Source organism: Syzygium oleosum, unplaced genomic scaffold (assembly GCF_021117445.2).
Source record: "Syzygium oleosum isolate NSW1041296 unplaced genomic scaffold, Sole_v2.1 Sole_v2.01, whole genome shotgun sequence".
Taxonomy (NCBI): domain Eukaryota; kingdom Viridiplantae; phylum Streptophyta; class Magnoliopsida; order Myrtales; family Myrtaceae; genus Syzygium; species Syzygium oleosum.
In genome coordinates, this window is record NW_026607485.1 from 13,935,751 (window position 1) to 14,079,929 (window position 144,179).

Genomic DNA, 144,179 nt, shown 5'->3' on the forward strand with positions numbered 1-144,179 from the left:
ATCCAGACTAAGATTAAGGCTTTACAATCGACGAACCCGGAGATTCAGAAAATTTTAAAAATGGATGTCACAAAAAGGAAATCGGACTTTCAGGTATTCGAGGATGGGATTCTGAAGTTCCGTGGACGGTTGTGTGTGCCCGGTGATGCAGAACTTAAGGAGGAGATTTTGTCAGAAGCTCACCGTAGCAATTACAGTATTCACCCAGGTAGTACGAAGATGTATCAGAACTTGCGACAGCATTATTGGTGGAACGACGTGAAAATAGACGCAACATTGTCAACATTGTCAACATCGTTCCATAGCCAAGCATATGGCTAAGTGTTTAACATGTCAACAAGTGAAGGCGCAACATTGCAAGCCAGGTGGAATGTTGCAGCCATTAGAAATCCCTGAGTGGAAGTGGGAACACGTCACGATAGACTTTGTAATGGAATTACCAAGGAGTTAGAGGGGTCATAATTTAATTTGGGTGATAGTCGACCGATTGACAAAGTCAGCACATTTTCTGCCGATACGAAAGGGCTTCTCCTTGGAAAGGTATGCCGAGATATATGTGCGACAAATAGTCCGTCTTCACGGAGTACCAGTGACGATCACTTCAGACCGTGATCCTAAGTTTACTATCGCTTTTTTGGAAAAGTTTTCATACGGTATTAGGAACGAAGTTACAGTTTCGCACGGCCTATCACACCCAAACGGATGGCCAGTCTGAAAGGACGATTCAGACTTTGGAAGATATGCTGCGGGCATGTGTATTGGATTTTAAAGGTAGTTCGGAGGAACAATTGCATTTGGTTGAATTTGCCTATAATAATAGCTACCAGCAGAGTATCAAAATGGCACCGTTTGAAGCGCTATATGGCAGAGCTTGCAGAACACCGATATGTTGGGATAAAGTTGGTGAGAGGAGCATCACGGGTCCAGAATTAGTTCAGCAGTCAGTGGAGATAGTCAAGGTGAATCGGGACAGGCTTAAGACTGCTCAGAGCCGCCAAAAGAATTATACAGACCGGAGACGTATGCCTTTGAAATTTCAAGTGGGGGACCACATTTTCCTCAAAGTATCATCGATGAGAGGATTATCACGGTTTTGTAAGAAAGGAAAGTTGAGCCCGAGGTACGTAGGTCCATTCGAGGTCTTACAGAGAGTTGGCACCTTGGCCTATAATCTCGCACTATCGCCGAATTTGTCCCAAGTTCAGAATGTGTTCCATGTGTCTATGTTAAGGAAATACGAACCGGATCCGACCCACGCGTTGAATTATGAAGATATAGACGTGGACGACAGAGTGTCGTATGTGGAAAGGCTAGTAAGGATTGAGGATAGAATGGAACAAGTGTTGCGGAACAAGACAATTCCGATGGTCAAAGTAATTTGGGAGCATCATGGAATCGCAGGTGCGACATGGGAAAGCGAAGAGTTGATGCAACGCCAATACCCCCATTTGTTCGAATAATTGGGTTGGATTGTAAATTTCGAGGACGAAATTTTTGTAAGGGGGAAGAGTTGTGACATTCCGAATTTCGACCCATTTTTGGGATTTATAAAACGTGTATTTCACCAGTGCGCTTATAGTTAAATCTCGCCTGGAACTGATCACTCTTGGGTTATTTTTTTTTAATTAGAGATTCCGCTAGAATCGCACTCGATCTAATTTGGTCGTTATTTAGAGCCCGAATTTTGGTATCGAATTTCTCGGAGTTTCGTGACGAATTTAATTGGACGGTGTCGATATTATTGTGGCCAGCATCGATATTGCCCGGGATTAGTGAAAAGTGAAATTTGGACCGGGTGCGGATTTAAACTAGTAGACCTCCCTCGTAGTGTGTTATATTTAGTGTCCTGTGGCCAAATCCTAATTTGAATTTGGGATTTTTGTGGCCGTTGGATCGAGTTCGCGAGATCATTTAACGACCGTTGGATCGCACTCGAGTGCGTTGACTCTGTCTCTCTCTCTGTGTCTCTCTCTCTCTCCCCTTTCTCCCTCTACTGCGCCCACACTACGTGCACATCCACTCCCCCTCTTCCCCATGCAAACTCTTCTCTCTCTCTTCCTTTTCTTGTTTTTCTTCTTCTTCTTCTTTTCCTCCCCCGCCGCTGCTCCTGCTCGACCTCTGCTCGTCCCCAACCCAGCCGCTCGTTGCGTTCGACTGTCGCCGGCCATCCGCCTGGCACCGCCATCCCGCCAGCCGCTGCGCCGTCCGTCCAGCAGGCTCCCCCGACCCGACTGCCTTTCTCCTCCCTCCCTCCTTCCCCTTCGCGTGTGAGCAATAGCTCACCGCCGCGTCCGTCGCGGCCCTGCTCCGCCGAGCCGCCAGCCAGCTCGACCTTGCCTCGCCCAGCTGCCTGCGACGCCCCCGTGCCACCCCCGATCGCCACTCCTGTCCCGGCCGCTCGCCAACTCACCTAGTAGCTCGTCACCGCGAGTCTCACCAGCAGCAGCTTGTCTCGCTGCCGTCGCCTGCGAGTCTCACCGCCCAGCTCGCTATCGCCTGCTTGTCCATTGCCGCCGCAGTCACTATCGTCACCGCCGCCGCCGTCGCTGCTGTCCAGGCCGTGGCCAGCTTGCGTAGCCACTGCCCCGGGCCTTGGCTGGAACGTCCCAGTCGCTTGCCCGCTCGCTCGTTCGTTCACCCGCCGCCTGCCCTTGTTGTGGCCGAGTCGCCTAGCTCGCTTGGCCGTCGCCAGCCACCTGTCCAGTCGTGGCTGAGCGCCCTGACCGTGGCTGAGCCCATTGCCCGCACACCCAGCCGCTGCCCCAGGTTGTACCAGTCGTTGCCCAGCCGCTCGCCGAGTAGCCCAGCCGCTCGCCCGGCTGTGGCCGAGAGTCTCGGGCATGGCCGAGGGCTGTACTGAGCCATGGCCGGCCACTGTGCCCGCTGTACCCATACCGCGCTGAGCCGCCACTATTACCCCTGGCCATTTTGGGCCCTTGCCGATTTTTCCTGGGCCAAACTTAGGTAAGTGGCTCCTTAAACCCTACTTAGTATAATGGGTATTTTTAGACTTGTTTAGGGGTTAACTAGTATCGGTTTTGTGGCTAAGCTTGGAATAGGATTGATATGTGAATGTGGCTAGTTGGTGGATTAAATTGTGGTGATTGTGTGGCTTAATTAGTGGCTGAATTATGGTGGGTTCAATGGCTAGTTTGTCATGGCAATTGCGGGTGATATTGACGTTTGAATGTGGCCGACTTGAATGTCGGATTGGTGGGCTAGTGTGGTGAGTTCGTGATTTGAATTTGAATTGTACGACGTGTTAGAATGGCGAATTGTGTTGTGGTACATGTGCCTGAGGAATGTCCTGAGGCGTGATTACGCGAGACTGAGCCTGAATTGATCGGAGGGCTGCCAACCTGAGGAGTGGTTACGCGGGTGTGGCTAGAAAGGCAAGAAATGGCCTGAGGCATGGTTACGCGGGTCGAGGAAAGTGTCCTGAGGCGTGGTTAGGCGGGACTGAGCCCGGATTGATAGGAGGGCTGGACTTGAGGCGTGTTGGTGCGGGTCGTGGAAAGTGGCTAGACACGCATGCGAAATGTGCTTGGTTGAATTGGGTGAATGTGCGTGGTTATGTTGCTTGAGTGTTTATGTTATGTTCTTGAGTTATTATTGCATTATGGTGATTTAACTATTATGCAAAGTTGGCACTTAGTTCGAGGCGAGGTAAGTATGTTTGTGTGGATTCGATTGTGTTGGCTGTTAGACTTGTCTGGGTGCGCATTGGCCTAGGTGGGGTATAGGTTGTCTGCTTATTGAGATTTATTCTCATTGCTGTAATGCAAACCATTTCAGATCCCCGCCCTTGAGTATGCCGCCAGCTAGGCGCTTTGGGGTCCCCATGCATACGGTGCATAAGGAGAGCGAGTACCCGATAGGTCCCAACCAGACTTACATTAGGCACTTTAAAACAATCTGGGTAGATGTAGGCTTAGAGGATTTACAGCGCCACACCTACTTGGCCTGGTTTCATTGTATCGGGTTGGAGACTACTGGGCCAATCCGTGGTTTTGAGGGGCTACAACATGCTAGCGAGGATGCGGTGAATTGGGAGCCCTGGGACAAGTATGCTTCCGATGGCGAGGTGACGGACCCCGACGATCCACTGGAGAACCCTAGCCCTGAACAGGTACCAGGGCCCGTAGTGCCTGCAGAGCCCGAGCTCGAGGAGAAATTTGAAAAACCAGAGCCTGAGCCCGAGCTCGAGGAAGAGCCTATGGAGTCTGAGCACGAGGATGAGCCGATCGAGATCGACTCGGACACGGAGTCGGAGTCTTCAAGGTCCGATTCAGATTGGGCACCGTAGGAGCGTTTGGGTGCCGGGTATAGAAGCTTTTGGTAGAGCCCTTTTTGTGTAGCTAGCTAGCTTACCCTACTACCTGTCCCTTTTTGATGATGAAGGTGGATGCTAACCCGAGGAGCCTATTGTATGAATTTGTGGTCTCAAGCTAATGTTATGCCTTTATTGAATTGCGTAAGTGCTATCCCTTTGTCATTATTTATTGTCTGGATTGTTTGGTTTCCGCTTCCACTTGCATTTGTCATCGCGTGTTTCGTTTGGGTCGGCGACGCGTCCTGGGACATCGCGTTCAATACAACCTTCGAGGGATGTCGCGAGCCCGTTGGGGTTCGGGGCGTGACAACTACATTGCTGCCCTTATGAATGGATTGGTTGGGTTGAGTTGTTGATTTGGAATTGAGCATGTTTGTGTGTGATTAGGGCATGTGGATGTTGTGTGAAGCAATGAGATATGTATCGCGTATGATCGGTAGGCCTTGAGGCGTGTTGAAGCGGGGAAAGGCATGAAATTGAATGAGGATGTACGTTTGATCCTATAATCCTTAAGGCGTGTTTACGTGAGGAATTGGATTTGTCTTGAGGCGTGTTACGCGAGACAATGCCCGGATAAACCGGAGGACCGTCGACTTGATGCGTCTTTACGCAAGTCGTGCCGTAGACTTGATGCGTGTTACGCGGGTCGGTATTAATCGAGGTGGACACATGTGTGTGTCGGAAGTTGAAAGGTGTAAGTATGTGTAGAGATTGAGATTGGAATATGTTGGAATGTTATTATGGATGCATGTGTAGGAAATTGGCTATATCTTGAAGTGTATGTGCATTGAGAAGTTGGTTATGTTATTGCGATCCAACCAACGTGCAGGGTTATGTATATGCATCAAGGTAAGGCTAGAGAATGCCTTTAAATGTTATTGCATGTTGATTGAATGTGTTGGGTGTTATTCTATTTGTCTGGAGGTACGTGTTAGCCTAGGTAGGGTTTAGGGTGCTTGCTTATTGAGACTCGTTCTCATTGTTATTATATAACCATTTCAGACCCCCGACCCCGATTATGAATGGTTCGTCACAGAGTTTTGGGAACCCGAGGAAGAGCCGATGGAGTAAGACCACGAACAGGAGCCCATGGAGTTGGTAGACCCTTTTTGTATAGCTAGGCTATCCTACCCTACTACTTGTCCATTTTTTATGATGGTGGTTTTAACCCTAGTGGCATTTTGTATATAAGGTTGGCTTTTGTAAGTACGTGCCGTTGTATGAAGTATGTGGTTGATTTGTTCAAGTGTTCTCCTACTACCCTTTATCTTAATCTTGTCTGGGTGTTATAATTGTTTCCGCATGCGTTCTATGCTTGAAGTTTCATTTGGGTCGGCCACTAGTCCTGGGACGTCGCATTCGAAATATGACCACGGAGGGATGTCGCGGGCTCGGTGGGGTTCGGGGCGTGACATAGTAGAACTCATGTCAAGGCTGTGGAGAAGCCCTTGCCTGATCATGGGACACAGTTTAGTAGGATGTATATATGCTTTGATACATATAGAACTAGATTCTTAGCTGGTTGTAGAAAAGTGATAGGTTAGATGGGTGTTTTATGAAAGGATTATGCAAAGTAGAGTTATTGGCTGCGGTTGGGAGAGATGGAAACAACCAAATATTTCCAATTGCTTGGGTTGTGGTGAAGGTTGAGAATAAGGACAATTGGTCCTAGTTTCTGAAAAATTTAATGGCTAATCTTGGGATAACTGATGGAAGAGGTCGGGCATTCATGAGCGGCCAACAAAAGGTAATGTCGTTGAATTATTATCTTTCTAATATCATTCATATAGCTTACAAATGTTTATTGGTTTTGCAGGGACTTGTTCTAGCGATAGCTGAGTTGATGCAATTCATTGAGCATAGAATGTGTGCTCGCCACATATATGCCAATTGGGCAAAGAAGTATAGAGGTGATAAATTGCAGAGGTAGTTTGGCTGATCGCAAAGAGTATAAATATAGCAGATTTTAGAATTCACAATGAAGCTCTAAATGCCTTGTCAACTAAAGCTTGGGACACATTGTTCCAAACTAAAGCAAAGCTTTGGTGTAGAGACTTCTTTAGTGAAGAATTCAAGTGCGATACTATTGACAATAATCATTGTGAGGCTTTCAACGGTAGGATTATAAGAGCCGGGTGCAAATCAATTATCAGCATGCTTGAAGATATCAGAGTTATGGTTATGATAAGGGTGCAAAGACAGAGAGATGAATGTTCAAAGTGGCCTTGACAATGTGGGCCTAGGATTATAAAAAAATTGGATGACTACATTGTTGCTAGTGGGTTCTATCATCCAATTTTGAATGGGGACGATGGATACGAGATCATGAATAACGGTGACAAGTATGTTGTCCATTTAGAGAGAAAAAAGTGTTCCTGTCGAGCATGGCAATTAGTTAGAATACCTTGTTCACATGCCATTTGCGCAATCCAGTTGAAGCAACTCAATCCAGAGGATTATGTAGAGGACTATTACAAGAAAAACAAGTATCTTGCTGCATACCAATTCATGATGCAGGCTCCGAGAAGTTGCAAGTTTTGGGACAAAACAAACCATCAACCCCTAGAACCTCTACCATTAAAGAAGCAAGTTGGCAGGCTTAAAAAGAAAAGGAGAATGCAGGAAATTGAGACTACTAGTAACAAAACGAGAAAGGCTGGTGGAACAATTTGATACTCAACTGTAATAAGGAAAGGCACAACAAGACTGGTTGTCCAACTAAGAAGCAGCAACAACAGCAGCATGAGACAACATAGGCCAATGATGCAGGGGCATGTCAGGGCAACTTAGAAAGCAATGATGTAGGACCAACTACAAGGCCAACTCAGTCTAATAGTGTATAACAGAGGAGTAAATCTCAAGAAAGCTGTTTGTTATGGTCATTGCCATTGTATGTACTTATTGGTGCATTAACTTCATTCTCTTATGTCATTTTGTAGGTTAGAAAAAGAGCAATTGAAGAGGTTTCTAAAAGTTTTGCACCATAGCATATACATGGTGCAATTGGGAAAAGACTAAGGGAATATGGCTATGGGTTGTTTACGGACATGAATACCGGCATGATGGTTTTGAATGTTAGTTTTTTAGGCATTATGCATGTAATGTATGTCATTTGATTGATATGGTAACTAATCACGTTTCTATGTTGTAGCCTGGGAGAAGTTCTGAAGTGTTGATATCTCAAGGAGGACCAAGTCAAGAATTGGCTATATTTACAAGAAGAAGCCAAGGGCAAGCACTGATAAACTAATCAATGGTAACTCGAGCACAATCGAAGAAGTAGAAACCAATGGCAGCTCCAAAATAGAGGGTAAAGAGGGCAGCTCGAAAATAGGCACCTAAAAAGACCAAACATTAGCTCCATCTCAATCGAATGATCTTGAAAATGTCACTATACATCGATCTCAACCTATTGCCATAGTGCCAAGATCAATCACTGAAAGTTCAATAGGAGGCAACACCAAAACACATGAAGCTCCAAAGAAAAGAATGGATCCTCTAAAAAAATAAGACAATGGGAAAAAGAACACGAGTGAAGGATGTGCCTAGAGTTCCAGTTTGGAAGAGTGCAAGAATCATGAAATATATCAAGAGTCCATCAAAAAAAAAAGGAAGTGACTAGGTTGTTGAGCTTGACTGATGGGAGGAGGTCGTCTGTTTATGTTTGTTGTTAGGTGTCAATGTCTGTAGGATTTTGTTATTAGGAGTTTGAGATTATTGCTGCATTTTGGCTAGTAATGTGTTTAGCAGCAATGTTGTTAGGTGTTTGATTATCTATTATTGCATTTTGGTTGGAGATGTGCTTGGCAGCAATGTTGTTATTTCGGTATTGAATGTAAGAACATCGATATTGATGTAAAAGAACATGATTTTCTTGGTGCAATGATTACGTTTTTGTGTTTGGTGTAAATGCAATGCTATTTGATGTTAACCCATGCCAAGGCTAATGGCATCTGTGGATTAATACTTCTTTTGTATGCTACTACATGATGGCAATAATGAGATAAGCTATATAGGATGTGTTTAAGAAAAGTGAAACTGATAGCTTACTTATTAACAAAAATTGAGGAACCTAAGTGATCACTTTTAAAAAGTTAAGGAACCTAAGTTGTAATTTTTAAAAAGCTAATGAACCAAAGTGTTCACTTAAAAAAATTTGTGGCACTCAAACAATCATTCATAAAGTTATTTGGAACTTCTACTGTCCTTTAATACCATATGCAGAAAAGCCAAAACTGACTACAGAATGTAGAACCATCTCTGCTCTTGCTGCAAATTCTACAGCTTGCAAACCATCTATCCTTTATATAAACCAACAATAATGCACCATATAACACCTTCCACCAAAATCAATCAGGCCATTCAACCTGTAAGTAAACACAAACCTGGCCATTCATCATTCAACCCACGTACACAAATTTACCAAAAGTAACAACATTCCAGTATCAAAACATTTCCATAACTAAAATTCATTGCACTAAATACAACAACACATTTCATTGTTCTTCTACTATGATAGACTCAGTAGCTTCTTCTCATTATTGAGGTTACATATGACCACAAATCAGACCAAACCCGACAACAATAAGACAAATAACACTCGATAAATTTTTTTTTGAATTTTTATCCTTGAAACTTCCTTCTTCAAATGATTCACTAAAGTTTCCAGACCCTTGATTTCTGCTTGCATTGAGTTTGCATCGTCCAACTCATCTTTCACTACAGGCGGAGGTTCATGTCGTCCTTGAAGTAGCTCCAAGATCACCTCCATTGCTCGATTCGAAAATTTTGTGTCAACCCACCTGAAATATCCACAATTGAAGTCTTCTCTATACTTGGCGCATCCATTGAACCTTCTCCCAGGATTGTTTCTCATCCAAGCTGTTCTTGTTAGACTTCGCAGCCCGCAATAGCAGAAATATTGACTTCCATCTTCGCTTTGTTCATAAACTCGTGAGCTGTTTCTCCTGCTTCTGCTTCGCATTGTGAATTTGATGAAATGATTTGCCCCAATTTGAAGAGAGTTTGCGAGTTCATGGTTAGGGTTACGGTTCCTCAAGATGAAGATTGGATTTTGCCCCAATTTGTTGAAGTAAGGCAAGGGTTCTTATAATTGGATGGGTGAATGACGTCGTTTGGCATGCAATTGCTGACTAGATGGGTGAACGACGTGATTTAGCATGTCAAATGTTGACTTCAACTTGCCGGTGAGACACGTCGACTGTTTTAATGTTATTTTAATGCCACGTCGGATTTTTCGACAAGCCAAATCGCCGATGGCACTCAAGTGATCACTTTTTCAAATTTTTGGCACTCAAGTGAGCGAAAAAAAGTTATGTCACTCAAGTGAGCGCCGTACGAAGGTTATAGCACTCCTAGTGTTCTTATCCCCTTATGTTGAGATTTTACAAGTGGTGTGGATTTTTGCTAGTAGATTTTGAATGATTAGATATTTTACTAGTAGTCCTTTGTTAGCGATCGTAACTTATGAACGAAATAACTATTTTGCCACTATAAATCCCTAGTACATTTTGAACATAAGTTTCGGTTATACATTAGCAACTTTGTTAATCCCGTCAATTGTTAATAAATTATCAATAACATAATGATTTTACCATCTCATTGCTAGAATTTAGCTTTGAGTAGTAAATATAAAATAAGTTATTACTTCATTGATGGTCGTAAATCTTAACATTGTTGGTAAATTACAGCAATATATTTGACCAGCAGTGTAGCGTAGCAGGTTAAATGATCTATCCGCCATTATACAGAAAGTGCGAATAGTGTCACAAGTTTACTATGTCCAGAATATTGCTTTTTTGGTAAGGATATCCAGAATATTGTTTCATTTGCAAAAATAGAATCTTAGACACGTCCCGTCAATTTAATTCACGATTCAAGATTTCCTAAATCTTTGCTTCATGTCATTTTAATTGAGTCTTTGCTGATCTAGGATAGTTTACAGAGTTTCCATGAGGACATCTATGAGAGCAGTTGTTTGAATTTATAGGGTCTTATACACCATTTGGAACACTATGGAAACCTCTTGCTTCGAAATTTTTTTGTCAGTGATGGGATGACAGACTTCTCGAGTATATTAGTTGTTTAGATTAAAAGCTTTAAACCATAGGCCAGATAGATTGCCACATCATCTTTGAAAGATTCGTGGGTTGTTACAAACCATGTCACCAGGAAAATAACTACCGTATTGCCACAGTTAATATTTGACATTCAACTTAAGTTTGCAGATACTTTTTGACAAAGGAAAAAACAAAAGAACGGACATATTTTTTGTCACATCCATGAATATTCTGTCTTGTAATACGAGAAACAACCCAAATATTTTTTATGTCAGGATCGAAGCACCAAAAGTTGGCTAGCCATTGTAGGTCTAAATCACGAAATCACAGTGTTGTATTTACGGGGATGATATATTCAACCTCGTGCTATTTACATTCTAGTGAATTTCAGCGGAGCTCCTATGCATCTGATGATGGACATGAACAACAGATCGATGGAATGCATTTTGTGAACAAACTTCATCACAGAGCTCCCTGATGATCTTCGAGAAATCAGGTGCTGACCCCGAAGCATCTTATATTAAGTTGCTCTCGGCATCGGAGTCTGAAGGCAGCCTCAATGCAGAAGCAGAACGATTCCTGGAAAGCATAAGATTTCCTTTGACATCTTTGCTTCCATATTCCTTCAATTGTGCGTCCATGATGATTTTGCATTAGCCATTAATCCACACACTAAATGGTCCGCAATGCTGTTACCAGTTACTGATCTGTAGAACCACACTATCCTCAGTTATCCACAAATATTCCTGGCATGACTTATTGCACCTAGTATGATAAATCCACAAAATAATTGCTTGAATAAGTAGCTAGGACTGAAACTACCTCCTTATCTGCTGCATGATGGATCTTCTCCTGAGCTATTACAAACTATCTTAACCTGATAAACTAGACTACCAAATCCTATATTATACAGCCATACCTACGATAAAAGGAAGATTCCAATTACATCCGAGCACTGACATTAGAAAGAGCACGATTAGTCACTAGAGAAGCAGGTGGAATCAAAACATTTTTACATTATCTCACATCAATATGCTCATCCGTCGTTGTCTTTGACCTAGTTGCCAATAATTGTAAGCATTAGCAGAATACAAAAGTCAAATGTGTAATACCTTAATAATTGCACAGAGCTTAAGGCTAGGTCATCTCACATGAGAGAGAGAGAGAGTAAATAGCAAACATTATCACGCATCTTAAATTTTACAATCGTTATGAAAACTCGTGATGGCTTTATAGGAATGAGAGTTACATATTTTTTAAAAGGTTATGAGTACTACGAACTACCTTGCTTCGTTAAAAAGAAAACAAACAAGACAATTATTTATATGCCGAAAAAAATGAATAGTACATTCGTAGATTGAATAAATGAGACTTCACCAGTTAGATAGGTTGAAAGAAATGCAAAGCAAACATTAATTTCAGTCAGCGACAATTCCCCATAGTTAATGTTATATTCCGTCAAGATTACAATATTTCTCTAGGGAAGTGATGTTGCATGTCTTTTGTGGGAACCGAGAATAGTGCGGAGGCAAATGAGCCACAATATCATGTCCATTAGTAATATGTATTTTATTTGGCACGCGGTGACTGTAGTAAGACGCAAACATTGCATTGTCAATATGAGGTTGTCAAAATGTTAGAACCTGGACATTCTGCGCTTCATGATTGACCTGGAAATGAGGTGTCCCCAGTACTACATGATTGACCGGGAAATGAGGTGTCCCCAGTTGTACAAGTAGAGAGTGCTGGTCTGGGAAAAAAAGCTTCAGCACACATAATTAGACAGCCAAATAACTTGAATGTTAGAACATCAATGCCACTTTCAGGACGGGGAAAAAAACATCATGCATCAATATCGACATCTGCCATTTCACATATGAAGGTGAACAATAGAACAGCCCTTTCTCTCCATGAGGGTTGAAGGTCTAGCGTTATTCTCTGTCAAGATCACATCCATAATTTTCCCAACACTAAACCTCCACCCCAGGAAAAGGTGTTAATAATACGGAATAGTGGGATTGAGGGCGAATTTACAATTGAGGCGCATTTAGATGCTTCCACAAGAAGCACTTGGATCTTGGTGGGCTGAGTTACACCCTGCTAATGAAATAAACAAAAAATCCAGGTTCATGGGAAAATGCCCGATCGAACTCCAAAACTTACTGTCATAAATCTTGTGGAAGCATCTAAATGGCTAGCCACAAGGGCATTTAGAAGGAGAAACTAAATCTTATAAAAGGCCACGACACATGGGCATAACGTCACAATCGGCTCAGAACAATTTTCAGCCAGAAAACAGCACTGAAAAACAACTTTTTGATCCTTGAAATGTTAGGACAATATGTGACATCCTGAATTTTATCCATTTGGGATTTATGAAATATTTGGTTTTATGAACGCACTCGTAGTTAGTTCTCGCCCGGAACTGATCATTCCTGGGGATACTACCCATTAGGGAAAGGCTAATTAGGGATGTAAAATTCGTGCGACTAAGGGAAAATTCGATCGTGAATTGATTTTCGACCATAAAATCGCCGAGGTGACATTTTGAGCCACTGTTGGTCGATCCAAGGATAGTTAGGAGTCAGTTCGCCACTGTCATAGTAGTGGATCGCGGGTGATTCCGCTGGACCACGAAACGAATTGACGAACGATCCTGAACCTATACCAAACGATCGTGCTCCTCGGATCTAGCGATTGATCCTCGCGATTTAAATGACAACCGAAATCGTCACGAACCGAATGAACTTGCACGTGACTCGATTTATTATCAGTCACAGGTCGAATATGCGACTTTCCCCAAAAAGCCGCCCGTTAGTTTGAGAAACGCTCGAGTTGCATTTAATAAAATTTAATTATTTAATTGAGCCCAAATTGGACATCGGAAAATTTGGAAGTCACAACGGGACGTTAGGACGGCGTTGTGGTTGGGACGTGCAACTTTGGAATGTCCCGAATCCTTCAGAAAAATTTAATTTCGGCAAGAAAATGGAAAAGTGACCATTTTACCCTTGGGAATTTATGAAGGGCATGTTTTATGAGGGAGGGGCATTTTGGTCATTTTGCCCTAACTTTTTGGTTGGACATTTTTGCCCTTGGAATTTTATGAAATTCCCAAATTGCCCTTGGATATTTTTGGGAAAGATTCGATCTCGGTCGTCAGTTTCAAGATAAGATCGAATCTAGGCCGTCGATTTGGATTGAGAGACAAGGGCAGGATGGTAAATTGCCACTTTTGGTCAAAATTGGACTATTTAAGTCCAAAACCCATTCTCTCTCCTCATTCCCTCTCTCTCTCCCTCACGGCAGCCCCCCCACCGTGAGCTCTCTCTCTCCCCTTGGCCGATCACCGCCGCCGCTGGTCACGCCCGCCGAGCCACCGCCCGTCCGCCGCCGTACCGCACCACCGCCACCACCCCATGCCGCCGTCCCTCTCTTTCTCTCTCTCTCCCGCCCGTGTGGCCGTGGGTCACGGCCAAGGAAGCCGAGGCCGCCGTCGTACGCCGTTCGCGCCACCGCCAAGCCGCACCGCCGTCCCCGCCGATCGCCGCCGCTTTCCGCTCAAGCCGCGTTAGTCTAGAGCTCGGTAAGTCGCGCCCTAAACTTTATTTAGGACGTCGGGTATCGACGGACAATTTTCGGGTGAAATCGGGTTTAATTAGGTGCGGAATTGTACGATTTATGAGTGGAATTGATTAGCGGGCCTTGGGATTAAATTTGGGAAATTTTGGTGGAAATTTTGAGGTCGAAAGCGGGCTGTGGATGGCTGATTTGAGTGCTGTGATGCTCGGTTCGGTACACAAATTGGATATTTAGAACCGGCGAATAATTGGGGGAAAATGTCGTTGTAACAGCCCGAATTTCGATGTAAGTCCGGGATCAATAAAACGGATATTGATTCGCATTTCATTTTAGTAAGTCTCGCCCAGAGCTGATCACTCTCGGGATACTAACCAATGGGGTATGGCTAACTAGAAAGCGGTACGTGGATCGGGGACCCTATCGTGAAACGGATACCGATCGCGAGAGATGCTGAGGGAATATTTTGAACCGATGTGGGCCGATCTTAGGAAAGGTAACGGATTTGGTTTGGCCAAGGCCAACGTTGTACACTCGGATCGCAGGTGATTCTGCATGACCGAAAAGTGCACGTGGCCAATCAGTCCTGAACCTAAACCTAAACCGAACGATCGTAGCCTCTGGGGCTAGTGATAATTTCTCATTCTCTCAATGATAGAGACCATTACGATACGGGTAGCCCTAGGTCGATACGCGTAATCTCTAAACAGCCGCCCGTTAGTGAGAGACCCTGAAGTTGAAAGTTTAGCGAGTTTTGTTCACAGAATTGGGCCCGGATTTCGGTATCGATTTTCGAAGGCTTAAGAGACTATTTTTGGGAATCCGACGTCATATTACGCTGGCCACATACATGTGGAGTTAGTACGAGTAAAAATTGGAATTTCGATCCGGGGGTGAAAAATTACGATTTTGCCCCCGGGATGCCAGCGTCGCTTTTCGAGGCCAAATGAGGTTATTTTTCGTGGCCGACGCCATTTTTGGGTGACCACGCATACCAGGAGTCGTTTTGGCCAAAAATTGGAATTTTGACAAAAATTGGAAAAATAATATTATTTTATTCCCGAAACTTTGACGTGGATTTTCGAGGGCTTGCGCGATGAATTTCGCGATTCCGACGCCATATTATGTTGGCCACGCACAAATGGAACACGTATGTGCGAAAATTGAAATTTCGGTTCGGGATCGGAAAATTACGAAAATGCCCCTAGGCCATTTTTGGACAATTCCGAATTTAGAAAATTTTTGGGGTTCTAACCAAGGTGAGTTAACTTAATTCAGGTCTGGTCAGCCCTTGGTTAGGGACAAATGACCATTTTAACCCTAAATTATTGGATATGGATTAATCTTGGCCATTGGATCAAGGGCAAAATTGTCCAAATGGCCAAGATTTTGACACTTGGACTCCACTTAGACCATCTTTGACCTATTTGACCAGACCCTCTCTCTCTCCTCTCAGCCTATTCGGTCATTTCCCTCGTGCAATTTCTTCTTCTTCTCCGTTTCTTGTTCTCGTTAGCCTGTTTCGCATTTTTTCGGCACTTGTTCACGCCGAACAAGACTGGTCGGAGCCGCCGGCCGCCCACCACCGCCGCCACAAAGACTTCTTGGACCTCCTCTCACCTGTTCACCCACCACAGCCCCGGTTTCACCCGTAACAGCCTTCTCTCTCTTTTTCTCTCTTCCCGTCTCGCAACAAGATCGCCGGAGCTTCACGGAGCTTCGCCGGAGCTCCGATCGCTGTTCCGACGACACCTACTGCCAAAGACGTCCATACGTCGCCGCCCAGTACCGTCCGTACAGTGTCCGTACGGGTACTGTTCACGCGCCGTACGGATCACTGTTCGCGCCGGACCGTATGGACGCGCGGCTGTCACCGGCACCTCGTCGGCCACCGTCCCAGCCTGTCCGTACAGTGTCCGTATGAAAAGTACTGTTCACTGCGTCCGTACGGGGTCACTGTTCACCGTCCGTACACCGCGCTGCCGTCCGTCAGGAATTTCGCCGCCGGTTTCACTTTTCACCAGTGATCGGCCGCCGTTCCCCGACGTCGTGACTTTGGATTAGGTGAGTAAAATTCCTAAACCCGGATTAGGACTGATAATGCGTTTTTCTGGACTAATTTAGGTATTATCGGTGCATTTGACTGGCTTAGATAGTATCAGTGTGTATTTCAGATTGGGTTAAGGACTGATTGGTAGAAATTATTATCGGGAAAATTTAGTGGAATAATGAGAATTATTTGGGGAGGTTAATTGGATTAAATAATCAATTTAGAAGCCCATTGGAAATTATCGGGTGTGTCCGGGTCGATTGATTGTATATAGTTCGTGCTTATTGGTGATTGATTGCGTACTACCATGTCGCATGTTGTGTGGCGGATTTTTGTGGAGTGCGATTGGACAATGTTGGTTTGCAACTAATTATTGAATTGTAAATCGCACGTTGGGCCACACGGTATTAATTGGGCCAATTGAGCACGTGTGGTGATATTGAGTGTTTGAATTTAATTGGCGCTCATGGTGCATTGCATTGCATAACATGGACACGCATTTTGTATGCCGAGAGTGAGGCATGTGATGAAATTGTGCGAGAATGCGTGTCTGCCATGAGCATGTGATCACCTAAAATACCCTGAAGCGTTATACGCTGGGTTCAGATAATAATGAGTTGTGTGATCACCTACGGACCTTCGGGTCGATACCGTCCTCATGCACTTTGAAGCAGGACGATGCCCGGTACGTCCGGAAGGCGACCATCCTCATGCACTTTGAAGCAGGCTCTGGTTCGCAAGGAGAACAGTGTTGCGCCTCATGCACTTTGAAGCAGGCTAGAGACAATGGGCCAGATCGGTTGCTGCGCCTCATGCACTTTGAAGCAGGCTAGACGCACCAGGCCGTGAAAAATTGATGACTCGAGTCGTAATTAATAATAATTAATTTGGGCAAGTGTGCCAGTGTGGGCCAGTGGGCCAAAGAAATGTGCATGACATGTCAATGACATTTGCATGCATAAACATGCATTGAATAGCATGCGAGTGTGTGAGACTCGGTGCATGAGCATGTGTTTGGCGTACGTGTGACTATGTGTGCCACGTATGTGCCATGATTGTTATATATTGATTTGTCTAACCTACAGGGTCAGAGAATTGTATGATTATGGTTGTGTTATGATTTTAAATGTTTGTTTCCGGTCAGGAGATTGCATGCTAGCCTAGCCTAGGTTTAGGGGTTGAACTCACTGAGATTCGTCTCACGGTTGTGTAAACCGAAACTTTTCAGACCCCCAGCAGTAGGATGCCGAGGTCACCACCTCTTTTTGGGAATACTGCATTTTATCCGGCAATCGTCGAGCATGCACCCCGGTGGGGACGGAGCAGAACGGAGAAGTGGCTGTTTGGGTTATTCCCAGCTGTTGGTGTTTCCTTTTTGGTTGTAGTGAACACTGTAAAAAGAGTTTTAAAATAGTAATATAAGTATGTACATATTTTCTGCGTTGATCGTTGTTTATTGGATGGCTATCCTTGGCTCATATTGTAGTTGTCTGGGTTTGTTTATTTTATGCTTCCGCTTGTGTTTGATCTCTGTATGGGTGTGGGTCGGCGACGCTTCCTGGGACGTCGCAGTCAAACGACCGAAGGTGGGATGCTCGCGCTTCGTGGGGAACGGGGCGTGACATCCCCTGTTCGAATTGGTATCAGAGCAAGGTTAGCTCGATTCCTTTGGTCGAGGTTTGGAGTGATAAGGAGGGATGAGACCCTGGGTAGCCAGTAGGGTGACCTCGTGTGCTACATGCATCTCCTGACAGCTTGTGATTGCGATGAATTGTGATTGTGTGATCCGTAAGTGCAGGTGCGGCAGGACCTGAGGTGAGTATGTGAATCCCTTGGGTGCTGAGTTGGCTAGTTTTTATTAAGCCGCATGCTGACTGCTTGATTGTTGTTTAATACCTGCCTAGGACTTAGACTGGGATAGATTGAATTAAGTCTTTAATTCCTTTGTGGAATTATAGCAGGTAGTCATAGAATTGAGTAGCCAAGATGAGTAGCGAGGGGAGAGGTATAGGAAGAGTCCCCAGAAGAGGTGCAGGAAGAGGGACCAGAGGTGGAGGTTGTACTCGAGTTAGAGCAGTGGAAAACCTTGGAGTTAATGTGGGAGCTGCAGTAGACCCCCAAGTTGATGTTAGACCGGTGGAAGATCCACGTATGGAAGGAGTTCTGCGAGTATTAGAAAGGATTGGGAACGTGCTGGATAGGCAGACTCAAGGGCGAGATAATGTAGCCGCTGCTGCGGTAGATGAGAATCAAGCTAACGCCTGGACAGGCTCAGCCAGCCGGGGTTAGACAAATGCCCCAGTTAGTAGAACAGTTTATGAAATTGAAGACGCCCAAATTTCATGGTCGTGGTGACCCCGAGGCTGCGCCAAGATGGATTGAGGAACTGGAGAAAACTTTCAAAGTTCTGGGGTGCACCGATGAGGAGAAGGTGACATTGGCGGTTTACCAGCTTCAAAAGGGTGCTAATGATTGGTGGAATGCCGTGGAGAATAGAGTATTTCCAGTAGGAACGGGCCCGACTTGGGCTGTGTTTCTGGAAAATTTCTACGAAAAATATTTCTCGGAGAATGCGCAAGAGAAGAAGTTGATGGAATTTATGCGCTTGCGCTAGGGACAAATGACTGTTGACCAATATGAAGCGGAATTTGCAAGATTGGCTAAGTTTGCACCGACTATGGTGGAGAATCCGAGGGATAGAGCGCGAAGATTCCGAGATGGATTGAAGCCGGATCTTCGGAGCCTGATTTTGTCCCATGACATCAAAGATTACGGGGAGATGCATAGACGGGCGCAGATCATGGAACGAGATCAGCAGGAAAGGGCAACCGCTTCAGGATCGCGGTTTGCTCAAAATCGAGATAATCGCCATTTGGGGAAGAGGCCTATGACTGGAAATAGGCGATTTGTCCCGCCAGCCAGACGGAACATTGGGAAACCGAGTCCCCAGTTGGGTAGATATGGGGCGTGTTTTAAGTGCGGGAGTATGGAGCATCAGATTCACACTTGCCCACAGATGCAACCATCAGGACCGTCCAGAGTGCCGCCACCACAAGCTGGAAATCAAGCCGGACCTCCCCCACCGGCTAATCAAGGACGACCGCCAGCTCAAGGAAGGATTTATGCAATGGCGCGCAAGGAAGCTGAGAATGCGCCGGGCGTGGTCACAGGTACGATTTCTTTGTGTGATCATGCCGCGTATGCATTGTTTGATCCGGGGGCAACCCATTCGTTCGTTTCAGAGCAATTTATTGAGTTGGTTGGTATGAAACCAGTGCTGCTTGAGCATGTGCTTTGCGTGTCGACACCTGTGAATGATAGGTTGCTAGTTTCTTTTGGATGTCCTAACTGTAAGATAATTATTGGAGGTAAAGAAGAGAGTATCGACTTGGCAGTAATAGCCATGTTCGATTTTGATGTGATTATTGGAATGGATTGGTTAGTCCGACAGAAAGCTATAGTGGATTGCAGCGATAGGATGATCCAATTTAATCCGGATGGACGCCCTAGTTTTGTATTTCAGGGAAACCGAGGAGGAACCTCGATCCCTTGGATTTCCTCGCTCGAGGTGAGTAAGCTGTTGGACGAGGGGTGTGAAGGATATTTGGTGAATGTTGTGGATCCAACAGTTGTTGAACCTAAGTTGGAAGATATACCCGTAGTAAGCAATTTTCCCGATGTGTTTCCTGAGGAATTGTCGGGTTTACCGCCTGAGCGAGAGGTAGAGTTTGTGATTGAATTGGCGCCAGGAACAGAGCCAATTTCGAAAGCGCCATATAGGATGTCCTTATCATAATTGAAAGAATTAAAGGTCCAGATACAGGAATTACTGGACAAAGGTTTTATTCGCCCTAGTGCGTCGCCATGGGGAGCGCCAGTCCTGTTTGTCAAGAAGAAAGATGGAAACTCTGAGATTGTGTATAGATTATCGGCAGTTGAATCAAGTGACAGTGAAGAATAAGTACCCACTGCCGAGGATTGATGACCTGTTTGATCAGTTGCAAGGAGCCTCAGTGTTTTCTAAGATAGATTTGAGGACCGGGTACCATCAGCTAAGGATCAGAAATGAGGACATTCCCAAGACTGCTTTCAGGACTCGGTATGGGCATTATGAATTTACGGTCATGCCCTTTGGATTAACGAATGCCCTAGCCACTTTCATGGATTTGATGAATCGTGTGTTCAAGGAATTCCTGGATCAGTTTGTGATAGTTTTCATTGACGATATACTAGTGTACTCCAAGAGCCTTGAGGATCATGAGATACACTTGACTGAAGTGCTGCGGACCTTGAGAGAACATGCGTTGTATACTAAGTTCAGCAAGTGTGAGTTCTGGCTCAGCAGAGTAGGATTTCTTGGACATATCGTTTCTGGGGATGGGATTTCTGTGGATCCAGCTAAGATTGAAGCAGTTACCAAGTGCCCTAGACCGACATCAGTAACCGAAATCCGAAGTTTTCTAGGATTGGCTGGTTATTACAGGCGATTCGTAGAAGGATTTTCGTCAATAGCCATGCCAATGACAAGACTGCTTAAGAAGGAGGTGAAGTTTGAATGGGATGACAAGTGTGAAAGGAGTTTTCAGGAATTGAAACACCGGTTAACGACTGCTCCTGTATTGACCATTCCGTCGGGCCCAGGAGGATTTGAGATTTATAGCGATGCTTCGCTAAGAGGATTGGGCTGTGTGTTGATGCAGCATGGAAAAGTGGTAGCATATGCGTCGCGTCAGTTGAGACCGCATGAGATGAATTACCCGACGCATGACTTGGAATTAGCCGCTATAGTGTTTGCACTTAAGATCTGGAGGCACTATTTATGTGGGGAGAAGTTCCAGATTTATACTGATCACCAAAGCCTCAAGTACCTATTTTCGCAGAAAGAATTGAACATGAGGCAGCGCCGATGGATGGAGCTTCTAAAGGATTATGATTGCGACATCCTGTATCATCCTGGAAAAGCCAATCGAGTGGTAGATGCTCTGAGTCGAAAGTCTAGTTTGGCGCATCTAATGGTCAAGGAGTGGACCTTATTGGAAAGACTCAGGGATTCAGAGTTTAAGCTGGAGATGAGTCACGTATCGAATTTACTAGCCGCCTTAAGGATTGAGCCAGAGATTCAGATCAAGATTAAGGAACTACAGTCTACGGACCCAGAAATCCAAAAGATTATTGAGATGGATGCAGCTAAGAGGAAACCGGACTTTCAAGTGTCCGAGGATGGAGTTCTGAAGTTTAGAGGGCGACTCTGTGTACCAGATGATGTAAAGCTAAAGGAAGAAATCTTGTCGGAGGCTCATAGGAGCAACTACAGTATCCACCCGGGAAGTACGAAGATGTATCAGAATTTGAGACAACATTATTGGTGGAATGGGATGAAGGTGGATGTAGCCAGGCATGTGGCTAAGTGCTTGACGTGCCAACAAGTGAAGGCACAGTACTGTAAGCCTGGAGGATTATCGAGACCGTTAGAAATCCCAGAGTGGAAATGGGAACACATCACTATGGATTTCGTAACGGGATTACCAAGAAGCCAGCGAGGACACGATTCTATATGAGTAATAGTGGATAGACTGACAAAATCAGCGCACTTTCTGGCTGTACGAAAGGACTTTGAGTTGGAAAGATACGCAGACCTGTATGTGAGGCAGATCGTGAGGTTGCATGGAGTACCGGTGACGATTACTTCGGATCGTGACCCGAGATTTACGGCGAACTTCTGGAAAAGTTTACAAGCGGCCTTAGGAACGAAGTTACAATTCAGCACGGCATACCATCCACAGACCGATGGCTAGTTTGAAAAAACCATTCAAACCCTAGAGGACATGCTAAGAGCTTGTGTGATAGATTTCCAAGGCAAATGGGAGGAACAGTTACACTTGGTGGAGTTTGCTTATAACAATAGCTATCAGCAAAGCATTCAGATGGCACCGTTTGAAGCTTTATATGGTAGGGCGTGCAGGACGCCAGTGTGTTGGGATGAAGTGGGTGAACGAAGTATTACAGGTCCAGAGTTGATACAGCAGACCGTTGAGGCAGTTGAGGTCATTTGAGACAGACTCAGAACAGCGCAGAGTCGCCAGAAAAGTTATGCCGACAGAAGACGACGACCCTTGGAGTTCCAGGTGGGAGATCACGTATTTCTCAGGGTGTCGCCAATGAAGGGACTATCTAGATTCGGCAAGAAGGGAAAACTGAGTCCTAGGTATATCGGGCCATTTGAGATTTTGGAAAAGATTGGGGAGATGGCCTATCGACTTGCCTTACCGCCCAATTTGTCCCAAGTACACAATGTTTTCCACGTGTCGATGTTAAGAAAGTATGAACCAGACCTGACTCATGTTTTGAGGTACGAGGAGATAGAAATGGATGATAAAGTGTCGTACGTGGAAAGGCCAGTCAGGATCGAGGATAGAAAAGAGCGTGTGCTGAGGAACAAGACGATCCCGATGGTCAAAGTTGTCTGAGAACACCATGGAACAGAAGGTGCCACGTGGGAAAGCGAAGAAGCTATGAGACGTCAACACCCCCAGCTATTTAAGTAGCTAAGGATAGATCGCAAATTTCGAGGACGAAATTTTTGTAAGGGGGGAAGAATTGTAACAGCCCGAATTTCGATGTAAGTCCGGGATCAATAAAACGGATATTAATTCGCATTTCAGTTTAGTAAGTCTCGCCCAGAGCTGATCACTCTCGGGATACTAACCAATGGGGTATGGCTAACTAGAAAGCGGTACGTGGACCGGGGACCCTATCGTGAAACGGATACCGATCGCGAGAGATGCTGAGGGAATATTTTGAACCGATGTGGGCCGATCTTAGGAAAGGTAACGGATTTGGTTTGGCCAAGGCCAACGTTGTACACTCGGATCGCAGGTGATTCTGCATGACCGAAAAGTGCACGTGGCCAATCAGTCCTGAACCTAAACCTAAACCGAACGATTGTAGCCTCTGGGGCTAGTGATAATTTCTCATTCTCTCAATGATCGAGACCATTACGATACAGGTAGCCCTAGGTCGATACGCGTAATCTCTAAACAGCCGTCCGTTAGTGAGAGACCCTGAAGTTGAAAGTTTAGCGAGTTTTGTTCACAGAATTGGGCCCGGATTTCGGTATCTATTTTCGAAGGCTTAAGAGACTATTTTTGGGAATCCGACGTCATATTACGCTGGCCACACACATGTGGAGTTAGTACGAGTAAAAATTGGAATTTCGATCCGGGGGTGAAAAATTACGATTTTGCCCCCGGGATGCCAGCGTCGCTTTTCGAGGCCAAATGAGGTTATTTTTCGTGGCCGATGCCATTTTTGGGTGGCCACGCATACCAGGAGTCGTTTTGGCCAAAAATTGGAATTTCGACAAAAATTGGAAAAATAATATTATTTTATTCCCGAAACTTTGACGTGGATTTTCGAGGGCTTGCGCGATGAATTTCGCGATTCCGATGCCATATTATGTTGGCCACGCACAAATGGAACACGTATGTGCGAAAATTGAAATTTCGGTTCGGGATCGGAAAATTACGAAAATGCCCCTAGGCCATTTTTGGACAATTCCGAATTTAGAAAATTTTTGGGGTTCTAACCAAGGTGAGTTAACTTAATTCAGGTCTGGTCAGCCCTTGGTTAGGGACAAATGACCATTTTAACCCTAAATTATTGGATATGGATTAATCTTGGCTATTGGATCAAGGGCAAAATTGTCCAAATGGCCAAGATTTTGACACTTGGACTCCACTTAGACCATCTTTGACCTATTTGACCAGACCCTCTCTCTCTCCTCTCAGCCTATTCGGTCATTTCCCCCCGTGCAATTTCTTCTTCTTCTCCGTTTCTTGTTCCGTAGCCCGTTCTCGCATTTTTTGGCACCGTTCACGCCGAACAAGTACTCGCCGGAGCCGCCGGCCGCCCACCGCCCGTCGCCACAAAGACCCTTGGACCTCCCTCTCACCTGTTCACCCACCACACCCCGGTTTCACCCGTAACAGCCTTCTCTCTCTTTTTCTCTCTTCCCGTTCGCAAACAAGCACTCGCGGAGCTTCACGAGCTCCGATCGCTGTTCCGATGACACCACGCCCGCCCAAAGACATCCATACGTCGCCGCCCAAGCACCGTCCGTACAAAGGTCCGTACGGGCACTGTTCACGCGCCGTACGGATCATCCTGTTCGCGCCGGACCGCACGGACGCGCTGGCCGCCACGCACTCGCCGGCCACTGCCCCACTGCCTCTTACAAACCCGCACGGAAAGTACTGTTTCACTGCGCGCAAGACGGTCACTGTTCACCACCGTCCGTACACCGCGCTGCCGTCCGCCGGGAATTCCACCGCCGATTTCACTGTTCACCAGTGATCGGCTGCCGTTCCCCGACGTCGTGACTTTGGATTAGGTGACTAAAATTCCTAAACCCGAATTAGGACTGCTAGTGCATTTTTCTGGACTGGTTTAGGTATTATCGGTGCATTTTAGACTGGCTTTGATAGTATCAGTGTGTATTTCAGATTGAGTTAAGGACTGATTGGTAGAAATTATTATCGGGAAAATTTAGTGGAATAATGAGAATTATTTGGGGAGGTTAATTGGATTAAATAACCAATTTAGAAGCCCATTGGAAATTATCGGGTGTGTCCGGGTCGATTGATTGTATATAGTTTGTGCTTATTGGTGATTGATTGCGTACTACCATGTCGCATGTTGTGTGGCGGATTTTTGTGGAGTGCGATTGGACAATGTTGGTTTGCAACTAATTATTGAATTGTAAATCGCACGTTGGGCCACACGGTATTAATTGGGCCAATTGAGCACGTGTGGTGATATTGAGTGTTTGAATTTAATTGGCGCTCATGGTGCATTGCATTGCATAACATGGACACGCATTGTGTATGCTGAGAGTGAGGCATGTGATGAAATTGTGCGAGAATGCGTGTCTGCCATGAGCATGTGATCACCTAAAATACCCTGAAGCGTTATACGCTGGGTTCAGATAATAATGAGTTGTGTGATCACCTACGGATCTTCGGGTCGATACCGTCCTCATGTACTTTGAAGCAGGACGATGCCCGGTACGTCCGGAAGGCGACCATCCTCATGCACTTTAAAGCAGGCTCTGGTTCGCAAGGAGAACAGTGTTGCGCCTCATGCACTTTGAAGCAGGCTAGAGACAATGGGCCAGATCGGTTGCTGCGCCTCATGCACTTTGAAGCAGGTTAGACGCACCGGGCCGTGAAAAATTGATGACTCGAGTCGTAATTAATAATAATTAATTTGGGCAAGTGTGCCAGTGTGGGCCAGTGGGCCAAAGAAATGTGCATGACATGTCAATGACATTTGCATGCATAAACATGCATTGAATAGCATGCGAGTGTGTGAGACTCGGTGCATGAGCATGTGTTTGGCGTACGTGTGACTGTGTGTGCCACGTATGTGCCATGATTGTTATATATTGATCTGTCTAACCTGCAGGGTCAGAGAATTGTATGATTATGGTTGTGTTATGATTTTAAATGTTTGTTTCCGGTCAGGAGATTGCATGCTAGCCTAGCCTAGGTTTAGGGGTTGAACTCACTGAGATTCGTCTCACGGTTGTGTAAACCAAAACTTTTCAGACCCCCAGCAGTAGGATGCCGAGGTCACCACCTCTTTTTGGGAATACCGCATTTCATCCGGCAATCGTCGAGCATGCACCCCGGTGGGGACGGAGCAGAACGGAGAAGTGGCTGTTTGGGTTATTCCCAGCTGTTGGTGTTTCCTTTTTGGTTGTAGTGAACACTGTAAACAGAGTTTTAAAATAGTAATATAAGTATGTATATATTTTCTGCGTTGATCGTTGTTTATTGGATGGCTATCCTTGGCTCATATTGTAGTTGTCTGGGTTTGTTTATTTTATGCTTCCGCTTGTGTTTGATCTCTATATGGGTGTGGGTCGGCGACGCTTCCTGGGACGTCGCAGTCAAATGACCGAAGGTGGGATGCTCGCGCTTCGTGGGGTACGGGGCGTGACAGTCGTGAAGAGCCGGAACTGATTTGACGTAGTTTGGATATGGAAAAATGTCAATTTGTATGTTGATTGTGTGTTTGTACTGTGGTTGAATTGTGGTGGTGAAATTGGGTGCATTAGTGTGGAATTGATTGATTGAAATATGCTTTGCTATGTGCACGCTCGGGCCAAATTGAATTACCTGTCAATTGGCCATATTGCATGCTTATTGGGCATGAAATTATGTTTGAATTGAGATGTGCACGGGCCACATGTGATTGGCCAAATTATTGGCAAGCGAGTGTTAAGTGTGTGAATGAACGAGAAATTGTGTGTGGTATGGCATGCGTGATCGTGGGAATATTTCCGTCCTGAGGCGGTACGACTACGCGGGACGATTCCCGGTATTACCGGAGGACGGCCAACCTGAGGCGGTACCATTACGCGGGTTGTGTTGTAGGTGGTAGGTGTTGAGCCTGAGGCGGTACTACTATGCAGGCAAGATACATGGCCTGAGGCGGTACCATTATGCGGGCCAAGGAGTGCTGGGAACATGGCCAACCTAAGGCGGTACCATTACGCGGGTTGTGCACTAGGAGAAGGGATGTTGAGCCTGAGGCGGTACCACTACGCGGGCAAGATACATGGCCTGAGGGGGTATCATTACGCGGGCCCTGGAGTGTTGTGATAAGTTGGTCGCAGTGGACCTGAGGCGGTACCATTACGCGGGTCGCTGGCGAGTGGTGTGGAAAAAAATGTGATGAGGCAAGCGGGAATGCGTGAAATGTGATTTGAACATGCATGTGATTGCATATGATGTGATTATGACTAACGTGCAGGTTGCACGCAGGATAGGCCCAGGTAAGAATAAATGTTGTGCCTGCTATGTGATGACAGGGTGTGTGTGTGTGATTGTGTTTTATGATTGTCTGGAGGTATGTGATAGCCTAGGTGGGGTTTAGGGGTGTACTTACTGAGATATAATCTCAGGGTTGTTTCAACCAAATATTTCAGAACCCCGGTAGGAACAATGAATCCTCCGCCGCCGCCACCTGAGCGTTTTGGAGTACCGATGCATACCGAACATGAAGTTTTAGAGTTTTCTATGGCTGACCATATGACCTGGATTAAACACACTACCGTAGTTTTTGTAGACGTAGGATTACCTTTGTGGGAGCCCCATACATACACTGCTTGGTTCTTCCGAGACGAAATAGATGAGTTCGGTCCCGTCCGAGGATTTGACGTTCCTTTTGATTTAGTTGGGGATTGGGACCCGTCTGCTATACCCCCTCCCGACGGCGAGTTGACTAGTGCGGAAACTAGTCTGGCGCAGTCTGGACTGCATCCAACGCCTGCGGCATAGGGATCTTCAGGGGCTGAGCACGAGCCGGAGCCGGAAGAGTCTCTAGCGGGAGACGATCCAATGGACGTAGATCTTGAGCCAATTCCCGAGGAAGAACCAGAGGAAGTTGAACCCGAGGCGGAATCCGAGAATGAGCCCACTGAATCCGCAGAGCCTGAAGAAGAACCGGAGTATATACTCCCGTATGAGCAGTGGATGGACCCCAATTTCGTGCCTGAGGATGATTTCTTTGAGGAGCCAGCTGAGGAGGATCAGGACGAAGTTCCAGCTGAATCGGGTGATATAAACCACCGATCGAGATTGAGGCCGAGCCGGAGTCCTCGGAGGAGCAGACTGTTCAGGGGAGCTCAAATTCAAATGAGGAGGAGTCTGATTCAGAGTGGACGCCGAGTAAGGGGCGTAGGGGCTAGCATAGGGGTTTGATAATAGGTTTTTGAAGAGGTACCATTTTTGAAGATAGGATATCCAGGTCATCGATCCTTTTTGAATATCGGTGGTTTTATAGTACGGTGTGCATATGTATATGGCGGATGTAAATTGTGAATATTGTATAAGTTTGATAGTTAGAAATGAATATGTATATTCTCCCTGATTTCCCCAGTTTTAATTGTCCGGGTATTTTGTGGTTTCCGTTGATCGTTCAAAATCTCTGATCATGTTAAGTGAGGTCGGCGATACCCTGGGATGTCGCATTAATCGACCAGTAGAGGGTGTCGTGCGCTCGATGGGGTTCGGGGCGTGACATCCCGGTTTGAATTGGTATCAGAGCAAGGTCAGCTCGATCTAAACTGGTCGAAGTTGGAGTGATAAGGAACAGAGACCCTGGGGTAGTAATCTATGGTAAACTTTAGTGAGTTATAGGGCGGAACGAGCTACACGTGCCTCCAGATTAATTGTCGTGATTGATTTAGTGAATTGATTGTGGTGATTATTGAAATGCAAGTGCATCTGGACCTGAGGTAAGTGCACAGACCCTATTGATTGTGGTTTTGTACGGTGGTGATTGATTACCTGCGGAGTGAATAATTATGTTAATTCACTGCCTAGGACTAGACCGATCTAGTTGACCTAGGTTACTAATTCATGAGTGGAATTATAGCAGGTAGGAGAGTGATAGGAAGCTGATACAATGAGCAGTGAAGGGAGAGGTGTAGGAAGAGTCCCAAGAAGGGGTGCAGGAAGAGGAACAAGAGGTGGAGGTCGTGCTCGAGCTAGAGCTGTAGAGGACCTCGGGACGGGTGCTAGAGCGATAAACCCTGAAGTTGGTGCTGGAGTTGCAGTGCACCCCAGAGTTGATGTTAGACCTGCCGAGGACCCAAGAATGGAAGCTGTCATGAGGACCTTAGAACAGATCGGTAATCTGATAGGACAGCAGACTCAAGAATGAGCTGCTACGATTGCCCAAGCTGCCGAGGCCGCTGTGGCCGCTGCTGCCAATAATAATAATGGAAATCAAGGGCAAGGGCAAGTGATTGTGAATAGACATATGCATCAATTGGTCGAGTAGTTTATGAAGCTAAAACCGCCTAAGTTTACGGGAAGAGGTGATCTTGAAGCTGCACCTCGATGGGTAGAGGAACTTGAGAAAGCTTTTGAGGTATTAGAGTGCACCGATAATGAGAAAGTAACCCTGGCGGTATACCAGTTATAGGATAATGCGAATGATTGGTGGAAAGCCACCAGAGATAGAATATTTCTCGAAGGTACAGCCCGGACTTGGGCTGCTTTTACCGAGAGTTTTTATGAGAAATATTTCTCGACAAGTGCTAGGGAAAGAAAGCTAGCAGAGTTTATGAGACTCTGCCAAGGCCAAATGACGGTGGATCAATATGAGGCGGAATTTGCGAGATTGTCGAAGTTTGCGCCGAGAATGGTAGAGCATCCCGATGATAAGGCGCGAAGATTTCGGGATGGATTGAAAGCTGACATTCGCAGCCAGTTGCTACTGGTGAATCTGAAGACTTATGAGGAAATATTTGATAGGGCTCAAGTCCTTGAGCGTGATCAGGTAGACAGGGCAGCCGCATCTGGGTCGCGGTGTAACAGCCCGGATTTCGATGTCGATTTTCGAAGGCTTAAGAGACTATTTTTGGAAATCTGACGTCATATCACGCTGGCCACATACATTTGGAGTTAGTCTGAGTAAAAATTGGAATTTCACCCCGGGACCGGAAAAATGACGGTTTTGCCCCTGTGAGCACCGAGGCTGGATTCGGAGGCCGTTTGAGGTTATTTTTTGTGGCCAACGCCATTTTTGGGTGGCCATGCATACCAGGAGTCGTTTTGGACAAAAATTTGAATTTCGACAAAAATTGGAAAAATAATATTATTTTATTCCCGAAACTTTGCAGTCGATTTTCGGGGGCTTAAAAAGTGAATTTCGCGATTCCGACGCCATATTATATTGGCCACGCACATATGGAATGCGTATGTGCGAAAATTGGAATTTTGACCTGGGACTGAAAAATTACCGAAATGCCCTTGGACCCATTTTTGGTAATTCCGAATTTTGGATTTAATTAGGGGACTAACCAAGGTGAGTTAGGGCTAAATCAGGTCTGGTCAGCTTGGGTTAAGGACCAATGACCATTTTACCCCTAAATAATTGGATAAGAAGGAATTATAGCCATTGGATCAAGGGCGAAATTGTCCAATAGCCCTAGATCTTGACACTTGGAATCCACTCACCCATTGTTGACTCACTCGGACCAGACCATTTCTCTCTCTCGTGAGATTCATTCGGTCATTTCCCCAGAAAATCTTCTTCTTCTCTTCCGTTTCTGGTTCTGCAGTTCACGTTCTGCATTTTCTGGTACTGTTCACTCCGGAACAGTACCAGCAGGAGCTGCTGGCCACCTACCACCGCACACCACAGCACCCTTGGACCTTCCTCTCACCTGTTCGGCCATCCACAGTCCCATTTCCAGCCCAAACAGAACAAAACCAGCAGCAAATCGCCTCCGCCGGTGTCGCCGCGGACCTCCGGCTTGCACCCGGAACGCCGCCGTCGATCCTTACCGCGCGTCGGTGATCGACCGCCCGTTCCCGTCGTCCCGAGTCGTTAATAGGCGAGTATAAACCCCTAAACCCTTAATTAGTTTAATTGTGCATTTTTAGGGGTTAATTAGGCCTAATTGAGGGTTAATTAGGTTTAATTGTGCGTGTGATGTTTTGTATGGGTCATTAGGATCTAATGAGATGTTTTAATGGTGGATTAAGGCCCAAAACAGCCCCTGTTCGGTACTGTTGACTGAGTACCGAAATTGTGTATTTTTGTCTAAGTTTTGTACTAATTGAGTTCAATGGTTAATGACTTAGAATTGGACATTTTAGGGGCTAATTAAGCTTATTTGAAGCTTAAGTCAGTGTATTTGGTAGTTGGGTGATTAGGGTATGTGATTAGGCTTTAATGTGATTGTTTAAGTGTGACTAGTGACTAAGGCTTAATCTGCCCTGGTACTGTTCATTAGTACCGAAATTGCACAAATTTGTCTAAGTGTGGCACTAATTGAGTTCAATGATTCAAGACTTGAAATTAGGCAATTCAAGTGTTATTTGGACTTAATTGAGGCCTAATTAAGTGTATTTGGTTGTTGGGTGATTGGAGTTTGAGATTAGAGCCTAATGAGGGTGTTTAATTGTGGTTTAGTGGACAAAATGTGTCCTCCCCTGGTACTGTTCATTGAGTACCGAATTTGTGCAATTTGTCCAAGTTGAGTACTTAGTTGAGTCATTGGTTGATGGCAAGGAATTAGGCATTTTTAGGGGTTATTTAGGACTTATATAAATCCTATCTATTGACCCCGTACCAATGAGAATGAGGACTAAGTCTAATTTGCCAAGGCGGGCCTTAGGCGCATTACATTGAATTGTAATAAATGTGTGGAATCAATGTTGAATGGGTTGGGTGAGAACGGAAATAAATTGATTGTATTGAGGATGAGTTGAATGCGTCTAAATCGAGCATGAGTATGTTTGGTATATTAGTGTGGGAGATCGACCTTGAGTGCCTTGGCTTGTATTCATCTCTCGTGACATTGTGTGGCTGATTTTGTGGAGTGCGATTGGCCAATGATTGGTTTGAAATATGTGTTTGAATTGTGAATCGCACGTTGGGCCACACGGTATTAATTGGGCCAATTGAGCACGTGCTGTGATATTGAGTGATTGGATTTCATTGGCGCTCGTGGTGCATTGCATTGCATAACATGGACACGCATTGTGTATGCCAAGAGTGTGGCATGTGGTGAAATTGTGCGAGAATGCGTGTCTGCCATGAGCATGTGATCACCTAAAATACCCTGAAGCGTTATACGCTGGGTTCAGATAATAATAAATTGTGTGATCACCTAAGGACCTTCGGGTCGATACCGTCTTCATGCACTTTGAAGCAGGACGATGCCCGGTACGTCCGGAAGGCGACCATCCTCATGCACTTTGAAGCAGGCTCTGGTTCGCAAGGAGACAGTGTTGCGCCTCATGCACTTTGAAGCAGGCTAGAGACACTGGGCCAGATCGGTTGCTGCGTCTCATGCACTTTGAAGCAGGCTAGACGCACCGGGCCGTGAAAAATTGATGACTCGAGTCATAATAATAATGAATTGGGCAAGTGTGCCAGTGTGGACTAGTGGGCCGGAGAAATACGCATGACATGTCGATGACATTTGCATGCATGAACATCCATAGACTGGCATACGAAGGTGTGAGAATCAGTGCATGAGCATGTGATTGGCATATGGGTGATCATGCGTGCCACGTATGTGCCGTGATTATTATATGTTGATCTGTCTAACCTGCAGGGTCTGAGAATGGTTTGATTATTGTCGTGTTGTGATTATAAATATTTGTTTTCGGTCAGGAGATTGCATGCTAGCCTAGCCTAGGTTTAGGGGTTGAACTCACTGAGATTCATCTCACGGTTTTGTAAACCGAAACATTTTAAGACCCCCAGCAGTAGGATGCCGAGGTCACCGCCTCTTTTTGGAATACCGCATTTTATCCAGCGGTCGTCGAGCATGCACCCCGGTGGAGACGGAGCAGAGCGGAGAAGTGGCTGTTGGGTTATTTCAAAGCTGATGGTGTTTTCTTTTTGGTTGTAGTGAACACTGTAAAAAGAGTTTTTAAAATAGTAATATAAATATGTACATATTTTCTACGTTGATCGTTGTTTATTGCTTGGCTATCCTTGGCTCGTATTTTATAATAGTCAGGGTTTGTTATGTATTGCTTCCGCATGTGTTTGATCTCTGATTGGGCGTTGGGTCGGCAATGCTTCCTGGGAGCGTTGCACCTTACCTCGACCTATACGCGGATGTTCATGCTTCGTGGGGTACGGGGCGTGACACGCGGTTTGTCTAGGGTAGGGACAATCGTAATCTAGGGAAGAGGCCGATGTCGAGTAATAGATGTTTTGTCCCTCTTATTAGAAGAAATATAGGGAAGCCGGTCCGAAATCAGAATGGTCCATGTAGAGTATGTGGGGAAAGGCATGGAAATGGACCTTGTCCAACCCGGGGCGGAGCATGTTTTGGGTGTGGCGGATTTGGTCATCATGTGAGGTATTGCCCCAATCTCAGGCAGAATATGCCGCCTACGTTGCCGCCACCTCGAAACGGGAATCAGACTGGAGCGGCCCAGACAGCAAATCAGAATAGGCCTCAAGCACAAGGACGAGTGTATGCTATGGCCAGAAGAGAGGCTGAGAACGCGCCAGGGGTTGTCACAGGTATGATTTCTCTGTGCAACCATGCTGCGTATGCTTTATTTGACCCTGGGGCGTCACATTCTTTCATATCTAAGCAGTTTTGTTGAGTTGATTGGAATAGAACCGCAATTGCTTGATGTTGTGCTATGCGTGACGACTCCCTTGAATGATAATATGCTGGTTTCATTGGGGTGTCCAAATTGTAAGATTGTGATTAGAGATAGGGAGGAAAGAATTGATTTGACAGTTCTAGCCATATATGATTTCGATGTGATAGTGGGTATGGACTGGCTGTCTAAGCAGAGGGCCGTAATGGATTGCAATAACAGGGTGATCCAATTTAATCCCGTTGGACATTCGGAATTCAAATTTGTAAGAAGTCGAGGAGGACCCTCCATTCCATGGATTTCGTCGTTGGAAATGACGAAGTTGTTGAATGAAGGGTGTCAAGGATTTCTAGCGACAGTAGTTGATTCGACGGCTGAAGAGCCGAGGTTAGAGGATATAGCCGTGGTGTGCGAGTATCCCGATGTGTTTCCTCAAGAGTTGTCGGGATTGCCACCAGAAAGAGAAGTAGAGTTTGTAATCAAGTTGGCACCTGGAATTGAGCCAATCTCGAAAGCACCTTATAGGATGTCGTTGTCGGAATTAAAGGAATTAAAGGTGCAGATGCAAGAATTGTTAAACAAGGGATTTATTCGTCCAAGTGCGTCTCCGTGGGGAGTGCCGGTTTTGTTTGTAAGGAAGAAAGATGGATCGTTGAGGTTATGTATCGATTATAGGCAGCTAAATCAGGTGACGATTAAAAATAAATATCCCTTGCCAAGGATTGATGATTTATTTGATCAGTTACAAGGGGCTTCGGTGTTCTCTAAAATTGATTTGAGAACGGGATATCATCAGTTGAGGATTAGGAAGGAGGATATACCGAAGACGGCATTCAGGACAAGATATGGACACTATGAATTTACGGTAATGCCATTCGGATTGACGAACGCCCCTGCTGCCTTTATGGATATGATGAATCGGGTGTTTAAGGAATTCTTAGATCAGTTCGTGATCGTTTTTATAGATGATATATTGGTGTACTCGAAGAGCCTAGAGGATCATGAATTTCACTTAAATCGAGTGTTGCAGACTTTAAGAGAGAACGCGCTGTATGCTAAGTTTAGCAAGTGTGAATTTTGGCTCAGTCGAGTAGCATTTCTCGGATATGTGATCTCTGGGGAAGGAATCTCAGTAGATCCAGTGAAGATTGAGGCTGTGATAAAGTGGCCTAGACCGATGACGGTAACAGAAGTTCGGAGCTTTTTGGGCTTGGCTGGATACTACCGTCGTTTCGTGGAAGGATTTTCGGCAATAGCAACGCCGTTGACGCATTTGTTGAAAAAGGAAATGAAATTTGAATGGACGGATAAATGTGAAAGGAGTTTTCAGGAGTTGAAACATAGATTGACAACGGCACCGGTGTTGACTATTCCATCAGGACCCGGAGGATACGAAATTTATAGTGATGCGTCGTTGAAAGGATTAGGCTGTGTACTCATGCAAAATGGGCAAGTAGTGGCCTATGCGTCAAGGCAGTTAAGACCGCATGAGTTGAACTATCCGACGCATGACTTGGAATTAGCTGCAATAGTATTCGCACTGAAGATTTGGCGACATTATTTATGCGGAGAGAAATTTCAGATCTATACGGCCGTCAGAGCTTCAAATATCTATTTTCTCAAAAGGAGTTAAATATGAGGCAGCGTCGGTGGATGGAGTTGTTGAAAGACTATGATTGTGATATATTATATCATCCCGGGAAGGCTAACCGGGTAGCCGATGCTTTGAGTCGGAAGTCGAGCATCGCCCATTTGATGGTCAAGGAATGGACATTGTTAGAAAAAGTACGAGACTCAGAGTTTAGATTCGAAGTAAGTCAAGTCTCGAGCTTACTGGCTACGCTTAGGATTGAACCGGAAATTCAGGCTAAGATTAAGATGTTGCAGTCTACGGACCACCCAGAGATTCAAAGAATTTTAGAGATGGAGGAGGCCAAGAGAAAGCCGAATTTCCAATTATCCAAAGACGGGATATTGAAGTTTCGAGGACGATTATGCGTGCCTGACGATGCGAAAATTAAGGAAGAAATTTTATCAGAAGCGCATCGTAGCAGTTACAGTATCCACCCAGGCAGTACTAAAATGTATCGAAATTTGAGGCAATACTACTGGTGGAACGGTATGAAGGCAGATATAGCCAGACATGTGGCCAAATGTCTGACGTGCCAGCAGGTGAAGGCATAACATTGTAAGCCTGGAGGATTATTGCGACCTTTGGAAATCCCAGAGTGGAAATGGGAGCATATAACTATGGATTTTGTGACGGGGTTGCCAAGGAGCTAAAGAGGCCATGATACTATTTGGGTGATTGTCGATAGATTGACCAAGTCGGCACACTTTCTGGCTGTGCGAAAGGACTTCGCATTAGATCGATATGCTGAATTGTATGTGTAGCAGATAGTTCGTTTGCATGGGGTACTAGTGACTATTACCTCAGATCGTGATCCTAGATTTACTGCCAGTTTTTGGAAAAGTCTGCAGACGGCTTTAGGATCCAAGTTACAGTTCAGTACAGCTTACCATCCTCAAACAGATGGCCAGTTTGAGAGGACGATTCAGACCTTAGAGGATATGCTTCGGGCATGTGTGTTTGATTTTCAGGGTAAATGGAAAGAGCAATCACCCTTAGTAGAGTTTGCTTATAACAATAGTTTTCAGCAGAGCATAGGTATGGCGCCCTTTGAAGCGCTATATGGCAGGGCTTGTAGAATGCCCGTGTGCTGGGATGAAGTAGGAGAAATGAGTATAACCGGGCCAGAGTTAGTTCAACAATCGGTTGAGGCTGTTAAGGTGATTCGTGAAAGGCTGAAAACAGCGCAGAGCCGCCAAAAGAGTTATGCAGACAGAAGGCGAATGCCTTTAGAGTTTCACAGAGGGGATCACGTATTTCTTAAGGTGTCGCCCATGAGAGGATTATCCAGATTCGGGAAGAAAGGCAAGTTGCGTCCGAGGTACGTGGGACCTTTTGAGGTTTTAGAAAGGATCGGGGATTTAGCGTATCGCCTTGCACTTCCACCGAATTTATCGCAAGTGCATAAAGTGTTCCACGTATCGATGTTGAGGAAATATGAACCAGACCCAACTCATGTGTTAAATTATGAGGAGATAGAAGTCGATGACAGGGTGTCCTATGTTGAGAGACCGGTAAGGATCGAAGACCGGAAGGAGCGAGTTCTAAGGAACAAGACGATCCCGATGGTCAAGGTTATTTGGGAACACCACGGGACAGAAGGCGCAACTTGGGAAAGTGAAGAGATGATGCAACGTCAATACCCCCAGTTGTTTGAGTAGTAGTAGGATTTGTAAATTTCGAGGACGAAATTTTTGTAAGGGGGGAAGAGTTGTGACATCCTGAATTTTATCCATTTGGGATTTATGAAATATTTGGTTTTATGAACGCACTCGTAGTTAGTTCTCGCCCGGAACTGATCATTCTTAGGGATACTAACCATTAGGGAAAGGCTAATTAGGGATGTAAAATTCGTGCGACTAAGGGAAAATTCGATCGTGAATTGATTTTCGACCATAAAATCGCCGAGGTGACATTTTGAGCCACTGTTGGTCGATCCAAGGATAGTTAGGGGTCAGTTCGCCACTGTCATAGTAGTGGATCGCGGGTGATTCCGTTGGACCACGAAACGAATTGACGAACGATCCTCAACCTATACCAAACGATCGTGCTCCTCGGATCTAGCAATTGATCCTTACGATTTAAATGACAACCGAAATCGTCACGAACCGAATGAACTTGCACGTGACTCGATTTATTATCAGTCACAGGTTGAATATGCGAATTTCCCCAAAAAGCCACCCGTTAGTTTGAGAAACGCTCGAGTTGCGTTTAATAAAATTTAATTATTTAATTGAGCCCAAATTGGACATCGGAAAATTTGGAAGTCACAACAGGACGTTAGGACGACATTGTGGTTGGGACGTGCAACTTTGGAATGTCCCGAATCCTTCAGAAAAATTCAATTTCGGCAAGAAAATGGAAAAGTGACCATTTTACCCTTGAAAATTTATGAAGGGCATGTTTTATAAGGGATGGGGCATTTTGGTCATTTTGCCCTAACTTTTTGGTTGGACATTTTTGCCCTTAGAATTTTATGAAATTCCCAAATTGCCCTTGGATATTTCTGGGAAAGATTCGATCTCGGCCGTCGGTTTCAAGATAAGATCGAATCTGGGCCGTCGATTTGGATTGAGAGACAAGGGCAGGATGGTAAATTGCCACTTTTGGTCAAAATTGGACTATTTAAGTCCAAGACCCATTCTCTCTCCTCATTCCCTCTCTCTCCCTCACGGCAGCCCCCCCACCGTGAGCTCTCTCTCTCCCCTTGGCCGATCACCGCCGCCGCCGGTCACGCCCGCCGAGCCACCGCCCGTCTGCCGCCGTACCGCACCACCGCCACCACCCCACGCCGCCATCCCTCTCTTTCTCTCTCTCTCCCGCCCGTGTGCCGTGGGTCACGGCCAAGGAAGCCGAGGCCGCCGCCGTACGCCGTTCGCGCCGCCGCCAAGTCGCGCCGCCGTTCGCCTCCGCTTTCCGCTCTAGCCGCGTTAGTCTAGAGCTCGGTAAGTCGCGCCCTAAACCTTATTTAGGACGTCGGGTATCGACGGACAATTTTCGGGTGAAATCGGGTTTAATTAGGTGCGGAATTGTACGATTTATGAGCGGAATCGATTAGCGGGCCTTAGGATTAAATTTGGGAAATTTTGGTGGAAATTTTGAGGTCGAAAGCGGGCTGTGGATGGCTGATTTGAGTGCTGTGATGCTCGGTTCGGTACGCAAATTGGATATTTAGAACCGGTGAATAATTGGGGGAAAATGTCGTGAAGAGCCGGAACTAATTTGACGTAGTTTGGATATGGAAAAATGCCAATTTGTATGTTGATTGTGTGTTTGTACTGTGGTTGAATTGTGGTGGTGAAATTGGGTGCATTAGTGTGGAATTGATTGATTGAAATATGCTTTGCTATGTGCACGCTCGGGCCAAATTGAATTACCTGTCAATTGGCCATATTGGATGCTTATTGAGCATGAAATTATGTCTGAATTGAGATATGCACGGGCCACGTGTGATTGGCCAAATTATTGGCAAGCGAGTGTTAAGTGTGTGAATGAACGAGAAATTATGTGTGGTGTGGCATGCGCGATCATGGGAATATTTCTGTCCTGAGGCGGTACGACTACGCGGGACGATTCCCCGTATTACCGGAGGACGGCCAACTTGAGGCGGTACCATTACGCTAGTTGTGTCGTAGGTGGTAGGTGTTGAGCCTGAGACGGTACTACTACGTGGGCAAGATACACGGCCTGAGGCGGTACCATTATGCGGGCCGAGGAGTGCTGGGAACATGGCCAACCTGAGGCTGTACCATTACGCGGGTTGTGCACTAGGAGAAGGGATGTTGAGCCTGAGGCGGTACCACTACGCGGGCAAGATACATGGCCTGAGCCGGTATCATTACGCGGGCCCGAAGTGTTGTCATAAGTTGGTCGCAGTGGACCTGAGGCAGTACCATTACGCGGGTCACTGGCGAGTGGTGTGGAAAAGAATGTGATGAGGCAAGCGGGAATGTGTGAAATGTGATTTGAACATGCATTTGATTGCATATGGTGTGATTATGACTAACGTGCAGGTTGCACGCAGGATAGGCCCAGGTAAGATTAAATGTTGTGCCTGCTATGTGATGACTGGGTTTGTGTGTGATTGTGTTTTATGATTGTCTGGAGCTACGTGATAGCCTAGGTGGGGTTTAGGGGTGTACTTACTGAGATATAATCTCACGGTTATTTCACCCAAACATTTCAGAACCCCAGCAGGAACAATGAATCCTCCGCCGCCGCCGCCTGAGCGTTTTGGAGTACCGATGCACACCGAACATGAAGTTTTAGAGTTTCCTATGGTTGACCATATGACCTGGATTAAACACACTACCGTAGTTTTTGTAGACATAGGATTACCTTTGTGGGAGCCCCATACATACACCGCTTGGTTCTTCCGAGACGGAGTAGATGAGTTCGGTCCCGTCCGAGGATTTGACGTTCCTTTTGATGTAGTTGGGGAGTGGGACCTGTCTGCTATACCCCCTCCCGACGGCGAGTTGACTAGTGCAGAAACTAGTCTGGTGCAGTCTGGACTGCATCCAGCGCCTGCGGCACAGGGATCTTCAGGGGCTGAGCACGAGCCGGAGCCGGAAGAGTCTCTAGCGAGAGACGATCCAATGGATGTAGATCTTAAGCCAATTCCCGAGGAAGAACCAGAGGAAGTAGAACCCGAGGCGGAACCCGAGAATGAGCCTACTGAGTCCGCAGAGCTTGAAGAAGAACCGGAGTATATACTCCTGTATGAGCAGTGGATGGACCCCAATTTCGTGCCTGAGGACGATTTCTTTGAGGAGCCGGCTGAGGAGGATCAGGACGAAGTTCCAGCTGAATCGGGTGATATAAACCACCGATCGAGATTGTAGCCGAGCCGGAGTCCTCGGAGGAGCAGACTGTTCAGGGGAGCTCAGATTCAGATGAGGAGGAGTCTGATTCAGAGTGGACGCCGAGTAAGGGGCGTAGGGGCTAGCATAGGGGTTTGATAATAGGTTTTTGGAGAGGTACCATTTTTGAAGATAGGATATCCAGGTCATCGATCCTTTTTGAATATCGGTGGTTTTATAGTACGGTGTGCATATGTATATGGCGGATGTAAATTGTGAATATTGTATAAGTTTGATAGTTAGAAATGAATATGTATATTCTCCCTGATTTCCCCAGTTTTAATTGTCCGGGTATTTTGTGGTTTCCGCTGATCGTTCAAAATCTCTGATCATGTTAAGTGAGGTCGGCGATACCCTGGGATGTCGCATTAATGGACCAGTAGAGGGTGTCGTGCGCTCGATGGGGTTCGGGGCGTGACACAATATGTTATGCTTGCTACAAATACTTCGAGAAAAGGTACAATCTAACGTTCATGCAACCTATGATCTTATCATAGGCCACATGAACGTTTGTATAATCTGAGTCCAAGATAAAGTTTGATTCTCAAAAATCACCACTACTCGTGGAGAAGAGAATCAATGGGACATGACTTTAAGGTGTGAACCATTTCTGGTACCAGTTCTGAAACAGGTGCCTAAATGAGCTCTGGACCCCTTTTTCCAACAAAAAAAGGCATAAGTTAGACATCTTGGAATTGGCTCCAGCCTACAACGTATCTGGCCCATTAGTCTGTTTGAAAAGGAGCTACTTCTTTTGATTAGAGAGAGACAAAGACAGAAACAGCGCACAAAATACAAATTTAGGATCCACATATAATCTGGGAAAAATTTCAAATAAAGGCCTGAAGTGACCAAATCGTCTCGAATAAGGATTGTGGCTGGCTGGTGACTATTCCGGTCATCGGAGAAAGGGAGTTTTAGTCAAAAAATATTTTAAGTATTTTTTTCAATTTTTTTTTATTTTTTTACTTTCCTTTTCTTTTCCTTTTCTTTTTCTTTTCCTTTCTTTTTTTCTTTTTCCTGTTTTTCTTTTTCCCACTTCTCTCCCTCGGCCATTGCCAGCAACCTTCACCGGCTTCAGGTGAGGGTTGCCCTCATCGATGTCGGGCGAGGGCGAGGGTGACCCTTTCGACGGCATCAAGCGTCGGGCAAGGGTGCCTTCACCTAGGCGAGCGAGAGATGCCCTTGCCTGGGCTGGCGAGGGTGACCCTCGCTGGCGTCGAGCGAGGCCGTTCCTCGCCGGTTTGGGCGAGGGCAACCCTCGCCAGATTCGACAAGGGTGTTCCTCGCCGGTTCGGATGAGAGCCGCCCTCGCCCGACCTCACCTGATCTGGTGTCGCGCCGCGTTTTTTTTTGGACTTTCGGGATTTACGCGCTAAGGAGATATTTCCTTGTAAGGATCTCTCCCAGACCATACCTCACGTGACAGTGGATGGTAATTTCCTATTTGGTTTAAGTTTTTGATTTTGGAGTCGCCACTAGTCATTATTGGTAGGTAGACTAAAAACCTAAACGGGTTATGAGAGAAATACCACGATTCTACGATCTAGAGATTCTGAGTACGGGGACTTGGTTATGTTATTGATCCCAAATCGAGATCCCTAACGCCCTTTCGGTACCTAAGAACGATACGATGTCTAACGTGTCATGTAAGTTTCCGAGGCTTATCCACTAATTTTATCCATTCTAATCGCGGGGAAAATCAATCAAGAATTAAATGCGCAATCAATGTCAATCAAATCAATCAATCCTAAATGATCTCTAAAAATGAAAATCAATCAAAACATCCAAACCCTAATGAAGCCCTAGAAGCTTATTCATTTCATGATTTGTATTTTTTTAGGGTTTTAGGGTTTTTTAGGGGTTATAACCCTTGAATTTGAAATTTTCTAAAAATGCCACTTGGGCACTTTCAAAAATTCAAATTTCATTTTCTAAGGTTGGCCACCGTATTTTTGAACCATTCTGTGAATTTTTGAAATTTTTGATTTTTTTTTTCGGAAATTGAATTTCTGAGAATTTCATTAACTAAAAATTGATTTTTATGATTTTCTGAAAATTTTTATAAATTTTCGAATTTTTCAATTTTTTTAGGTTTTCTGAATTTTTTGAATTTTTATGAATTTTTTGAGAATTTTGAATTTTCTGAAAATTTTTATTTCTCTGTGAATTTCCTATTTTTCTGAATTTTTTATTTTTTATGAATTTTTTGAATTTTTTTAGTGATTTTTCATTTTTTTATATTTTTTAGATTTATTTATTTATTTAAAATTTTCCGCCGGGAAATGAACCGGACCGGCCCAGTTCAACCCGGTCCGGCTTGGCCGAACCGGGCCTCGCCGACGTCGGCGCCGATCGTCTCCTTCGGCGAGAAGTAGCGCCGAAACGGCGTCGTTTCCCTGGAATTTCATTGGGGCATTTCCCCGAGCACCTGGTGTGCATGAATTTAGTACAAGTGTTTTCGAGGCCGCCGGTTCGGGCCCATCACCGATGACCTTCCGGCGACTATTTTGCTGTCACGCCCCGAACTCCATCGAGCTCGCGACATACCTCTTTGGTCGATTAACGCCACGTCCCAGGATATCGCCGACCCCACACATACAGAGATAAAGCACTAGCAGAAGCAACATACAACCAGACAATACTTAGAAAGGAATAATGGGGAGAATATACATTCATTACCAAGTCAACTTATACAATACACATCATTTGCAATACACATAATATACACGCATACCGAGCTTCTAAAGTTTACACCTCCGATATAAAAAAGGACCAGTAGTCTAGGTATACTCTAACTCCAAAAATGGGACACTTCAAAAAGGGTTTACCCTACCCCTAAACTAACCCCTACGCCCTCTAGACGGCATCGTCGGTCTCCCCAGAACTCGAATCTGATTCCCCCTGAGCCACTTGCTCCTCCGAAGACTCAGAATCCGCCTCGATCTCAATCGGGTTATCTTCATCACCCGACTCTAATGGAACCTTAACTCGTTCGTCTTCTTCAGGCTCCTCCTCCTCCGGTTCTTTCTCTGGCTCTTCCTTTGGTTCCTCCTGTAACATCCTGAATTTCGACCCATTTCCGGGATCAATGATATTGATATTATTCTCATTAAATTTTAGTGAGTCACGCCCATAACAGATCCTTCACGGGATACTGACCAATAGAGAATGGCTAACTAGGAAAATGGTACGTGGACCAGGGACCTGATCGCGAATCGAGCACCGATTCCGAGAAATGGCGAGGAAATATTTTGGGCCAATGTGGGCCGACCCTAGGAAGGTGACGGATTTAGTTCGGTCGATGATGTACGATCAGATTGCGGGTGATTCCGCACGACAAAGAGTACGCGTGGCGAACTAATCCCGATCTTAAACCGAACGATTGTGACCTCCGGAACTAGCGATAATTCCTCGTGTTCTCCCGGGAATCGAGACCGACACGACTCGAGTAACCCTAGGTCGATACGCGTAACCTTAAACAGCCGCCCGTTAGTGAGAGACCCTAAAATTTTAAATTGAGCAATTTTGATCACGGAATTGGATCCGGACTTGGACGTCGATTTTCGGAGTCTTCTGCGACTATTTTGCGAGGACAACGTCATTTTAGTGTGGCCAAATATATTTGGGGTCGGTACGGTCGAAAATTGGAAATTTGGCCGGAAATTGAAAAATTACGGTTTTGCCCCTAGGCTCAATTTGGGGTGTTCCGAATTTTGGGAAGTTTTGGAAGATATTTTGGAGATTTTAAATTAGGTTATATCAGCCCAATAATTCAGCAAGTGAAAGACTAAAATGCCCCTCCATTATTGGATAGGGATTAATGAGGGCCAAGTGTTCAAGGGCAATCTTGGAATTAAGGGAAAAGTTGGTCAAACTATGGACCAATTATTAATTTATCTCTCTCTCTCCTCATTTCTTCTTCACCAAGACTTCTCCCCCTATCCTCTCTACCTCTTCCGCCGTGTCCCTCTCCCTCCCTCACTTCCGACCGTGAGCACCGCCCGCCGGTGGAGGCGCCGCCGCCGCTCGCCGTGCCGCCGTTCAGCCCAGCCTCACCGCCACCGATCGTCCACCATCTCTCTCTCCCACCATCTCGTCCCATCTCTCTCTATTTTCCCCTACGGCTGCGTGTGAGGATCGCATGCCGCCGCTCGCCGGACCGCCTCCCGCCAAGGCCGCGAGTCTCCGCCGTCCGCGTGAGCAGCCGAGACCGCCACCCGACCGCCGTCCTTCCCCTCCCTCACCTTGGACCACCACCGATCAGCACCATCACTATCACCGGCGCCCTTTGCCGCCGAAACCACCGCCGTGGAAGCCACTGCCGGAACGCTGCCGCTGGTTCCTCCGCTCCCCGACGATCAGCCACCCGTTCCCCGCCGATCCAGAATTGTTGGAGCTTAGGATTAGGGTGAGTATCACCCTCTAATTCCTAATTAGGCGAGTTATGCACGTCTAGACGGGATTAGGATGTTTACTGTTCAATTAGCACGATTTGGGGTAATTAGTGGGCTGATTATGGTGGCCGGTGTCGGATTGATTCTGGCGGACTATTATGTTAATTTGGGAGTGATATTAATGGCTTAGAATGATCAGGTAGGTGGCTGTCCATGGGGGAAATCGAATTGGACTAAGTTTAATTAATTTTGGGGGTTAAATTGTGTAAATGCCAATGATGCTTAAATTGTGCGATTGATGGCTGATTCGTGCTGGATTGGGTGACAATTTGGTGATGCTATGTCGTGTGCACATAGTGGCCGAGTATGTGGTGATATGGAGGGCCACGAACGTGCGAGCTCGTGTGGTGCTAATTGCACGATCTATGTACCAATTGGGCGCCGGGTTCGAGTTGAACTAAATTGATGTATTGGGAGGTCTAGAGGGGACATTTTGAGGCTTGTTTACGGCTGAGAGTGATTGGAATTAGTGGCTGCCATATGGTGATTAAATGGCCTAAGTTCGGGCGATTTGGGGCTTAATGAGAATAATTCCTGTTTGAATGATCTGGAGGCTGATTTGGGCCCACTGGTGATTAATTTGATGAGGCCATATTGAGTGTCTTGTGAGTGTGGCCGAGAATGACGCGGTATGGCGAGCCTTGAGCATACGAGTTTGTGTTGTGTTAGTAGCAGGAATTATGTGCCAATGGTATGCCGAAGCCTAATTGCAGTGAATTGCTCATTTGGGCGTGCTAATGTGATGATTGGGCATGTTGTTGTGATACATTGGGCATGCTAGTATGTTAATGAAGCACGCCGTGGCATTTATTGAGCATGATTTGACATGAATTGATTGTGTGCTTATGCCCAATTTGGATGCTCATTTTACATTGCATTATTGCCCGAGTGCGGGAATTGCATGGCTACGCATTTCGTATGCAGAGAATGGGCATGAAATGAAATTTGTGTGAGAATGCGTGCCTGCCATGAGCGTGTGATCATACTAAATTGCCCTGATGCGTATTTCGCGGGGTTCAGATAAAACTAGCTATGTGTATGTGTGATCACTAAGGGCCCTGATGCGTTTTACGCGGGGTCGGTTCCGTCCTGATGCGTTTTACGCGGGACGATGCCCGGTACGTTCGGAAGACGGCCAGCCTGATGCGTTTTACGCGGGTTTTGGTCCGAAAGGAGATCGGTGTTGCGCCTGATGTGTTTTGACGCGGGCTAGAGACACTGGGCGTGATGCGTTTTACGAGGGCCATGAAGTGTTGGTATTTGAGAAATAGACCTGATGCGTTTTACGCGGGTCGAGCTCTAAATTGAGAAAATGAGCATTGTGCTAGTGTGCCGTATTATGCCAGATCATGAGCATGGTCATATCGAAGGCGTGTGTATGCGAGAGTGCATTGGCAAGCATGCGAGTATGTGTGACTCGGTGAATTGTGTGCGGCATAGGCGCTAATGTATATGAGCATGTGTATAGTGCACGTATGATCAAGTGCGATCGCGTTTGTGCCGTGAGAATTATATGAATTGCCTAACCTGCAGGGTAAGTTGTGTAATTGATCTGGGCCCGAGGGCCTAGGTCTGTTGTTGTAGCTTCGGTTGTTATGTTTTGTTTGCCTGTCAGGAGGTGCATGTTAGTCTAGTTTAGTTTTAGGGGGTTTTACTCACTGAGATTCATCTCACTGTTGTTAAAACCCAATATTTCAGACCTCGCCATGAACCCCGGAAACCCACCTCCTCATTTTGGGATCCCTAGTCATGTGGACAATCAGCAGGCGGAGTACCCTCTAGGAGACGGTCGAACTTATGTGAAGCACTCAAGCGTGGTTTGCGTTGACGAAGGTCGATTACTCCCGAAGCCCTATCCGTACGTGGCATGGACATTTCGAGATGGTATAGAGGAGACCGGCCCACTGAGGAATTTCGAGCCCCCTTATGATGGCATGGGCGAGTGGGACCCTTCAGCACTCAAGCCTCCTGATGGCGAGATCGTGGATCCCGAGGAGCTGATTAAGGAGCCGCCCATAGTGCCCCCAGGGGAGCCGCTGGCTGCACCACCATTGCAAGCAATTCCTCCGGAGCACGAGTCAGAGGACTCAGAAGATGGTCGGGTGGAGGATGACCCCTAGATGCCACAGAGCTAGTTTAGGGGTTGCGTAGAGTAGGTCGGACCGGTCACTTTTTGGAAGATAGGTCGACCTATAGTGTAGTTAGGCTAACCCGGCCACCTGTCCCCTTTTTGATCGTGTTGGTGGTTTTTGGATGCTCGTGTTGTCGAGCTGGATTGTAGTATTGTTGTATGCTCGGCGTGTTGGATAGTGTAAATGTTTCCGGGTTAATACAAATGTATATTTTGTGATGTTATGTGTGATTTGAGTTATCCTTGGTCTCGTGGTGTTTTTGTTGTTCGGGTGTTTTATTTACGTTGCTTCTGCTTGTGTTTTGATCTCTAAGTGTTGGGCGTTGGGTCGGCGACGCGTCCTGGGATGTCGCACCAAATTCGACCTTCACGTGGGATGCTCCCGCTTCGTGGGGTACGGGGCGTGACATCCCCGTTTGATTTGGTATCAGAGCGAGGTCAGCTCGGTCCAGTTCGGTCGAAGCCTGAAGTGACAAGGAACGATGACCTTGGGTAGCCAATAGGGAGACCTTGCGTGCTAAGTGTACCTCCTGACTGTCTGTGTCTTGATTGATTGGTTGTATAAATTGACCCGTAAGGTGCAGGTGCGGCAGGACCTGAGGTGAGTACGTGTACCTCCTTGTTTGAGGTCTGGCGCTGTTTGTGTTTGAACGCATGCTGAGTGATTGAATGATGTGGTGATGCCTGCCTAGAACCTTAGACCGGCTTAGCTTGGTTTAGGTCTCTAATTTCTGAGTGGAATTATAGCAGGTAGGTGAGTAGTGATAGAAACCTGTAAGGTTGAGCTTGAGAGGTAGAGATATATGGGGCCAATCAAGTTTTGAGAGCCAAGCAGCACTGGACCCGCGAGTAGTTAGGGTCGTGAGGACATTTGAGGAGATTGGTAACCTTCTAGGTAGTCAGGCTCAAGAACGAGCTGCCACTAAAGCTCAAGCTGTTGAGACCGTTGTAGTTGCTGCTGTGGATGATAATGAAAATCCTGACTGAGGTCAAGGAAATGCGAATAAATAGATGCATCAGTTGGTTGAACCGTTTCTGAAATTGAAACCCTTAAGTCTGATGGAAAAAGGTGACCATATGGTTGCGTCACTTTTGGTAGAGGAATTGGAAAAGACTTTTAAAGTATTGGGGTGCGCGGATGAGGAAAGTGGGATTTATGCGACTTCGCCGAGGACAGATGACTGTAGAACAATACGAAGCGGAGTTCACTAGATTGTCCAAGTTACACCTGGAATGGTGGAGAATCCGCACGATAAGATTCGAAAATTCCGCGATAGATGGAAACTGGATCTCCGTAGTCATACGATATCACTGAGTCTAAAAGACTATAATGAGATTTGTGGACAGGTCTAAATAATGGATCGTGATGTGATATAAAGGGCTGCCACTTTTGTGGTTAATAATTGAGAAGAAGGAAATGACCTAGCAGATCTAGCTATGTGTGATCTTGATGTAATTATGGGCATGGACTGATTAGTCAAATCAAAATGTCGTGATGGATTGCAGTGGCTGAGTGATTCAGTTTAGCCTGGCTGGATACCCTAAATCCGAGTTAGTGGGGAGTCGAGGAGGAACCTCGATTCCATGAGTTTTACCAGTAAAAGCAACCAAGTGGTTGGATGAGGGTTGCCTAACAAGTATGGTAGATTTGACGACAGAGGAAGTGCGGCTAGAGGACATAGTAGTGGTGTGCAATTTCCCGATGTCTTTTCTCAGGAATTGCCGGGATTGCCACCAGAAAGAGAAGTGGGATTTGTTATCGAGTTGGCCTTGGGGCTAAGCCAATCTCGAAGCCGCCTTATAGGATGTCGTTGTCAGGATTGAAAGAATTGAAAGTCCAGATGCAGGAATTACTGGACAAGGGTTTCATTCATCCTAATGTGTCTCCATGGGAGTGCCGGTCCTGTTTGTAAGGAAGAAGGATGGGACATTGAGGTTGTGTATTGATTATCGGCAGTTGAATCAAGCGACAGATAAGAATAAGTAACCCCTGCCGAGGATTGATGATCTGTTCGATCGATTGCAAGAAACCTCAGTGTTCTCTAAGATTGATTTACGGATCGGATATCATCAGTTAAGGATCAGGAAAGAGAATATTCCTGAAACCGCTTTTAGGACGCGAGATGGGCACTATGAGTTTATAGTGATGCCCTTTGATCTATCTAATACCCTGCTGCCTTTGTGGATCTAATGAAGCGAGTATTCAAGGAGTTTCTAGACCAATTCGTCATAGTGTTCATTGACGATATATGGGCGTAGTTGAAAGGCTCGGAAGAGCGTGAAGTGCATTTTGAGTAAGGTGCTACGGACCTTAAGAGAACGCGCACTCTTCACTAAATCCAGTAAGTGTGAGTTTTGGCTTAACAGAGCAGTGTTTATTGGACGCATAATGTCGGAAAATGGAATTTCTGTGGATCCGTCAAAGATTAAGGCCGTGACTAAGTGGCCGAGACCGGCATCAGTAATGGAGATTCGAGGTTTCTTAGGCGTGACTGGCCATTATCGACATTTGGTAGAAAGATTCTTGTTGATGGCCATGCCATTGACGCGACTGCGTAAGAAGGAAACTAAGTCCGAGTGGGATGAAAAATGTGAAAGGAGTTTTCAGGGGGATTTGAGGTCTAAAGTGACGCATCATTAAGAGGATTTTGATGTGTTTTGAGGTAGCCTGGAAAGGTAGTCGCATATGCGTCGCACCAATTAAGACCACATGAGATGAATCATCTGATGCATGATTTAGAGTTGACAGCGCCGAGGGATAGAACTTCTTAAGGATTTAGACTGCGACATCCTGTATCATCTCGGGAAAGAGAATCGAGTAGTGGATGCGCTGAGTCGGAAGTCGAAATAGGGCGTTTATGGTGGCTAAGGAGTAGATCTTGTTAGAAAGGCTAAGAGACTCAAGGTTTGAGTTCGAGGTGAGTCTGATGCCTAATCTAATGACTGCATTGAGAATCGAACCGGAGATCCAAGCAAGGATTTAGGCGTTGCAGTCTACCGACCCTGAGATTCAAAAGAGTCTAGAAATGGATGGCCCTAAGAGGAAACCGGACTTCCAAGTGTCCGAGGATAGAATTTTGAAGTTTCGAGGATGTTTGTGCGTGCTCGAGGATTTGGAGTTTGAGGAAGAGATTTTATCGGAAGCTCATAGGAGCAGTCCTAGTATTCACTCGGGCAGCACGGAAATGTACTAGAATTTTCAGCAGCATTGTTGGTGGAATGGACTAGGGTCAAGTATATGGTCAAATGATGGGCGTGCCAATAAGTGAAGGCACAGTTCTATAAGCCTGGAGGATTGTTGTGACCATTAGAGGTCCCTGAATGAAAATGAAAGCACGTCACGAAGGACTTGGTAACGGGACAACCAATGAGCCAGAGAGGACACGATTGTATTTGGGTGATAGTGGATCGATTGTCCAAGTTAACGCACTACCTGATAGTGAAAAAGGACTTGAGTTGGAAAGGTATGCGGAATCGTACATGTGACAGATTGTCTGATTGCATGGAGTACCAGTAACAATCACTTCAAACCGTGATCCCCGGTTTGCGGCCAATGTTTGGAAAAGTCTGCAAGTGGCCATGGGAACAAAGTGCAGTTCAGTACGGCCTATTATCCGCAGACGGATGGCCAGTCTGAAAGGACAATTCAAATACTAGAGGATAGGCCGAGAGCATGTATAATATACTTTCAGGGCAAGTGAGAAGAGCAGTTGCATTTGGTTGAACTTGCCTTCAATAACAACTCTCAGTAGAGTATTGAGATGGCACCACTTGAGGCCTTGTATGGTAGGACGTGTAGGACGTCGGTATGCTAGGATGAAGTCGGTAAAAATTATCCGAGAAAGGTCAAGGACCGCACAAAGTCGCCAGAAAAGTTACGCTGATCGGAGACGATGACCTTTAGAGTTTCAGGTTGGAGATCATGTATTCCTCGAGGTGTGACCTAGGAAAGGACTATCCCGATTCGGCAAGAAAGGAAAGTTGAGTCCAAGGCATATAGATTCGTTTGAAATATTAGAGAAGATTGGAACGTTGGCTCATTGTCTTATCTTGCCGCCGAAATTGTTGCAAGTTTAGGACGTCTCTCACGTGTCAATGTTGTGGTAGTACGAGCTGGATCTAACCCACGTGTCGAGTCATAAAGTAATAAACGTGGACGACAGGGTGTCGTACGTGGAAAGATTGACGTGAATTGAGGTCAGAAAGAAACAGGTTGTAAGGGAAAGACAATCCCGATGGTTAATGTTAATTAGGAACATCATGGGGCAGAAGGCGCCACCTGGACAAGCAAGGAAGTAATATGACGTCAGTACCCCCATTTGTTTGAATAGACGAGTTGAATTGCAAATTTCGAGGACGAAATTTTTATAAGGAGGGAAGAGTTGTAACGTCCTGAATTTCGAACCATTTCCGGGATCAATGATATTGATCTTATTCTCATTAAATTTTAGTGAGTTTCGCCCGAAACGGATCCTTCACCGGATACTGACCAATAGGGAATGGCTAACTAGGAAAATGGTACGTGGACCAAGGACCCGATCGCGAATCGAGCACCGATTCCGAGAAATGACGAGGAAATATTTTGGGCCAATGTGGGCCGACCCTAGGAAGGTGACGGATTTAGTTCGGTCGATGACGTACGATCAGATTGCGGGTGATTCCGCACGACAGAGAGTACGCGTGGCGAACTAATCCCGATCTTAAACCGAACGATCGTGACCTTCGGAAATAGCGATAATTCCTCACGTTCTCCCGGGAATCGAGACCGACACGACTCGAATAACCCTAGGTCGATACGCGTAACCCTTAAACAGCCGTCCGTTAGTGAGAGACCCTAAAATTTTAAATTGAGCAATTTTGATCACAGAATTGGATCGGGACTTGGACGTCGATTTTCGGAGTTGTGTGAGACTATTTTGCAAGGACAACATCATTTTAGAGTGGCCAAATATATTTGGGGTCGGTACGGTCGAAAATTGGAAATTCGGCCGGAAATTGAAAAATTACAGTTTTGCCCCTAGGCTTAATTAGGGGTATTCCGAATTTTGGGAGTTTTGGAAGATATTTTGGAGATTTTAATTAAGGATATATCAGCCCAATAATTCAGCCAAGTGAATGACCAAAATGCCCCTCCATTATTGGATAGGGATTAATGAGGGTCAAGTGTTCAAGGGCAATCTTGGAATTAAGGGAAAAGTTGGTCAAACCTTGGACCAATTATTAATTTATCTCTCTCTCTCCTCATTTCTTCTTCACCAAGACTTCTCCCCCTCTCCTCTCTCCCTCTTCCGCCGGTTCCCTCTCCCTCCCTCACTTCTGGCCGTGAGCACCGCCCGCCGGTGGAGGCACCGCCCGTCGGTGGAGGCACCGCCCGCCGGTGGAGGCGACGCCGCCGCTGTTCAGCCCAGCCTCATCGCCACCGATCATCCACCATCTCTCTCTCCCACCGTCTCGTCCCATCTCTCTCTATTTTTCCCTACGGCCGCCTCTGAGGACCGCATGCCGCCGCTCGCCGGACCGCCTCCCGCCAAGGCCGCGAGTCACCACCGTCCGCGTGAGCCGCCGAGACCGCCACCCGATCGCCGTCCTTCCCCTCCTTCACCTTGGACCACCACCGATCAGCACCATCACCATCACCGGCGCCCTTTGCCGCCGAGACCACCGCCGCGGAAGCCACCGCTGGAACGCCGCTCACTGGTTCCGCCGCTCGCCAGCGATCAGCCGTCCGTTCCCCGCCGATCCAGAATTGTTGGAGCTTAGGATTAGGGTGAGTATCACCCTCTAATCCCTAATTAGGCGAGTTATACACGTCTAGACGGGATTAGGATGTTTAGTGTTCAATTAGCACGATTTGGGGTAACTAGTGGGCTGATTATGGTGGCCGGTGTCGGATTGATTCTGGCGGACTATTATGTTGATTTGGGAGTGATATTAATGGCTTAGAATGATCGGGTAGGTGGCTGTCCATGGGGGAAATCGAATTGGACTAAGTTTAATTAATTTTGGGGGTTAAATTGTGTAAATGCCAATGATGCTTAAATTGTGCGATTGATGGCTGATTCATGCTGGATTGGGTGACAATTTGGTGATGCTATGTCGTGTGCACATAGTGGCCGAGTACGTGGTGATATGGAGGGCCATGAACGTGCGAGCTCGTGTGGTGCTAATTGAACGATCTATGTACCAATTGGGCGCTGGGTTCGAGTTGAACTAAATTGATGCATTGGGAGGTCTAGAGGGGACATTTTGAGGCTTGTTTACGGCCGAGAGTGATTGGAATTAGTGGCTGCCATATGGTGATTAAATGGCCTAAGTTCGGGCGATTTGGGGCTTAATGAGAATAATTCCTGAACATGCCCCGTTTGAATGATCTGGAGGCTGATTTGGGCCCATTGGTGATTAATTTGATGAGGCCATGTCGAGTGTCTTGTGAGTGTGGCCGAGAATGACGCGGTATGGCGAGCCTTGAGCATACGAGTTTGTGTTGTGTTAGTAGCAGGAATTATGTGCCAATGGTATGCCGAAGCCTAATTGCAGTGAATTGCTCATTTGGGCGTGCTAATGTGATGATTGGGCATGTTGTTGTGATACATTGGGCATGCTAGTATGTTAATGAAGCACGCCGTGGCATTTATTGAGCATGATTTGACATGAATTGATTGTGTGCTTATGTCCAATTTGGATGCTCATTTTACATTGCATTGTTGCCCGAGTGCGGGAATTGCATGGCCACGCATTTCGTATGCCGAGAATGGGCATGAAATGAAATTTATGCAAGAATGCGTGCCTTCCATGAGCGTGTGATCACACTAAATTGCCCTGATGCGTATTATGCGGGGTTCAGATAAAACTGGCTGTGTGTATGTGTGATCACTAAGGGCCCTGATGCGTTTTACGCGGGGTCGGTTCCGTCCTGATGCGTTTTACGCTGGTTTTGATCCGTAAAGAGATCGGTGTTGCACCTGATACGTTTAGACGTGGGCTAGAGACACTGGGCCTGATGCGTTTTATGCGGGTCATGAAGTGTTGGTATTTGAGAAATAGACCTGATGCGTTTTACGCGGGTCGAGCTCTAAATTGAGAAAATGAGCATTGTGCCAGTGTGCCGTATTATGCCAGATCATGAGCATGGTCATATCGAAGGCGTGTGTATGCGAGAGTGCATTGGCAAGCATGCGAGTATGTGTGACTCGGTGAATTGTGTGCGGCATAGGCACTAATGTATATGAGCATGTGTATGGTGCACGTATGATCGAGTGCGATCGCGTTTGTGCCGTGAGAATTATATGAATTGCCTAACCTGCAGGGTAAGTTGTGTAATTGATTTGGGCCCGAGGGCTTAGGTCTGTTGTTGTAGCTTCGGTTGTTATGTTTTGTTTGCCTGTCAGGAGGTGCATGTTAGCCTAGTTTAGATTTAGGGGGTTTTACTCATTGAGATTCGTCTCACTGTTGTTAAAACCCAATATTTCAGACCTCGCCATGAACCCCGGAAACCCACCTCCTCGTTTTGGGATCCCCAGTCACGTGAACAATCAGCAGGTAGAGTACTCTTTAGGAGACAGTCGAACTTATGTGAAGCACTTGAGCGTGGTTTGCGTTGACGAAAGTGGATTACTCCTGAAGCCCTATCCGTACGTGGCATGGACGTTTCGAGATGGTATAGAGGTGACCGGCCCACTGAGGAGTTTCGAGCCCCCTTATGATGGCGTGAGCGAGTGGGACCCTTCAGCACTCAAGCCTCCTGATGGCGAGATCGTGGATCCCGAGGAGCCGATTAAGGAGCCGCCCATAGTGCCCCCAGGGGAGCCGCTGGCTGCACCACCATTGCAAGCAATTCCTCCGGAGCACGAGTCAGAGGACTCAGAAGATGGTCGGGTGGAGGATGACCCCTAGATGCCACAGAGCTAGTTTAGGGGTTGCGTAGAGTAGGTCGGACCGGTCACTTTTTGGAAGATAGGTCGACCTATAGTGTAGTTAGGCTAACCCGGCCACCTGTCCCCTTTTTGATCGTGTCGGTGGCTTTTGGATGCTCGTGTTGTCGAGCTGGATTATAGTGTTGTTGTATGCTCGGCATGTTGGATAGTGTAAATGTTTCCGGGTTAATACAAATGTATATTTTGTGATGTTATGTGTGATTTGAGTTATCCTTGGTCTCGTGGTGTTTTTGTTGTTCGGGTGTTTTATTTACGTTGCTTCTGCTTGTGTATTGATCTCTGAGTGTTGGGCGTTGGGTCGGCGACGCGTCTTGGGATGTCGCACCAAATTCGACCTTCACGTGGGATGCTCCCGCTTCGTGGGGTATGGGGCGTGACACCTCCTCTGGTTCCTCCTCAGGCTCTTCTTCATGCTCCTCTTCTTCGGGTTCCTCCTCTGGCTCTGCACCTCAATTCACATCCATTGGGTCGAACCCTACTTGTGACTCCTCCGGCTCTGGATCAGGCTCAGCCACTGTGGATTTAGGTGCTGCAGGTACGGGCTGATGTCCTAATTGTGCGAGGCTAGTGTCAAGGCTAGTCATCTCACCATCAGGAGGGGGTATAGCCGACAGATCCCAATCTCCCACTCCGTCAAAAGAGACATCAAAACCTCGAATAGGACCGAACTCGTCCATACCATCCCAGAAACACCAGGCGGTATAAGTGTAGGCTTGCCAAAGGGGTTGTCCTATATCTACCCAGACTACGGTGGTGTGCTTGATCCAAGCCATATTATCATCTATCGGATACTCTACCACAGCATGATCGGTGTGCATCGGTATGCCAAAACGCTGAGGCGGTGGCGGTAGAAGATTCATGGTCCAGGCCGGGGTTCTGAAATGGTTTGCTTAAACAACCATGAGACACGTCTCAGCAAGTAAACACCCTAAACCCCACCTAGGTTAACACGTATCTCCAGACAAGTCCAAACACATTATCACTCAATAAACACATAACATGCACACAATTGTACTTACCTGGGCTTTTAATGCGTACATTCTGCATGTTAGTCTTAATTACACAAATTCCAACCACATGTACATTCCAAATTAATTTCATGCCCAAAAAGCAAAGTCGAACATATGTCATTTCCAAACTCCGCATTTCACACACACTCGCTCATGCACCACCACACTATTTTCATTAGCTTGCCAACAACCCGCGTAATTACGCCTCAGGTCCACTTTCAATTCACGATCCACGTACGACCATCTCAAATTCACAACACTCCTTAGCCCGCGTTACAGTACACGCCTCAGGCTATGTCTCTTGCCCGCGTTACAGTACACGCCTCAGGCTCAACATCCTCCACCTACGGCACAACCCGCGTAAACGAATACGCCTCAGGTTGGTGGTCTTCCAGTAATACCGGGCATCGTCCCGCGTTAAAGTACACGCCTCAGGATGGCTCAATTCCCCGCATTACATTACACGCCTCAGGGACTTTCGTGACCACACGTACGACATATCCTGTAAATTTTTCAACCATCCACATGCTCGAACATCATACGAACATGCTCCATTAACACACAAACATGCCCTATTTCTAGCCAATCCAATTCAGCCCATGCTCATATAAACGGGTCCACATTTCAACCAATTATTCCACAATCCAACGAGCATGCAAGGTCGCCACTAGACCCACAATCACAGCCACTAATATGAGCATAAAATCAACATATTCATGTCTATTTCAAGTCACAATAATCACACAAACCAGCCACGGCATTATACATCAAACCGACACATTTAGTCCCCAAATCGAATCATACACTCATCATTTTGAACCGCAATTTTCAGCATGTAAATCCACCATGGTCAGCCCCGAAACCATTGCAATTTCACCCACAAATCAGCCAAGATCAGCCCCCAACTCAGCCTACCAAAATAACCCCTAAACAGCCACTAATAAACCCGAATCAGCCCCTAATCAAGTCCGTTAGTACCCGATATCCTAAGTAGAGTTTAGGATGCCACTTACTTGAAGTCCTAGGCTAGCTCGGGCAAGAAGGGGGGGCGGCAAGCCGGCGGTCTCACGGCGAACGGGCGGCGACGATGGTGGCTGAACGGCGGACGGTGGCCGGACGAGCGGCGACCAGCCTTGCTCGGCCACACGTGCAAGGCCAAAAGAAAAGGAAGAGGACCGGTTAGAGAGAGAGAGAGAGAGAGAGAGAGAGAGAGAGAGAGTGAGTGAGAAAATGCGGTGGTGGTGGTGGTGAGATCGCGGCGCCATGGACGATCGAGCGACGGCGATCTTGCAAAGAGGGTGAACGGCGGCGACGGCTGGCCACGGTCACGGGAAGAGGGGGAGGGATTGGCCAAGAGGGAGAGTGAGAGAGAGAGGTTGACGAGAGAGTGAGAATGAGAGGGTGAGAGAGAGAAAAAGAGAAGAAAAGCTAATTACACCAATAATTGGTGTCTACCCTCTTGCAAAATGACCATCCTACCCCCCTCTCTACTTTCCATCCGACGGCCACGATTCAATCTTATCTTAAGCTCGACGGCCAAGATTAACTCTCACTAAAACTATCCAAGGGCAAAATTATCCAAAAATTTTTATCTCTAAAGTTGGTGTGAAATGACCAAAATGCCCTTCTCACAATATACTTGGCCTTAACAAAGTCCCAGGGGCAAAACGGTCATTTTTCATTTCTTGCTAAAATTCGAATTTTCTGAAGAATCCGGACAAATCCGAGGCTGACCAAGCTAATAACAACGTCGTCCAATTATTCTCTCGTGACTTTCGAAATTTTCAATGCTCAAACTCGGTCTCTAATCAATGACTAAATTTAAATAACGTAACTTGAGCATATCTCAAACTAACGGGTGGCTTTTGGGAAATTCGCATATTCGACCCGTGGTTGATACTGAATCAAGCCAAGTTTAAGTTCACTTGGATCGTGACAACCTCGGTTGTCACATAATTGCGAGGATCGATCGCTAGTTCCGACGGGCGTGATCGTTTAGCATAGGTTTAGGGTCATTCGTCAACTCATTTCGTGGTCAAGTGAATCACCCGCGATCCACTCGTATGACATCGGCAAATTGATTCCTAACTATCCTTGGATTAGCTTACATTGGCTCAAAATGTCACCTCGACAATTTTTATGGTCGAAAGTCGGTTCACGATCGAGTTTCTTTGGCCGCGCGAATTTAAATCCCTAATTAGCCATTCCCTAACGGTTAGTATCCCAGGAGTGATCAGTTCCGGGCGAGATCTAACTACAAGCACGTCCATAAAATCATCCATTTCATAAATCCCAAGTGGGTCGAATTTAAAAATGTCACATTTGCCGCTCCGATTGGTTCAATGTAATGTCCATGTGTTCTAGTATGGATCTAGCCTAATCATAGTGCCGCCGGACGTTCGCCGGCCGGTGAAAAATCAGTCTAAAAACCCTAACTTGCAAACTGTTTTTGGCAAGTTTTTTTTTCAGAATGCAAATCCTAATTCTAATCGCCCTAGCCGTCTAGATCGTTCAAAACAAAAATCAAATCATCATACAAGGTAATGAAAAGCCTACTTGAATGGCCTAGGGCCTTAACGACTATCCGGCGAGGCGTGGGAGCTCCGACGAGATTTCCAGAAATGGCCGACTCGATTTTAATGCGTTTTTATTCATTCAAAGTGCAAACAAACAATGAAAATGAGATCAGAATATGTTTTGAGCATCAATCATAACAAAAACGCGAAGAAACGCACACGATTGAGCTAAAACCTATTCTGGAAAATTTGGTAAAACAGTGATCATGAGCGATGTTTACCTTTTTCGTTTGATGATCATAAGAAATCACCGAACTGATCCGCGCCTATAGAGTTGTTCCTTAACACTTGAACTTCAACCTGGTGGTCTTGGATTCATCGGAAGGGCTCTGGATTCACCGATGGAGTAGGATTTTCAAGGCCTCACGATCAGTTCTTTACTGATCAATAGAGGAGGAGGTCCTCCTTGAACGATCGATTCGCCGGCGTTGTTCCGTTCACCGGCGCTGGACACTCGATCAGGGGACCTCAACTCCCTATTCTCTCTCTAGATTTTCTTTGTTTTCGCGTTGTTTCTCTCTCCTCTCTCTCTCCGGCATTTCACCGAACATCTTCCTCCTCTTGTGATCAATTTTTTTTAGTTTTTTGTAGCTCGATTTCCCGCCCAAATTCAGTTAGAACCGACTTAGAATCGGTTAGGATTGATTCTCTAGTGCCAGCTGGAGATTCTCCAGCTAGCTAAGTCAATTTACACGTGCTAGATTGATCGGGAAAGATTCACGAAGTTGCGGGCACGAACTGAAATTTTTTGGGTTTTTAATGTGTTCTGGGCAGTCGGGCGAAGAAGACGGGTAGCCGGGTTGGGTCGGGTTGACCTGGTCGACCCGGCAGGCTCGATTTTGTTTAAAAAATCCAAATTAAGCCCAATTTCAAACGAATTTTCAAAATTAAACCCCAAAATTGAATTCCTCATCACATTTTGAACCCAAATATGTAATTTTCCCCAATTTTGATAAAATCATGTCCAAGATTTTTAAATTTTTGTATTCGGGTTATTGGGGTTTTGTTCAATTCGATATCCTAATGACCTGATTAGGCAAAATTGGTGCCAAAATTGAATTACCCACATCTGATTAACCCTAGAAATGATGGTCTCATGGTTTAACAATTTCATATTGGGCACGATTCCCAATTTGGGCTCAAAATTCTTAATTTTCAATTGAATTTTGGGGTTTTCTGATTTCTTTGACAAATTGTGCAATTGGACCGACCATTATGTAATTTAAGGTCCCAAAATCATTTGTTGTGAAGACACTATGACTTAAAAATGACTAGAAAAGATTTAATTGTATTTTTGATTCAATTCGAGTTTGATTTTGCCCAATTTTGGGAAAAACGCATACCCGATTGAGATTTTTCAAATTGATGATGTATTAATGAAATTGGATTTAAAAGAAGACTAATGACTATTTTTATGGAATTTTCTAATTCCATTTGCTATTTTTCTTGATTTTCTCACTTATTTTGACTAAAAGAAATTAAATAAAAATGCAGGAAAATGCTAAAAAATTCATTTTTGGTTTAGAAGTAGGTTTGTAGGCTTGGCCAAGATTCCTAGTCCTAATTTTGAGATTTCTGAAAATATGAAAAAAAGAGAGCTAAAAATCAGGTGTCAACAACTGCCATTCTTTGAGATTGAGCTCGTTAGAGGTTGATCTCAAAGATAATGTGACACCTAAATTTTTAGTCGACTCAATGAACAAGATAAGATGAAAATTTCACAACAACTGATTAGGGATATTGCTTTTGAAATTCATGATCTAATCCAAAGGTTCCCTTTTTCAGAACATATTTTGAAAGGTTCTTAATAATTGAGAGAGAGAAACTTACTTGTTTGTGAGCGTCTCTTTGCTGCTTATCCAAGAGTATGAATTGATGGCGGTGATGATTATGATGATTTTTCTGATTTCGTGGTTTAAGGACGAACCCACGAACTATGAACACCTGAGGCTCCTTGCCTGAGGATTTGGAAATTTGCCTAGTGGTTCCTCACCAGTAGGATTTTAGAAATTGCCTAGGGGCTCCTTGCCTATAGGACTTTGGATTTGCCTAGGGGCTTCTCGCTAGTAGGACTTGAATTTGCCTAGAGGCTCCTTGCCTGTAGGACTTGAGTTTGCCTAGGTGCTCCTCGCCTGTAGGACTTGAATTTGCCTAGGGGCTCCTCCCCTGTAGGATTTGAATTTGCTTAGGGGCTTCTCGCCTGTAGGACTTGAATTTGCCTAGGGGCTCCTCGCTTGTAGGACTTGAATTTACCTAGGCCATGAGTTATGTGATTTTTGAGGTTTCACTAACCTTTGTATGGTTTTTAGTTGACCAAAAACTATTTTGAAAAGTAGTTTTGAAATTAATCAAAACTACTTGAAGCATGGTTTTTTTTCTTAGCTTACCACAAACTGTTTGAAAACTTGGTTTTAAGTTGATAAAAAAATTTTGAAACCTGGTCTGGAAACGTGCATTCTTTGCGTTAATGCATTTCAGACAATGAAATTTCCTTTTCGAGGAATTATTTGAACAAAATGCTTGCAATCTTTCAAGAAATGCTTGAAATGATCGTTTGGAAGACCTTCATTAGAAAGGATTTGTTTCAATTTATGAGCTTGGTCTTTTCTTTATTTGATTGAAATGGAACTTGTCTGATATCCCTCAATTTTATCTCTCTTAACCAATCCTTAGGTATTCAGAGATGTTCGCAATGTATACAATCCAATTGATCTGATAAGGTCTTTCAAAAGGTTGTAATGTTGGCTTGGTCAATGGCTATTCAAAGGATAGACATTTTAAGGCCAAGAAAAAGAATTTCATCATATCTGACTTCGAGTTTACAAGTTAAGAACCTCGAGAACAAGACAAGATACTATTGCATACACTTCTTTGAGTGATGACTTCTTGTCATAAAGTCATGTTTCTACTCTCAACATCCTAATATGAAGAGTCTTTGGGGAAAGGCTGTATTGTTGGTATTGGGTAGGCTCAAAAGGCTCGTTTGTTTGAATTCAGGATTTTTATGAAATTGGTGATCTTCTTGGCATCACCACCTCTTTCCTCTTTTGTCTATTAGGGATCTTTCTTTTATGAACATCAGAGTCCCCTAAACATTCATTACAATCTCTTTTCTTTTGCTCATTCTCACTTGTTGTGATCTATGATCTCTCATGATCTTGACTTTGCTTTGTCATGACTTTTTTTCGTCATTTTGAGCTTTCTTTTGAACTCTCTTTCCTTTTCTTCATTTTTCTTGGGCATTTAGCCTTGCTTTTACTAGGCACACTGCTTTTTCATGCCCCAAATTCTTTTGCTGTTGATTTTTTTTCGAAGGACTCTGTGTCATCCCTTTTGTTTCTTATCTATTCAAAGTGGATCATATGTTTATGCTCCAGTGTGAAGAGATGATCACCAATTTAGGGTTCTGAAATGAATATTCAGGCTCAATTGGGCTTTGCCAAAGGTAATGTGTTTGGGTATAAGAAATGAAGTGTCATGCCCCAAACCCTACGGACGTTCAACATCCCGCTATGGTCGTTATGGTGCGATGACCCAGGACTCGTCACCGACCCTTTTCTTTTAATCTTTGAATTACGCAAGCGAAAACGATAACCATCACAACAAACCCCAGACAACAATCAAATCAGGGATAGCAAAGGAAAACTAGTCATAACAAAAGCCATTTTAAAAAAAAAAATCGATTAACCCTGGGAACATACTTACAAGCCACTTCGGGCGTTTCCACAAAAAGTCAGCAAAAAGATAAAGGCTAGGGTTAATTTACTCCATCCAAAAGATCAGCTTCCAGGCCTAACCCTCAAGGACTAGTCAAAACCTGCGGTACTCTAAACCGCATTGGGAGCAATGACATGCTCAGGTCCTGAAAAGGTTTAACAACAACAAATGAGATAAAATCTCAGTAAGTTAACGGCCTAAGCCCCGCTTAGGAGGCCAACTCGCCTCGAGGTTCCCTAATCAGGCCATACAGCATCAACAACAACATCATTAAACAACCACAGGCATCCTTAGCTTGTCTTGGTACACTCGTTGATGAAATAAACATGTCACATACTCGAAGCATTTAAAGAGATTTCCCATGCATCAATGCATCACAGGCGCACGTGTCTCGATTATAAGATAGAATCCACTTGGGCATGTCTGTCGCGACCTACCTCTCGAGGGCCAAACTCGGTGAAGCGGGTTTAGAGGTAAGTGTTCATGAAACGGTCTATACGGTACACCATAAAAGATGGTTCATCCGTACAGTCCATTATTCATGAACGTGAATCTTTCCTAATTCATACCTCGCGCGACAGAGGATCAATTTTATCTTTTAAGGAGTCGCCACTAGCCTAGGTCGGAGGTCGGCTAGAATACCTAACCAATACGTGGGAATTTCGTATTGGTTTCTACGGAAACCAGAGATCAAAGGTTCGGGGACTAGCTTACGTTAATATTTCTATTAATGCCCTTTCGGTACCGCTAAACTTAACATGGTTGTTATCTAAGTTGTCATGCATTTGTTCTTTACCATTTTCATGTCAAAGTTTTGGTCCATAATGTGATCATGCATCTTGTTTTTGTTGTTTTCATTTAAGATTCTAAACAAATCCTATCTTAGTCTAGAAAAGAAAGAAAGAAACGATTGTATTGAAAGGCATTACGTAAAGTAAACAATCAAAGTATTGAAAAGACGAGCTAGTTCTAAGTGCGAGAAAGTAAAAAACCCGCAACTCGTCGGGTGTTTATTACAACACAAATTGAAAACCCGAGACATGATCGGGAATGAATGAATTGAATACAAATTGAAACCGGATCGGACATCGGTCTATCACCATCATTAAATGAATACAAATTGAGACCGGATTGGACATCGGTCAATCGTCTTGGTCTTTTAGAACTTTGGATTATCTTCCCATCACAACATACATTCACGACAAACAATGTCCAAAAGAATAACCAAAGAAAAACAATGGTGCAAACAATTCACTAATCAAGCACGGCCCTCGGGGTCGGCCTTTGTTTTTTCATGCGTTTCGATTCACCACCCACCTAATCATCTAACATTATTTGATTAAAAATTAACGATAATGGGCTACCATTTGCATTCACAAAACGGCGACTCATATCAATTAACCCCTAAAGTCGGGCTCTAAATGATCACAATGGGCTACCCGCCGAACATGCACCGGGCCTAACATTCATCTAACAAACACATGCATAGCAATGAAATAAGCATGCATTCAGGCCCATGGGCCTTATTTCGAAGCCAATCAAACAATGAGAAGTGGGCTTCATAAAGAGACCACTTATTCAGTTATTATCTAATTCGGATTGCTTCTGTTCAGATGTGTTAACTACCCTAATGATGTCCAAATGAAGTGATTAAGGTGTCATTAGAAAGCTTATGACATGAGGATCAAAAGTCAAGAAGACCATTTTTTCTAAATCCTCATAGATTTTCACGAAAATGACAAATTCACTCTCGGTGACAGGCTGGACCCGATTCTGTTATGGATTTCAAAATAATGGCGGGAAAAATAACAAACCTTATCAAAACCGCGTGAAATGTTTAGACAGTTAGGATTCTCCGTGTGCAACAACTTTCATGTTTTGATTTTTTGCTAAAAAGTCCTCAAAATTTTTATAAAATTCGGTTTTTGCAAAGGATTCAATTGCAAATCAAATTTTAACCCCATAAGACATTTTATGAAATTTTAAACAAATTGACCCTCTAAAAATTGCTATTAGGCCCTAAAAATTTTCAGTCAACATAATGAGACCCCAATGAACGACTTTGTAATTTTGATTTTTTGCGAAAGAGGACTCTAACTTTATCAAATTCGGAAAAACATCTTTTGGATTCCAAAGGAATGAAAATCAGATCTGAACACAGATACTGATTAGATAATGAAAATTCCTTTTGAAAATTAGAATGAATTCAGATTTTGATGAAATTAGTATCAATAGAAATATCTCTATCTCAGTGTGAACTTTCATGAAGAAAACTTTTCCATATTTTGAACACACGAATTTATGAAAATCGAAGAACACACGAAGGTCAATCAGAAACCAGTCTGTCACCCGAATCATGCATAAATGACGTTGCAGATCGTACCAGGCTAACATGCTTGGAATTTTACGAAAATTTTATGATGAACATATTAAGATGTGTTTTACAACTTTCATGAAGAAGGTTTTTTTCAAAAAATGATCGTAGAAAATCAGAAAAATCATCAAACAGCACAACGTCAATCAGGAAATCATCAGAACAGACTTGAACATCACAAACCAGATTCTGATCCTAACTTCCGAAAGTGTTTTGACATAGCAAATTAAGTCCGATTGAGGCATGCGATATATCAAATCGAAGCTTGAGACGTGTTTTACGATTCTCTAGTTTGTCACTTTGCCAGATTTCGACATTAACGAGCTCAAATCAGCATCTCAAACATGCAGGTCTTCCTGGATACGAATTCACAGAACCACATTCAAGTGAACTTACCTTGTTTAACGATGCCCCGACGCACAATCGAGCGATCCGGCCTCCGTATTTAGATCAAGAACAGCACGGAGAAGTCTCGGAAAGCTCGGCCAACCTATGATAATAGATTGCACAAACTATAGTGAGAATCGATTCGTTTTCGCACTAGTGAACTAATAACAGAGAATCAAATCAAAAGGCACGATCCGGTGGCTGTTCAACGAAAAACCGGCCACCACAGCCACATGAAGACGCCGAGGAACACTGCTGGAGGTTCTGGATCACCTGAGGGAACGCTGGTTGGCCGGTTCAGCCGCTTGAACCGGCGGATCAAATCACCGGCAGCAACACAGTTGATGCTGCCGTGAAGGAAAACTCGCCGGAATGAGAAGCTCCGGCCACCAGCAGGCTGGGCTGGTGCTGCGACTGACCTCGTGACACCGTGGGGGACGACGGTGAGGCGGTGATCCGCCGGAAAATGACCGGCGATGAGGAGGAATGGCCGGTGACCGGGAGAGAACGAGAGAGAGAGAGAGAGATGCGTGAGCTTTGAGAAAGAGAGAGAGAGAACGTGAGTTTAGAGACAGAGAGGAGAGAGAATCCAGATCTGAAAATGAGTGTCCCCCAAATTTTGGAGGGAAAAAACACTATATACCCCCATCGACTTTGAATCTTAGCCCTTAGATTAATTCAATGGCCCAAACTGCATCTTTAATGATTAAAAATATTCTTTAAGGGCTAAGGATTAATGACATGGCATCATGGATGGACGTGATCGATTCTAAATGAATGGCCACGATTGATTTGCTTATCCCCTAATTAATTTGTTTAATTCTTGAAAAAGGGCATTTTAGTAATTTCTCTTAGGGGCATTTTCGTAGTTTTCAATTAAGGGCATTTTTGTCATTTTTGGGCTCAAAAGGATGTGGCCGGCCTAAATTAGTCAAAATGGACCGTCGATCGCCGGATTTTCGATCGGAAAATGGCCAGTCCGATCAGACCGTTTCAATTTGAATCAAACCGGGTTGAGCCGGTTAGCCCCGAATTTGGCCTGATTGAACTAGTTCAATCCTTGATTCCATTTGTTCCAATTTGGTACAATTTGATCTCTATCATGATTAATTGATTCCATCAATATCAAATTCAATCAAATTGGATTGAACCGATGCACAAATTGATCCAATTTAACTTGTTTGTCTCAATTGCTCTTGAATTTGGGTAATTGCATGGCCAAGCTAGACTAACAAATTTAATTGAAGTCCAATTAACCAAATTGAGTCTCAATTCATCAAATTGAATATTAGTCTAGAGTGGGTCAAGTTGAATTGCACTGATTAGACCAATTACCCTTAGACTTCTTAATCATTGGATCACTAAATTGATCAAATTGACTCAAATTCATGTGAATCTTCCAAAATTGATTTTGAATTTGGATTTCATATAAGAAATTAGGCTCATTCGTGCCTCAATTGTGCAAATCATGAAGAATCGATCCAAATCACTGATTATGGCCAAAATTGGGGGTTTTTGTGTTTGGCTTGGAATTACAAAATTTGTTCCAAAATTGAATATAAGATGACCTCTAGATCAAATGTCATGAAGGAAACTAACCTAAAAAATGACTAGAAATGAAGTAATTTCATTTTTGGCCAATTTGAACCAAATTCCGCAAATTGGGAAAAAGTTGATTCTTAATTGATTTTTGTAAAATTTCAAATGCCAAAGGTAAATTGAATGTAAAATAAGATGATTTTTGGATTTTTGTATTTTTCAATTTTTTTTGGTCAAAGGTTTGACCAAAAGTCAAACCCTAGTTGACTTTTCACTAGAAGTTTGATTTTATGATCAAATCTTTGAATCTTTCTGGAATTTTCATTGCTAAAGTGAAATTAAACTTGAAAGAAATATTTTTATGTGAAAGTCAACCGTTTGACTTTTCGGGTTTTTGCATGAAATGAATAGAAAATCGTCTACAGAAGCTTGGCCAACAAACAGAATTAAAAAAATGACACTTTTTGTTCAAGAAACGGGTTCCGTCGCGATCGGAAACCATAATCTCGAATTTTCTAATTTTAATGACGCGTCGGCTAAAAATTAGGTGTCAACAATGTCCCATACCATGCCTAGCAGTTTCTATCACATAATCAGGCACTATGCATGACACGTATTCCAGTTATTACGCCCTCTCGGTACCACTACACATCAAGCGATCTGCAGCAAGATGGCAGTCTTCCGGCATAACCGGGCTCCGTCCCACCCCATCGGGCACAGCTACGTCAAACGATCTACAGTAAGACGGCATTCCAATACGGCAACATCAAACGATCTATAGTAAGATGGTATCCCGTCAGGAGCATCGAATCCGCCATCGGGCCGCAATTCGGCATCCGGAACATCGGCTATCCAGATAATCTCCAGGCATCCGATAAAATCGAGCACGATTTGCAGCAGACCTCGATAAATCGAGCATCGTCAAGCGATCTACAGCAAGACGGCTCCGACGTGTGACCACACAAGCACACAAGCATTCCGGCCAATTATTATCTTTTCAATTAGCCTATGCATCCATGAATTGTGCTCACACAATGCCGCATAACAAATCAAGTGGTCACACATGTAAACAGTCAATCAATTCTTGCAAGCTTTGATGCCAAATATGTTTATCGGCCACAAAGCATCACTATCATTTCTTGGCATAACCATATAATAGTTTAATTCCAAAAATCTCACAAGTTTTCCATAGAAACTTCCGTTCAAAACAATTTGTCATATAATCAAATTAATACGACAATTCATGGCATAATCGCCACCATTCAAGCCCAAAAATCATAATTCGAGATTAAAAATTTGTCGAAATAATTATAAATAAATTCAGAAATTAATTATTTAATAATATCCGAAAATAATTTATTTTCAAAGATTCAAAATATTTTCTCGAATCATAATCATTCAAATCATTTTCCATATACGCCAACTTATACGGCGAAATCCAACATTGGCATCACAATTTGTGCATAAAACAATCACAATTCGATATTAAAAATCATTCAAAAATATTAATATTAAATTTTCGGAAATCAAATATTTTATTAATAAATATTTTTAAAATAAAATATTATTATTTAATTCCAAAAATTAATTTATTTAATAAAATAAATAGTAATGATAAAATAATCTATAACTTATCGTAAAAATAGCTATAACTTATTGTGAACACAACAATAGCCTATCACACAAATTATCATAACTTATCGAACTTTCCGATAACCTATCGCTAAAATTTACCGATAACTTATCATTAAAACACCGATAACCTATCATCACATCCAATGATAACTTATTAATCGCTGATAACTTATCACCAACAATTATCTAATAATTTAACGATAACCTATCACATAATCCCACTTAACTAGCCATAAACTTAAAACTAAACTACCATAAGCAAGTTTAACACCCTAAACAAGGGATTAGGGGTTAACTTACTTGTTTAACGACGGCGTTAACACGAGAACGACGATGACGACGCTAGCTCGCTCGTGGCGGCTCCGGTTTTGCGTTATGAGCGACGAACGGCGGCAATCCGGGCGCGGCGAAAGAGCGGCTGCTGTGGGGCTGCTCTAGCGCGTCTTGGGGCTGTTCCAAGCGGGAATGGTGGCTGATGGCAGTGGTTGGTGGCGGCTGGGGGTGCTGGACAGTGGCGGTGGAGACGGACGGCGGGTATGGCCGGCGAGAGGCGCTTCTCGCACGCGGCTTGGGTGAACCAGCGACGGAAGGTTTGGGGCAACTGGGGGCGGTGTAGTTCAGCTAGTGGGAGAGCTGGGACGGTAGTGGTTCAAGGTGGGGATGGACGGCGGCTGGGCCGGCGGGGGTGGACCGGCGGAAAGCGCTGCTTGCGCGTAGCTTGGATGGACCGGCGACGGGGGCTTCGTGCAGCTGGTGGCGGCGTTGCTTGGTCGGGAAGGAGCTGGGGTAACGGTAGCTCGGCGGCGAGAAGGCAGCATGCGGCGGAGTTGGTCCGACGATGAGCAGCAACAAGTAGAAACCGAGCAAAAGAAGAAGACACGCAAGAGCAGAAGCAGAAACAGCCAAGGAGGAAAAGAAGAAGAAGAAGAAGATGAGAGAGAGGGAGTTGGTGGGGTTGGTCAGCAGGCATGGGGAGGTCAATTGAAAATCAGCTAGAGGAGAGAGAGAGAGAGAGAGAGAAGGGAAGGGGGTGGTCCACGTGATCATTCCCAAGATATCTATAAATTTTTCTCTTTTTCTTTTGCAATTTCTCTAATTTTTGTCCCCCAAAATTACAATCTTGACTTCGATCCGTGTACCAATTTACGGGCCGATTAAACTTTATCGGGTCTTGCTGGCCAGCCTTTCTCGGACGCGAGGCCCAATGGGCGTTTCTCGATTCACTTTCGTTTTTTGCGTCGAATTTCCGATTCTTCGATCGTTTTCCAAAATTGGAATTTTCGATGGCCAATTCGTAAAAGTTACGAGGCGACGTCTTATGGTTTGAGTGTGAAATCCTTGAGCATTCGACACTCAAAATCGGATCATAATTCGTGGCCGAAATCGATCAATCGCAACTATAGTTCATCTCGAACTAATGGGCGGCTGTTAGAAATAAATTCTTCGATAGCCTTTCCCCTTTAGTTAGTATTCCCTGAGTGATTAAGTCAGAGCGAGAATTAACTAATAGAGCGTTGACGAAATCACCATTTCATTAATCACCAAATTGAGTCGAATTTTCAGGATATCACATGAAGTGCTCTTCTTCTTCTTGGGATGTCTTGAGCTCTCATATGACTTCATCTGAAGTTATCACAATAAGATTGATGCAAGAGTATGCAATAAAATCTTTCTTGATCCTATTCTCCATAGCTGTCAATCACAAACCTCCTGATTTGCTCCAATGTGGGGTGGTTCTTAACAGGGTTGTTTTGGAAAAACTTCTCCACTGTTTTGGCTCAAATTTGGTTTGCAAGGGATAAGCATGTGTTTGGGATAGTGAAATGACTGCCTTTCATCATTTTAATCCATGTAATCATTGCGAACATTCCCTATTTTCTTCGGATGAGTTTTTTTCATTCACTCTTTCACTTTGACTTCGAGTGTATAAGGGACGTGTTTGGATATGGCTTACCTTTCATCATTTGAAGGTCTTTCCATTCAATTTGATCCAAACTTTTTCTTTGAAATTTTTCAAAGCCTTTTGTCAAATTGTCCCTTTTTAGGGAATTTTGATACTTAATGCATTTTCAAAGAAAGCGTGTTTCAAAACTTTTGATTGAAACATTTCTGAGGTATTTTCTTTTCAAAACAATCTGTTTTGTTTTGCTCAGTCTTAGTGTCATTCCGCTTGGGGAAGAAGAGGTTTGATTTTCTCTTAGAAAAGTAACTTCTTTAACACATGCGCTTACGATTTAGGGATACCTGTCTTATCAACTTACCAAGATCCCTTTTGTTTGCATGTTTTTCTTTGATTCCACTGGGGATTTTTCTTTTGTTGCTCCCTTTTCTTTGTCTCCCTAGGGATGATAAAAAGAAAAGCACATTAGGGAATATTAATGGAAAATTGAATTGGAAATAATACTTTCCTCTATTATTTGACATCTTTATTGGGATTTTTGAAACCATTGACTGGTTCGGACTCCTTTTGCTTTCTTCTGCAAAACAGATAAACATGTTCATGAAATGCATGGTATGCATGATATTGCACATGTTCTAAAGTAACCCAAATCTTTTCTTGAATGTTCGTCTTCATTTCATGGGTAGAAAATCTTGACAGCATTTGCATTTACAAGATAGGCCAATTCTGTTCCTGCCATATCTACAAGAATCAATGCTCCTTTAGAAAGAACTTTTTTGACAATGTATGGACCCTCATAATTCGGAGTGAATTTGCCATGAGGATCTGAATTGTTGACGATGACTTTCTTCGCTACTAAATCCTCTATTTTGAAATGCCTTGGTTTCACTTTTTGGTTAAAGGATTTAGCCACTCTTCTCTGATAGGCTTGTCCATGGCATATAACTCTTAATCTCTTTTCATCGATCATGTTGAGTTGTTCATATCTTTGTTGAATCCACTCAGCTTCTGAAAGCTTCAATTGAGATAGTATCCTTAATGAAGGAATTTCTGCTTCAATAGGTAGCAATGCTTCCATTCCATAAATCAAGGAAAATAGGGTTGCTCCAGTTGATGTTCGAATTGAAGTTCAGTATGCCATCAGAGAATACGGTAACCTTTCGTGCCAATCACGATAATTTTCAGCTGTCTTGGCTAGTATCTTCTTGATATTCTTATTTGCCGCTTTAACTGCTCCATTCATTTGTGGACAATATGGAGATGAGTTCAGATGTCGGATGTAGAAGTGTTCGAGTAAATCATTCACAATCTTATTGTTTAGATTTGAGCCATTATCCGTAATTATTACTTTTGGAACTCCATACCTAGCAATGATGTCCCACCTAATGAATCTTGTAACATTCTTGGCAATAACATTCGTGTAGGAGTTTGCTTCAATCCATTTGGTGAAATATTCAATAGCAACCAAGATAAACCGGTGCCCATTTGAGGCCTTGGGGTTGATTGGACCAATTATAGTAATGCCCCACATTGAAAATGGCCATAGCTTGGACATTTGATGTAGCTCATTTGGCGGTGCATTGATTCTGTCTCCATAAACTTGACATTGATGGCAACATCTCACATGTTGGATGTAATCTGTTTCCATTGTCATCCAATAATATCCTAACCTCATAATCTTTCAGGCTAGAAGATGTCCATTCATGTGTTGTCCACATTCACCCTCATGAATTTCTTTCATGATCTCTTCAGTTTATGTAGCATCCATACATTTTAGTAGGGTTGAATCAAATGATTTATTGTAGATGGTTTGACCACTAAGGAAGAATTTGTTGGCTATCTTCCTTATAAATTTCCTGTCATGTGGTTGGCTTCCTTCAAGAAATTCTCCTCATTGAAGATACCTTTTGATGTCATGATACCATGGTTCATTGTCAAACTCTGCTTGGACCATCATGCAATGAGCTGGTTGTTCAAGAATATTAATTCTCAATGGTTTTATATCCATACCATCTTCAGCTTGTAGTAAGGATAACAAAGTTGCAAGAGCATCTGCAAAATGATTCTGAGCTCTTGGGAGATAATCAAATGTTACTTCTTCGAAGTTTTCTATCATCTCTTTTAAGTACCTGTGATAAGGAATTAGTTTGGTATCTCGAGTTTGCCATTCACCAGTTGTTTGCAATATGATGAGCATAGAATCTCCATATACTTGCAACCTCTTTACCTTCATTGAAAGGGCTAATTGTAAGCCGAGAATGTATGCTTCGTATTCAGCGACTTTTTTGGTGCATGGAAATACCAATTTCACAGATACCGGATAGTGTTGGCCTTCTGGGGAGATCAGTACTGCTCCAGTTCCTGATCCAGATAAGTTGGTTGCACTATCAAAATATATGGTCCATTTATCATTGACCATTGTTAATATATGATCATCAAGTTGTTCTTCAGGATTGGTAATATTCTGCGAATTTTTCGCCAACATGTCTGCTATTACTCGTCTTTTGACTGACTTTTGGAATGAACCCCTGATCTCAAATTCAGATAACAAGACTTGCAACTTTGCTAATTTCTCGACCAGGGAGGATTTCTCAAGAAGGTACTTGATCAGATCATTCTCAGTCACTAGCAAAATTTGATGATGAATGGTGTATTGTCTTAATCTGTGTAATGTGTAATACCCAAATCAATGCAACGCACGTCTTTTCGACTGCCGGGTAATTCATTTATGATGTTGTGAACTTCTTGCTCAAGTAATAAATGGCTTGTTCTTTACCATCATTTGGTTTTCTTTGTACAAGCACCACTCCTAACGACTCATAGTGAATCGTCAAATATATGATCAGTGGAACTCCAGGGATTTATGGTACCAGCACTGGTGGGCACACCAGATATTTTTTGATCTTGTCAAAGGCTTGTTGACATTCTACATCCCACTTTACTTTGGCATTTTTCTTGAACAATTTGAAGAATGGTTTAGCAATCTCAGAAAGCTGATAGATGAAATGGGCAATGTAGTTTAATCGCCCCAATAGGCTTCTCACTTTTTCTACCGTAGAAGGAGTCTTTAGGTTTTATATTGCCTTGATCTTGGAGGGATCTATTTCGATGCTACTGACCATAAATCCTAGCAGTTTGCCAAATTTTATCCCAAATATACACTTGTTGGGGTTTAGTCGCAACTTGTATTTTCTGAGTCTTTCGAACAACTTGCGAAGCATCTCAACATGATCTTCTCCTTGTTTGGATTTTGCGATCATGTCGCTCACATATACCTCGATTTCTTTGTGTATCATGTCATGGAACAAAGTTACCATTGCCCTTTGATATGTGGCACCAGTATTTTTCAACCTGAAAGGCATCACCTTATAACAAAATGTGCCCCATGGTGTTATGAAGAATGTCTTCGTCTTATCCTCTTTCTTTGTGAGGATTTGATTATATCCTGAGAAACCATCCATGAATGAAAATGTTTCGAACCCAGCAGTGCTATCCACTAATACATCGATATGTGGAAGCAGGAAATCATCCTTAGGGCTTGCTTTATTTAGGTTGCGATAATCAACGCATACCCGTACTCGACCATCTTTCTTCATTATGGGTACTATGTTGGCAACCCATTCTGGATATGGTACTACTTTAATGAAACTGACATTGAGCAATTTCATCACTTCTTCTTCTATTTTCTTTGCCAAGCCCGGCTTCGTTCGCGTCAGTTTTTGCTTCTTTGGTGGAATACTTGGATCGATTGGCAAAGCATGTTCAACTATGCTCGGATCAAGGCATGGCATGTCAGCATAAGACCATGCGAATATATCTTGATATTCTCTGAGCAAATCTGTGATTTTTTCTGCTTCTGCTGAGAAAAGACTTTCTCCAATCTTAACTTATTTGGGATTCTCTTTATTGCCCAGATTAATAGTGATTGTTTTCTCTAATGTGAGTGGCTTTGATTCTTCATAACGAATCCATTTCTTTCGGACCCATTCCTCATCCTCGTTATCCTCTTCAATATCGCAAGTGATCTCCTTGGAAAGATTTGGGCCACATATGAACCTATTATGAATATGCGAATGCTCATGCCTAACATGTAATAAACATGATTAGTAATTACATATGAAGTAAGTAACGCACGTGGTCCTATAAAAAACCTTTTGGAAATTCATTTTGAAATTTATTTTGAAAGAATATAAAGACAGAGCTAGCCCTCATATCATCAGACTTCCTTGCTCTTAAAATCATTTTCACAATGAGGAGCAATATAGAAACCCAAAGCCTCAAGCCTCACGAATGAGGATAATGTTCATCATAGGTTTGGTTTTGTTTCTACGTGTCCTTAACAAAACATTTGACCACTTTTATTGAATTGAAAAACGTGATTACATCTATATCAACAGGAATGTAAATTGCAACTGAACTAAAATTGCAAATGAAATCACAAGAAATTTGAAACTGTAATCAACAAAATGCAATGGAAAAGGCTAGTAGCAAAAGTTTAAGAGAATCTTCCTACTCCAGTGCGTAGGTATCTTCTACCTCGGTTATGATAACGTTATGATATTCTCTTCGAATAAACCAGGCAGAACCGATTCTTCTATTGCATGTAAGTTTTCTTCTTGAAGTAATTTGGAAGGTCTAGGAAAAGTTTCCTTGATGTGGATATGATGATAGGGAAGCTCTTTAGCTTTGCCCTTCCATATGGATGAATTAATGATGCGATCATCTCGGCCTCTACAACTTCCATGGTTCTTTCAACCTCGGCCTTGGCCTCCATGGTGATCTTTAGAGCTGTCTGGAATATAACCTATTCCATGTTTCATTCTTGTAGCAAGCAGAGTGATAGGTTCTTTAATTCCTTGGGATTTCGATCCAAGACCATTACTGGGAGCAAATCCATATTGGCATAACACCCTTCCAGACATAATGGATGATGATGAGAACTCTGGGGATTTTATAATGCAACCGGCAGGGATTTGCACCATTGAGATCATTTCAAAGGAATGATAGCTTAGTTCTTCTTTCACTTCGAGTTCGACATACGGTATTACACTCTCTTTGTATGTGGTGAAATCCGTTTCCCCGTGTACGGTGATCATTTTGTCATTAATGACGAACCTGACCTTCTGATGGAGACTTGAAGGAATAGCACCAGCCATATGAATCCAAGGTCTTTCGAGTAACAAGTTGAAAGTCCTCGAAATATCTACTACTTGAAAGTCAATCAAGAAAGGCACAGGGCCTATGTTCACATCGAGCTCGATATCGTCAATAACGTCTTTCTTCATTTCATCAAACGAATGCACAATTACCTCAGACGGTTTGATAAGCTCTTCGCTAATTCCCAAGCGATACAGTGTGCTTAGTGGACACAAATTAAGCGCCGAACCATTATCGATCAGTACACGTGATACCTCTTTGCCCCGGCATTTGACGTCAATATACAGAGCCTTATTATGGGAATGCCCATCAATTGGGAAATCTTCATCGGAGAAGGCAATTTGATCTTTCAGAAGAATAGTGCCAACAAAGTCTTCCAATTGTACTTCATTAATTGTCTCCAGGATGTGCACTTCATTGAAAGGCTTCATAAGCACCATTTTATGGCTTTCTGAAGTCTTGAAGAGATCCAATAGAGAAATTTGTGCCGGCATCTTTCTTAGCTGTTCAATTACCTCAAATTCGCTCGTCTTCATGATTGAAAGCATTTGTTTGACATCTTCTTCGGTTACTCCTTTCTTTTTGTGCTCACCTTCTTTCGAGATATTGCATCTCCCTGATCGGGTTATGGCATCAACTTCTTTAGGAGAGTAATCCCAAGGTACACACTTAGTATCAAACTTTTCTTTTGGAGGGAGAGTGATAATCACAGACTGTGTTTTTTCTCCTTCAATCCTTAGTTGATCAATGGGAAGTTGGATAATGATTGGTTTGATAGGACCTTTCTCCTCCTTATATTTGTTTACCTCATCAAGCTTGATCAGAAATGGTGTAATCATGGATACCATGCTCTTATTGGCTTTGTCAGCATCTATTCTACCCTAGCCGTCAGGTGTGATCATTTCCTTCTTGAATGCCCACGGAGGGGGTGTATATTTGACACGGTAATTATATCGGCCACTATCTTGACCTAGAAAATCAACAACTTCACTTTGTTTTCGTGCTTTACGAACAAATCGCCTATCACCTCGGCGAATCTTTTTTTTACTTTTTCTCTTCTTGATCTTCATTTTCTTCGAGATTTAGTTGGCTGATTGGGACCTCATCTATGCCACCCCATCCATCAGGTACAATGTCTTCATTTTTAAATGCCATGGTGGTGGAGTATATTTGACACGGTAATTGTATTTATCGCTGTCTTGACCGAGTAAGTCTACGGTTTCGCCTTCCCTGGATGATTTCTGGGTGAAACGTCTTTCACCATGTCAGACTTTTTCTTTCTCCTTTTCATCCACATCTGATTCATCTTGGAGCATTTCCTTCTTAGACAGGGCTTTTTCCTCAAGACTGATTTCATCATCCATACCACCCCAGTCATCAGGCACAATTACTTCATTTTTGAATGCCCATGATGATGGGGTATATTTCACTTGGAAGTTATATCTTCCGGAGTCTTCCCCCAAGTTGTCTATAATCTCACCTTTTAGGAGTGCTTCTTGACGAAAGCGGACATCTCCTAATCGAGAAGTTTTAATCTTGACTTCACGTTCATCTTCATTGATAATTGCTTCTTCATCTTTGATCATGTTTACTGTATTGTGCTCAGGAAGAGTAGTAACACTCAAGGGTACATAGGGTTCGACGTCGATTGGTCGCTTAGCCTTTAACCACTTTATATACTCGTTGGACGCCAAAAAGAGCTTCATTTCTCCTTCCAAATCTTCAGGCCATTATACTATTTGGTTGGTTGATTTTTTCAAGGAATTCACGATCCCATCAACTCTTATTCGCAGCTTTTTTCCTTCCTTTTCCGATAAGATTTTTGTGGTATCTCAAATGTAAACTTCTCAGGTTGCCAAATAGGTGAAATTTGTTGAACCATTCCAAATTGTCGTATGACTCTTAGTGGGCAATAAGCAGTTCCGCCGTTCAATCCAAGCAAAGGCACCAAATTGCCGTCTTGGGTAGTAATTTGAGCTTTTGCTATCTTCGGCTATTGAATTCTCCATTGAAACTGGTCTGGAGTTAATGCTCTAATGAAGTTTGCCCACTCATGAAAAGAATATTTTGGCATTTTGTCTTGGAGTTTCAAATACTTCTCAATAGAGTTGGTAGATGAGTCGATCTCTCGAATGCGCCTATAATGTTCCCAAGGTCGAATATGGAAAATAAACCACACAAAAAGTAACCTAGCTGAAGCTTGTAGTACACCCTTTTGTTGATTTTGGTATTTGTTTAATGAAATGATGGTCTTCGCCAAGAGCATATTGGAGAAGTCCCATTTTAGGCAAGCTTGCCTAGCAATTACTGCAACGAGAGGATTTAATCCAGTCCTTGGTGCGGGGAATAAGATGAATCTGAAGAAGGCAAAAATAAAAACCCTCACGAAAGTATTTCCAGTTTCTTTCGGCAATTTAGAGTAATTTGCCACCAAGTAAGATAGAGGAAATCTCCTAGTATTTGACTTGATCAACTTTTCCACTTGTGGGGTTTTCAAGTTTAAGAATTCAGCTATAACACTCGTGGGTTTTAATCCAATTGGGGGCTCAACGGTTCTTGACTCGAAATGTCACGCCCCGAACTCTATCAAGCACGCGACTCACTTCCCTGGTCGATTATTACGACATCCCAGGGTATCGCCGACCTCACTTATAATTATCAGAGATTTAAAACGATTAGCGGAAACCACAAATACCCGGACAATTAAAACTGGAGTAATCAGAGAGAATGCACATATTCACTTCTCATTCAAACTTATATAATATTTACAATGTACAAGCCGCCATATATATATATGCACACCACACTATAAACCACCGATATTCAAAAACGATCGATGACCTGGGTATTCTATCACAAAAAATGAAACTCCTCAAAAAGCCTATTATCCCCTAACCCTAGCCCTTACGCCCTCTGCTTGGCGTCCACTCTGAGTCTGATTCTTCATCGTCTGAATTTGAGTTTCCCTGAAAAGACTGCTCCTCCGAGGACTCCGATTCTGCCTCAATCTCGATCGGGTGGTTTATGTCACCCGACTCCGCCGGAACCGCGTTCCGCTCCTTCGAATCGGACTCCTCAAAGAAATCGTCCTCAGGCACAAAATCGGGGTCCATCCAGTACTCATACGGAGGAATGTACTCCGGTTCTTCTTCAGGCTCAGCGGGCTCAGCAGGCTCATTCTCAAGTTCCGCCTCGGGTTCTTCTTCCTCTGGTTCTTCCTCTGGAATTGGCTCAAGATCCACATCCATCGGATCGTACCCCGCTTGCGATCCTTCAGGCTCTGGTTCTGGCTCGGCCCTCGAAGATTCAGGTGCTGCGGGCGCCGGCTGTAGTCCTGACTGCGCTAGACTAGTCTCCACACTAGTCAACTCGCCATCCGGAGGAGGTATAGCAGACGGGTCCCAGTCCCCAACTCCATCAAAGGGGACGTCAAATCCACGGACGGGTCCAAACTCGTCTATCCCGTCCCTGAAGAACTAGGCGGTGTATGTGTGGGCCTCCAATAGGAGTAATCCTACATTTACCCAGACTACCGTAGTATGCTTAATCCAGGTCATGAACTCATCTACAGGGTACTCTGTGACATCGTGGTCGGTGTGCACTGGTACTCCAAAACGCTCAGGCGGCGGTGGCGGAGGATTCATTGCTCAGGCCAGGGTTCTGAAATGTTTGGTTGAAACAACTATGAGAATACATCTCAGCAAGCACACACCCTAAACCCCACCTAGACGATCACGTACCACCAGACAATTACAAAACACAATCACACACCCAACCATCACTTAGCAGGCACATCATTTACTCTTACCTGGGCCTATCCTACGTACAACCTGCACGTTAGCCACAGGAGTAAAATTTCCAATCACATGCATGTTCTAATTATATTCATGCATTCGTTCCAATCTCGTCACATCTTTTCCACACTACTCGCCAGTGACCCACGTAATGGTACCGCCTCAGGTTCACTGCGACCATCTCACACTTATCTCGCCAGTGGCCCGCGTAATGGTACCGCCTCAGGCTCACTGCGACCATCTCAAAACAACACTTCAAGGCCCGCGTAATGGTACCGCCTCAAGCCGTGTATCTTGCCCGCGTAGTGGTACCGCCTCAGGCTCAACACGTACCACCTATGACACAACCCGCGTAATGGTACCGCCTCAAGTTGGCCATCTTTCGATAATACCGGGCATCGTCCCGTGTAGCCGTACCGCCTCAGGACGGAAACATCCCCGCGTAGTGGTACCGCCTCAGGGATTTCCACGATCACACATGTCACACCACACATAATTTCTTGCTTATTCACACGTTCAACACTCACTTGCCAATAAATTGGCCAATCACACGTGGCCCGTACACGCACCAATTCTCACACATTCTCATGCTCATTAAGCATTCAACACGGTCGATTGATAATTAATTCAATTCAGCCCGAGCATGCATATAATCAAGCATATTTCAATCAATCAATTGCACACCAATGCACCCAATTTCATCACCACAATTCAATCACAGTTCAAACGCACAACCAACATACCAATTGGCATTTTTCCATGTCAAAACCATGGCAAATCAGTTCCGGCTCTTCATGACATTTTCCCACAATTAGTCGCCGGATCTAAATACCTAATTTACATACAGAACCACATTTTCCAGCATTCAACTAGCAATTTCAGCATATACTCGGCCTCTAAATTTCCACCAAAATTCCCCAAATTCATTCCTTAGGCCCGCTAATCGATTCCGCCCCTAAAACCATACTAATCCGCGTCTAATTTAACCCGATTCCACCTCAATTTTGTCCGTCGATACCCGAAGTCCTAAATAAAGTTTAGGGCGCGACTTACCAAACTCTAGACTGACTCGGCTAGAGCGGGAAAAGGGTGGCGGTCAACGGTGAGCGGCGGCGTGCGATTCGGCGGTGGCGATCGGTGCACGGCGACGACGGCGACTTGCTCGGCTTGGGCCGGCTGTCCACGGCCAAGGAAGAGAAAGGGTGAGCCGAGAGAGAGAGAGAGAGAGAGAGAGAGAGAGAGAGAGAGAGAGAGAGAGAGAGAGAGAGAGAGAGAGAAAACGGTGGTGGTGGCGGCGTGAGGGCGGTGAGGCGGTGCGGCGGCGGCACGGCGGCGGCGAGTGGCCAAGGGGAAGAGGGCGATCGGGAAGGAGAGAGAGATGGGGCCGAGAGATGAGAGAGAGAGAGTGAGGAGAAAGAAAGGGTTTGGGGATTAAATAGTCAAATCAATATTTGACTTGCCAAATTACCATCATGCCCTTTACTCACAATTCCAATCGACGGCTCAGATTCGATCTTATCCTGATATCGACGGCCCGGATCGAATCTTTCCCAAAAATATCCAAGGGCAATTTGGGAATTTCATAAAATTCCAAGGGCAAAATTTATCCAACTCAAAAGTTAGGGCAAAATGACCAAAATGCCCTTCCCCTTTAATACTTGCCCTTTATAAATCCCCAAGGGTAAAATGGTCGCTTTTCCATTTTCTTGCCGAAATTGAATTTTTCTGAAGGATCAGGGAAAATCCAAAGCTGTACGTTCCAACCACAACGTCGTCCTAAAGTCCCGTTGTGACTTCCCAATTTTCCGATGTCCAATTCGGGCTCTAATTAATAATCGAATTTTATTTAACGTAACTCGAGCATTTCTCAAACTAACGGGCGGCTTTTGGGGAAATTCGCATATTCGACCCGTGACCAATAATAAATCGAGTCACGTGCAAGTTCATTCGGTCCGTGACCACTTCGGTTGTCACTTAATCACGAGGATCGATCGCTAGATCCGAAGGGCACGATGGTTTGGCATAGGTTCAGGATCATTCGTCAATTCATTTCGTGGTCCAGCGAAATCACCCGCGATCCACTACTATGACAGTGGAGAACTGACCCTTGGCTATCCTTGGATCGGCCTACAGTGGCTCAAAATGTCACCTCGACAATTTTATGGTCGAAAATCAATTCACGGTCGAATTCTCTTTAGTCGCACGATTTTAAATTCCTTATTAGCCTTTCCCTATTGGTTAGTATCCCAGGAATGATCAGTTCCGGGCGAGAACTAACTTCGAGTACGTTCATAAAACCAAGCATTTCATAAATCCCAAATGGGCAAATTTCAGGATGTCACAACTCTTCCCCCCTTACAAAAATTTCGTCCTCGAAATTTACAAATCCCACTACTACTCAAACAAATTGGGGTATTGACGTTGCATTTGCTCTTCACTTTCCCACGTCGCGCCTTCTGTCCCGTGATGCTCCTATACAACCTTGACCATCGGGATCGTCTTGTTCCTCAAAACTCGCTCTTTCCGATCTTCGATCCTTATTGGTCTTTCGGCATACGACACCTTGTTGTCAACTTCTATCTCCTCAAAATTTAACACATGAGTTGGGTACGGCTCATATTTTCTTAATATCGATACGTGGAACACATTATGCACTTGTGATAAATTCGGTGGAAGTGCAAGGCGATACGTCAATTTGCCGATCCTTTCTAAAACCTCAAAAGGTCCCATGTACCTCGGGCTCAACTTTCCTTTCTTACCGAATCTGGATAGTCCTCTCATGGGCGATACCTTAAGAAATACGTGATCCCCTACTTGAAATTCCAAAGGTCTTCGCCTTCTGTCTGCATAACTCTTTTGACGGCTTAGAGCTGTTTTTAGCCTTTTACGAATCACCTTAACAGCCTCAACCGACTGTTGAACTAACTCTGGCCCGGTTATACTTCTTTCTCCTACTTCATCCCAACACACGGGCGTTCTACAAGCCCTGCCATATAGTGCTTCAAAGGGCGTCATTCCGATGCTCTGCTGAAAACTATTGTTATAAGCAAATTCTACTAGGGGCAGTTGCTCTTCCTACTTACCCTGAAAATCCAACACACATGCCCGAAGCATATCCTCTAAAGTCTGAATCGTCTTCTTAGACTGGCCATCTGTTTGAGGATGGTAGGCTGTACTGAACTGCAGCTTGGATCCTAATGCCGTCTGCAGACTTTTCCAAAAATTGGCGGTAAACCTAGGATCACGATCTGAGGTAATAGTAACTGGTACCCCATGTAATCGAACTATTTGCTGCACATATAACTCAGCATACCGATCTAATGTGAAATCCTTTCGCACAGCCAAAAAGTGTGCCGACTTAGTCAATCTGTCGACAATCACCCAAATAGCATCATGGCCTCTTTGGCTCCTTGGTAATCCCGACACAAAATCCATAGTTATATGCTCTCATTTCCATTCTGGGATTTCCAACGATCGCAATAATCCTCCAGGCTTGCAATGTTGTGCCTTCATTTGTTGGCACGTCAGGCATTTGGCTACATATCTGGCTATGTCTACCTTCATACCATTCCACCAGTAGTACTGCCTCAAATTCTGATATATTTTAGTACTACCTGGATGGATACTATAACTGCTATGATGCGCTTCTGACAAAATCTCTTCCTTAATTTCCACATCGTCAGGCACACATAATTGTCCTCGGAACTTCAATATCCCATCCGCGGATATCTGAAAGTCCGGCTTTCTCTTGGCCTCTCCATCTCTAAAATCCTTTGGATTTCTTGATCCGTAGACTGTAACATCTTAATCTTAGCCTGAATCTCCGATTCAATCCCAAGCATAGCCAGTAAGCTCGAGACTTGACTTACTTCGAATCTAAACTCCGAGTCTCGCACTTTTTCTAACAATGTCCATTCCTTGACCATTAAATGCGCGATGTTCGACTTTCGACTCAATGCATCGGCTACCCGATTAGCCTTCCCGGGATGATATAATATATCATAATCGTAATCTTTCAACAACTCCATCCATCGACGCTGCATCATGTTTAACTCCTTTTGAGAAAACATATATTTGAGGCTCTGATGGTCGGTATAGATCTGAAATTTCTCTCCGCATAAATAATGTCGCCAAATCTTCATGGCGAATACTATTGCGGCTAATTCCAAGTCATGCGTCGGGTAATTCAACTCATGCGGTCTCAACTGCCATGACACGTAGGCCACTACTTGTCCATTTTGCATGAGTACACACCCCAATCCTTTCAATGACGCGTCACTATAAATTTCGTATCCTCCGAGTCCTGACGGAATAGTCAACACTGGTGCCGTTGTCAATCTATGCTTTAATTCCTGAAAACTCCTTTCACATTTGTCGGTCCACTCAAATTTCGTTTCCTTTTTCAACAAATGTGTCAACGGTGTTGCTATTGCCGAAAATCCTTCCACAAAGCGATGGTAATATCCGGCCAAACCTAGAAAGCTCCGAACTTCTGTTACCGTCGTTGGTCTCGGCCATTTCATTATCGCCTCAATCTTCGATGGATCTACTGAGATGCCTTCCCCAGAGATCACATGTCCGAGAAATGCTACTCGATTGAGCCAGAATTCGCACTTGCTAAACTTAGCATACAGTGCGTTCTCTCTTAAAGTCTGCAACACCTTACTCAAGTGAAACTCGTGCTCCTCTAGGCTCTTCGAGTACACCAATATGTCATCTATAAAAAAGATCACGAATTGATCTAAGAATTCCTTAAACGCCCGATTCATTAGATCCATAAAGGCAGCAGGGGCGTTCGTCAATCCGAACGGCATTACCGTAAACTCATAGTGTCCATATCTTATTCTAAATGTCGTCTTCGGTATATTCTCCTTCCTAATCCCCAATTGATGATACCCTGTTCTCAAATCAATTTTAGAGAACACCGAGGCCCCTTGTAATTGATCAAACAAATCATCAATCCTCGGCAAGGGATACTTATTTTTTATCGTCACCTGATTCAGCTGCCTATAATCTATACATAACCTCAACGATCCATCTTTTTTTCTCACAAATAAAACCGGCGCTCCCCACGGAGACGCACTCGGACGAATAAATCCCTTGTCTAACAATTCTTGCATTTGCACATTTAATTCCTTTAACTCCGACAGCGACATTCTATAAGGTGCCTTCGAGATTGGCTCAGTTCCAGGTGCCAACTCGATTATAAATTCTACTTCTCTTTCTGGCGGCAATCCCGGCAATTCTTGAGGAAAATCATCGGGATATTCACACACCACGGCTATCTCCTCTAGCCTTGGCTCTTCAGCCGTCGAATCAACTACTGCCGCTAGAAATCCTTGACACCCTTCATTCAACAACTTAGTCATTTCTAGCGACGAAATCCATGGAATCGAGGGTCCTCCTCGATTTCCCACAAATTTGAATTCCGGATGTCCAACAGGATTAAATTGGATCACCCTACTATTGCAATCCATTATGGCCCTCTGCTTAGACAGCCAGTCCATACCCACTATCACATCGAAATCGTACGTGGCTAGAACCGCTAAATCAATCATTTCCTCCCTATCCCCAATCACAATCTTACAATCGGACACCCCAATGAAATCAGCATCTTATCATTCAAGGGAGTCGTCACACATAACACAACATCAAGCAATTGCGGTTCTATTTCAATCAACTCAACAAACTGCTCAGATATGAAAGAATGTGACGCCCCAGGGTCAAATAAAGCATACGCAGCATGGTTGCACAGAGAAATCATACCTGTGACAACCCCTGACGCGTTCTCAGCCTCTCTTCTGGCCATGGCATACACTCGTCCTTGCGCCTGTGGCCTATTCTGATTTATTGTCTGGACCGCTCCAGTCTGATTCCCATTCCGGGGTGGCGGCAATGCAGGCGACCTATTTTGTCTGAGATTGGGGCAAAATCTTATGTGGTGACCAAATCCACCACACCCAAAACAGGCTCCATCCCGGGTTGGACAAGGTCCATTGTCATGCCTTTCCCCACATACCCTACATGGACCATTTTGATTACGGGCCGGCTTCCCTATATTCCTTCTAGCGAGAAGGACAAAACGTCGATTACCCGTCATTGGCCTCTTCCTTAACTGACGGTTGTCCCTATTCTGGGCAAACCTCGACCCAGAAGCGGCGGCCCTATCTACCTAATCCCGTTCAAGAACCTGTGCTCTATCATATATTTCCTCATAAGTCCTCAGATTTACCAGTATCAACTGGCTGCGAATGTCAGCTTTCAATCCATCCCGAAATCTTCGCACCTTATCCTCGGGATGCTCTACCATCCTAGGAGCAAATTTAGACAGTCTAGCAAATTCCGCCTCATACTGATCTACCGTCATCTGGCCTTGGCAGAGTCTCATAAACTGTGCTAGCTTTCTTTCCCTAGCACTTTCCGAGAAATACTTTCCATAGAAACTCTCGGTAAAGGCAGCCCAAGTCTAGGCAGTACCTTTAGGAAACACTCTATTCTTGGTGGCCTTCCACCAATCATTCGCATTATCCTGTAATTGGTATACCGCCAGGGTTATTTTCTCATTATCGGTGCACCTTAATACCTCAAAGGCTTTCTCGAGTTCCTCTACCCATCGTGGTGCAGCCTCAGGGTCACTTCTTCCAGTAAACTTAGGCGGTTTTAGCTTCATAAAATGCTCGACCAATTGGTGCATTTGTCTATTCACATTCACTTGCCCCTGTCCTTGATTCCCATTATTATTATTATCAGCAGCGGCCACAGCGGCCTCGGCAGCTTGGGCAATCGTAGTAGCTCGTTCCTGAGTCTGCTGTCCTATTAGATTACCAATCTGTTCTAGGATCCTTATGACCGCTTCCATTCTAGGATCCTCTGCAGGTCTAATATCAACTCTGGGGTTCGTTGTAGCTCCTGCATCAACTCCAGGGTTTTCTACTGCTCTAGCACCCATTCCGAAGTCCTCTACAACTCTAGCTCGAGCACGACCTCCACCTCTTGTTCCTCTTCCTGCGCCCCTTCTTGGGACTCTTCCTACACCTCTTCCTTTGCTGCTCATTATTACAGCTTCCTACAACTCTCCTACCTGCTATAATTCCACTCAGGAATTAGTAATCTAGGCCAACTAGATCAGTCTAGTCCTAGACAGTGAATTAACGCAAGAATTCACTCAGCAAGCAATCAATCACTACAGTCACGAGGCCACAATCACTAGAGTCTGAACACTTACCTCAGGTCCAGACGCACCTGCATTTTAGTCATCACAACAATCAACTCACTCAATCAATCATAACAAACAATCTAGAGGCACATGTAGCTCATTCCGCCCTATAACTAGCTAAGGTCTCCCTAAATTATTACCCCAGGGTCTCTACTCCTTATCACTCCAAACTTCGACTAGTTTCGATCAAGCTGTTTTCGCTCTGACACCAATTCAACAAGGATGTCACGCCCCGAACTCTATCGAGCGTGCGACTCACTTCCCTGGTCGATTATTACGACATCCCAGGGTATCGTCGACCTCACTTATAATTATCAGAGATTTAAAATGATCAGCGGAAACTACAAATACCCGGACAATTAAAACTGGGGTAATCAGAGAGAATGCACATATTCACTTCTCATTCAAACTTATATAATATTTACAATGTACAAGCCGCCATATATATATATATATGCACACCACACTATAAACCATCGATATTCAAAAACGATCGATGACCTGGGTATTCTATCACAAAAAATGAGACTCCTCAAAAAGCCTATTATCAAACCCTAACCCTAGCCCCTACGCCCTCTGCTTGGATTCCACTCTGAGTCTGATTCTTCATCGTCTGAATCTGAGTTTCCCTGAACAGACTGCTCCTTCGAGGACTCCGACTCTACCTCAATCTCGATCGGGTGGTTTATGTCACCCGACTCCGCCGGAACCGCGTTCCGCTCCTCCGAATCGGACTCCTCAAAGAAATCGTCATCAGGCACAAAATCGGGGTTCATCCAGTACTCATACGGAGGAATGTACTCCGGTTCTTCTTCAGGCTCAGCGGGCTCAGCAGGCTCATTCTCAGGTTCCGCCTCGGGTTCTTCTTCCTCTGGAATTGGCTCAAGATCCACATCCATCGGATCGTACCCCGCTTGCGATCCTTCAGGCTCTGGTTCTTGCTCGGCCCTCAAAGATTCAGATGCTACGGGCGCCGGCTGTAATCCTGACTGCGCTAGACTAGTCTCCACACTAGTCAACTCGCCATCCGGAGGAGGTATAGCAGACGGGTCCCAGTCCCCAACTCCATCAAAGGGGACGTCAAATCCATGGACGGGTCCAAACTCGTCTATCCCGTCCCTGAAGAACTAGGTGGTGTATGTGTGGGCCTCCAATAGGGGTAATCCTACATCTACCCAGACTACCGCAGTATGCTTAATCCAGGTCATGAACTCATCTACAGGGTACTCTGTGACATCGTGGTCGGTGTGCACTGGAACTCCAAAACGCTCAGGCGGCGGTGGCGAAGGATCCATTGCTCAGGCCGGGGTTCTGAAATGTTTGGTTGAAACAACCATGAGAATACATCTCAGCAAGCACACACCCTAAATCCCACCTAGGCTATCACGTACCTCCAGACAATCACAAAACACAATCACACACCCAACCATCACTTAGCATGCACATCATTTACTCTTACCTGGGCCTATCCTGCGTGCAACCTGCACGTTAGCCACAGGAGTAAAATTTCCAATCACATGCATGTTCTAATTATATTCATGCATTCGTTCCGATCTCGTCACATCTTTTGCACACTACTCGCCAATGACCCGCGTAATGGTACCGCCTCAGGTTCACTACGACCATCTCACACTTATCTCGCTAGTGGCCCGCATAATGGTACCGCCTCAGGCTCACTGCGACCATCTCAAAACAACATTTCAAGGCCCGCGTAATGGTACCGCCTCAGGCCGTGTATTTTGCCCGCGTAGTGGTACCGCCTCAGGCTCAACACCCACCACCTACGACACAACCCACGTAATGGTACCGCCTCAGGTTGGCCGTCTTTCGATAATACCGGGCATCGTCCCATGTAGCCGTACCGCCTCAGGACGGAAACATCCCCGCGTAGTGGTACTGCCTCAGGGATTTCCACGATCACACATGTCACACCACACACAATTTCTTGCTTATTCACACGCTCAACACTCACTTGCCAATAAATTGGCCAATCACACGTGGCTCGTACACGCATCAATTCTCACACATTCTCATGCTCATTAAGCATTCAACACGGTCGATTGATAATTAATTCAATTCAGCCCGAGCGTGCATATAATCAAGCATATTTCAATCAATCAATTGCACACCAATGCACCCAATTTCATCACCACAATTCAATCACAGTTCAAACGCACAACCAACATACCAATTGGCATTTTTGCATGTCAAAACCACGGCAAATCAGTTTCGGCTCTTCATGACATTTTCCCACAATTAGTTGCCGGATCTAAATACCTAATTTACATACAGAACCACATTTTCCAGCATTCAACTAGCAATTTCAGCATATACTCGGCCTCTAAATTTCCACCAAAATTCCCCAAATTCATTCCTTAGGCCCACTAATCAATTCCGCCCCTAAAACCATACTAATCCGCGTCTAATTTAACCCGATTCCACCTCAATTTTGTCCGTCGATACCCGAAGTCCTAAATAAAGTTTAGGGCGCGACTTGCCAAACTCTAGACTGACTCGGCTAGAGCGGGAAAAGGGTGGCGGTCAACGGTGAGCGGCGGCGTGCGGTTCGGCGGTGGCAATCGGCGTACGGCTACGGCAGTGGCTTGCTCGGCTTGGGCCGGCTATCCATAGCCAAGGAAGAGAAAAGGTGAGCCGAGAGAGAGAGAGAGAGAGAGAGAGAGAGAGAGAGAGAGAGAGAGAGAGAGAGAGAGAGAAAATGGTGGTGGCGGTGGCGTGAGGGCGGTGAGGCGATGCGGCGGCAGCGGCACGGCGTCGAGCAGCCAAGGGGAAGAGGGCGATCGGGAGGGAGAGAGAGAGATGGGGCCGAGAGATGAGAGAGAGAGAGAGAGTGAGGAGAGAGAAAGGGTTTGGGGATTAAATAGTCAAATCAATAATTGACTTGCCAAATTACCATCATGCCCTTTACTCACAATTCCAATCGACAGCTCAGATTCGATCTTATCTTGAGATCGACGGCCCGGATCGAATCTTTCCCAAAAATATCCAAGGGCAATTTGGGAATTTCATAAAATTCCAAGGGCAAAATTGTCCAACTCAAAAGTTAGGGCAAAATGACCAAAATGCCCTTCCCCTTTAATACTTGCCCTTTATAAATCCCCAAAGGTAAAATGGTCACTTTTTCATTTTCTTGCCGAAATTGAATTTTTCTGAAGGATCCGGGAAAATCCAAAGCTGTCCGTTCCAACCACAACGTCGTCCTAACGTCCCGTTGTGCTCTCAATTTTCCGATGTCCAATTCGAGCTCTAATTAATAATCGAATTTTATTTAACGTAGCTCGAGCGTTTCTCAAACTAACGGGTGGCTTTTGGGGAAATTCGTATATTCGACCCGTGACCGATAATAAATCGAGTCACGTGCAAGTTCATTCGGTCCGTGACGACTTCGGTTGTCTCTTAATCGCGAGGATCGATCGCTAGATCCGAGGGGCACGATCATTTGGCATAGGTTCATGATCTTTCGTCAATTCATTTCGTGGTCCAGCGGAATCACCCGCGATCCACTACTATGACAATGGCGAACTAACCCCTGGCTATCCTTGGATCGGTCTACAGTTGCTCAAAATGTCACCTCGACGATTTTATGGTCGAAAATCAATTCACGATCGAATTTTCTTTAGTCGCACGAATTTAAATTCCTAATTAGCTTTTCCCTATTGGTTAGTATCCCAAGAATGATCAGTTCCGGGCAAAAACTAACTACGAGTATGTTCATAAAACCAAGCATTTCATAAATCCCAAATGGGCAAATTTCAGGATGTCACACGTAATCAATCCCAATGGTTGCCTTATATTCTTCTAGTGTATGTACCATCTCGTGCTCGCCCAATTGAAATGTGGCAGTGGTAACTTCCCAGAAATGGGATAATGCTTGAATTAAGCTCACTTGGTACTCTAGGTTTATGAGCTTGAACAAATACCCGAGCCTTTCCCTTACGTATGCTTTGTTGTCCTTTGTCATGTTTACCCATCATGCCAAAAGCTCCTTTCTTAGAATAGGAATGACTTGTATGTCTAGTTTCCCCATTTTGATCTAAAGCACGTAAAAGAAATTGATTATTATTCACCATGGATTACCGATTGATTTTAATGCCTCCATTTTAATTATATGTCCTTTTAAGGTAAGACGGAGGTAAAATACACTTGCATGCCTAGAAAGTAATGCAAATGTCATTTCGAGTCCGTTTAGACCTTAAAAGAGCATATATTTGAGATCATGGATAAATTCAATGTGTGATGTAACTGCCCATTCTGTCATACTCCATTTAAATCATAAAGTCCTAAACTATGATTTACAACTTCGAATACATTGAAATGAACGAATAAGCACTTGAATTACATGGAAAATTCACCTTGGACCTATACATTTTATCTAAGAATGAAAGAATGGTCAAATGGAGTATGACACCCTAATCATGCATTCTAATAGGAAAGGGCATTTAGACCAAGCGTTGAATGTCATTTAGGCATTTTTTTTGAAAATGTGCCAACTAACTTGCATAATTGTAAAAGAATGGAATGGAACGATACTTGCTTACCAGAACGTTTTTGTTTGGTTTTAGGTATACCAACCACAAAGACAAGCGAATGCAACCAGTGAAGTTTTGACGCCTAAAAGGGTAGGATATACTAAAGGCTCAAGGTCACCACCTTAATGGACAAGGGATTCCATTCCAATAGGCAATCGACCCAAAGTAATGGAATATTATTCCACCTCGGTGATCGGTATTGCATTTAAATAATCCCATAAGCAATTGGCTCATAGTTTCGCCTAAACACATACCTCCTAAGGGTAATCCTAAATGTAGCCGGGGTTGGGTCACGGGTGGTGTGTGCTATTGGTGTAGTGCTAAAGCAATTTAAATACATACATAGCAATTAATAATCAAACAGCACTTCTAAAATTCATTCGAACCACATTCAATCCCAACACCATCCTACAAAACAAGGGTTAGCAAAGACTATACCCCTTATACCACCCACCTGCAAAACCATTTAACACTATCATTAGCAAGACGTACATGGGATCCTTGTAAGCACAAAACACATGCATATCGTTCTATCTAGGCCTAAGTCCACTTAGAAAAGGTCAATCCCCAGTGGAGTCATCAAGCCTGTCGCGTCGCGCTTTTTTTGGACTTTCGGGATTTGTGCGCTAAGGAGGTATTTCCGTGTAAGGGTCTCTCCCAGACCATACCTTACGTGACAGTGGATGGTAATTTCCTATTTGGTCTAAGTTTTTGATTTTGGAGTCGCCACTAGTCATTATTGGTAGGCAGACTAAAAACCTAATCGGGGTATAGGAGAAATACCACGATTTTACGAACCAGAGATTCTGAGTACAGGGACTTGGTTACGTTATTGATCCTAAATCGAGATCCCTAATGCCCTTTCGGTACCTAAGAATGATATGATGTCTAACGTGTCATGTAAGTTTCCGAGGCTTACCCACTAATTTTATCCATTCTAATCGCGGGGAAAATCAATCAAGAATTAAATGCGCAATCAATGTCAATCAAATCAATCAATCCTAAATGGTCTCTAAAAATGAAAATCAATCATAACATCCAAACCCTAATGAAGCCCTAGAAGCTTATTCATTTCATGATTTGTATTTTTTTAGGGTTTTAGGGTTTTTTAGGAGTTATAACCCCTGAATTTGAGATTTTCTAAAAATGCCACTTGGGCACTTCCAAAAATTCAAATTTCACTTTCTAAGGTTGGCCACAGTGTTTTTGAACCATTATGTGAATTTTTTTTTTAAATTCCCGCCGGGAAATGAACCGGACGGCCCGGTTCAACCTGGTTCGGCATAGCCGAGTCGGGCCTCGCAGGTGCCGGCGCCGATCGTCTCCTCCGGCGAGAAGTAGCGACGAAACGGCGTCGTTTCCATGGAATTTCATTGTGGCATTTCCCCGAGCACTTGGTGTGCATGAATTTAGTACAAGTGTTTTCGAGGCCGCCGGTTCGGGCCCATCGCCGATGACCTTCCAACGACTATTTTGCCGCTCTGATTGGTTCATTGTGATGTCCATGTGTTCTAGTATGGATCTAGCCTAATCATAGTGCCGCCGGACGTTTGCCGGCCGGCGAAAAATCAGTCTAAATACCCTAACTTGCAAACTATTTTTGGTAAGTTTTTTTTTCAGAATGCAAATCCTAATTCTAACCGCCCTAGCCGTCTAGATCGTTCAAAACAAAAATCAAATCATCATACAAGGTAATGAAAAGCCTACTTGAATGGCCTAGGGCCTTGGCGACTCTCCGGTGAGGCGTAGGAGCTCCGGCAAGATTTTACAGAAATGGCCGACTCGGTTTTAATGCATTTTTATTCATTCAAAGTGCAAACAAACAATGAAAATGAGATCAGAATATGTTTTGAGCAACAATCACAACAAAAACGCGAAGAAACGCACACGATTGAGCTAAAACCTATTCTGGAAAATTTGGTAAAACAGTGATCATGAGCGATGTTTACCTTCTTCGTTTGATGATCAGAAGAAATCGCCGAACTGATCCGCGCCTATAGAGTTGTTCCTTGACACCTGAACTTCAACCTGGTGGTCTTGGATTCGTCGAAAGGGCTCTGGATTCACCGATGGAGCAGGATTTTCAGGGCCTCACGATCAGTTCTTTACTGATTAACAGAGGAGGAGGTCCTCCTTGAACGATCGATTCGCCGGCACCGTTCCATTCACCGACGCCGGACACTCGATCAGGGGACCTTAACTCCCTATTCTCTCTCTAGATTTTCTTTGTTTTTGCGTTGTTTCTCTCTCCTCTCTCTCTCCGACATTTCACCGAACATCTTCCTCCTCTTGTGATCAGTTTTTTTAGTTTTTTGTAGCTCGATTTCCTGCCCAAATTCAGTTAGAACCGACTTAGAATCGGTTAGGATTGATTCTCTCGTGCCAGCTGGAGATTTTCCAGCTGGCCAAGTCAATTTACACGTGCTAGATTGACCGGGGAAGATTCATGAAGTCGCGAGCATGATGTTCTGGGCAGTCGGGCGAAGAAGAAGGGTAGTTGGGTCGGGTCGGGTTGACCTAGTCAACCCGGCAGGCCCGATTTTGTTTAAATATCCAAATTAAGCCCAATTTCAATCGAATTTTCAAAATTAAACCCCAAAATTGAATTCCTCATCACATTTTGAACCCAAATATGTAATTTTCCCCAATTTTTGATAAAATCATGTTCAAGATTTTTAAAATTTTGTATTCGGGTTATTGGGGTTTTGTTCAATTCGATGTCCTAATGACCTGATTAGGCAAAATTGGTGCCAAAATTGAATTACCCACATCTGATTAACCCTAGAAATGATGGTCTCATGGTTCGACAATTTCATATTTGGCACGATTCCCAATTTGTGCTCAAAATTCTTAATTTTCGATTGAATTTTGGAGTTTTCTGATTTCTTTGACAAATTGTGCAATTGGACCAACTATTATGTAATTCAAGGTCCCAGAATCATTTATTGTGAAGACACTATGACTTAAAAATGACTAGAAAAGATTTAATTGTTTTTTTGGTTCAATTCGGGTTTGATTTTGCCCAATTTTGAGAAAAACACATACCCGATTGAGATTTTTCAAAATTGATGATGTATTAATGAAATTGGATTTAAAATAAGACTAATGACTATTTTTATGAAATTTTCTGATTCCATTTGGTATTTTTCTTGATTTTCTCACTTATTTTGACTAAAAGAAATTAAGGAAAAATGCAGGAAAATGCTAAAAAATTTATTTTTTTGTTTAGAAGTAGGGTTTGTAGGCTTGGCCAAGATTCCTAGTCCTAATTTGGAGATTTCTGAAAATATAAAAAAAAATGAGCTAAAAATAAGGTGTCAACAACTGGCAAGGGTGAACCTCGCCCGATCTCACCTGGGCTGGGCAAGCGAGGGCGGCCCTCGCTCGACGTCGGTGAGGGTGGCCCTCACCTGAGTCTGGCGACCTCTACCTTGCCGGCGGCGGAAAGAGGGAAAAAGAAAAAGAAAAGAAAAACAGAAAGAGGAAAAAAGGAAAAAAAAACAGTAAATGACAAAAATGCCCTTCAGCCAGCAAAGTTAGACCCTTTTTTGAGATTAATATGACCCCTTCAGGCCCTTATTTAAGATAATATCTACTTCAAGCCCTTATTTGAAAAACGAGGGCACTTTAGGCCTTTATTTGGAATTTTCCCTATAATCTATTTTAAAATGCATTAGCACTTCAAGATTACATGAAATAAAATTCGAGCTTCAAGTGATTGAAAAAGTTATATGTCCATACCATAAATATATAAAAAATCCCATAAAGTTTCCAGCAAGTAAACTTTGTAATGAATAGTTGGAAGTCTTTATCCACTATTTCTATTAGGGCTAACTATGCAACCTAAAGGGGGGTGAATAGGTTGCTTTGGAGGTTTTGAAAACTTTTGCGGAAAACAGTGTGTAACAAATAGATATCAAGTTTCACCGTATGTATGAGAGGCAATGTATCACTCGTATGCTAGAAATGATAAGCAGAAGAATAAGTAGCTGCACACAAGGATATATAGTCATTCGGCTTTAATTCCAAGCCTATGTTCACTCTCTCCACTAACAGCTACAAGTTGGGCTAGATTGCACTAGTAATTTGTTGAACAAGTTACACTCAGCGTACACCACTCCAATCAATTGATAGATCACACTATTAGGAGGTGGATGCAGCTATTACTTGGTACACTTGAACTTTCAACACAATCACAATGCAGTAAGTGCTATCAACGGACAGGAGCTTTCTGCTCAGTATACAACAAGTAGTAGATTTCATGATTTATAAGCACTCTCTCTAACTTGTTGGCTTTAAAGATGTTTTCTTTTATAAGCATCTTCAATATAGTCATTGATGATATCCTGGAGAGGCAAGATAGCAGTTAGAGTCGTTGGTGCTGCTATCCTCGGAATTGACCACCCATACAACCTATTCCTGAACTTCTCCAAACTTTCCTGAAATGGCTTATGCTGCTATACTATAGTTGCAGCTCTGACAACCTGTCAGACCACCTGTTCTCCTTTCTGTCGGATCTTCTGCTGTGCATGTCTAGTCACCAACGGCTATAATATTGAGACAACGGTCATATTAAATGATCCGTTATCTAATCATTACCATTTTCTTGATCTTTTCAGCATCAATGAAACATCGTCATTTAGCCGATCTTTGTGTTCAATGGTGCTATTTATATGATCCTTCAAGGATAGTCTCGTGATCTTTTCTTCAATGAATTACACCATGAGTATCACGAAGTCCTTTGAATATATATGAACTTAGACAATGTAGATATTATACTAAGGATAGTTTGAGTATCATCAAAATCCATTTGGAGATGTTTGTCCAACAATTTCTAGGTATTCAATCAACTTATTGCTCTATAGCTGAACATGTAAGACTCAATTCACACAACTAGATATGCCAACTATTGGTGGTTTGCGTAGAGATCTGTTTGCACCCCATTCTGCTTGTGTTTTGTCTATGGGTTGATTTATTTAAAAAAGAAAGAAAACAAGATGCTGTCTATGACGAATTGTAAATGTAAATAAGAGAGCCATAGAAAGTTCAAGATATCCACATAAAGAGTCTGGACTCTTCAAGGCAGAGCTAGCAGAGAGTTCTAGGTAATTATTAACAGATCTGAACTTAATAGTTGGAAAACACAATAGAAAGAAAACCAATAAAATTTACATGTCCCGCCAACGACAGCTTTTTAACTATCTTACCACAAGATCAAGTCCGCAAAAGGATGCCACAGCCCCCACCCTAGAATGCCAGTTGTTAGGAAAACATCCCTATAGAATTTTGATGATCCTAAAACTATCTTTGGTACTAACGTGTACTATGAAGAGTGTAGATGGTTAAATTTGAGGATATCATTAATGATTTTTTTATATTAGTAAGGACGAGAAACTAGGCTTTGACATTTAGGAGAACAAGTATCAAATAAGCGGTATCTCATGGTAGCTTGGAAAGACAAGTCAATGTAGTGTTCTTGGAGGTTCTTGGTACTGATGAAGATAGAAAGATCATTGATCGTGTCGTCACATGTCATTTAGTTGGTATCGTCACTGAAGATTGTCGACCAGATCACTCATAATTTGCACTAGTGATAGTGTGCATCATTGGATCATGGTAGTGATGTACTGGCTTTGATGATGGTGAGATATGATCGTTGATAGTACAAAAAATAGTCGTTGTGGGACTAGACTCCATCGTTGGAAAACCGGGAAAGAAATCATACACGCAGTTGACAGTTTTTCTACTTAGAGAAAGTGCAGCAGACTCCACTTCAGGAAAATGATAGTCAGTGCAGCAGACTCCACTTTAGGAAAATGATAGTCAAATGAAGCAACTGCAAGAGCAGTCCTGATTCTATTTGAAGGTCTCTAACGACTCTCATACGGCTAGCTAAAGGTCTATTTGGTAACGTTTCTATTCTCGGGAATAATTTATGTTTAGAAATATTTTTTTTATTTCTATTCCCTAGACGAGTTTTTGAGCAAAAGAACGAGTTTGATAACTGCACAAAATTTCTATTCCCGGAATAGAAAAAGAACATAAATGCGTTTGGTACGACCCTAAAAATTTCTACTTCCAAATTTTTCATTTAATTATAAAAATGTCAGTGGAGACTTAACAATTCATGTTTGGATAAAACTGGACTAGAAATAGATTAAAATATATTATGATATACAATTGAATGACCTTAATACAATCATAAAGAAAATTACTCCTTATAAACAAAGCAAATACTTGGTGATGGTCGAGGAAATTGCATTTTAGGGTTTAGGGTTTTAAGGTTTGGGGTTAGGGTTTTAGGGTTTCGGGTTTAGGTTTTGCGATTTAGGTTTTGGGTTATAGGTTTTGGGTTTGGGGTTTTGGTTTGCGATTAGAGTTTAGGTTTTAGGATTTGGGATTTTAGGGTTTAGGATTTAGTGTTTTTGGTTTGGGGTTTTAGGGTTTAGTGTTTTTGGTTTGGGGTTTTAGGGTTTAGGGTTTGAGGTTAAGGGGTTTTGATTTTGGTTTTGGGTTTTTGGGTTTTGCATTTTAGGATTTAGGATTTCGGGTTTATGGTTTTAAAGTTAATCGGACAATCCTATCCGATGCCCAGGATACGATTCGCTGGTTTTATCAGTTACCAAATTTGAATAGATTGTGCTAGTTTTAATATATTTTGATGCGATTTGATTGCTAATGATGATGTTTGATGTTGGTTTGATTGCCATGCATGTTTATCTATAGTTATAGATAGCATTAGGATAATATTTTTCCTAAATTCGAAAATATCAAAAAGATTTAAAGTGGTAGTTTAGGATAAAATTAGATTTTAAATTTTTCGAATAAGATAGAATAGTTCTGAATATGATTCTAGTTTAAACTTTCCTAATAGATAGAATAGGATAATTCTAGTTAGAATTTGAATTCTAGGATATTATCCATAGTTAAGATAGATTTTGATTTAAATTGGGATTAAGATAGGTTAATGCCTAGTTGAATTAAAAAATATCTAACTATAGATAATTAATCCTCATTAATTTTTAATTACGAATTTTAGTAAAAAATACCCAAAACATGTTATCAAGATAGGCTTAGTCTTTATTTCATAGATTTCCATTTGGGTGTTTGAATTATTACTTTGATGTAATTTATTTAAATAATTTGGTTTATTGAGTGTTTATTTCATGATTGTGTACCCGTGTAATCACCTTACATGTTAGTAAATAGGTTTAAAATTAATCCAAGCTGCCTTTATAAAAGAGAAAGGTACCGAAAAAGCATTAGGGTAATCTAGCGTAAATAAGTCCCCGTATCCATAATCTCTAGTTCATAGAAGTAAAGTAATCCTCCCATTACTTTATTTGGGTTTCTAATTAACCCACCAAAAATAGATTAGTAACGACTTCAAAATGAAATAATTTACATGTTAAGAACTTTAACCTTAAGTCGCGAATGGGCTTGGGAGAGCTTGAGCTAGATTTAGCCACAGTAATCCATTAGCCGAACTCCTAGGTAGTGCACCCTGAGGGTAGGTCACGACAATTACTACACCTTCCTCAGGTGATGTGGGATTCGGTTCATTCTTGCCCCCTTTGCCAACCTCGAGGCGGAGCTGTACTCCCATCCCTTGCAGGTTCGGGTCGTTACAGGACTAAGCCTTAAGGTTTTGTCTTTTGGCATACAGGCAAGCACTTTCCTATGAGGTTACCCATCCTAGTAGTGATCTAGCTTAGGCTCGCTTAACTTTGGAGTTCTAAAGCAAAGCTTGCCGTTATGTCAAAAAGGCACCTCCCCATTTTGGTGCACAGTTCAATTTATTCCTGTCCCCTTCGCCATCCTAGAAACTTGTCAGGAGCCACTCCTTGTTCAAACCCTTTAGCCTCAACGACCAGTCCCTGCCTTTGTCGGACTGGGTCGTTACAGGCCTACAGCTTCCGCGTGGTTTGTCCCCGAACCACACACATACTGGAGGGCGTCCTACTCTCATACCATATTTTGACATCCCTAGATTAATTCACTCAAGGTATTGTCCGCTTTAGCCCGTTGTTGACACTTAATTTTTGCCTATCTGTTTTAGGTTTAATTACATATAAATTAGGGGTTAATTTTTAACCCTTAAACAAAAATATTTTCATTAAATTGCGTGGCATATAGACATTAGGTGCATTTGCATTAATGGGGTCTATTATACATATTTTTCTCATTAAATTTTTTAAAAAATATTAAAAATAATAATAATAATAATAATAAAAAATCAAAAAATCCAGGCCGGTCCGACCTGGTTCGATCGGACCGGATCAGCCGGGCCCGGTCTTAATTCCCTTTTCCCTTTCTGGCACGGGCCGGCCCAGTCCTTTTCTCCTTTTAGCTTCTTTCCCCTCACCGTTTCTCTGCAGAGGGGACCAGAAGGGGACGCCGGTACGAGGAAGCAACAGAACGCACAACAGAGGGAGCATTGCGCGGTGTCGAAGGGGAAGATGTCAGGCAGCCAGTGGTCCCAAGGAAAAGGAGCAACGTTCAAGGATAAAGAGGGGTAGAGCTAGAGAGAAATTGGGTGTGGGTGGGGGCGGGGGCTGGAAAAAAGGAGAATAGAGAGAGTTTGAGAGGAGAAGGAGAGGAAAAAAGAGAGATCTTGAGGATAAGAAGAGAGGCCAAGAGCCCCGCCCGCTCGCCAGAGGATCGTCCGAGTCGCTGTCGAGTCTCCAGTCATCGTACCTCGCCCCGGCCAGCCATGAATCAGGTGGGTGTTAGCCTTGCTCCTCTGTTTTCGCTTCCCCTCCCCTGCCTCTCGGGTGCCAGGCACACCGAGTCTATTCGGTGGTCGCCCGGCACCACAAAAGGAGGAAAATGTCTTCTTTCATCTCCAAGAAGTGTTCTTGAGTGATTTTTAACAAGAAACAACCTTTTAATCCCACTGAAATCGGATTAGAAACCCCTATTTTTAGGCACCTCGCACCTATTTGTTGAAATGCTCCAATGAAGCTCTTCGAGTTTGAAACCCCGAATCTGGTCTTGTTTGTTTGGTCGTTTCTATGCAAACCGAGACAAGGTTGTGGCTCAATATAGTTGATTATGTCTCTGCACGTCACGTTTAAGCCAAAAAAACACCCTGAATCTTGGCCTAAAGTCTTCGCTTGAACCCCGCATACCACTGGTTTGATAAAATGTCTAAATGGAGGTCCGAGTCACTTTTTGTGAAATCGGTGCTTGGAACTCGATTTTTAAACTTGATTAGTTCTCATATTTGTCGAATGGTACCTGACATTGTGATTTCTCTCGGTTTTGTGGCATATTTTTCGTCGTTCGAGTCGGCCATGGATGAGTCCTTCACCAGAGATCTATTCCCCAGGCCGGTGTTGCTCGCGGTTTGATGCCGCTACTGTTGGCTCACCATCTCCGTTTCATATGCGCGTATGTCTGTTTGTTTGCGTTTTAGCACGTATTGTTGCCGCGGAAAATCTGGTGATCAAAAAGTGAAAAAAAAAAGATCATCGAAGTTGGCGTTGTGGTGGCTGGTGGTGCTGGATTAAGGATGGTGGTTCGGTGACAGTGGTGTTGAGATTCTGGCCGGAGCATATTTGATGTTGGCGCTAGTCGAGGAGACCAGTTTGGGTCGGTGTGGTGGTCGCCGATGAAAAACTGAGAAGAAGACGTTCTCAGTGGGAGCTCCGGGGAAGAAAGCGTCCTGGAAAAGAAGACGTCCAGAAGGGGAAGAAATAAAGACAATAAGAAAAGACAAAATAGGAAAAAGAAAAAGAATAAAAAAAGAGGAAAAAAAAATAGGAAAAGGGGGTCCTAAATGGGTCAGAGAGCTGGGTCAGGTAGGTAGATCGGGACCGGGTCACCCGGTCCGAAATTTTTATTTTATTACTAAAAATATTAAAATATTCAAAAATATTAAAAATTCCAAAAAAATACGAAAATGTTTAAAAATCCAAAAAATATTAAAAAGTCTGAAAAACATTAAAAAACATTAAAAATTCAGAAAATTTTAAAAAATTAAAAATAAAAAAAAATTCCCAAAAATTTGAACAAGTCATTAGAGCTTTACTTTAGGGCTTTTGATTGCCTTTTCTTCTTTTAGAGATGATGTTAGGTCGCGAGTTGCTTATTTTCTTTATGATTATTTGGTTGGCACCTTTAATACTTTGGTTGTTATTTTTCATTTTTAGCATGGTTAGGTAGAATCTTAAGCTTCTTCGATAGGCTGTCTGGTATGTTAGTTTGTGAATCTTCAAGTTTAGGCATCGAAAGGGCACTAGTTAGATTGCTAGTGTAATCAAGTCCCCAATCTTTGGAATCTCTGATTTTCACGTATATCGAGACGATACTCCCACGTCTTGATTAAGGTTTCTAGCAAACCCTTGATTATGGCTACTGGCGACTCCAATTGAATGCTTATTTTAGACAATTCTCGTTGCATGAGATATGAGACTCGGAAGTGCCTCGGTCCTTGGATCAATAAACTATGTGGTTTGTCCTTCAAACGAATCAATTAATGTTCACATTCATCGACAAATAACTCTTGACCTAGCCAATCATTTTTTGACCCCCGATCGGGACGAGTAGGTCATGACATCATCCCGTACCCACCCTCACGATTTTGTCATTTGGCATATAAGTAGACATTTTCCCAGGAAGTTACCCATCCTAGTAGTGCTCTGGCCTAGGCTCGCTTAACTTTGGAGTTCCAAAGCAAAGCTTACTGTTACGTCAAAAGGCGCCTCTGTGAGTTAATTTCAGCTTTCACATATATATTCCAAAATTGTTCTTCCCATATTCGGTGCACAGTTCGGTTCATTCCTACCTCATTCGTCATCCTAGAAGCCTACCATGAGCCACTCCTTGTCTAGACCCTTTGGCCCCGGCGACCACTCCCCGCCCTCGTCAGACCGGGTTGTTGCATCATATGAAATAGAGAACTTTATACTTGAGATTCGGGAGGAGTCGATATTTTCTTAGTCGTCGTAGCCATTGGAGAGGCTTCACCAAACTTTTGCGAGTCATTGGACAGAGGCATCTGATTTCGATTGGGATTTCGAATCGCTAATTGAGTCTATATATCCAACTCAGGTATCAAAGGGATACCTGATACCATTGGAACTTGAAAATTTTGAAAGAAGTAAGGATGAATGAGAGTTGGAACGTGCTCATTTATATGTTAGGAACGAGGCTTCTTCTGGAAAGTCACGTCGATCTACATTTATCATACTCGAGCATGTTTCCAGTTAAGCCAATGTAAACTTGACATTAATTCCAATATGAAGAAAAGACAAAACAGGACATATCTAATTCTAAAACAAAGGGACAATTTCAAATCAGTACCCAAAGTAGGGTCATTTTCTCAAAAAATGATCCAAAGTGAATATAGTGTCAAATAAGGGCCTGAAGTGCCTAATCAATCTCAAATAGAGGCCCGAAGTGCCCAATTAGTCTCAAGTAAGGGCCTGGGTTTGCTGGTCGATCAAATACTCACAGGCCGGCGAGCACGTTACTGTTCCGCCGACCGAAACAAGGGCAGTTTTGTATTTTTCTATTTTTTTCCTTTTTCTATTTTTTCTTTTCCTTTTCCTTTTCCTTTTCTGTTTTTTTTTCCTCTCTTCCCTCTGTCGGCCTCAGGCGGAGGCTGCCCTCGCCCGATCTGGCAAGGGTCGCCCTCCCCCGCCAGATGCCAGCGAGCGAGGGCGACCCTCGATTGGGATGGGCGGGCGAGGGCGACCCTCACCCTCGCTCAACACCGGTGAGGGCAGCCCTCGCCCGACGCCGGTGAGGACAGCCTCCGCCTGAGGCCGGGGACCTCCGCCGGCCCCGGCTATGGCCGGCGGAGGGAAGAGAAGAAAAAAAATAGAAAAGGAAAAGGAAAAGGAAAAAAATAAAAAGACGAAATTGCCCTTGTTTCGGTTGCCGGAACAGTAACGTGCTCGCCGGCCGGTGAGCATTTGATCGGCCGACGAACCCAGGCCCTTACTTGAGACTAATTGGGCACTTCGGGAGATTAATTGGATACTTCAGGCCCTTATTTGACACTATGTCCACTTGGGGTTCTTTTTTGAGAAAAAGACCCTATTTGGGGTCCTTAATTGGAATTTTCCCTAAAACAAATAGAACAACTAAATTACAATTCAATGTCAACTTTTAAAAAAAAATTATTGGTCAGTGGAAATAGAACTGGGATATTGAAGTTAATCCAAAGCTCCCCCTTGACTCAAATAAGAAAGTGGGGGTAGCCTTACATAAAATTTCAAAATACAATAGGAAATACATTCAAAAAACTTAGATTATATATTTATTACAGATATCAAATTAGATTTGATCAATAATATAAGTTGGAATTTGAAATTGGCTTGGGTAGAAATCAGATGCCAGAGAAAAAAAACTCAAATTGAAATGTTATCTAGTATAAATGGTATGCAAAGTATAAAGTGTGTAAAGATAAAAATTAAACGACAGTCTAATTTGAAAGTTAGACAAATTAGCCCAGAAATTAGCGTTGAAGAATCTTTCAAACGGTTCATGTTAAGAAGAGAAGCAAAGGCCCGGACGTCTTTAGTGACTTAGATTGATCAAATGCAATGCGACGAAATAATTTGCAGGCTTTTGTGCTTTTCTTCGAAACTTTTTATCGGATGATTGGTTCAATTTAATGTTTCCAATAAGCAAGTGAACAAATAATGATAAAAAGGAGGATATTTGATATAGGTTAATTCAGTTTCTACACTGGCAATTAAATAAGAATAAATGAATCTATATATCTGAATTATCCAAGTTAAAGAAGAGGAAATGGTCGCGCCAGTGCATTCCATGTACTGGAGACCTGAGAAGAGTCAACATATATTTTAGTCAAAGGATGTTCTTTCCCAAGACTTGTTCAAATGTTGATGGTCAAAACAAAAAGAAAAACGAAGACTTATTCCAATGGGGACATCGTTTAGGAAATTGCTGATGAATCGCATCTTACGTATGGAGAGTTGGCACCTTAAAACTGGCATGTCGCAGTGCATTATATGGTCTTGACTCAGTAACGTCAGGTGGCAACAGTGCATCATATGGTCTTGACCAGGCGTAGCAAACTAGCGCAGCTTCCGCGTGCCCCTCTCGTGCATATATTTAGCTGTCTCTGCCAGCTTCCCAAAGCGGAATGACTCGAGACAGAGATTACCAATTCCTTCTTCTGTTGGGTACGTGAGGTTACCATTTTCTAACTACTCTTCTTTGGTGGAGATACAAAAAATGCGTGAGTACCTGTGGTTCGCCTGCGGGGTGAAGGTTTCCACCATCGTTCTTGCCGCTCCTGTTCAGGGATTTCATGAAGAGAAGTGCAGGTCACTTCGCCACTGAAGGCGGGGCCGATAACGATGCGGCCGTCCATAATGGAATGGCAGCAGGTGGGCCTGCTCGTGATATCAATTCGACACAAGTAAAGGAAGGGACGGCGGCTTCCTCGTCGGGATACGATTACGAAGTGTTCTTGAGCTTCAGAGGGCCAGATACCCGAGCGGGCATCACCGACTTCCTCTACACAAGCCTAGTTGACGTGGGAATCCGTGCGTATAGAGACAACAAAAATCTCCAACACAGGGAAGAAATCGGCCCCGAGCTCCTCCAAGCGATCCACCAGTCAAAGATCTCCATACCCGTCTTCTCGAGAGGCTATGCCTCTAGTAAATGGTGCCTCCAGGAGTTGGTCCACATGGTGAAGTGCAAGAAGACTCGGGGGCAAATCATCGTGCCCATTTTCTATGATGTGGCACCTCGGGAGGTCCAACTGCGAACCGGGGTCTATAAGGGGGCCTCGTATTTGCAGGAAACCAAGAAGCTGTACAGCGATGAGACTATACAAGAGTGGAAAAAGGCTCTCAAAGAGGCTGGAAAGCTAGATGGATGGGACCTGCGGAACATGCCCAATAGGTGACTCCTTTCGGCATTCCACCCAGAAAATTCTTGTAAATTAAGTTGGATCGCAATTGATCGCAACGGAATTATAATTGTTAGAATCGTGCAAGATGTCGCCGTATATTCTCTTTGCAGAAAAATGTAAATAGAACAGCAAAAGAAGAACGATACACCAAAAGTTTTTACGTGGAAAACCCAATATGAGAAAAATCACGGGATGCTGATCCAGGAACTGCTCCACTATAATCAAAGGATTACAATTAACACTCTAACGGTGTTTTTCTCACAATAAATCCTCACAATTGTCACAAAACACATCCTCACTTGATGAACTCTCAAGATCTCTTGTGTTTACGCACATTGTTGAAGACTCTTGTGATTTCTCCGGAGTATTTTCCGGTGCACACAGAAACCTCCACCTATGCCCTTCTGTTTATAGCGGTAGATCTCCACCTAAGTTAAGAATCCTCCCTGATTGATTGAAAATCACCTTCTAATTAGAAATCTCCTCGATTGATTAGAATTCTTCTAATTAGACAATCACTAGAATTGATTCCATCCTGGTATTCTTTCTAAATAACATTTCTTATTTAGATTTCTTCCTTGTCAGCGTTCTACCATAATAAGACTTGTTCCTATTAGGTATTCTTGATGAGCAATCTTCGGGATATTTCAAATCGATTCCCGAACATGTTGGGCTACTCCCAACAAATCTCCCCCTAGCCCATCATGGAGGATCTTAAACTTTCTTATCACTTCGATAAGCCAGCCTCCTTCCTACAGAATTTTAGTTTCTTTGTAGGTAGAGACTTTGTCAACATATCAACACAATTTTTGTCCGTGTGGATCTTCTCGAACTTCAATTGCTTCTCTTCCAACATTTCTCGTATCCAATGATACCTTATATCAATATGTTTTGTCCTCGAGTGAAATGTGGAATTTTTACTGAGATGAATAGCGCTTTGGCTATCGCAATGCACAACATACTCATTTTGCTTATGCCTCAACTCTTGCAGAAATCTCTTCATCCACAACATCTCTTTGCTAGCTTCAGTGGTGGCTATGTATTCAACCTACGTTGTGGATAATGCAACGCACTTTTGCAATCTTGATTGCCAAGAGACAGCTCCACCTGCAAAAGTCAGCAAATAACCAGACGTAGATCACCTGGAAGCTACATCTCCTGCCATGTCTGCATCGATGAACCCCTCAAGTATCGGTTTTCTATCACCAAAACACAAACACAAACTAGATGTACCTTTAAGATACCTGAGTATCCACTTGACGGCCTCCCAATGTTGTTTGTCGAGGTTTGACATGTATCGGCTAACAATTCCAACAGCATACCCAATATCCGATTGTGTGCACACCATCGCATACATGAGACTTCCGACGGCAGAGGCATAAGGAATCCTCAGCATCTCTTCCTTCTCCCTTTCACTTGAGGGACACTGCCTCGTGTTGAGATGAAAATGACTAGCCAAAGGCGAGCTGACTGCTTTGTCGTTGCTCATGTTGAATCTTTGCACAACTTTTTCTACATATCTCTCTTAGGATAACCACAACTTTCCACAAGCTCTATCGTGCGATGTCCTCATCCCAAATATTTGCCTTACTGGTCCAAGGTCCTTCATGGCAAATTCCTTGCTCAACTCCTCCTTGAACTTCGTGATTTTTCTGACATCATGCCCCACAATTAACATATCATCAACATATAATAAAAGAATCAGAAAATCACCATCATTGAACTTCTTGATGAACGCACAATGATCTCCCATCGTCTTCTTGTATTCATTCCTCTCCATGAATGAATCGAACTTCTTGTACCATTGCCTTGGAGCTTGTTTGAGCCCGTAGAGACTTTTCTTCAACTTGCAAACAAAATTTTCCTTCCCTTTGGTCGCAAAACCTTCGGGCTGCTCCATGTATATCTCCTCATCAAGAACACCATTTAAGAATGCCGTTTTTACGTCAAGTTGCTCGACCTCCAAGTTCAAGGTTGTTGCTAAACCAAGAACTACTCGAATGGATGACATCTTTAAAACAGGAGAGAAAATCTCCTTATAATCAACTCCTTTTTGCTAACCAAAACCCTTCACCACCAATCTTGCTTTGTAACGTGGTTTGGGGTTGTTTTCTTCTGTCTTCAACCTAAACACTCATTTGTTTTTGAGTGCTTTTCGGCCCTTTGGTAGCTTCACCAAATTGTAGGTGTGATTATCATGCAATGATTGCATCTCTTCTTGCATTATTTTTATCCATTCCCTCTTGTGGACATCAATTTTTACTTCTTGAAAATTCTCGGGTTCTCCGCCGTCAGTGAGAAGCACATACTCGTTTGGGAAGTATTTTTTGTTAGGTTGCCTTTCACTTGTTGATCTCCTTGGCTGCTCTTGAGGAACATCATCAATATCAATCGCTTCCTCCTCAACCTCATCATCAACTTCTATTTCTCCTTCTTGAGCTTCTGTTCCATCACCTCCACCATCTTCATTATTAGTCTCGGCCACAACTCTTCCGGCGGCCTCATCATTGGCTGCTGTCTCGGTTTGTATTTGCTCAACCGAATCATTCTCGACTTCTTTTTGTGCTCCTGCACCAACAGAATTTTCTGATGAGTCTATGGATTCCAAGTCAACTAACTCTTCCTCCACACTTTGAGGTTGTTCATGCTTCTTGAGGTCTTTGATAGTTTGATCCTCAAAGAACACCACATCTCGGCTTCGAAACACCTTCTTGCTTTCAAGATCCCACAATATATAGCCAAAATCCTCGTCAGGATATCCCAAGAATATGCACTCCTTGGCCTTTCCATCTAACTTGGCTTGTTCGTCTCTTGGTATGTGTGCGAATGCCCTGCAACCAAATACCCTCAAGTGACTGTAAGAAGAATCCTTACCATTCCATACACTTTGTGGTGTCTCGCCTTTAAGTGGAATTGAAGGAGACAAATTTATTAAATCTACCGCCATCCTCATTGCCTCCCCCCAAAAGGAGTTCGGCAATTTCGCATGGGAGAGCATACACCTTATCCTCACATATTGTTCAATTCATCCTCTCGGCAACACCATTGTGTTGTGGTGTCTTAGGCACTGTTTTCTCGAGTCTTACGCCATGAACTCTGCAGTAATCCTCAAATGGCCCTCGGTATTCCCCGCCATTGTCAGCCCGTACACACTTCAATTTTCTATCGATCTCCCTTTCTAGTTTCTCATGCAAATCCTTGAAGGTATCAAGAACTTGATCCTTCGTCTTCAATGCAGTTGCCCACACCTTCCTTGAAAAATCATCTATGAAGGTAACATAATAAAAAGCACCACCAGCAGTTCTTGAAGTCATAGCACAGACGTCGGTCTGTAACAAATCAAGTTGATTAGCCCTTGTTAATGGTGAATAGATTTAAAGGCAACTCTATTATTTTTTTCTACAATGCAATCTTCACAAGGATTTATAGAGGTACCTTTTATGCCTGGTAATAAATTCTTCGATGTGAGAACCTTCATCCCATTTTCACCCATATGTCCAAGCCTTTTGTGGCAAAGCTCGGTAGATACATTCCTCACTGCATTAACATCTCCACTGCATAGCTTCGCTTGTATGGTATATATTGATACATTTTTCACTCCTCTTGCTACCACCAAGTTGCCCTTGGTTAACTTCCACTTCCCTTTGTCGAAGTGACTCATATAACCATCATCATCTAGCTTTGCTATGGAGATCATATTAAGGCGAATATCAGGAACATGCCTTACCTCTTTCAAGATCAGCTTGCATCCATTATTGGTCTCAATCTTAACACTTCCTATGCCAACAATCTTCGACGAGCCTTCATTACACATCCTCACGAGACCGAAATCTCTAACTGTATATGAAGAGAAAAATCCTCTCTTGGGGACTACGTGAAAGGAGGCTCCAGAATCAACTAGCCAAGTGGTGTCCTGGCATGTTAAGTTGATGCTCTCATCAGTGCAGATAATCATCATGTCTTCATAAACTATAGTGACATTCGCAGCCGATACTTCAACTTGCTTCTTGGCTGCCTTCAATCGACAATCTCTAATAAGATGTCTAGTTTTTCCACAATGAAAGCAAACCCTCTCCTTAGCCCTTGGCCTTGAGATTGAACGACCTTTAGGTCTACGACTTTTGCTCCTCCCACGATCTACTTTCTTCCATTATTCATTTATAACGAGAGTTCTATCACCATGGTTGTAGTAGCCCTCATCTTTGCGCCTTTGCTTTTCACTCAACAATCTGTCCTTCACTAACTCCACGGTCAATTCTCCATCAGGCGTGGAATTGTGAATTGACACAACTAAGGTGTCCCAGCTTTTTGGCATAGAACCCGTTAGGAAGTGTGCATATAATTTTGGAGTGATCATCCTCTCCACTGCATTAATTTGATTCACCAGACCTCCCATAGTGCCTATGTATTCAGAGATACTAGTTTCATCTTTGTACTCCAGACACGACACCCTTTTTATCAGGCTTGCTATGTTTTGAGATGTATTCCTCGCGTATGTCCGCTCCAGATTTTTCTACAAATCATAAGCGTTGTCTTCTTGGGTGAAGTTTTCAAAGATGCTTTGATCGAGCTACCTTCTAATGGTGCCAACACATCTTTTGTTGAGGATGGTGCCAACACATCTTTTGTTGAGGATAGTCCACTCATCCTCCTCCTCTTCTTTTTCTGGTGCTAATATCGGGGCTTTTGAGGATTCTTCTCCTTCCTCTCCAGTTTTTGCTGATTTAGGAGCTAGTGCCAGAGTCTTTACCATGCCCTTTGGAGGCATTCTTGTCTTGATTGGCCTTTGCAAGCCCTTGATGTAGAGATGATCCTCCATCTTGCACCTCCATATTGCATAATTCGTAGCCGTGAGCATAATCATGTTGACCTTGTCTTCTGACATCTTTTACAACCCGGCTTTAATACCACTTTGTTGTAAATTAAGTTGGATCACAATTGATCACAGCATAATTATAATTGCCAGAATCGCGCAAGATGTCACCGTATATTCTCTTTGCAGAAAAACGTAAATAACACAGCAAAAGAAGAACGATACACCACAAGTTTTTACGTGGAAAACCCAATATGGGAAAAACCATGGGATGCTGATCCAGGAACTGCTCCACTATAATCAAAGGATTACAATTAACACTCTAACGGTGTTTCTCTCACAATAAATCCTCACAATTGTCACAAAACACATCCTCACTTGATGAACTCTCAAGATCTCTCGTGTTTACGCATATTGTTAAAGACTCTTGTGATTTCTCTGGAGTATTTTTCGGTGCATACAGAAACCTCCACCTATGCCCTTCTATTTATAACGGTAGATCTCCACCCAAGTTAAGAATCCTCCCTGATTGATTGAAAATCATTTTCTAATTAGAAATCTCCACGATTGATTGGAATTCTTCTAATTAGACAATCACTAGAATTGATTCCATCCTAGTATTCTTTCTAAATAACATTTCTTATTTTGATTTCTTCCTTGTCAGCATCCTACCATAATAGGACTTGTTCCTATTAGGTATTCTTGATGAGCAATCTTCGGGATATTTCAAATCGATTCCCGAACATGTTGGGCTGCTCCCAACAAAAATTTTGTCCAGTTAGGATTTGCTTCATCTCTAGTTGAGTTCTCCGTTGGATTGGTGTTACTTAATTCCAAACTGTGTTCATATCCGTTGAAGTTAGACCCGATAGAGGAATTCGCAGTGGGCCTAGAGTTTAACTAAAATTGGAGATTGATCTCAATAAGTTCAACTAGTATTTATCTTTTGCATTTCAATCAAAATTATCCAACTTCTGGCTAGTGATTTCACCGACACGGGACAGGTAAAGTCATTTATAATTGAATTGAGGTCTTAAAGATATTGTTGCAGACAGATGGTTAAGGTTTTCTAATTTTGTTTTGTCACAACATTCGGTTCAATACATTTTTCTAATTCCTTGTGCTTTTTACAATAATCAGGCACGAAGGTGAGCTCGTGAAGGAGGTAGTCAAGGAGGTTTTCCGCATATTGAAGAAGGCTTATTTGATAGTGCCTGACTGCTTGGTTTGAGTCGACAATCACGTGGGTGAAATCGTGCAAATCATGGGTGCTCAAACACAGGAAATGCAAATCGTCGTAATTTACGGTATGGGTGATGTTGGAAAGACAACTCTTACCAAAATCATCTACAATCAACTCTCACACGATTTCGAGTAGTGTTGTTTACTCTCCAACATTCGAGAAAATTCGGAGCTTCATGGGATCGAGTGGGTGCTGAATCAGCTCATCTCTTATGTTCTTAAACAGAAATGGACAGACAAAGAAAAAAGTGATGAAGGGATTAAGATGATCGAAGAAAGGTTGTCAAGTAAAAGGGTTGTTCTTCTTCTGGACGATGTCGACAAAAAGGTTCAACTAAACGCTCTTATGGGCAAGCGCGATTGGTTCGGTGATAATCATTACGACTAGGAACAAAGACATTTTCAAAGTTCTCGAAGTGGATTTTACTTATGATCTTACTTGCATGGATTTCGACCAATCTATTCAACTTTTTAGTAGACATGCCTTCAGAGAAGATTATCCATCAGATGAGTTTGTCACCCTCTCCCATAAGGCAGTGGACATTGCTAGAGGCCTTCCTCTTGCGCTTGAGGTTATGGGTTCATTTTTATCATCCATCACAAAAGAAAGGTGGGATGCTAAACTGAAGATGTTGGAAAGGACTCCTCATGCATAAGTTCAGAGCAAGCTAAAAGTAAGTTATGATGCATTGGATGATCGACAAAAGCATATCTTCTTTGATATAGCTTGTTTTTTTCTTGGATGTGACATCAAAACTGTTACTTATGCATGGGATGACTCTGAGTTTTTCCCAAGAGAAACCATAGAAGTTCTACAGGATATGTCTTTGATAAAGATTCAAAAAGATAAAAAGCAGTGGATGCATAATCAACTAAGAGACCTTGGAAGAGAAAGTAAGTGTCGCGACCTACCTCTCGAGGGCCGAACTCTATGAAGCGGGTTTAGAGGTAATTGTTCATAAAACGGTCCATATGGCTCATCATAAAAGACAGCTTTACCGAAGCGTCAATCTTTTAGTCATTCACATGATCCGCATGGCACATCATAAAAGATGTCTTACCAAAGTGTCAATCTTTTAGTCATCCATACGGTCCATTTGGCACATCATAAAAGACGGCTTACCAAAGCATCGATCTTTTGGTCATCCATACGGTCCATTGATCATGAACGTGGATTTTCTCTAAATCTATACCTCGCATGACAGCGGATCGATTTTATCTTGTTTAGGAGTCGCCACTAGCCTAGGTCGGGAGTCGGCTAGAATACCCAACCAAAACGAGGGAGTTTCATTTCGATTTCTACGAAAATCAGAGATCATGAATTCGGGGACTAGCTTACGTTAATATTTCTATTAACGCACTTTCGGTACCGCTAAACTTATCATGGTTGTTATCTAAGTTGTCATGCATTTATTTTATACCATTTTCATGCTAAAGTCTTAGTCCACTAGGTGATCATGCATTTTATTTTTGTGTTTTCATTTAAGATTCTAAACTAATCCTATCTTAGTCTAGAAAAGAAAGAAACAAATAATTGTATTGAAAAGCATTGCGTAAAGTAAACAACCAAGGTATTGAAAGAACTAGCTAATTCTAAGTGCAAGAAAGAAAAACCCGCAACTTGTCGGGTGTTTATACAACGCATATAAGAAATCCGAGACATATGTCGGGTAATGAATGAATTTTTACAACAAAATAGATCAGAATGGACATCGACCATCGCCGTATACAAAGAAGAGTCAAAATGGACATCGACCTTTGCCATATTCAAGACCGTCGTCTTTTTGGACCTATTCTAACCCTAATCGAAAACTGAAACTAAAGAAAGAACAACAACAAACAATATACAATCACAAAGTACATAGTATCACAAATCAATCAAAGATAACAAACAAAGCACAAAGAATTTCAAAGGTGGCCTTGGGGTCGGCCTTTGTTCAAACATGCATCGATACCTTTTATTATCTACCCATGTTCGTTTTCGACACAATTCATGGTTATTAACTACAATTAGTATTCACCAATAGCAATTAATGCCATGAATCCCTAAGTCAGGTTCTGTGTAATCCCAATTTGGACCCACGATCATGCATCGTCCCTAGGCATACATCTAAAAATCACATGCATAGCAATGAAATAAACATACAGGCAGGTCAAAAGACCTTGATTCTCATCCAATCACTCAAATTAGTGAACCGACACTGGGTCACTCCATTCAATTCATCATGAGTCAATCACAAGCACATGCACTAGAAAATCGATAAATTGTGAGAATTAAAGCTCGTGAAGGCATTAAAAACTGGTTCAGCATGCATTATTTTCTAAAAATCCTAAAACAAAAGACAATTCATAAAGGAAAAACAAAGAACAGCAGAACGGGGGATTTAAGATGCATTCAATTGGAAAAGGACCCATGGTTAAAATGTTCTGGAAAATTTATGGTACATCAAGCACACAACAACGAACATTTTTTGTGGAAAAAAGTTCCTAAGATAAGCTACACATGAATTTACAAAAATCATAGAACATGAAGAAGTGCATCAGAACAGAACATAGGAGCAGATTTTCAGAGCAACCTCATGGAAATTTGGGCATGTTAATGATGTCCAAAAATTCTCAAATTTTGTCACGACCTAGGTCTGGGAATGACAATCAAAGTCCATGAAGAACTCATCATCAAAATCTTTATCAAAAAATTCACACAAAATCAGCAAAGCGCAAACACAGAATTGGCACATTAAGCATTCCGAATTTACAATTTTCCAGATTTCAGGGGAAACTCATAAAAATAGTAAAGGGGTCTATGGACATGCAAATGAGACAATCTCAGCATCATTAGAAATCTTAAGATGTGCTCTAAGACTTTCGAGAAGGCATTGAGTTTGATTAACATCAATTTCGTGATGAATTGAAAAGGTTTCTACAATGATGCATATCAGTAAAGAATTGTAGCAGACGAGCTCACAATATACATGTTGTTTACTATCCTCATGACATGGCAAAAATGTGATATAAATCATGTGAATAGTATACAACATGATGAACATTTTTCATGAGAAATCTAAACCTAATTGTGATTCTAAAAAAAACATGTAAAAACAAATCAAGTTCCTTAAAATCAACAATTACAGAACATGGATTCAACATTGAGCATGCAATTGACCATGCAGATGATGACCGAATCACACGATTTATACCTTTTTGAAAAGGTAATGAACTATACTATGACTCTCATGAAGACATTAGGGTCAGGAAATCACAATAGCACATTCAATTTTGAGCAAATCCAATTCGGGTTCTAGTAGAGGCAGACAAGACATAAGGTCAGTTCACAGAGGTTTTCACCTATCTACTTATCTCCAAAAAATCTGAAAAATTTGTATGTTGCAATCAAGACATATGTGAACATTTTTCATGAAGAGACCCAAGTTTATATTTTAGTAGAAAAATCAGAAAAAAATCGACAACAGTGCAGGTAGGGCAAAATAGCATGTGCAGAGGTCAAATTTCATGAGTTTTCCACACTTAGGCATATTCCAAAAATTTCGAAAAAATTCTATGTTATAACCAACCTGATTTAGATTATTTTTCATGGGGACAACTCCTATTGAATCTCAACACACAAGGTAGCAAAAAATCATCAAACCGAACAACCTGATTCAGAGTAATCAATGCAGAAAGCCATTTCAGACCCTAGGTCGATTCACAGAAGATTTCATTCATCTAGACTCATCAGAAAAATCTAGCAAAAACAATTGTTATAATCAAGATGATTCTCAGCAACTTTCATGAAGACCACAACATCCAGATCCGAACAGAAAAATCAACAAAAAATTAGCAAAACTACTCCGATCGTGTAAAAACGTGAAGAAACAGAACAACAAAGTTTCTGATTCTGATGCAAACTTTAGAATAGGTTTTCAGGTAGCAAACGATAACAAGTCGAGTGCCATAAGATATCAAATCGAAGCTCTTGAAGCGTATTACGAGAGTCCAGAAGGTGTCGAAGTCCAAAAATGAAGTTTAACAAGTAAAAATCGACAAAACAGAAAGCAGGTCCAGAAACTCAAAATTGCAGATTATCTTCTAACTCAAGAACATCATCATCAAATCATCAAACATGTAATCAGCAGCCATAAACCATCAATATGGAGTCCATAGAAAGCCTTAGGGTGAATCCTAGCCCTGGCTACCTATTGTAGCCTCGTTTCATCAGATTTGAGACCGAGATTCTTACCTTTTGCGCGATTTCGGTTAAACCGAGCTTCGATCCATGATTATTTCAGCAAAACAGCAGCAAAAACCTCTCAAAGATCGTTGAGGAAGCGCCAAGGACTTCAAGAGACACCGGAAGGGGACCGATTAGCACCGGTTCACCACCGATGAACCGGTTTGAACCGGTTTAGGAAGATCGGCTCGGTTGAGCCGATCCGCACTGCCGCGATGGAGAGGGGTTGGACGGAAAGATCGGAGGCTCCTCCGGTGGTGCTCCGACCAGCAAGGCGTCAAGGAGAGGGAGGCGGATGTCGGAGGAGGTGACCGGAGGGGCAGCGATGCCAGCGTGTGGCCATGGGGAGCAAAGAAGTCGGCGATTCGGTGGAAGTAGGGAGGAGGAAGAGAGAGCGAGAAAGAGAGAGTACGTGAGAAAGAGAGTTGGAAAAAGAGAGAGAAGAGAGAGAAAAACATATTACGGAGAGAAGATTTTTGTAAAAAATGGCTCCTTCTTCTAAAATTTTGGAGGGAGGGAAAATGAGCTATATACTCCCCTCAAAATTCAATCTCGATCGTCGATTTAATCCGATGATCGAGATTTGTACTTATCCTTTACTTAGAGATTAAGCAAAGACCTCATTTAATATATGCTAATTTGAATGGCCATGATTTAATCTCATCAACGATCTTAATTAATTTTGTAATTAAGGACCTAATGAGGGGCATTTTTGTGATTTCACAAAATCCGAGGACTTTTTTACAAAATCTAAAAATTGGAGGGCATTGGGGAATTACTCAAAGGACGAGCCACCGGTAGCCGGCGAGCGGCGACCAAGAACCGGCCAGAGGAGGGCCGAACCGGCGTCCTCCGCCGGTGATCGGTCACACCGATTCAACCGGTTTGATCTTCTCCTTGGGCAGTTGAGTCTCAATTGTTTCAAATTTATGCAATTTAGTCCTTGAGGGACTAAATTGAAAGGAAAGATTCATCAATTTTGAGAGAAAAAATAGTCCAATTTGAAGAGAAACAGTCAAATTTTGATCCAATTAAGCCAATTAAACTAAACCTACAACTTTTATGGATTTAATTACCTAATTGGTCATGAAAAATATTGGACCCATGCCATAGGTGCGCCAAATTGGATTTTTCCTAAGCTAAATTGGACAATTTTGATGCAATTTCTCGCCAAAATTTGCAAATTAATTGGAATTGAATTCGATTAAACTTGCGAAATGCTTATTGAACCAATTGCCCATGCTTATAGTGACCTATTGCATTCAAATCAACATTGAAATGGACGTGTGACCTTCATGTCAAAATTAAATTGAAGGCCAATGTTGAAATTAAACCTCAATTCATCAAATTAAACCTTAGTCCTGAATGGGTCAACTTGAATTTCATCAATTGCACATCGATAACCCCTAATCCCCAAATTCAAGTGAGCTAAATGTGTAAAATTGGAGAGTTCTCAAGTGAATTTTGCATAATTAACCCCGGATTCGTGTTTATCTCACAAAAAACGAGTCAAAAGAAACCAATCATTCGCGAATTGTGAACAATTGATTCAAACCCCTAATTAGGGCTAAAATTGGGGGTTTTCATTTCAAAGTACCGATTCATAAAATTAGTCACATGAGTGATCTTATGATGACCTCTGGATCAAATGTCATAAAGGGAACTAAGCTAAAATATGAACAAAATGAAAGTAATTTTGTTTTTGGCCGATTCCGAACCTATTTCCGCAAATTGGGAAAAAATAGGTTCTTAATCAATTTTTGCAAAATTTCAATTGCCAAAGTCAAATTAAATGTAAAATAAGATGATTTTGGGATTTTTGTATTTTTCGATTTTTTGGTCAAAGGTTTGACTATAAGTCAAACCCTAGTTGACTTTTCACTAGGAGTTTGATTTTATAATCAAATCTTTGAATTTTTCTGGAATTTCCACTTCTAAAGTGAAATTAAACTTGAAGGGAATCTTTTTATGTGAAAAGCCCCAATTTGACATGGGGTTGACTTTTGATTAAAGGGTTGACCAAAAAGTCAATCGTTTGAATTTTTGGGTTTTTGCATGAAATAAATGGTAAATCAACAACAGAAACTAAGCCAACAAACGAAATTAAAAAAATGACACTTTTTGTTCAAGAAACGGGTTCTGTTGCAATCGGAAACCCTAATATCAAGTTTTCTGTTTTTTTAATGACACGTCGGCTAAAAATTAGGTGTCAACAGTCAGGAGAGTAACATGGAAAAAATGAAGTAGAGAAGGGCGTGGAATCACAAGGAAGCATTGTATTTACTAATGGCATGCGAGGTAAAGTGCCCCGTACGATTTATTTCCGAATTGAGAATGCATGTTATGTGTCTCATCTACTGCACTAACATATAACTTTTATGATGTGATAGCAGTTAACCGTTAAAATTCATAAACCAGAATTAATGTGCTAACATCTCGTTTTTGTTTTGGGCAGGAAAAAGAAAAAGTTGAAGCAATGCGTCTCAAGCTTGACCATAAGCGGCAATACTGTTTTAAATACGAAGACTTCTCTAGACCGTCGAATCTTAGGTTCCTCCAAGTTGATAGTCTAAAATTGTACAAATACTTTAATGCGGAATTGAGGCTTCAATGGTGCAATTTCCCATCCTATGGTTCTCTTGGGAAGAGGCCACGTCTCTTGCGAAAGCTGCGATGGCTCTCTTGACATAATTATCCTCCACTATTTGATATAAGTAAATTTTCCTTGATAAATTTAGCGGTATGTTAAATGCTTTGGACCATCTGCCATTCATTATTATACATTCCTGTGAGCCCTAGAAACTTATCTTAGCATGATCATAGGCGAAGAATTTAAATGTGCTGAATCTGACTGGTTGCACAAACTTGAAGAAAACTCCTGACTTATCTGCACATGTGAGTTTAGAAAGATTGATCCTAGAGAAATGTGTTACCTTGGTCCAAATTCACAGTTATATCGATCAATTACAACACATCGTTTTATTAAAATTGAAATTCTGCAAGAAACTCCGCCACCTCCCAAAGGAGCTAGGTAACATGGAATCATTGAGAGAACTCTTGATTGATGGGACATCAATAAAGGATATACCCGACCATCAAGGATCGAAGAATCTCCAATTTAGCAATGGGTTAGTGTCACGGACCGAAGGTTTTCAAGGTCCAATAGGCCGAGGAGATGGCCAAGATGATGGGGCATGCCTTGAAGCCTCTTGGGCGTCTAGGGTTTTCAGGAGGATTGTAGAATACTCTTAGGGGTAATGTGGGAATTGTCTTCTTGTATTCTACAATATTTTTATATTTAATAGGGGTAGATGGTAATTAGGGAGATTGGATCTCCACTATTAGATCAAAGAGAGATCAATGATTGTAAAGGGAGGAGCTCAAGTATATAGAGGTCCCTCCCCTCATTTATATCATCCAATTGTCCAAAGCAATAAAAAAAAATTTCTCCCAAAGCTTCTCTCTCAAATTTTTCTGTCTACGATCTAGGATGGGCCAAGTAAGCGAGTAACCGATACACTGAGGGAAAGGTTGAGCTTAGGCGACTTAAGTAAGGGGTGAATGAGTCATTTGGAGCCTAAGTGCCACACGGTAGAGATTTCAAGTGCAGCCTGTGACAAGTGATATCATAGCGAGTCGCGAAAAGCATGGTCATGAGAGTCGAAGTGCATACCACGTGGTCGAGAGAATGTCGAAACAAGAGGTTGTGGCTGTTGCTATTGCTGGTGAGAAGGTTCCAGAGAAGGACAATTGTTGGAAGGCCAAGAGGGCTTCTTTGAAGGACCTCATGTCCTCCTTTAAGGAAAGGCTCACCAAGGTTCTTTCAACCAAGAATGAGTTAAGGGACAGGTTCAAGATAATGAAGGAGCACATTGACAAGGTCAAGGAGATGCTCCGCAATAAGTTCTTAGGCACTCTAAAATAACTCGCCAGGCATTGCACGAGAGAGATGGTGCTCTTGAGTCCCAAGTGACGACCTTTGAGGGGAGCTTGTGTCACGCCCCAAACCCCATCGAGCTCGCGACATACCTCTATGGTCGAATATCGCGACGTCCCAGGATGTCGCCAACCCCACACATCCAGAGAAAAAGCACTAGCGGAAGCAACAAACACCCAGACAATATTTAGAAAGGGATAATAGGGAGAATATACATTCATTACTAGGTCAAACTTATCCAATACACACCTTTTACAATACACATAATATACACACACCGGCTTCTAAAGTTTACACCACCGATATAAAAAATGATCAGTAGTCTGGGTATACTCTAACTTAAAAAATGGAACACTTCAAAAGGTTTACCCTATCCCTAAACTAACCCCTACGCCCTCTAGACGGCATCCACTCCGAGTCGGTCTCCCCAGGACCCGAATCTGATTCCCCTTGAGCCACCTGCTCCTCTGAAGACTCCGAATCCGCCTCGATCTCAATCGGGTTATCTTCATCTCCTGACTCCAGTGGAACCTCAATTCGTTCCTCTTCTTTAGGCTCCTCCTCTAGTTCTTCCTCAGGCTCTTCTTCTGGTTCCTCCTCAGGCTCTTCTTCTTCGGGTTCCTTCTCTGGCACTGCACCTAAATCCACATCCATCAAGTCGAACCCTGCTTGTGACTCTTCCGGCTACGGATCAGGCTCAGCCACTAAAGGTTCGGGTGCTGCAGGTACAGGCTAATGTCCTGACTGTGCGAGACTGGTGTCCAGGCTAGTCATTTTACTATCAGGAGGGGGTATAGCCGACGGATCCCAATCTCCCACTCCGTCAAAAGGGATATCGAAGCCACACACAGGGCCGAACTCGTCCATACCATCTCGGAAACACCAGGCTGTATAAGTATGGGCTTGCCAAAGAGGTTGTCCTATATCTACCCAGACTATGGTGGTGTGCTTGATCCAAGCCATATTATCATCTATCGGGTACTCTACCACGGCATGATCGGTGTGCATCGGTATGCCAAAACGCTGAGGCGGTGGCGGTGGAAGATTCATGGTCCAGGCCGGGATTCTGAAATGGTTTGGTTAAACAACCATGAGACACGTCTCAGCAAGTAAACACCCTAAACCCCACCTAGGCTAACACGTACCTCCAGACAAGTCCAAACACAATATCACTCAATAAACACACAGTATGCACACAATTTCACTTACCTGAGCTCTTAATACACACAACCTGCAAGTTTGTCTCAATTCCACAAATTCCAACCACATGCACTTTCCAAATTAAATTCATGCCCAATAACAAAGGCGAACAAATGGCATTTCTAACTCGGCATTTCACGCACTCGTTCATGCATCACCACACTATTTTCATTAAACTTGCCAACGACCCGCGTAATTACGCCTCAGGTCCACTTTCAATCCACAGTCCACGTACGACCGTCTCAAATTCACAACACTCCTTAGCCCGCGTTATAGTACACGCCTCAGGCTATGTCTCTTGCCCGAGTTACAGTACACGCCTCAGGCTCAACATCTTCCACCTATGGCACAACCCGCGTAAACGATCACACCTCAGGTTGGCAGTCTTCCGGTAATACCGGACATCGTCCTGCGTTAAAGTACACGCCTCAGGATGGCTCAATTCCCCGCGTTACATTACACGCCTCAGAGATTTTTGTGACCACATGCACGACATATCACACAAATTTTTCACCCATCCACACGCTCGAACATCAGACGAACATGCTCAATTGACACACAAACATGCCAATTTCCAGCCAATCCAATTCAGCCCATGCACGCATATAAACGGGTCCACATTTCAACCAATTATTCCACAATCCGACGAGCATGCAAGGTCACCACTAGACCCACAATCGCAGCCACTAATATGAGTACAAAATCAACATATTCATGTCTATTTCAAGTCGCAATAATTACTACAAACCAGCCACGGCACCACACATCAAATCAACACGTTGAGTTCCCAAATCGGACCATACGTCCACCATTTCGAACCACGATTTCCAGCACTCAATTCAGCAACCAATCAGCCTCAAAACCATCACAATTTCACCCACAAATCAGCCAAGATCAGCCCCCAACTTAGCCTACCAAAATAACCCCTAAACAGCCACTAATTAACCCATAAACAGCCACTAATCAACCCGAATCAGCCCCTAATCATGTCCGCTAGTACCCGTAGTCCTAGGAAGGGTTTAGAATGCCACTCACTTGAAGTCCTAGGCAAGCTCGGGCAAGAAGGGGGGCGGCAAGCCGGCAATCACTCGGCGGACGGACGTCAACGGCGGCGGCTGAACGGCGGACGGTAGTCGGACGAGCGGCGACCAGCCTTGCTCGGCCACACGTGCAAGGTCAAAAGAAAAGGAAGATGGCCGGTTGAGAGAGAGAGAGAGAGAGAGAGAGAGAGAGAGAGAGAGAGAGAGTGAGAGAGAGAGAGTGAGACGGTGTGGTGATGGTGGCAATGGTGAGGCCGTGGCGCCGTGGACGATCGAGCGGTGGCGATCTTGCAAGGCGGCTGAACGGCGGCGACGGCTGGCCACGGTCACGGGCGGAGGGGGAGGGGTCGACCGAGAGGGAGATTGAGAGAGAGAGAGAGAGAGGTTGCCAAGAGAGAGAAATGAGAGGGTGAGACAGAAAGAGAGAAAGAAACGCTAATTAAACCAATAATTGGTGTCTACCCCCTTGCAAAATGACCATCCTACCCTCCTCTCTACTTTTCAATCAACGACCACGATTCAATCATATCTTGAGATCGACGGCCAAGATTAACTCTTAAAAAAAATATCCAATGGCAAAATTGGAATTTCACAAAAAATCCAAGGGCAAAATTGTCCAAAATTTTTTATCTCTAAAGTTGGTGTGAAATGACCAAAATGCCCTTCTCACAATATACTTGGCCTTAACAAAGTCCCAGGGGCAAAACGGTCATTCTTCATTTCCTATCAAAAATCAAATTTTCTGAAGAATCCGGATAAATCCGAGGCTGACCGTGCTAATAACAACGTTGTCCAATTATCCTGTCGTGACTTTCATAATTTCCAATGCCTAAACTTGGTCTCTAATTAATGACTAAATTTAAATAACGCAACTCGAGCGTATCTCAAACTAACGGGTGGCTTTTGAGGAAATTTGCATATTCAACCCGTGTTTGATACTGAATCAAGTCACGTTTAAGTTCACTCGGATCGTGACGACCTCGGTGGTCATGTAATCGCGAGGACCGATCGCTAGTTCTGACGGACGCGATCGTTTGGTATAGATTTAGGGTCATTCGTCAATTCATCTCGTGGTCAAGTGGAATCACCCGCGATCCACTCGTATGACAGCGGCGAATTGATCCCTAACTATCCTTGGATCGGCCTACATTGGCTCAAAATGTCACCTCAATAATTTTTATGGTCGAAAGTCGGTTCACGATCGAGTTTCTTTGGTCGCGCGAATTTAAATCCCTAATTAGCCATTCCCTAACGGTTAGTATCCCAAGAGTGATCAGTTCCGGGTGAGATCTAACTGCAAGCACGTCCATAAAATCATCCATTTCATAAATCCCAAGTGGGTCGAATTTCAGAATGTCACAACTCTTCCCCCCTTATAAAAATTTCGTCCTCGAAATTTACAATTTAACCCAACTACTCAAACAAGTGGGGGTATTGACGTTGTATTAGCTCTTCACTTTCCTAAGTAGCGCCTTCTGTCCCGTGATGTTCTCAAATAACCTTGACCATCGGGATCGTCTTGTTCCTTAAAACTCGTTCTTTCCAATCGTCAATCCTTATTGGCCTTTCGACATACGACACCCTGTCGTGAACTTCTATCTCTTCATAGTTCAACACATGAGTTGGGTCCGGTTCATATTTTCTCAGCATCGACACGTGGAATACATTATGCAGTTGCGACAAATTTGGCGGTAATGCAAGGCGATAAGCTAAGTCTCCAATCCTTTCCAAAATCTCAAAGGGTCCCACGTACCTCGGACTCAACTTCCCTTTCTTGCTAAACCAGGATAATCCTCTCATGGGCGATACCTTAAGGAATACGTGATCCCCTACTTGAAATTCCAAAGGTCTTCGCATTCTGTCTGCATAACTCTTTTGACGGCTTTGAACTGTTTTCAGCTTTTCACGAATGATTTTAACCACCTCAGCTGACTGTTGAACTAATTCTGGCCCAGTTATACTCCTTTCTCCAACTTCGTCCCAACATACGGGCGTTCTACATGCTCTGCCATACAGCGCTTCAAATGGCGCCATCCGATACTCTGTTGAAAACTATTATTGTACGCGAATTCCGTCAAGGGTAATTGTTCCTCCCACTTGCCTTGAAAATCTAATACACACGCCCGAAGCATATCCTCTAGGGTCTGAATTATCCTCTCAGACTAGCCATCCGTTTGTGGATGGTAAGCTGTACTAAACTGCAGCTTTGATCTTAATGCCGTCTGCAGACTTTTCCAAAAGTTGGCGATAAACCTAGGATCATGATCTGAAGTAATCATTACTGGCACCCCATGTAAACGAACTATCTGTTGTACGTACAACTCAGCATACCGATCCAATGCGAAGTCCTTTCGTACGGCCAAAAAGTGCGCTGACTTTGTCAATCTATCGACAATCACCCAAATGGAATCATGGCCTCTTTGGCTCCTTGGTAATCCCATTACAAAATCTATAGTAATATGTTCCCATTTCCATTCTGGGATTTCTAAAGGTCGCAACAATCCTCCGGGCTTACAATGTTGCGCTTTCACTTGCTGGCACGTCAAACACTTAACTACGTGCTTAGCTATGTCCACCTTCATGCCATTCCACCAATAGTACTGTCTCAAATTCTGATACATTTTCATACTCCCCAGATGGATACTATAATTACTACGATGCGCTTCCGACAAGATTTCTTCCTTAAGTTCCGCATCGTCAGGCAAGCACAATCGTCCACGAAACTTCAATATCCCGTCTTCGGATACTCGAAAGTTCGGCTTCCTCTTGGTAGCATCCATTTCCAGAATCCTTTGAATTTCTTGATTCGTAGATTGTAAGGCCTTAATCTTAGTCTGGATTTCTGGTTCGATTCTTAAGGTGGCAAACAAACTCGAGACTTGACTTACTTCAAACTTAAACTCCGAGTCTCGCACTCCTTCCAACAAAGTCCATTCCTTGACTATCAAGTGTGCGATGCTTGACTTCCGACTCAATGCATCGGCTACCCGGTTGGCCTTTCCGGGGTGATACAAAATATCACAATCGTAGTCCTTAAGTAACTCCATCAACGATGATGTCTCATATTAAGCTCATTTTGAGAAAACAAATATTTCAAACTCTGATGGTCCATATATATCTGGAATTTCTCTCCGCATAAGTAATGTCGCCAAATTTTAAGGGCGAATATTATTGCGGCTAATTCCAAATCATGCGTCGGGTAGTTCAACTCATGCGATCTCAACTGTCTTGATGCATAGGCTACTACTCGTCCATTTTGCATGAGTACACACCCCAGTCCTTTCAATGATGCATTACTATAAATTTCATATCCTCTTGGTCCTGATGGAATAGTCAACACCGGTGCCGTGGTCAATCTATGCTTTAGTTCTTGACAACTCTTTTCACATTTGTCGGTCCATTCAAACCTTGTTTCCTTTTTCAACAAATGTGTCAAAGGTGTTGCTATTGCCGAGAATCCTTCCACGAAACGTCGGTAATATCCTGCCACACCCAAAAAACTTCGGACCTCTGTTACCGTCGTTGGTCTCGGCCACTTTATTACCACTTCAATCTTTGCTGGATCTACTGAGATTCCTTCCCCAGAGATCACGTGTCCAAAAAATGCTACTCGATGGAGCCAGAACTCACACTTACTAAACTTAGCGTACAATGCGTGTTCCCTTAAGGTCTGTAAAACTTTACTCAAATGGAACTCATGCTTTGCCTAGCTCTTCGAGTACACCAATATATTGTCTATAAAGACTATAACAAACTGATCCAAGAACTCCTTAAATACCCGATTCATTAAGTCCATAAAGGCAGTAGGGGCGTTTGTCAATCCGAACGGCATTACTGTAAACTCATAATGCCCATATCTCGTCCTGAATGCCGTTTTCGGTATGTCCTCCTTCCTAATCCTCAACTGATGATATCGCGTCCTCAAATCAATCTTAGAAAATACCGAAGCCCCTTGTAACTGATCAAACAAATCATCTATCCTTGGCAGGGGATATTTATTCTTGATCGTCACTTGATTTAACTGCCGGTAATCAATACATAACCTTAATGACCCATCCTTCTTCCTCATAAATAAGACTGGCGCTCCCCACGGAGACGCACTTGGACAAATGAAACCTTTGTCCAATAACTCTTGCATTTGCACTTTTAACTCTTTTAACTCTGACAACGACATTCTATAAGGTGCCTTCGAGATTGGCTCAGTCCCAGGGGCCAACTCGATTAAAAACTCCACTTCCCTTTTAGGTGATAATCCCGGCAATTCTTGAGGAAAGACATCGGGATAATCGCACACCACGGCTATGTCCTCTAGCCTCGGCTCCTCAGCCGTCGAATCAACCACAGCCGCTAGAAATCCTTGACACCTTTCATTCAATAACTTAGTCACTTCTAGCGACGAAATCCAAGGGATCGAGGTCCCTCCTCGATTTCCCACAAATTCGAATTTCAAATGTCCAACTGGATTAAATTGGATCACCCTGCTACTATAATCCATAACAGCCCTCTGCTTAACTAACCAATCCATACCCATAATCACATCCAAGTCATATATGGTTAAAACCGCTAGATCTATCTTTTCCTCCCTATCACCAATCACAATCTTACAATCCGGGCACCTTAATGAGACTAGCACCATATCATTCAGTGGAGTGGTAACATATAACACAATATCAAGCAATTGCGGCTCTATACCAGTCAATTTAACAAACTGTTCTGATATAAACGAATGTGACGCCCCAGGGTCAAACAAAGCATATGCAGCATGATCGCATAGAGAAACCGTACCTATGACCACCCCTGGCGCGTTCTCAATCTCTCTCCTTACCATGGCATACACCCGTCCTTGGGCCGGTGGCCTATTCTGGTTAGCCGACGGGACAGCTCCAATTTGGTTCCCGTTCCGGGGTGGCGGCAACGCAGGCGACCTATTCTGCCTGATGTTAGGGCAAGTCCTTATCTGATGGCCAAACCCGCCACATCCGAAACAGGCTCCACCCCTGTTCGGACAAGGTTCACTTTCATGTCTTTCCCCACACATCCGACATGGACCATTCTAGAAACGGTTCGGTTTCCCGATGTTCCTTCTAACAGGAGGGACGAAAACGTCGATTACTCGCCATTGGCCTCTTCCCGAAGTGGCGATTGTCCCTACCCGGGGCAAATCTTGACCCAGAAGCGGCAGCCCTATCTGCTAAGTCATGTTCGATCGCTTGGGCCCGATCATAGATCTCGTTATAATCCCTCAAATTCAGCGAAATCATTTTGCTGCAAAGGTCCGGCTTCAAACCGTCTCGGAACCTCCGAGTGCTATCTAACGGGTCCTCCACCATCCTTGGGGCAAACTTAGATAACCGAGCAAATTCAGCCTCATACTGATCCACTGTCCTTTATCCCTGACGAAGCCTCATAAACTCGGCTAACTTTTGTTCCCGGACACTCTCAGAAAAGTATTTACCATTGAAGACTTCTTTAAACATCGCCCAAGTCTGGGCGGCACCAGCTGGGAATACCCTTCCTCTGGTGGCTTTCCACCAATCACTCGCACTTCCTTGAAGCTGATACACCGCCAAGGTCACTTTCTCTTCTTCGGTGCACCCTAATACCTCAAAGGCCTTTTCTAACTCCTCTACCCAAAGCGATGCAACCTCAATGTCGCCCTTACCATCAAACTTAGGGGGCTTTAATTTCAAAAACTGCTCAACTAGTTGATGTATCTGTCTATTCACATTCACTTGCCCTTGCCCTTGATTCCCATTGTTATTATTGGTGGCGGCAGCCACAGCGGCCTCAGCAGCTTGGGCAATAGTGGCAGCTCGTTCCTGAGTCTACCGTCCTATCAGATTACCAATATCTTCTAGGGTCCTCATGACCGCATCCATTCTCGGATCTCCCGCAGGTTGGGCTTGCGAACTTGATTGGCCTCTCATTCCTCTACCTCTCGAACTCATCCTCACTGTTTTCTATCACTCACCAACCTACTATAATTCCACTCAGGAACTAGAAACCTAGCCTAACTATACCAATCAAGTCCCAAGCAGCGAATTAACACAATAATTCACTCAACAGGTGAGTAATCACAACAGTACAAGGCCACAATCAATAAGGTCTGTGCACTTATTTCAGGTCCAGATACACCTGCATTCCAATCGTTATAGCACTCAATTCACTCAGCAATCACAACAAACAGTCTGGATGCATACGTAGCTTGTTGCACACCTATGACTCGCTAAGGTCTCTCTAGTCAACCACCCCAAAAGTCATTGCTCCTTATCACTCCAGACTTCGACCAATTTGGATCGAGCTGACCTTGCTCTGATACCAAATCAACGAGGGATGTCACGCCCCGATCCCCATCGAGTTTGCGACATACCTCTATGGTCGAATATCGCGACGTCCCAGGATGTCGCCGACCCCACACATCCAGAGATAAAGCACTAGCGGAAGCAATAAACACCCAGACAATATTTAGAAAGGGATAATAGGGAGAATACACATTCATTACCAGGTCAAACTTATCCAATACACACCTTTTACAATACACATAATATACACACACCGGCTTCTAAAGTTTACACCACCGATATAAAAAATGATCAGTAGTCTGGGTATACTCTAACTCCAAAAATGGGACACTTCAAAAGGTTTACCCTATCCCTAAACTAACCCCTACGCCCTCTAGACGGCGTCCACTCCGAGTCAGTCTCCCTAGGACCCGAATCTGATTCCCCCTGAGCCACCTGCTCCTCTGAAGACTCCGAATCCGCCTTGATCTCAATCGGGTTATCTTCATCCCCTTACTCCAGTGGAACCTCAATTCGTTCCTCTTCTTCAGGCTCCTCCTCTGGTTCTTCCTCTGGCTCTTCTTCTGGTTCCTCCTTAGACTCTTCTTATTCAGGTCCCTCCTCTGGCACTGCACCTAAATCCACATCCATCGAGTCGAGCCCTGCTTGTGACTCTTCCGGCTACGGATCAGGCTCAGCCACTAAAGGTTCGGGTGCTGCAGGTACAGGCTGATGTCCTAATTGTGCGAGACTGGTGTCCAGGTTAGTCATTTCACCATCAGGAGGGGGTATATCGACGGATCCCAATCTCCCACTCCGTCAAAAGGGATATCGAAGCCACGGACAGGGCCGAACTCATCCATACCATCCCGGAAACACCAGGCTGTATAAGTATGGGCTTGCCAAAGGGGTTGTCCTATATCTAACCACACTACGGTGGTGTGCTTGATCCAAGCCATATTATCATCTATCGGGTACTCTACCACGGCATGATCGGTGTGCATCTGTATGCCAAAATGCTGAGGCGGTGGCGGTGGAAGATTCATGGTCTAGGCCGGGGTTCTGAAATGGTTTGGTTAAACAACCATGAGACACGTCTCAGCAAGTAAACACCCTAAACCCCACCTAGGCTAACACGTACCTTCAGACAAGTCCAAACACAATATCACTCAATAAACACACAGCATGCACACAATTTCACTTACTTGAGCTCTTAATACACACAACCTGCAAGTTTGTCTCAATTCCACAAATTCCAACCACGTGCACTTTCCAAATTAAATTCATGCCCAATAACAAAGGCGAACAAATGGCATTTCCAACTCGGCATTTCACACACTCGTTCATGCATCACCATACTATTTTCATTAAACTTGCCAACGACCCACGTAATTACGCCTCAGGTCCACTTTCAATCCACAGTCCACGTATGACCGTCTCAAATTCATAACACTCCTTAGCCCGCATTACAGTACACGCCTCAGGCTATGTCTCTTGCCCGCATGACAGTACACGCCTCAGGCTCAACATCTTCCACCTACGGCACAACCCGCATAACGATCACGCCTCAGGTTGGCGGTCTTCCAGTAATACCGGACATCGTCCCGCGTTACAGGACACGCCTCAGGACGGCTCAATTCCCCGCGTTACATTACATGCCTCAGGGATTTTCGAGACCACACGCACGACATATCACGTAAAATTTTCACCCATCCATACGCTCGAACATCATACGAACATGCTCAATTGACACACAAACAAGCCAATTTCCAGCCAATCCAATTCAGCCCATGCATTCATATAAACGGGTCCACATTTCAACCAATTATTCCACAATCCGACGAGCATGCAAGGTCGCCACTAGACCCACAATCGCAGCCACTAATATGAGTACAAAATCAACATATTCATGTCTATTTCAAGTCGCAATAATTACCACAAACCAGCCACGGCACCACACATCAACCGACACGTTGAGTTCCCAAATCGGACCATACGTTCACCATTTCGAACCACGATTTCCAGCACTCAATTCAGCAACCAATCAGCCCCGAAACCATCACAATTTCACCCACAAATCAGCCAAGATCAGCCCCCAACTTAGCCTACTGAAATAACCCCTAAATAGCCACTATTTAACCCCTAAACAGCCACTAATCAACTCGAATCGGCCTCTAATCATGTCCGCTAGTACCCGTAGTCCTAGGAAGGGTTTAGAATGCCACTCACTTGAAGTCCTAGGCAAGCTCGGGCAAGAAGGGGGGCGGCAAGCCGGCGGTCACTCGGCGGACGGACGGTGACGGCGGCGGCTGAACGGCGGACGGTAGCCGGACGAGCAGCGACCAACCTTGCTCGGCCACACGTGCAAGGCCAAAAGAAAAGGAAGAGGGCCGGTTGAGAGAGAGAGAGAGTGAGATGGGGTGGCGATGGTGGCGATGGTGAGGCCGCGGCGCCGTGGATGACTGAGCAGCGGCGATCTTGCAAGGCGGCTGAACGGCGGCGACGGCTGGCTTGGCCGGCTGGCCACGGTCACAGGAGGAGGGGGAGGGTTCGACCGAGAGGGAGAGTGAGAGAGAGAGAGAGAGGTTGCCAAGAGAGAGAAATGAGAGGGTGAGAGAGAAAGAGAGAAAGAAAGGCTAATTAAACCAACAATTAGTGTCTACCCCCTTGCAAAATGACCATCCTACCCTCCTCTCTACTTTCCAATCAACGGTCACGATTCAATCTTATCTTGAGATCGACGGCCAAGATTAACTCTTACCAAAAATATCCAAGGGCAAAATTGTCCAAAAATTTTTATCTCTAAAGTTGGTGTGAAATGACCAAAATGCCTTCTCACAATATACTTGGCTGAACAAAGTCTCAGGGGCAAAACGGTCATTCTTCATTTCCTATCAAAAATCAAATTTTCTGAAGAATCCGGATAAATCCGAGGCTGACCGTGCTAATAACAACGTTGTCCAATTATCCTGTCGTGACTTTCATAATTTCCAATGCCCAAATTTGGTCTCTAATTAATGACTAAATTTAAATAACGAAACTTGAGCGTATCTCAAACTAACGGGTGGCTTTTGGGGAAATTCGCATATTCGACCTGTGTTTGATACTGAATCAAGCCACGTTTAAGTTTAATCGGATCGTGACGACCTCGGTTGTCATGTAATCGCGAGGATCGATCGCTAGTTCCGACGGGCGCGATCGTTTGGTATAGATTTAGGCTCATTCGTTAATTCATCTCGTGGTCAAGCGGAATCACCCGCGATCCACTCTTATGACAGCGGCGAATTGATCCCTAACTATCCTTGGATCGGCCTACATTGGCTCAAAATGTCACCTCGACAATTTTTATGGTCGAAAGTCGGTTCACGATCGAGTTTCTTTGGTCACGCGAATTTAAATCCCTAATTAACCATTCCCTAACGGTTAGTATCCTAGGAGTGATAAGTTCCGGGCGAGATCTAACTACAAGCACGTCCATAAAATCATCCATTTCATAAATCCCAAGTGGGTCGAATTTCAGAATGTCACAGCTTAAGATGGTCAAGCTGTTGGGGCTAACAATAAAACCTAAAAGGGGGTGAATAGGTTGTTTTAGAACTATGAAAAACATTCACGGAATATATCAAGTTCAATTTAAAACATTGGCAGAAATAGATTGTAGAAATCAGGAGCGCGTGTTGCTGTTTAACATATGGTGAAGATTACAAACATGTTATGCTAATAGCGAAGAGATAGAAGATATTACAATCAGATATATAATGATTCGGTTTTATCCCTGAACCTACATCCACTATCAACACTGAGAGCCACAATAAGGCTAGAATCCACTAGTAATCTTCAAGACAAGTTACAATCAGCAAGTACCTCTTTTCAATAGATCACACTATCAAGACTCACGTACTGTTATCACTCGTGTACACTTGCTCTTGTCATTTGTTACGAACATTAGCATCATCTAGACATTTACATCAAGAATAAATAGCAACTAACAACAAAAACGGAGTAAAGAAGAAGACTCAAAGAACATGACCCATTTTGTTCGTTTCCATCCAACCTAATTACTTCTCTTGGACTCAATATATAGCCATCCATCCTCAGATAACCGTACCTCATTGAAATCCTCAAGTAGCCATTGGTTCTACCGTTGCAATTAGCAGGTCATTGCTAAATATTGTCAAAACTACTCTCTGACATCGACAACGTTCCTTTAGTAGTAGTAGTTTCCCAAACAGTGTCAGTGCACTTTTGTCAGAATTGTTCATTAATGTCGAAACTGCTCCTAATCAACTCTAGTGATATTTTTCCGGATTTCAAATCTTTGTAACGGCTATCTAAATAGTTGATCAAGTGACCAATACTTTCCAGGACTAAATATCAGCACAATCCCTTATCCATAATCAGGATGTGCATATTTCTATTAGTCTGTTGATGCTATCCACTCACGAACTATATGGAATAACTTGCAATCAATTATCCAATGATCCTCTTGGTTTCTTCAACATATGAAGACTTCCAAATACATCGGCATCTCCGTCGATTCCTCGTCTTTGTTGATTGACCATATCAGTTTTCAAAGATCTCCAAGGACATCAACATCATTACTGATTCATCATCTTCACTGATTTGACTGAGTCGGCTTCCAAAGATCTCTAAGGACACTATGTTGGTTCTTCATCTTCGATGAACTCACAAGGACCATCGATTTTTTCACAATCTTCCACCTCATCTGAAATCAACAACTGCCCTTGTGCCAACAATCTGTTGCTCCCGATAACGATCCTACTGATCTTTCTTCTAGTCCTTCCAAGCATATTGTCAATTTCGATTATGTCAAGTTGTTCACCTTCATGGTCCTTCCAAGCTTTACCAAACATCCTCGTTCTAGACTTGTTCATCATCACCACGTCCATCCAACTATTCACCTAATCTTTGTACCTCAAAGCCATCATGAACATCCCTATTCTTCTTGACTTATTAACCCTCGATCAAGATCATTCCAAATGTTCACTTTATTTGAAGATCCTTCCGGCTTGTAGACATCTTCAATACCTAATATCTTGTTCACCTCAGATATCGACAGAGCAATCTTGACAATGGCAGAGCACTTCTCATATTAGAATCTCTAGTGCTGTTGATGACAACATCTGCATTTCAGCTTGTGCATATATCAATTGGCACTACTCTACGAATACATATTAGTAGCATTTGATTATCTTTGCCATTGTCAAAACACTACAGGGGATTTTCCCAATAATTTTCCCATTTTTTATGATGACAAAACAATCTTCCTAATATGCAGATGTCTTAACACGCAATAAAAGATATCGATATTTGTGTGCATGAAACGTAAACAAATTTGCTTTTCTTGCCAAAAATATGAGTTCAGTTTAGGGCATAATAAGAACGCAATGCAATCTCTATAAATAGAAGATAGCTGGTAGAAACATTATGAGCAAGGAATAGGAACTATCAATAGCTCATGCTTCTACACACGTTACTTAGATTTCAAATAGGAATGAACACTCATCATGTGAATTAATATTTCTCCAAACACATATGCATATTCATCAAACCTCTCCCCCTTTTTATCATAATAAAAAAGGTGCTAAAAATGTATAAGATATTCAGCTCATTTTCGCACAATCAAACATCTCCCCATATTCGACATGCTTAGAAGAATATACAAGATGTGCAATGAAGCTCATATTCCGGAAATCAAACATCATATGCATCAACAAATGTGTATACCAAGGAACATAGATGCATACAATCATAGTAACTCTCCCTTTAATGAAAAACATGATATTGTAAAGAGAATATAAAGACCTGTTGAACAGGTTCACATAATTTCAACAATTTGCATGAGCAGATTTCAACGTCTTTACATGATGATAATCATCAATAAAAATATAGATAAATAAAATTTATAATAATACAAAAGAGATCATAGATAAAAGCAATATATCATGAAATTTTATTCAAAGACAAGAATTGAGAGATAACATGCAAACAATTGGTATAAACTATTAACAAGAATAATGTTGCTTTCCACGTCGATGTGCTATCACCTCTTAAGATCATCATCAGCATACAATCATCATCAGTATGCAAAATCATCAACGTGCAAAGAATATTATCGTTATCCGCATATGTCATGAACAATCATCTCAATATTATCACATCATGTTCATCAATATCATCATGTGATTCACAAATGACGAAGAGCAAGAGATGTAGAAGATGGACTAATCGTACTATGTAAAACTTAGTAGGTTGTATACATGCATTCGTCTTTTCTTTCATCCTTAAAACGATAATCAAGATCCGGGCCAAAATCAGCACAAGTATATTAAAATTTGCCCATACTTGATATTTGCTCTTCCTTAATGTGTTGCTTATTTGATATGATGATTCTCCCATTTATTTTACATTTTTCCTCATTTTGTTCTTCGACTTTTTGTTTTCCTCCCCCTATCATCATGATAGTTCTTGTGAGTAGCTTTCTTCGGGGTTCGGAAATTTTCACCATTCACAACATCTTCTATGACGGCTTCTATCTCAACTTTCATTACCATCGTCACGATTTTTGAGTTGATATCTCCACTTTCAGTGTTGATATCATTTATTTGAGGTGTTGACCGAGAGGTTTTGCTTCTATTTTCTTTGTAACAGCATCATTCTCATCATTGTTTGCTCTTTGAAACTCGTTAAGCAGATTTGAATTCTTTAATCAAGTTCATCTCGATTTTTATCTGTATAAACTCAACAAACTCTTGCACAATAATGTTAAATATATATAATTTCAAAGCATATATCATGTGCCATTGCTTTCGAATAAGTAGGAGTAGTATCTATAAACATATCAATTCTTTCAACCAAGAAACTACTCAATCTCTCATATGAAGCTTTTAAAGACTTGCTCATATTATTTAAAGCATTTTGATATATCTCCAATAACTTGTGATTTGAATGCATAGAGCTTAAATTTCAGACCTTTGAAGATAGCACAACCTATAGGCTACACAGGAGCAGATGCTGCTATCTACCAAATTTGCCACTATCGGAAACAGTTGCTAATATTAATGAAATTTGCCGCTGTTAGCGAAATTTGCTACTACCGATTTTGTTCTTAAAGACTTGTCAAACTTTTCATGAATGAATTCTCATACTACTTGTATTTTCTTGTAGAAAACATGATAATATTTACAAGATAGTAAGTATATCAAGAACATACCTTCATGAGCCCTTGGTTCGAACTGACCAACATTGTCATCAATATTCTTGGCAATATAGCACTTGCAACCGAATACATGAAAGGATGCAATGGCTGATTTCAACATTAAGGAATTTTCCTTAAGTAAAAAGAGTTTCATATGCAATGGGAATATAACATGTAGAACTAGCATCATTTGCAAAAAGAGATGTTGATATTTATATCATATACAAGCATTGCGCATGCCATGTATTGCAATAAATGCATGTACTGCCTTAAACTAACGACAAGAAATAATGTCAACATAAATTGTGTAATCATAAACAACTTAGCATGTATTATGAACAATCATGATAGATCCATTTCAAAATCTGCAAGGCACGTTTAGAGGATAATTATGATATTTTGATGCCCTTACCCAAAATAGAAGTGAATCAAATACCATACCTTTGAATTTGATTTTTATCAAAACTTACTTGAAATCCTTCATTAATAGAATCAAGATATGAACAAAATCAGATTCAGTGATCTTTTATAGAAAATCACTAGTGCAGATATCTGCTTCTAATGATATCCAAGTTGATTTTTGATATCAGCTGATCTTCAATCTGATTTGCTCAAAAAAATTTCTTTCCAACTTTTATTCTTCTTTTTGAGCTTTGGATACTTGATATGATTGCCTTTAGATATCTTCTATTTCTTTTAGGAGTTCTTAAATCAAAGAAGCTATATCCTTATCTTCATCATCATCATTCTTATTGTTGAAGGATGATCTTTCAAACTCTGCATGAAAGTGTTAGTTATATATGCAATAGACTTTGTACCTTTGGATTTCCTCAGCTCATTATTTGATTCAATTTCATAAGCCATGAGAGTTCCAATAAGTTTGTCCAATGTCAAGTATTGAGATCTTTGAACTTCATGAATTGACTATTTTCGCATGAACTTATTCTTGTGGTAGTGCTCGTAGAATCTTGATTGTATGTTCTTCATTTGTCTAGATCTTGCCATGATTAGCAAGTCCATTTTATGATGTCGTTGTAGTGCATGATCATTTCCTTGATGTCATCATGTGCCTCCATCTCGAATGTTTTATAATCACCAAGCAAAATGTTCATCTTCATTTCCCTTACTCCATTCCTTTAAATGTGACTTTGGAGTTGATCCCAAATCTCTTTAACTATTGTTACTGCTAATGCTATCACCTAGAGGGGGTGAATAGGTGATTTTACTAAAATTTTATGATTTAAACGTGCAGAATGAATATAATCTAGGTCAACAACTCATATGATCAATATCAGATGGATTCGTATAACAAACTTGTATATAAACTGTTGTCAGATGATTGCGTTTGATGATTAAGACGATGTTCTGATGAACTTGTTTGATAGATATATGTATAGTATAATGTCAGCAATAATAAATAAAAGTTTAGAGATAGAGAATACTACACACAGATCTTTATAGTGGTTCGGCTTTATTGAGCCTACGTCCACTCTCCACGCTAGCATCCCGTTGGCTTTATTTCACTATTGACTCACAGGAAGATTACAAGAGCTGTACTTCTCAGATGATAGATAACACTATCACGTACACTCTTCACTCAAGTAATTTTCTTTCTAATAAACACAACGTGGAAAACAGTAATCACAAATATGTAAGATCGAAGCTCTATTCAAACTTTGGAATTCTCGATTCTGGTTCTCTCTTATATCTTGTACGACGTTTGCACTCCTTTTATACTCCTCTACTTCCAGTCTATCCGTTGGACAGTCTTCAGAGTATTGATCTCCAAATCAACCCGTTGGAAATTCTTCCCAAAATAGGATGCATAGCCATTAGAAGAAGAACCATTATCTCCGAGTGATTTGATCGCCCATACAATCAAATCAAGGTTTCCATAAGTGTAGTTCTTTGTATTTGAGGAACGATCTTGTGATTACCAATTTAGATATCTTAAAGTATCAATTTGATTATCCTGCATAAACATGCCAAAAATAACATTCATTGAATCTGACGGTAATTTTGAGTCTGATGACAAAGTCCTTTCATCAACTCAGTCTTGTGACTCAGCATTTACCTGCATCAAATAACTTAAGTGTAATTCTGATCAGTAATAGATTGTTTTGTCATTCCTCAAAACTCATTAGGGATTTTGCTCAACAATCTTCCCCTTTTTGATAATGACAAAACTATCAGATGATATAACTTTCATATTTTAAACAATTAGAATATAGTCTATTCAGATGATATAACTTTCGAAGCATATAAAACATTGTTAAGCTCTGAAATATAGCAATTCATATTCTGCCTATAGTAGTTCATATAGCAGTTCATATTCTGCCACTCCCATACTTCATATCACTTGCATTCTCATCTATTCTTTATAATACTTCTCCCCCTTTTTGACATCAGCAGAAAGGATAAACATCATAATTAATGTAATAAGAGAGCAGTGGCCATTTTTGACATTTGCATCTTTCTCAGCAGTGGCAATTTTCTCTTGCTGATTTTCCATGACTACTTTGTTTATGATGTCACTAAGTGAATTCATCAAGTGGTCTTCCTCTTCTTGCAGTCTCTGAATTTCAAGCTGAGTGGCAGCATGTCTATCTGCACGGGCTTTGTACTTGGCATCTTGAATAATTAGCCATTGCATAAACCTTGACTCCTCAAGGCTTCTTTCATCAACTTGAGACTCATCAGCAGATTGGTCATCATAAATATGCATTTCATTAGAATCACTGGCCACGGCTTGAGTTCTTTTGGCTGGTCTGTCAGTTATGGAGACTGTCGGCTGCACTTTCCTCTTTCTTACTAAGGGTTCAATTGATTCCTCCTCATCGGAATCATGAAAAATATTGACAGAGCCCTTGTGTTGTGCACTCATCAATTCTGCAGGAATAACCTTGCCCCTCTTATCCTTCCAATTTTCACCATCAAATTTATATCCCATTTTAGTCATCATGAGTTCTCCAATGGTCATAGTTTGAAGAGGTTTACCTTTGAGTTTTGTTGGAATGGAAATTTTCAAATACTCAAATATAGTGGTGATCAAGGCTCCATAAAGGAGTTAACCTTTACTCTTCTTAACTGTTCTATACATTTGAAGGCGAATAATATGTGACAGAGAAATAGGAAATGAAGTTTGAATTGCCCAAATCAACTTGGCCTCATAGCGAGAGACATCAGTTTTGGAAGACCCTTTGGGTCCGAGACAATTGATGATGATTTTGTGCAGGGCAATTGAATTTAGAGGAAAAAAGAGTGAGATATATGAGATGTGGAGCCTCTGATGAAAGAAGAGTCTCCAGACAGAGATTGATATTGTGACATTCCGAATTTCGGCCCATTTTTGGGATTTATAAAACGTGTAATTCGTCAGTGTGCTTATAGTAAAATCTCGCCCGGGAACTGATCACTTCCGGTTATTATTTTAAAATTGAGATTTCGCCAGAATCGCACTCGATCGAATTTGGCCGTTATTTAGAGTCCAAACTTTGGTGTCGAATTTCTTGGAGTTCCGGGATGAATTTAATTGGACGGTGTCGATATTATTGTGGCCAGCCTCGATATTACCCGGGATATGTGAAAAGTGAATTTTTGACCGAGTGCGGATTTGGACTAGTAGACCTCACTCGGGGTAGTGTGATTTAATTAATTTGGCCTTTGTCCCTTATTATATTCTAGGATTAATTTTGGACCGTTGGATCGTTTGTGGGTTTGAATCGTGGGCTGTTGGATCGCGATGATGGCGTTTGACTTTTGGCCCCTCCCTCTCTCTCTCTCTCTCTCTCTCTCTCTCTCTCTCCTCTGAGCCCGTCACCTCCCCCCTGCCCGCGCGTCCCTTCTGCCCCCCTCTCTCTCTCCTTCTTTCTCTTCTTCTTCCTTCTTTCTTCTTCTTCTTCCTCCTCCTTCGCCGCTCGATCGTTTCTGCTTCCGCTCGCACCAGCCGACGCCGACCGAGCTCGCCTCCAGCCCCGTCGCCGCCGTCGCTCGATCGAGCTGTGCCGCCGCTCGTCGCCCGCGACCGCCACTCGTCGGCCCTGGCCGCCTGTCGCCGGCCCTGTCTGCTCTGCACGCGAGCAGCAGCTTGCCGCTGCGTCCACCGCGGTCCGGCGTTGCCCAGCCGTCCGCCGGCCTGTCCTCCGTCGCTCGGCCGCCCGTGACGCCGCCGTGCCGCCTCCGGCCGCCGCGCGACTTCCTCTCCCCCTGTTTCTCTCTTCCCCGGCGCCTTCCCCTGTTTCGGCCCCTGGCTTCGCCGCCGCCGTTCCGGCCGCTGCCGCTCCGCCTCCGCCACCCAGTCTCTCCCCTCAGCCACCTCCGCCGACCTGTCGCTTTCCCCCCGGCCGCCACCACCTCCCCTTACCCTGTTTTTCATCCTCCCCGACGCTTCCCCTGTTTTGGGCTCTCCCCGGCGCCGCCTCGGCCAGCCGCCACGCGCCGTCTTTCCGGTCGCCGTCGCTGCTCCGTCCGCCACCACCCGGCTCCCGGTGACCTTGCCCAGCCACTTGCAACAGCTGTGCTCGCCGGGACCAGTTCAACTGCCGTCGTTGTCGTCGTCACCCGAGCGTCCCGAGCCGTGGCCGAGCTCGCCTAGCCGCTGCCCAGCCAGCCCGAGCGTACCCGGGCCGTGGCCGAGCTCCGGCCGTCACTGTTCATCCGGCGTACTGTTCATCCGGCCCGTTTACTGTTCATTAGCCTGTTTTGAGCCCGTGTGGGTTTTTCCCGGGCCATATTGAAGTAAGTGACTTTCTAAACCCTATTTAGTACTTTGGGTATTTTTTGACTTGTCTCGGGTTTAGAACGGTTAGAGCATGATTTAATTTAATTATATTATGATATAATTGTGCTAATTGGATTGGATAAAATAATGTGCATGATTTGGGTGATCGTACGTGGCCGATTGAATGTCGAGTTTGTGGGTTGGTGTGGCGTGCCGTGAATTGAATTGAGTTGTGAATGTGGATCGTTTGGTGCAATTGGCATGAAATTGATTGAATTGAATGGCGTGTGTATGCCTGTCGATTATAAGCCCGGATTGATCGGAGGGCTACGGACTTGGGACGTGTTGACGGCGGTCCGTGTGAAGGCATGAATGGCCGGTGTGCCAAATGGATACGGGCTTGAGACGTGTTGACGGTGGCCCGTTAGAGGTGTGTTGGACCGGGACGTATTTACGTCAGTCATTGGAAATTGAGCCCGGATTGATCGGAGGGCTACGGACTTGGGACGTGTTGACGGCGGTCCGTGTGAAAGCATGAATGGCCGGTGTGCCAAGTGGGCCTGAGGCGCAGTGGCGCGGGTCGTGAGAAAGATGTTCGGCCACGCATGCGATTTGAGTGTGATTGAAATGTCTGGTTGAGTGTGACTGAATTGGCTGGTTGAGCGTGTGATTGAATTGGCTGGTTGAGCGTGTGATTGAATTGGCTGGTTGAATGTGTGGTCGAATTAGTAAGATGAATTGCGTGCAAGTGTGGTTGGCGTTTGAGCAATTGCGATGTGCTATTTAGTTACTATTACTGCATTACCATGTTATGACTAACGTGCAGTGTTAGCATGGGTTCGATGGTGAGGTAAGTATAAGGATGCGATTTTATTTTATATGTTATGGGGTAGATTGCATGTACGACTTGTCTGGGTACGCATTGGCCTATGTAGGGTATAGGGGGTTGCTTATTGAGACTCGTTCTCACGGTTATTATATAACCATTTTCAGATCTGCGACAGTGATTGATTGGAGACGCCACCAGGGTATCTCGGGAGTGGAGGATGGGTCAAGTTGCCCCATATTTTTGTGTGCCCCTCTTTTGTATAGTGAAGTAGGATATCCAAACCACTACTCCATTTTGATGTTGTGTATTTGGAATTATTGTTTTGTTCTATCCCTTCGTCATATTTTATTGTCCGGGTTGTTTTATTTCGCTTCCGCTTACGTAGTTTGTTTGGGTTGGTGACGCGTCCTGGGACGTCGCGTTCAATGATCGACCATCGAGGGGTGATCGCGCGCTCGTAGGGTGCGGGGCGTGACATCCCGGTTGATTTGGTATCAGAGTAAGGTCAGCTCGATCCAAGTTGGTCGAAACCTGGAGTGATAAGGAGCGATGACTTTGGGGTAGCCAGTTAGGGAGACTTGTGTGACATGCGTACCCCAGACTGTGTGATTGTGATTGCTGAGTGGTATTATGTGATAATCCGTGAAATGCAGGTGCGTCAGGACTTGAGGTAAGTGCGCAAAACCTGTTGGTTGTGATTGGTTGTCGGTTGTGATTGGCTGCCTGCTTAGTGAATTGTGTTGTGATTCACTACCTAGGGCTTTAGACTGGTATAGTTGGCCTAGGTCTTTAATTCCCAAGGGGAATTATAGCAGGTAAGTGGGTGGTGTGAATCCTGTGAGTAAGAGTAGCCGAGGAAGAGGTCGAGGTAGAGGTCGAGGTCGAAGTCGTGTAGGTCCGCAAGTTGGAGTTGTGGGGGATCCCAGATGGGATGAGATTTTGAGGGCACTCGAGGAAGTTGGAATTTTAATGGGAAGACAGACTGATGAGCGAAATGCTACTGTTGCTATTAATGCTGAGGCCACTGTTGCTGCCGCCAATGGAAATAACGAGAATCTTGGGCATAATGGGAATTATGGGAATCAAGGTCAAGGGCAAGTTAATGCAATCAGATAGATGCGTCAGCTGGTTGGAAAATATTTGAAATTGAAACCTCTAAAGTTCGCTGGTAAATGTGACCCTGAGGCTACATTACTTAGGATAGAGGACTTGGAAAGGGGGCCTTTGAGGTAATTAGGTGTACTGATGAGGAGAAAGTGACCCTGGCTATATATCAACTCTAAGGAAATGCAAGGAATTGGTAAGAGGGCCCCCGAAGTAGGATATTTCAGAGGGCATATTTCCAAGCTGGGGTGTCGTTATTGAGGCCTTCAATGGGAAGTACTTTCAGAGAGTGCGTGAGGACAGAAAATGACAGAGTTTCTTTGGCTTCGCTAAAATTGAATGTCAGTCGATCAGTACGAGGTCGAGTTTGTAAGGTTGTCTAAGTACGCATCAAGGATAGTCAATGATTGTGTGGATAGGACAAGGAGGTTCCGGGATGGACTGAAACTGAATCTCCGCAGTCAGTTGATGCTAATGAACTTAAGGGATTGTAATGAGCTGTATGACAAGGCTTAAACGGTTGAAAGGGATATGAATGAGAGGGTTACCGTATATGGATCGCGGTACGCGCCGGTTAGGGACAATTGGAACTTGGGAAGAAGTCTATGACAGAGGATTGGAGACTTGTCCCTTCGTTAAGGAAGAACTTTGGAAAGCCGAACTACTACTCCAACGCCGTATGTCGGTCTTGTGGAAAGGGGCATAGGAATGACTATTGCCAAGGTAGAAGTGGAGCATGTTGTGGATGTGGACAGTAAGGTCACCAAGTGAGAAATTGTTGAACCGACAGGTTAGGTCACTAATGCAATCGCAGCGACCGCAGTTAGGACATTAAGCGAGAGCTGCCCCGCAGATTAATCAGAATCGGCTAAGGACGTAAGGAAAAGTGTATGTTGTGGCTGAGAAGGAAGTGAAGGATGTGCCTTGAAAGTCTAGATGCGTTATGAGATGGTATTGGGTACAATATGAGATGATTTAGAAATTATTACTTGAATGATCATGTACGACGTATTATCACTTATGGTGAATAGGCATAATCGATTTATGGATTTCTGATTTAATAATGACATTCTTGGACGAGTTTGGAAGGATGAGTTATGCTTGGAAATTTCGGATTTTGTAAAGAACCGGGGTAATTTAATTTGGGAGACTGTTGGATTGAAATTGGATGGATTAAGCATTGTCTTTGAGGTGTGGAAAGATAACTATCTTGTGATTAACTCGTTGGTTAAGGAGTCAAGGCTAGAGGACATAGCCGAGGTGTGTAATCTTCCCGATGTCTTTCCTCATGAATTGCCGGGATTGCCACCTGATAGAGAAGTGGAGTTTGTGGTTGAATTAGCCCCAGGGATAAAACCGATCTTGAAAGTGCCTATAGGATGTCATTATCGGAATTGAAGTTATTGAAGGTCCAAACGCAAGAGTTATTGGATAAAGGTGTTATTCGTCTAGTGCGTCTCCATGGGGAGTGCTAGTGTTGTTTGTGAGGAAAAAGGATGGATCATTAAGGTTGTGCAGTGACTATAGACAACTGAATAAGGTGACTATTAAGAATAAGTACCCGTTGCCTCGGATTGATGACCTTTTTGATCAGTTGCAAGGGGCGTCGATATTTTTAAAGATCGATTTGAGGACTGGCTATCACCAATAGAGGATTAAGAAGGAGGACGTGCCGAAGTCGGCATTTAGGACGAGGTATGGACACTACGAGTTCACGGTGACACATTTTTGACTGACAAACGCCCCTGCAGTCTTTATGGATTTAATGAATCGAGTGTTCAAGGAATTTCTGGATCAGTTTGTAATTGTGTTTATAGATGATATCCTGGTATACTCGAAGAGTCCCGCTAAGCATGAGTTACATTTGGAAAAGAGTTCTATGGACTTTAAGGGAACACGCACTCTACGCTAAGTTTAATAAGTGCGAATGCTGGCTTCATTGAGTGGCGTCCTTAGGACATGGGATACCCGGGGAAGGAATTGCAGTGGACCCAATGAAGATTGAGGCCATCATGACTTGGCCAAGACCGACAATGGTAATCGAGATTCGGAGCTTCTTGGGTCTGGTAGGCTATTATAGACGTTTCGTGAAAAGGTTTTTAACGTTAGCGACACCGTGGACGCGTTTGTTAAAGAAGGAAACGGAATTTGAATAGACGGATGAGTGCAAAAGGAGTTTTCAGGAATTAAAACAGAGTTTGGCGACCACGCCGGTGTTGACGGTCCTGTCAGGTCTAGAAGGATATGAAATCTACTGTGACGCGTCGCTAAAGGGACTACGACGCATGATTTAGAATTGGCCGCGATCATTTCGCCCTTAAGATTTGGAGGCATTACTTGTGAGGGGGGAGAAGTTTCAGGTTTATATGGACCACCAAAGTTGAAGGTATCTATTTTCCCAAAAAGAACTTAACATGAGACAGCGTCATTGGATGGAACTCCTTAATGACTACGATTGCGATATTTTATATCACCCCGGAAAGGCTAACAGAGTAGCGGATGCACTGAGCCGGAAATAGAGCGTCGCGCATATGATGGTCAAGGAATGGACTCTGTTGGAGGGGAATTCGGGATTCGGAATTTAAGTTTGAGGTGAGTCGGGTCTCAAGTTTACTTGCCGCATTAAGGATTGAGCCGGAAATTCAGACTAAGATCAAGGCCTTACGGTCGACGGACCCAGAGATTCAAAAGATTTTGAGTATGGATGTCACAAAAAGGAAATCGGACTTTCAGGTATCCGAGGATGGGATACTGAAGTTTCGTGGACGGTTGTGTGTACCCTGTGATGCAGAGCTTAAGGAGGAGATTTTGTCAAAAGCTCACCGTAGTAATTACAGTATTCACCCGGGTAGTACGAAAATGTGTCAGAACCTACGGCAACATTATTGGTGGAACGGCATGAAAGTGGACGTGGCCAAGCATGTGGCTAAGTGTTTAACATGCCAACAAGTGAAGGCGCAACATTACAAGCCGGGTAGAATGTTGCAGCCATTGGAAATTCCCGAGTGGAAATGGGAACACATCACGATGGACTTTGTCATGGGATTACCGAGGAGTCAAAGGGGCCATGATTCGATTTGGGTGATAGTTGATCGGTTGACAAAGTCAGCACATTTCCTGCAAGTACAAAAGGACTTCGCTTTAGAAAGGTATGCCGAGATTTACGTGCGACAAATAGTCCGTTTGCACGGAGTGCCAGTGACGATTACCTCGGACCGTGATCCCAAATTCACTGCCGCTTTTTGGAAAAGTTTTCATACGGCGTTAGGGACAAAGTTCCAGTTTAGCACAGCCTATCACCCCCAAACGGATGGCCAGTCTGAAAGGACAATTCAGATCTTAGAAGATATGCTACGGGCATGTGTATTGGATTTTAAAGGTAGCTGGGAGGAACAGTTGCATTTGGTTGAATTTGCCTACAACAATAGCTATCAACAGAGTATCGGAATGGCCCCGTTTGAAGCGTTGTATGGAAGAGCTTGCAGAACACCGGTGTGTTGGGACGAAGTTGGTGAGAGGAGCATCACGGGTCCAGAGTTGGTTCAGCAGTCAGTTGAGACGGTCAAAGTTATTCGGGACAGGCTTGAAACTGCTCAGAATCGCCA

General features: G+C 43.5%; 1 protein-coding gene and 1 pseudogene across 1 annotated transcript; one reads left to right on the forward strand and one right to left on the reverse strand.

The window, feature by feature from the left end:
• Nucleotides 1-10,928: 10,928 nt before the first annotated feature.
• Nucleotides 10,929-103,320, reverse strand: LOC130140555 (uncharacterized; annotated as a pseudogene).
• A 29-nt stretch (nt 103,321-103,349) lies between these two features.
• LOC115693176 (disease resistance protein L6-like) lies at nt 103,350-103,955 on the forward strand. Its single transcript, XM_030620158.1, has one exon. The coding sequence runs from the start codon at nt 103,350-103,352 to the stop codon at nt 103,953-103,955; it is 606 nt and encodes a 201-aa protein (XP_030476018.1).
• The last annotated feature ends 40,224 nt before the right edge of the window (nt 103,956-144,179 follow it).

Bases quoted from the DNA above. Each gene is read 5' to 3' on its own strand.
- LOC115693176 (XM_030620158.1), top strand. From the start codon at position 103,350: ATGAAGAGAAGTGCAGGTCACTTCGCCACTGAAGGCGGGGCCGATAAC.